The sequence below is a fragment of the Acomys minous genome (assembly GCF_964271855.1).
Source record: "Acomys minous genome assembly, chromosome: 3".
In the NCBI taxonomy this organism is placed as follows: Eukaryota; Metazoa; Chordata; class Mammalia; order Rodentia; family Muridae; genus Acomys; species Acomys minous.
The window spans coordinates 67,482,203-67,622,848 of NC_140485.1; the positions used below are offsets into that span (position 1 = coordinate 67,482,203).

General features: G+C 50.5%; 4 protein-coding genes and 1 pseudogene across 10 annotated transcripts; 2 read left to right on the top strand and 3 right to left on the bottom strand.

Annotated features, from left to right (window-relative positions):
- Positions 1-1,810: 1,810 nt before the first annotated feature.
- LOC311593788 (vacuolar ATPase assembly integral membrane protein Vma21-like) lies at positions 1,811-4,739 on the top strand (annotated as a pseudogene). Its single transcript has 2 exons — positions 1,811-1,814; positions 4,399-4,739. The product of its transcript is annotated as a vacuolar ATPase assembly integral membrane protein Vma21-like (transcript).
- A 3,257-nt stretch (positions 4,740-7,996) lies between these two features.
- Positions 7,997-12,444, bottom strand: SNAI1 (snail family transcriptional repressor 1). Its single transcript, XM_084776767.1, has 3 exons — positions 12,248-12,444; positions 11,398-11,928; positions 7,997-8,904 (listed from the first exon to the last, which is right to left on the bottom strand). Exons 1-3 carry the CDS (start codon positions 12,327-12,329, stop codon positions 8,720-8,722), a joined length of 798 nt encoding a protein of 265 aa, XP_084632893.1. The 5' UTR covers positions 12,330-12,444; the 3' UTR covers positions 7,997-8,719.
- An 18,624-nt stretch (positions 12,445-31,068) lies between these two features.
- On the bottom strand, positions 31,069-45,163 carry RNF114 (ring finger protein 114). The gene is made up of 6 exons (XM_084777199.1): positions 44,983-45,163; positions 41,301-41,451; positions 37,676-37,782; positions 37,335-37,449; positions 34,690-34,797; positions 31,069-32,621 (listed from the first exon to the last, which is right to left on the bottom strand). Exons 1-6 carry the CDS (start codon positions 45,123-45,125, stop codon positions 32,556-32,558), a joined length of 690 nt encoding a protein of 229 aa, XP_084633325.1. The 5' UTR covers positions 45,126-45,163; the 3' UTR covers positions 31,069-32,555.
- A 9,203-nt stretch (positions 45,164-54,366) lies between these two features.
- Positions 54,367-63,252, top strand: SPATA2 (spermatogenesis associated 2). 2 transcript variants are annotated; one of them, XM_084777181.1, is made up of 3 exons: positions 54,367-54,503; positions 60,246-60,679; positions 61,250-63,252. In XM_084777181.1, the coding sequence occupies exons 2-3, from the start codon at positions 60,362-60,364 to the stop codon at positions 62,474-62,476; spliced, it is 1,545 nt and encodes a 514-aa protein (XP_084633307.1). In that variant the 5' UTR covers positions 54,367-54,503; positions 60,246-60,361; the 3' UTR covers positions 62,477-63,252. The 2 variants fall into 2 exon arrangements, with proteins under 2 accessions (XP_084633307.1, XP_084633308.1); XM_084777182.1 differs by having other exon boundaries at positions 54,379-54,489.
- Positions 63,253-68,779: 5,527 nt separating this feature from the next.
- SLC9A8 (solute carrier family 9 member A8) lies at positions 68,780-118,498 on the bottom strand. 5 transcript variants are annotated; one of them, XM_084777176.1, is made up of 16 exons: positions 118,029-118,497; positions 113,898-114,076; positions 105,821-105,901; positions 100,844-100,902; positions 98,785-98,868; positions 96,867-96,968; positions 95,897-95,931; positions 90,877-91,020; positions 86,724-86,862; positions 84,432-84,537; positions 80,750-80,866; positions 78,500-78,582; positions 76,821-76,932; positions 74,039-74,259; positions 72,388-72,534; positions 68,780-71,762 (listed from the first exon to the last, which is right to left on the bottom strand). In XM_084777176.1, the coding sequence occupies exons 1-16, from the start codon at positions 118,040-118,042 to the stop codon at positions 71,655-71,657; spliced, it is 1,731 nt and encodes a 576-aa protein (XP_084633302.1). In that variant the 5' UTR covers positions 118,043-118,497; the 3' UTR covers positions 68,780-71,654. The 5 variants fall into 5 exon arrangements, with proteins under 5 accessions (XP_084633302.1, XP_084633304.1, XP_084633306.1 ...); XM_084777178.1 differs by lacking the exon at positions 118,029-118,497 and adding an exon at positions 117,732-117,998; XM_084777180.1 differs by lacking the exon at positions 118,029-118,497 and adding an exon at positions 117,704-117,766.
- Positions 118,499-140,646: the final 22,148 nt, after the last annotated feature.

A 140,646-nucleotide genomic window follows, 5' to 3' on the forward strand; every position in this document is an offset into this window, starting at 1 on the left:
CCACAGTGTTTTCAGAGGAACTGTGGAAAGCCCGGAGAGGCACGAAACCCATGTAAGCAAGCTGTAAAGGGAGTCCAGATTGGGGGGTTGTCACCCACATGTCTCACCCACAAGCTTCTGATCTACAAGGATCACAGGCTCCCCTCAGCCCACAGGTTTGTGGGTGCTGTCCTCACCCCACCTCTAGCCACCCATGACTCTGGATGCCTACTGCGGAAGGCTGGGCCTGTAGTAGGGGGTTCTAGGAGACTTAGCTCAAGTGTGTAAAAGATGCAGGTTGCTTTGGTCCTCATTTAAGACACTCAGAAGTTAAAAAAAAAAAAAAGCAAAGGGCAACAGTCATACAAGAACCAAGGGTTCAAATCTCAGTGCTGCTACTGCGCTGCTGTGTGACTCTGGGGAAGTCACTCACCCTCTCTGTGACTAGGCTTTCTCCTTAGGTCAGTTGTGAACGTCTGTTGCATTAATCTGAGTGTTTGACCAGAGAGGTAACGAGCAAGGCAGTGCATGGAGCTCCCCCTGCTTGGAGCCGATGCTCTGGCAGGAAGAGGAGAACAGGGGACCTGTGAAGAGGGAGACATGTGCTTTGTCAGATGTCAGTGGCAAGGGCTAAGAAGGAGGGACTGTGGTACAAAGAGGAGAGAGAGGGATGGTGCGAGATGAACCTGGGCTGTCCTGGACAGAGTGTCTCTGCTGGAGAGAACACTGACAGAAACCCACCAGGAGTAGCTGGGAATGAGGGGACAGGGGTCTGGGTCGGAGGCAGAGGTGATGGGACTGTGCAGGTCCCCATGGGTTTCTTTTCTTTCTTTCTTTATTTGGTTTTTCAAGACAGGGTTTCTCTGTGTAGCCTTGGCTGTCCTGGACTCACTTTGTAGACCAGGCTGGCCTCGAACTCAGAGCGATCTGCCTGCTTCTGCCTCCCGAGTGCTAGGATTAAAGGCGTGAGCCACCATGCCTGGCTTCTTTTCTTTTTCTTTTCTTTTCTTTCTTTCTTTTTGTTTTTTGTTTTGTTTTGTTTTGTTTGTTTTGTTTTTTGTTTTTTCAAGACAAGGTTTCTCTGTGTAACCTTGGCTGTCCTGGACTCACTTTGTAGACCAGGCTGGCCTCAAACTCATAGAGATCTGCCTGCCTCTGCCTCCCTAGTGCTGGGATTAAAGGTGTGCGCCACCACTGGCCGGCTTTGTCAGTTAATTTTTAAGGCAAGGTCTCACTGTGTAGTCTGGTTGGCATGGAAGTTGCTGTTAGGCCAGGCTGGCCTCATACTCAAGACAGATCCACCTGCCTCTAACACTTGTTGGGATTAAAGGTGTATACCACCATGCCCAACTAATTTATGTACTTTCGAGAGCAGGTCTCACTATGTAGCCCTGGCTGGCCTGAAACTCACTATGTAGACCAGCTAGGCCTCAACATCACAGAGATCCATCAGCTTCTGCCTAGGATTAGAGGCCCACTGTACCACTGATGGGCTTCTCACCCCTGCATCCCTAAAACTGATAAATTTGTTACGCATATTTTATCGAAACTTTTTTCTTCCTATTAAAACAAGTTTCATGTAGCCTAGGTTAGCTTCACACTCCCTAAGTAGCCAAGGATAACCTTGAATTTCTGACCCTCCTGCCTCTACCTCCTATGTTTGCTCTGGGTGCTTCTGGGGACGGTTCAGTCTTGTGTGCACACTAGGCAAGCACTGTGTTCCCAAGCTATGTCCCCACTACTGCCTGTTTTTTTAATTGAGAGAACGTAAATTAAGTTCTTTATGCCGTGGGGTCTGGGGACAGAGAGGCACCAGGAAAACTGTGCTGGCATGGGTCAGTTGAGTCTCCTGTCTCTCTCTCTCTCTTACTTTATGGGTATGAATATTTTTGCCGGCACATGTAGGCGTACCACGTGCATGCTTGGTGCCTGCAGAGTTCAGAAAAGAGCATGGAGCCATAGTTACAGACTGTCGTGAGCTGATTGTGGGTGCCAGGAATCATCCTGGGTCCTCTGCAAGAACAGCTAATGCTCTTAACTCCTGAGCCATCCCTCCAACAACAACTTTTTTTGTTTTCTGTTGTTGTTGTTGTTTTTTAATTGAGGACATAAACTTTTATCACATTTGTGAAACTGACTCACTGGAAAGCCAGAGAACAAAAAGATCGCCCTTCATCCCTGCCTGCTGGGACCCGCACAGCCCAGTCGAGGGGACACCTCTGAGCAGCTTCCAGGCCACACTAATAGGCCCCAGATGTGCCCAGAGGTGGCCCTGGCTCCAGACCTGCCTGCTGGGACACTCCCCCCCGGGGGTGGCTTTACAGCCAGTTTATTTCCTGGAACGATTTTAAAGAAAATCCCAAGGGAGGATCTAATGGCCCAGCCGGACCCCGCAGCCCCAGCCGCCATCTCCCCAGGCCCAGCTCTGAGCCTCGGCTGAGACGGGGGCTTGTCCTTGGGAAGGAAGCCAGCCAACCAGGGTGGAAAGGACGGCGGTGCTGGAAGGACTCCATTTTGGGACCACTGTAGCAAGTGGGCTCTTTGTTTTCCTTTCAGAGACAAGAGCCCAGGTTGGCCTCTAACTTAGGAAGTTGCCTCGAACAACCTTAAACTTTTGAGTTTCCTTCCTTCCTTTGCTTCAGAGTGCTGCAAGCACCTGCAGGCCCCACCCACCATGCCACTGGCCGGGTACAAGCAGTGCGGGGACTAGACAAGTGAGACCTTTATGCGTGCTGCTCCAGTGACAGCCAGTGATAGCTCAGCACAAAGCCCCGGTCCTAGTTGGAACCCTTGACAGAAGGCTGAGCAGGGCATCTCCAGGGTCTCCAGAGTTCTCCCCAGATTTGGGCTACCTGTGAGAGAAGACACAACTCGGCCGAGCGACACCCGGGGTGGGACCGATGCCGGGCAGCACCTTACAGTGCCATGGACTGAGTCAAACACATCCTGCCTCTGTGTCCTGCCAAGAGTGTCCAGCCAGCCTCAGCTGTGATGAAATGCCAGGCTGGGCTCCGAAGGAAGGTCGAAGGAACTCCTGGCTTCTTCTCTCTGTTTTATCTCTGAGACAGGCTACTATGCAGTCCAGACTGTAGGCCTGGAAGTGTGTCTTAGTTTAGTTTCCATCGCTGTGATAAAACACCATGACCAAAAAACGACTGGGGAAGGAAAGGGTTTATTTCAGTTAAAGCTGTCAGGTCACACTCCATCACTGAGGGAAGTCAGGGCAGGAACTCAAGGCAGGAACTTGGAGGCAGAAACCATGGAAGAGTGCTGCATATTGGCTTGCTCCCCATGACTTGCTCAGCCTGCTTGCTTTCTTTCTGTTTTGTTTTGCTTTGCTTTTGTTTTTCGAGACAGGGGTTCTCTGGCTGTCCTGGAACTTTCTTTGTAGACCAGGTTGGCCTCGAACTCACAGAGATCCACCTGCCTTTGCCTCCTGAGTGTTGGGATTAAAGGCGTGTGCCACCACACCAGACCTCAGCCTGCTTTCTAATACCATCCAGGAACCTGCGCAGGGATGGCACCACCCACAGTGGTCTGGGGCCTTCCATGTCAATCATCAATCAAGGAAATGCATGCATGCCAGGTTTGCCCACAGGCAATCCTTATGGGGCCATTTTCTCAATTGAGGCTTCCTTCTTCCCAAATGACCCTAGCTGTGTCAAGTTGACATAAAACTAGTCAGCACAAGTTTGCTTTACAGATCAGTCTTGTCTTGAATGCACTGAGATCCGCCTGCCTCTGTCCCCTAAGTGCTAGGACTAGCCGGGTGGTAGTGGTGCACACCTTTAATCCCAGCACTCTGGGAGGCAGAGGCAGGTGGATCTCTGTGAGTTCAAGGCCAGCCTGGTCTACAAAGTGAGTCTAGGACAGCCAGAGCTACACAGAGAAACCCTGTCTCAAAAAACCAAAACAAAAAATAAAACACACACACACAAAAAAACCCAAAAACAAAAACCAACCAAAAAAAAAAAATTTAAAAACCACCACCACCAAAAAAAAAAAAAAAAAAAAAAAAGCTAGGACTAAAGTTGTGTGTGACCAACCATGCTTGGGGTTTTGTTGTTGTTTTCCTTTTTGAAGCAGGACTTGCTATGTAGCTCGGGCAGGCCTTGAACTCCTGGAAATCTTTTTGCCTTAGCCTCCAGAGTACAGGTGTAAGCTACCAGGCCTAGGTGGCCTGGGCTTTTAAAAAATGCAAACAAGGCTGGGCGTGGTGGTGCAAGCCTTTAATCCCAGCACTCGGGAGGCAGAGGCAGGTGGATCGCTGTGAGTTGAGGCCAGCCTGGTCTACAAAGCAAGTCCAGGACAGTCAAGATAACACAGAGAAACCCTGTCTCGAAAACAACAATAACAACAACAACAAAAATGCCAACCCGGACTTCCGGCACAACCAGCCTACTACTGTCTGCCTCTGAGCCCTGCCTCCTACCTTGCGCCTGCTGCTGCCTTCACGCCACGCCGCGGAACGCCTTGATGAAGCAGCACTGAAAGTGTGGCAGCCTTCAGAGTTCAGAAATGAAAACTCTTTCGCTTCAACCCTGAAGACACTCCTCTTCTTCACAGCTTTAATGATCACACTTCCTATCGGGTTATAGTTTACCACTAAATCTCATATATTTGAAGGTGTCCTCGGGATGTCCAATGGAGACAGCTATTTTTATGCTGCAATTGTTGCTGTTCATGTGGTTCTGGCCTTGTTTGCCCATGTGGCCTGGAATGAAGGCTCATGACAGGGGTGTGAAGGCAAACAGGATTAAAGGGAACATTGGTTTTTTTCGAGACAGGGTTTCTCTGTGTAGCCTTGGCTGTCCTGTACTCACTTTGTAGACCAGGCTGGCCTCGAACTCACAGCAATCCACCTGCCTCTGCCTCCCAAGTGCATGAAATTTATTTTTTGAATATGTTAAATACTTCTGGGATATTGATAATAAATATGTCTTGTTTGAATAAAGTTGAAAGAACATGTTAAAATTAAAAAACAAAAATGCCAACATGACAGGCTGGGACCGCAGCTCAGCAATAGAGCGTCAGCCACGGGTATGCGAGCGCCTGGGCTGTATTGCCTACACTACAGAAAATCACCGTGCATAATTTTAAGCCATTCACTCAAACAGCAAAGGTAGGACTGTTACAAGTTTGAGGCTAACCTAGTCTACACAGTGATGCCTTCTCTTCAAAGGAGGGGGGGGCGACTGAGAATGTCCCTTCATTTGTAGAACGTTTACGTGGAGTACACCAGGCCTCAGGAGAGTACAAAGCAGGCATAGCTGTACACGTGTGTTATCTCAGCACTTGAGGGGTAGAAGCTGGAGGGTCATCCAACATAACTGACTGCTGCAGGAAGAGTTTGTGGCTAGCCTGAACTACATGAAAACCTGCTAATATATATGTATATATTTTTGTTTGCTTTTTTTGTTTGTTTTGTCTTTTCTTTTCTTTTCAAGACAGGGTTTCTCTGTGTAGCCTTGGCTGTCCTGGACTTGCTTTATAGACCAGGCTGGTCTCAAACTCACATTGATCCACCTGCCTCTGCCTCCAAAATGCTGGGATTAAAGGCATGCACCACCACACCCAGCTGTTTTTGTTTTTTCAAGACAGGGTTTCTCTGTGTGTAGCCCTGGCAGGCCTGGATCTCCCTTTGTAGACCAGGCTAGGCTCAAACTCAGAGAGATCCGCTTGCCTCTGCATCCCAAGTGCTGGGATTAAAGGCGTGCCCCAACACTGCCCAGGTTAAAAAAAAAATGTTTTTTTTAATAAATAAATAAACGCTGGATGTGGTGCCACACACCTTTAATCCCAGCATTTAAGAGGCAGAGGCAGGTGGATCTCTGTGAGTTCAAGGCCAGCCTGGTTTGCATAGTTTATTCCTGGGCAATTAGAACCTATATAGTGAGACCCTGGCTCAAAAACAAAACAAAGCAAACGCCAAAAAACAAAGAATAAACAAGCAAACAAACAAATCTTAAATAAATAAATAAATAAATAAAAAGACACACACCCCTCCCCATCCCCCCAAAAACCTCTCATCTCTCCTCTAGCTCCACTGCCTGCGTTCTCGTAGAGACAGCCTTTTCTCCTCATATTGTCAAAAATAGCACAGTTCTGTGAATAACCCTTTGCTGTTCCCACCCTTCTTCTTCCCATAGAGGGTTGTCTGTCCACTCAACCCCAGGCCCACTGGGGCTTCTTCTGGGTCAGCTCTGTCCTCTCTCCCCCTTCCTGGGGTCCGTTACCAGCCCCACATAAGTGAACAAGGCCCCGCCCTGGGCGGGCACTAGGCCAGTCTCTATCCCTGTAGGCCTGGTCCAGGCCATTTGTCACCTGTTATCTCTCACCTCCACCCTTGTTCCTTCTCTTTCTTTCCAAACTCTAATCTCTGTTCTCCCTGCCAGGGGGACCTTGGTCCTAGCTGCTGTCTCAAAGTCCCATGGCTGCTTTCTGGGCCCAGGCCCCACAGAGGCCTTGGTTTTCCCTCGTCCTGCCTTTCTAGTGTCTCTAGCCACAAGGTCTGGCTCAGGGCAGCTTCTTTCAGCCGTGCAGCCTGCTCCTTCCCCCATCTACAGGGACCTCATCTCTCTTCCTCCACCTCTATCCTCCTCATCTTCCTCCTCCCTCTCAGGAATGTCAACCCTCCTGAGGGCTCCGGATGCCTTGGTGGGAACCCCGCCTGCAGCTCCTCAGCCCTCCAGAGCCTTCTGGGCCTCTCACTCCAGCCTGGCACCACTGCAGGAAAGCAGTGTGTTTAATCGCTTGTTTGTTTTCTGTCTCCCCCACTAGAACAGAAGTCCCTGAGTGCAGCGACTGTTAGTTAGAAGGGCTTGGCACACCCCGCCTCCTCACAGGACCCGCTGAACGAGTGAAGGAATGTCTCTGCTCACAGCCTCTCCAGAGCCAGGCGCTGCTGTTGCCTCTGATTTCTAGAGGCAGAAACTGGGGCTGAGAGCAGAGGAACTCTTGCTTGCTTCTGGCAGTGAGAGGTGAGAGTCAGGGCCAGCAGCCAGGCTTACCTGACTCCCAGCACGCTCAGAGCCAGGCTGACCAAGTCCTAGGCAGCACCGCAGGCCAGGCCCTCAGCGTTGAGTCTGGTCTCAGAAGCCCCATCCCATCCCTCAAGGCCCAGGGTGAAGTCACTCACCACCGTTCAACCTACTATGGAGAAACACAGTAGGCCATCAGCCAGTTGGGGCCCAGCACCCACCTCACTAACCTCCCCTTCAGGGAGGCCTGCCACAATTTGGCGATTGTTAGAAATCTTTTTTTTTTTTTCCCTTTTGGGAGGAAAGCTGTAAGTCATTAGGCTGCTCCCGCCTGCGGGTCACCATTTCCTGTTTAGAAGACTCATCTCTCCTTTGGAGCTGGAAGCTCCCCACCCCCAGCCCGGCTAGAGCTGGCCTGGCTGAAGCTCCATAGGCCAACGCCTGCTCAGCTCCCCACAGGAAACTGGCACCTTTGGCACCTTTTGTGCTCAGAAAGGACATTCATTTTCTCTCGGGGGCCCCAGGAGGCCCTCGGAGTTGAGGTCACCAGCACCAGCTAGCCTGAGGTAAATTGCCCCAGCCCTGGTCCTCCGAGCAGGAAGCTGAATGACCCCTGCCCTTTGGCCTGGCTTCTCACCCTCCTGGCTCCAGCCAGCCCATTTCCTTGCATCAAAGGCCATTTGGTACCCAGCAGCCAGACAGAGGTGTGGGCCTGCCTGACAGAGAGGCACTTGGGAACAGGAAAGACATCCTCCTTCAGCTGGGAGGGACAGCTAGTTCTGCCCCCATAGACCTGCTATAGTGGAGCCACAGCACGGGAGGCCAGGCTGTAGATAAGTCCCATGAAGCAGCAGCTTCCTCTGCTAGAGAGCCCGGGTAACTGAGAGTGCAGGAAGCTTGCACACTCAGGACAGACCCCCAGGCCGGGCAGCCCAGTTCCCAGTGTTCATGATACTCTAGTTAGAACTCCAAAGGCTTAAAAGACTTTGCCCCTCCATCCTGTAAGTCCCTTTAACGTGTCCCCTTCAACACGGAGGTTTTAGTATATAAATTAACCACTTTATTGAATATCAATAAACTATACATATTAACTGTACAAAAATGCTGCTTACAATATAAATACCTTTAAAATGTAAACATCTTTCTCCCAGGGCCACCTGTTGAGCCCCAAAATAGTTCTGGGAGACACATTGGCCAGGCTGAGCACCCCACTTGGCCCCTAACAAGTGATGGCCATTACTCATGGTCCCTTTTGAGACAGTTAAACTGCTTTGAAACAGGTGTCACCAGGACAAATGGGGGCGGGGGATGAAACAGCTGCCCACCCCCAGGGGCACCTGGACATGTGTCCAGTAACCACCCTGCTGGATGGCGTCCAGGGTGGGACTATTGCATAGTCTGTTGTACCTCAAGGAAAAGTCCTGAAGTGTCCTTGGGGGAGGTAGGGAAGTGGGGTCCCCTGACTGGGGGGTTCAAGCTTCCCAGCCAGTGGGTTGGCTTTAGTTCTATGGCTCGAAGCAGCTATGTCCCAGAGGCTACACCTCATGAATACTGAGGGGTGCTCTGGGAGGGCAGCAAGGCACTCCGCCCTCCATCTGCCAGCTGCAGAAAAGGCCACCAAGAGAGTCAAGCAGGAACCAGGGCCACACATGGCCTCCACAGGTCCCTGGCACCAAGGCTGGAAGGAGTCCTGGCAGTGAGGAGGGTGGGCGCTCCAGGGCACCGGGGAGACGCCAGAAAAGGATGGGGAGGCAGCATGGTCAGCGAGGGCCTCCGGAGCAGCCAGACTCTTGGTGTTTGTGGAGCAAGGACATGCGGGAGAAGGTGCGGGCGCAGGCCTGACACTGGTACTTCTTCACATCCGAGTGGGTCTGGAGGTGGGCACGCAGGTTAGAGCGGTCAGCAAAGGCACGGTTGCAGTGGGAGCAGGAGAAGGGCTTCTCACCTGGGGAGAGACAGCAGAGGGGTTAGGAGGTGCTGGACAGTGTCTGAGCAGCCCCGATGCACCAATTGTGGGAGCCAAGGACAGCCAGGCCTGGCACGTACCCCCAAACACCACAGTTCTGAGTCTCCAAAATTCCCTCCCAGGGTGGGGTTAACCAAGACAAAGTCCTGCCCATCTGGCAGACACTGCACACTTCTGACTCTCCTGTCATTTGACCCTTCTGCAGGCCCATTAGAGATGGAGAAACCGAGGCACAGAAGGTAAAATAAGTGGCAGGTTCCAGGTCACCCACCAGGGCTCCGTAGTCCTTGGTTTTAGTCTGCCTCAGGCAGGGGGAGCTGAGGCTGGCGGCCCAATTACCAGCCTTGAAATCATCCCTTGATTCACTTTGTCTGGGACAAAGCTTGAGAGGCAGCCTGGAGAGGCCTCCCCACCCCCACCCACGAGGCCACTCCTCTGCACCCTGCCAGCAGCCCAATCCCAAATCTTGGCTGTTCCCCAACCTTACAGATATACCCAGGGTCCTCACACCCTGGCTGCCCAGCCAAGGTTATAAGTGCACATGTGCTATGTGTACAGTAAGTGCTCAATAAATGCTTGTAGAATTAGTGTGTGTGTGTGTGTGTGTGTGTGTGTGTGTGTGTGTGTGTTTTTAAGGGATCTGAGCATGGTGGCTCACACTTGTAATCTCAGCACTGTGGAGACAGAGGGAGGAAGGTCTCCGGTTTGAACCCAGCCTGGCCAAGCTACACAAATACATCTACTGCGCTATTATCCTGCTGTGTGCCACGCATGGTGCTATAAGGCCAAAGGCAGCCTCCCCCTACCCCCTACCCTCACACACTCTCTCTCTACCCCCCACCCCCTCCCAGCCTGCTAGCCCTCAGGCGGTGCCCTTTGGTTAGTAGATTCTAGTAAAGGAATTCAAGGACTGATGAACTACCCCTGGGAGAGCTGAGTCTCTGGGTAGAGGGAATCTCCGCAGGGTTCCTGTGGGACCAACCCACTCAGCAGGTATTCAAGGAACGTAGCTTCGTCCAGCCATCCTAGGGGGCCACAGACCCCCCCAGAAGCCTTCCACTACCGAAGTGGGGCTCTGTGGGGCTGGGGAAGGAAGGCCAGCGCAATGGTGCGCAGGCTCCCAGCAAGACCTTCCTCCACTTGCTGCCCTGTGACCCAGCGCTGCCTATGCAGATGCAGAGAGCTGGAGGTCCCTAAGGACCCCTCCCAAGGACTGGCTGACTGTGAGCTTAGCAGGGAAGGGGTACTCACCCCTTGTGTCTTAACAAAGCGGGGGACAAGACAACAGGGGTTAAGATGGAGTTGGGGGTCTGTGGGCTTGCACAGGAAGTGAAGATCCCCCCCAGGCCCCCCGACCCCCCAGACGCCTTTATAGTGTTCCTGGCAAGTGTGAAATCGGCACCAGGCCGGCTGGGACAAAGGCCACTGAAGGGGGCACTGTACATGTGATACCCCCTGGATTAAAGGGGCCTGCCATGCAACGAGGCGGCAGCTGCGGCCAGAACAGGTGCTGGGCACCACCGCTCCATGCACCTGCTCTAACCCTGCAGGCCCCCACCCCCTGGGCCACCATTAAGGCACACAATGGGACTCCAGGAGAACGGGGTGGTGCATTTCAACTAGGGTTTTGTCTGAGCCATGCCTTTACATCAAAACAAAGTCCCTCTCTGGATGTGAGGCAGCCTAAGACCCCTGAGGGCTTCAGCTCTCCCCAAAGTAGAGCCCCACAGTTTAGCAACCATGCAAAAGAAAGGCCGGCCTGTTAGAGACCTTGCGGGTTAAATCCGAGGCATTATGTGCCCGGAGGAGGAGAACTGGGTAGCCTTCTCATACAGTAAGAGTGACACTGAGACTTGCAAATGCCACCCACCCCCCACCCCAGCCTCACTGTTCCAAACGCTGGCCACAACAGGAAATGCACAGCTCCAACTAGCCAGCTCACACACCAAGCCAGTGACCCTTGAAACTTCGCCGGCGCATGCCTCAGAGGCAGACAGATCGATGTGAGTTCGAGGCCAGCCTGCTCTACAAAGTGAGTCCAGGACAGCCAAGGCTACACAGAATCAGAAAAAAAAAATTACCCCTACACAGGAACCTTCTGATGCCTTTCCTTCACTTGTGAAAGCTTTCTACACCTTCCCTGGCTGAGAGACCAGCAGAGTAATTTCTTAGTGTGGCACTTGCACCCAACACCGTCAACTCTGGACAAAAAAACCCCACAAAGTTCTTAGGCACATTTTGAAAATGGGGAGAGTGAGGAAGTTCTCAACCCAGATGGAAATCTAACAATATCCTGTCTGGCTGCTAGAGTGGGGGGGGGGGCAGGAGGGTAACTCCTCACCACCAGCCCTACCAGCAAGGGACAGCATGCAGAACAACCAGCATCTACTTTGCTCTCTGCTTGGCAGCGTCAGAAACAAGTGTTGAGTCCCAGGGGCCAAGCAGACTAGACTCAGCTGTGGGGACACTCACCAGTGTGGGTGCGGACGTGGCCCTGAAGCAGCCAGGGCCTGGAGAAGGCCTTTCCGCAGGTCGTGCAGACGCAAGGCAGAGTGTGGCTTCGGATGTGCATCTTCAGAGCGCCCAGGCTGAGGTACTCCTTGTTGCAGTATTTGCAGTTGAAGGCCTTCCGGGACTGGGGGTCCTTGGCCACCACCGAGAGCCTGGCCAGCTGCTTGGGCAGTTGACTCAAGCCGGGGAAGGCGATGAAGGCCTCGGCCTCCAGAGACGAGGCCGAAGTAGAGGAAAAGGATGAAGGCGCCGGGGAGGGCGGGCTGGGCGGCTGGGAGCTCTTGCCGCTGTCCTCATCAGACAGCGAGGTCAGCTCTGCCGCCCTGGGGCTCTCTCGCGGCGGGAGGGTGGCCCAGGCAATCGGCTGCACTTGGGGCACCAGAAGCGAGTCCCAGATGAGGGTGGGCAGCGAGGCGGCGGGGTTGAGGACCTCGGGAGGAGGGATGGCGGCCAGCAGGTGGGCCTGGTCGTAGGGCTGCTGGAAGGTAAACTCTGAGGACAGAGAAGAGATAGCAGAAAGTCAGCTGGGCAGGTTCTCGGGGGACTCCAGGTGGAGGGGCTCCCCGCCGCCGGGGCTCCCCGCCCGCCCCTCCCCCACCCGGACTCCGCAGAGCTGCGAGCCTTCGGGTCTGCTACACTCACGGAGCCTCCCCGCCCGCTCCGGTATACAGAGCCCCTCGGTGGACCCCAACTGCCAAGACCCGGAGCTCCGCATCAACCTGTCGCGCCCGCATAGTCGGATTCGCCCCGCCGCGCCCTCGGGACTTCCCCCCCAACTTTAGCCGCCTGCGTCCCGCACCCCGCCACGCACCCACACACGAGTCCTGCAGCTCGCTATAGTTAGGCTTCCGGCGGTGGTCGGTCGGCTTCCTGACCAAGAAGGAGCGCGGCATGATGGCCGGGGCGACCTAGTAGCCGGGGTCACCGGGTCGCGCAAGGTCGGTAGGCAACTCCGTTCGCGAGGCCGGGCCGCGCCACTATGATCTCCCCCTCCGGGAGCCAAATTCCTTTAAGTACTATGGCTGGGGGCGGGGCCGCGGTTCTGACCACGCCCCTTTGTCAAGCCTGCGCCAATGGCTGGCGGCGGCGCGGCCCGAGACCACGACAGCAGCAGGTGCGCCTAGCCTGGTGGGGCTCCCGCCGCGTGGCGCAGAGATTCGGCTCCGGCTCCTCCCGGGCCGGACCGCTGGGCGTCCGAACGTCTCCGGCGACGCCTAGTGGCCGCGCCTGCCCTCGGCCGAGCGCGGCGTCCCCCGACTCCCCGGGAGCTGCGGACCACGGGCCAGAAGAGGCGGTGATCCGCTCCCTCCGCCGCACGTGCTTAGGAAGCGCGAGTTCCCGGAGCTGCCTATACAGCCCTGAACAAAACACTGAGAGCCCCACCGAAGGATGGGTTCCCGTCCGTGGGGGAGACAGACGGAGTTAAACAGAAGATTCTAATGCAAAGGGAGGTGTACTTTGATGGAGGGAGGTGGGGAAGAGACAGCTGTGACGGTCACCTGACGGGGGAGGGGTTGGGGGTGGGCGGTGGCGGGGGTTGTCTATGACTTCCCAGAGGAAGTGAAGAAGTATAGAGGGAAAGGCCCAAGGAAAGACTCAGTAACGTCAGTCCGCCTAGCCTTTGCGAGCAGCTCCCAGGGGTTGGGGATGGTGTGCGCAGGCCTCGAGGGGTCAGATTTGTTGGCCTCTGGTCCTTGGAGGAGTTTGGACTTTGCTTTAAGGGCACTGGGGAGCCATGGAAGGGCTTTCAGCTGGGGAGAGACCTGTTTGGAGTTGCGTTGTGAAACACCACTGAGGGCAGGTGCGAGGCAGAGGTAGCACAGACCGGGCTTGAGGCTCCTGACTTCCTGTGAATCGTGTTAAGAAGGGTCACAGAAAGGAAGGGTGGCCCCGGAAATCAAGCCCACACCCCCACAGTATGGGGTTACAAACACTTGTAAAATGGAGGGGCTTTGGAAACCGCTGGGGCCTCACGCTAGCAGAACCTTTGAGACTCTAGGCTTTTGGAGTTATAACAGAATAGAATCCTACTCCCACCGGGCGTGGTAGCACTAGCCTTTAATCCCACCGGGCGTGGTAGCCCTAGCCTTTAATCCCACCGGGCGTGGTAGCACTAGCCTTTAATCCCACCGGGCGCGGTAGCACTAGCCTTTAATCCCAGCACTGAACCTCCCTTTGAGGCCAGAGGGAGAAGATTGCGCCCCCTCCCCCTCCCACATCCCAACTGACGAGTCAGCTGACTGGGTCTTGAGCTTTCTCCCTCCTCAATGCGCAGTGAACAGCGCTTTCCTACCTCAGGACCTTGGCACCTGCCTTCCACCCTATGCTCCTGTTTTCTCTTCTGTATCTACACCTGGCTAGGCTTCCTTTCACCCTTTGTTCCCGCAGCATCCCCACCCCACCCCCACCCCACCCCCGTCACTCACCCCCACAAGCCACTCCCTCGCACTCCTCCCCACCCCCCACCCCAGCCTCCTTAGTAAGGAGAGAAAAGAGAAAAGCAAATGAAGCCCGCAGGGAAAGGGCCGTTCACACCCTCACACCTGTCCGAGGTCTGAAAGTAAAACCTGGTGAAGTGTTGATGGATGCTGGCATGCAATTTAGAAAAGGTGTGACTCAGTCCCTGACAGGTGACAGGTGACTCCCCACTCCCAGGAAGCCTCCTTCCTAGGCCGCCTGCCACCCAGGGCTTTCAGGCAATCTTCTCCTCAAAAGTGTCTGAAAACACTTAAGCCCCGCCCTGCCCTCACCTGCAGACACATCCTGATTTAATTATCTAGGGCGAGGTTGTTGGGATCCGAATTTGAAACGACAAAACGAATGGATGCTTCTAAAAGAGTAACTAAAACTAAGAACTGGTGGCTAGCTTCAAACCCAGACCAAACATAAGGACCACCCTGGTACCGTGTCCCACCTCCAGGGTTTCCCTGTGTAGCCCTGGCGTCCTCGAACTGGATCTGTAGACCAGGCTGGCCTCTCAACTCAGAGATCCACCTGCCTCTATCTCCCAAGTGCTGGGATTAAAGGCGTGTACCACCACTGCCTGACTAACACCTGTGCCTCTTAATATCAAAAAGAAAAGGAGAGAGAGAGAAAATACCAAAACCCCAAAACAGAACACTCAAATGTTCGTCAATAGTGGACGGGATTGATAACGTGGACAGAGGAGATGGCACACCTATAATGGAAGCCTATACAGCAACAAGAAATAACTACAGCCCGGCTAGGGAACACACCCGTATTTTTTTCCACTTTGGAGGCTGAGGCAGGAAGCTTAGGGGTTTAAGGCTAGCCTCGACTAAATAGTGAGAGCCTGCGAGGAAAGGAAGGAGTTTTAGTGTGAACAGTTCCGTGCAACAGCAGAAGGATTCTCAAACCATGGTGGTGAGCAAAAGGCAGAATCAGGTGTGCAGCTAGCTGTAGATGGTCAAAGCAGACACACTGAGTGCTGTATTACCCAAGGATATGCCCACTCGGAGAACCAAAGTCAGGGAAATGCAGGATCTTTTCTTTTTAAAGCTTTTTTTTTTCAAGTTTTTGGAGACAGGGTTTCTCTGTGTAGCCTTGGCTGTCCTGGACTCACTTTGTAGACCAGGCTGGCCTCGAACTCACAGCGATCCACCTGCCTCTGCCTCCCTGAGTGCTGGGATTAAAGGCGTGTGTATGCCACCACGCCTGGCAAATAAAAAGCTCTAAAAAGGCCAGGCGTGGTGGCACACACACGCCTTTAATCCCAGCACTCGGGATTATACACACATATACATGTATGTAGCCCTGGCTGTCCTGGACTCGCTTTGTAGACCAGGCTGGCCTCTAACTCACAGCGATCCACCTGCCTCTACCTCCCAAGTACTGGGATTAAAGGTGTGCATCACCACCCCCAGCCCTGCCTCTGAGACTCTTATGTTCTGGGATTACAGGTGTCTACCACTACACTCAGTTTTGTTTCTTCTTGCTTCACGATACCCAGTGTTATGTTGTGTTGGGAATCAAACCCAGGGCTTCCTACGCTAGCAGGCAAACACTTGTGTCAAATGAACTAGCCATGCCCTGCCCAGGCATGGTGCACAGACATATGCAGGTAAAAACAGCCACACACATAGGTATATATATTAATACATAAATATATATGTGTGTGTATACATATTATACACACACACACACACACACACACACATTTAGAAAGAGACTCTCTGCCTAGTCATGGCTGTCCTAGGACTTGCTCTGTAGACCAGAATAACCTTGAGCTCACAGCAATCCACCTGCCTCTGCCTCCCCAGTGCTGGCATTAAAAGCATGTGCCACCACGCCTGGCAGTAAATCCTTTTTAAAAACTGAATATTCAGGAGGCTCTGGTTCAAATACCCAGTACCCCACCCCCCAAAATATCTCATCGCCCTCAGAGAACTTGCTAACAGAGTTCACCCCCATCCTGAGTACTCCCTCCCATCCTCTTAGCCCCCACCCTGTGGTCAGAGCTGGGTGCAGGGATCAGGCCTAAGGCTGGGTGTGAGGCGCCAACTCCAGGTGGAAGTTACCTGTCCGCTAACAGGCCCAACCATAAAGCGAGGTGGCTAGCCTGGGCGTGTGTCTATAATCCCAGCACTGGGATTAGAGGTGGAAGCAAAGCACCCAGGCTATCCTCACCTATACACGGAGTCCAAGGCCAACTTGGGCTACAAGAGACCTTAGTGGCTGCTATCTCCTGCGGATGTCAGAACAGGTGCTGGGGCACTTGCTGCCTGGACCTGGCTGCCTCTTTTCCTCCTGTCCCTCGAGTACCTGAGCCCCAGGAGGGGCTGCTAAGGGAGAAATAGGCCTTCCCCACCAGGCCTAGGTTTGAGTGGATCTTCATGGTTGTCCTCAATGCGGTTCTCACCATCCTTGCTGGAGACTGAAGTGGACACCCACCCCAGGGAGAGAGACCGTGTGCTAGGTCAGACCCAGGTAACAGGAGCCAGCTCTGGGGTGCAGGCAAGAGGAAGCCTGGGCTTTCTTGCAAAGCAAACCCAGGTGACTTCGGTTTGTTTGTTGGTTTGTTTGTTTGTGAGGGAGGATTGAGACGGGTTTCTCTGTGTGGCCCTGCTGGCCTGCAATTCCTTTGGAGATCTGGCTGGCCTTGAACTCAGATATCCACCTGCCTCTGCCTCCCTAGTGCTGGGATTAAAGGCATATGCCACCACACCCCGGAACCTCATTTGAGTTTTTGTTTTTCGAGAAAGGGTTTTTCTGTGGAGCTTTTGGATGTCCTAGTCAGTAGACTAATCTGGCTTGGATCCACCTGCCTCCCTGCCTCCTGAGTTCTGGGATTAGAGGTGTGCACCATCACCAAGGGCAATTTCACTTGTTTTTCTTTTTGTTGTCGTTGTTGTTGTTGTTTTGTTTTTGTTTTTTGAAACACGGTCTCTCTGTGTAGCCTTGGCTGTCCTGGACTCTCTTTGTAGGCCAGGCTGGCCTCGAATTCATAGTAATCCGCTTGCCTCTGCCTCCCCAGTGCTAGAATTAAAGGCGTGCACCACCACGCCCGGTTTAATTTCTTTTTTTTTAAAGGCAAAGTCTCACTAGCAGAGTCTGGTGGTCTTTATCCTCTTGCCCAAGTCGGCTGAGTGCAGGGATTACAAGAGACCCTTTTGATACCTGCGATTCTTCGAAAAAGCTCCCTGTTGGCTAACCCCGCCCCTCGGTGCGGGTGGGGGTGGTGTCGCAGTCCTGCTTCGCCCTCTGCTGGCCTAACTGCCTCCCTGCGTCGCCTCTGTCTCTCCGTCCTAGGAATGTAATCAGGAAAGGCATCTGGGAGCAGGATAAATTTCAATACACGGCTGCATTTCTTCAGGTGTTCCTCCACTAAAAGCGATTTACAGTCAACTAAAGTCTCCCTCCAACCTAGACCTCCAGACGTGCTCTTTGTAAGAGACATGAGATGGTTACGTGCACGCAAGCGTTTATTAGTACAGCGTCTGTTCTCACCGAAGATGTCCACCTCCAAGGTAGACAATGCCGCGCTTGCCGTTTTGAAATAGCTAATATAGACCAGGTTGGCCTCGAACTCACTATGTAACTAGGGCTGGCTTCAGCTTCATGCTGGGACTACAGGCTTGTGCCATCACGTGGGGGGGGGGGTTCGCTCACTTGTTTTTGTGCTGAGGATTGAACTCAGCGTTCCGCTAAGAATGACTATACGTGGGGCGTGGTGGTGTAAGCCTTTAATCCCGGCACTCCAGAGGCAGAAGCAGGAGGATTTTGTGAGTTTGAGGCTAGCCTGGCCTAACAAAACGAGTCCAGGACAGCCAGGACTACAAAAGAAACCCTGTCTTGAAAAAACAGTCAGGCGTGGTGGCACACAGTTTTAACCCCAGCACACGGAAGGCAGAGGTAGGTGGATCACTGTGAGTCTACAAAGTGAGTTCAGGACAGCCAAGGCTACACAGAGAAACCCTGTCTCGAAAAATAAAACAAAATGACCATACTACTGAACTATACTTTCAGCCAGCTGCTTTTATGTTTCTGCTAGGTGGCTCTGTGTGCTGCTGCAGCGCAGTGCACATGTGGAGGTCAGAGGACACCTTGTCGTCTCACTTCTCCCTTCCCCTCCTCATGGGTTTTGAGAATTGAATTCAGGTGGCCAGGCTTGCTTGGTAAATGCTTTTTTATTTTATTTATTTATTTTTCTTTCTTTCTGAGCCATCTCACATTTTTACCTTAAAATAAGATCTGGGTTTATTGACCTTATAATCTTTTCTGCCTCAACTTCCCAAGAATCTGGGATTGCAGCCTGAATCATGAGGCCGTACTCCAAACTTTCTATTCTGTGGATTTTGCTGAACTCAGTTTGTTTAAGGAAACTCAGGTGGGATGAGTTTTGGGTTTGTTTTCTTTGTTTGAGACAGGGTTTCACAATGCAGTCCTGGCTGTCCTGGAACTTTCTCTCTCTGAAGACCAGGTTGGCCTCAAATTTAGGAGGTCAAGCCTACCTCTGCCTCCAGAGTGCTGGGATTAAAGGGGTGTGCGCTCCCACTGTCCAGCACCATTTTTTTTTCTGCTACACATAATCATGCTTGGTCTCATACGCCTAGCACTGCTGAAGATATGGCCAATGTGTTCCATAAAAAACTTGACATCTGAAGCCCGGTGTGGTGGCGCACGCCTTTAATCCCAGCACTCGGGAGGCAGAGGCAGGTGGATCTCTGAGTTTGAGGCCAGTCTGGTCTACAAAGAGCATCCCAGGACATCTAGGGCTATTACACAGAGAAACCCTGTCTTTGTTTTTGTTTTGGTGTGTGTGTGTGTGTGTGTGTGTGTGTGTGTGTGTGTGTGTGTGTGTGTGTGTTTAAGACAGGGCTTCTCTGTGTTATCTTGTTTGTCCTGAACTCGATTTGTAGACCAGGCTGGCCTCGAACTCACAGTGATCCGCCTGCCTCTGCCTCCCGAGTGCTGGGATTAAAGGCATGTGCCACCAAGCCCAGTAAGAAACCCTGTCCTTGAAAAACAAAACAAAAAACAAGTCAGGCATGGTAGTGCAGGCCTTTAATCCCAGCACTCGGAAGGCAGTGGCAGACGGATCTTGTGAGTTCGAGGCCAGCCTGGCCTACAAAGTGAATCCAGGACAGACAAGGCTACACAAAGAAACTCTGTCTCGAAAAACCAAAAATTAAAAAATAAAAAATAAGCCGGCCATGGTGGCACATGCCTTTAATCCCAGCACTTGAGAGGCAGAGGCAGGCAGATCTGAGTTCAAGGCCAGCCTGGTCTATAAACAGAGTCCTGAACTGTTACACAGAGAAACACTGTCTCAAAAAACCAAAAAATAAAAAATAAAAAACAAACAAACAAAAAACCCCAACCTGACATCTGTCTAAATGTCCTCCAAAAAGGTTAAGCTGAAGTCCCTTCAGCAGGGAGTGGGGGATTCCATTGTAAAACTTGGCCCACACCGGGTATTGTCTCCTTTCTATCTCCACCGACTGAGATTAGGGACTCTGGGCTGGCATTTGCACTGCGTGCAGCCAGCTTTCACTTCTTTTGGGGTTTGTCTGACTCAACCTGGACATTTACACCCAGAACTATTTCTGTTTCTTTGTATTCTAAGCTACTTTTCTTTTTTTTAAATAAAGATATATATAGTGTTTTGCATGCATGTATACCAGATGAGGGCACCAGATCTCATTATGGATGGTTGTGAGCCGCCATGTGGTTGCTAGGAATTGAACTCAGGACCTTTGGGAGAGCAGTCAGTGCTCTTAACCTCTGAGCCATCTCTCCAGGCCCCTAAACTACTTTTTAAGTCCTTTTGGTCACCAAGTTAATAACGACTTTCTTCTTCTTCTTCTTCTTCTTCTTCTTCTTCTTCTTCTTCTTCTTCTTCTTCTTCTTCTTTCTTTCTTTCTTTCTTTCTTTCTTCTTCCTCCTCCTCCTCTTCCTCTTCTTCTTCCTTCTACTTCTGGTTTTTCCAGACAGGGTTTCTCTGTGTAACAGCCCTGGCTGTCTTGGAACTCTCTTTGTAGACCAGACTGGCCTCAAACTCAAAAGAGATCCACCTGCCTCTGCCTCCCTTGGGATTAAAGGCGTGCCCCACCACACCTGGCCTTTCTTTATGTACAGACTATAGCCTGAACAGCCAGTCATCTCTAACTTACACCCCCAAGCCCTTTTATTCTTGTGTGTGTGCAAGTGTGCTTGCCACATGCCATGTGTCCTTCCACACTTTCTTCCCTCTGGAGATGGAACTCAAGTGTCAGGGCAGCAAGCACCTTTATGGGCTGGCAGTCCCGTGTCCTGTGTCCTCCCCCCTCCCCCCCATCTCTTACTGTTTATTGTGTGGAAGTTCTTGGCAGGCTGACCTTTGATCTGCCTCAGTCTTTTGGGAGTTCTTGGAGACCCTGGGGTTTTGTCCCACCACCAGGCCTGGCCAGAAACTTCTGGTTTCCCAGAGTGCCGCTGCCTGATTAACTGGCCTATTGATTAGATGAAGGAATAGATGGGGCAGAACTGACCTTGACCAGAAGGACAATGGGGACAGTGAGAAGGTGGGGTTCAGCCTCAGTTTCTATCTCCATCATTAGAAAACAGACCCTCCCCACCTGCTGGAGGCTCTGTGGGGAAGCTACATCCCCAGCTGGGTCCCCATAGCATTCCAAAGGGGCCCACATGAGGACCAGCACCATCTACGCTCTAGCCAGGTAGAAGGAAGTTCCAGAAGTAGGGAGCTGCAGGGCTTTCGCTTAGGTGATCCCCTCACAATGAGTCATTCGCATATGAGAAGGAGGCACTGTGAGGCAGAGACCCAGAAGGTGACTGAACCTGGAGGGGGTGAGTGGTCGAGGGGAGGGAAAGTGGGGAGGGAGGGGGGGTGAGGGGTGGAGGGGGGGTGGGGGGATGGGGCAAGACCTTTGCTATGTTACTTGTCTTAAGTTGGATACGTTATTTTTGCAGCAGTGGAGGTTGAACCGGGAGCCTCTGTATGCTGGACAAGACTTCTGCCCCCCAGCTACAGCCTCAGCCATCTGATTTGTGGTTTCTTTCTGTTGTTATTATTTGCAAATATTTATGATGTTACTTATTAACTTTTTTTTTTTTTTTTTTAAGGTTTTTCGAGACAGGGTTTCTCTGTGTAACAGTCCTGGCTTTCCCGGACTCGCTTTTGTAGACCAGGCTGGCCTCAAACTCACAAAGACCCACCTGCTTCTGCCTCCCAAGTGCTGGGATTAAAGGCGTGAGCCACCAGTGCCCAGTGTTACTTATTTACTTTTAAAAGGCTTACTTATCTGAAATAGTTTTGATTTTTTTTTTTCCGAGACAGGGTCTCTCTGTGTAGCCTTGGCTGTCCTGGACTCACTTTGTAGACCAGGCTGGCCTCGAACTCACAGCGATCCACCTGCCTCTGCCTCCGGAGTGCTGGGATTAAAGGCCTGTGCCACCATCCCCGGCGGTTTAGTTTTGATTTATGTATATGAGTGTTTTGCCTGCACATATGTACATGCCTGACTTGAGTACTTGCTGCTATTGGAGGTCAAAAGAGGACATCAGATGCCCTGGAACCGGAGTGAAGGATGGTTGTGAGCCACCCTTGGGTGCTGGGAACTGAACCCATGTCCTCGACATGAGCAGCCAGTGCTCTAACTACTGAGCCATCTCTCCAGCCTCAAAAAATTTAAGTGTGTGTGTGTGTGTGTGTGTGTGTGTGTGTGTGTGTGTGTAAATATGTGCATGTGAGGTCAGGGACCACTGCAGGCCAAAGGCATCCGCTCCCTGCCACAACCCCTGAGCTGGAGTTACAGGAATTAGTGAGACACCCAATGTGGGTACTGGGAACCAACTCAGATCCTCTGCCAGAGCAGCACGTATTCTCATGGCCTGAGATATCCCCAGCTCCCGCTGGTGTTGATTTTGAAGTGGGAAGTCCACCACCAAGGATTTGTTAAACAAGTGACAGTGTAGGGCCAGGAAATGGCTCAGCAGGTAAGGGTACTCGCCGCCTGGTGCCCGGGCTAAAGGCGGAAGAAGAGAAAGGACTCCGCAGAGTTGCCCAGTGCCCTCCACAAGCGCTGTGGCCCGTGCACACCAGCACGCACCAATACGATAACAAATACATCTTAAAACAAGCAACAAGCAGTCAGTGGACTCTCTTCCAGATGCTGAGCCCTGATACCCTCCCTGTGTGCAGAAACTGCCCCACTCCAATCTCCCAAAAAGCCATCAAGGCTCAAAAGGCCCTATAGAGCCCACTTGCCACCCCTGAGGTCCTTGTCACTGGGCATGCTCCAACGGCACAGCATCCAGGGCTTCCCAGAGTCAAGGGGCTCCCCAGCCCCCTCTGCAGCAAGTAGGCCAGGCACTGACCCTCCTCCCCCTCCCTCTCCCTGCACCAAATTTACCCCAAGGTTGGCTGTTGCGTGGCCCTCCAGCTAAGAATGCTCCTCTCTCCTCCCCCCCCCCCCTTCCCCAGATATGGTTTCTCCATGTAGCCTTGGCTGTCCTGGGCCAACTTTGTAGACCATGCCGGATCACAGGTGGATCACAGTGATCCACCTGACTCTGCCTTCCAACTGCTGGGATTAAAGGTGTGCACCACCACACCTGGCAAGAATGCCTCTTATAGACAGTGCCTACGGCGGGTTGAAGGATTATCTGAGTTCAAAAACCCTAATTAATGCGCACTTCCAAGAAAGAATTCTATGACTTAAGCCTCAAGCCAGGCACAGCACACAATTGTAATCTGAGCACTTTAAGCAGCGGAGGCAGAAGGATCACCTTGGCCTAACTGGGCTACCTGAGACCATGTTTCAAAAAGCAAAACAAATCAAAACAAAATAAACAAAAAACCCAAAAAACCTGGCACTGCATGTACATAGTATACAGACATACTTACAGGAAAAACACTCATAAACATTAAAAATTTATGCTGTTAAAAATTAAATAAGCCACTGGGCGTGGTGGCGCACGCCTTTAATCCCAGCACTCGGGAGGCAGAGGCAGGCGGATCACTGTGAGTTCGAGGCCAGCCTGGTCTACATAGTGAGTCCAGGGCAGTCAAGGCTACACAGAGAAACTCTGTCTTGAAAAACCAAAAAAAAAAAAAAAATAAATAAATAAATAAATAAGCCGGCAGGGGTGGCGCACGCCTTTAATCCCAGCACCCAGGAGACAGAGGCAGGTGTATCTCTGTGAGCTCGAGGCCAGCCTGGTCTACAAAGTGAGTCCAGGACAGCCAAGGCTACACAGAGAAACCCTGTCTCAAAAAGCAAAAACAAAGCCGGGCGTGGTGGCGCACGCCTTTAATCCCAGCACTCAGGAGGCAGAGGCAGGTGGATCACTGTGAGTTCAAGGCCAGCCTGGTCTACAAAGTGAGTCCAGGACAGCCAAGGTTACACAGAGAAACCCTGCCTCAAAAAACCAAAAACCAAAAAAAAAAAAAAAAAAGCAAAACCAAAAACAAACCAATAAATAAATAAATAAATAAATAAATAAAGCCCACAGCTGCCTCTCCACCCCATCTCCACAAGGACAGTGTGTGTGTCTCATCACTGCTGGGTTGCATGTGCTGAACAGGGTCTACGGTGCAGCAGATGACAGCTGCAGGAACCTCGCTCAGGTGGCAGCCCTGGCCTGCTATGCAGAAGTGACAGAGCACAGGGGAGCCTGGGAGCCCCAGGAAGTCCCCTACAGAGAGACGGATAGAAAGCAGTCCTGCTTATATGCTTTTTCTTTTGTGGGTCTTTGGGGGTGCCCCAGAGATTGAAGTCAGCTCTCTCCCTGGTGCTCGCTCAGCCGTGCTCTCTCAAACCATCTCCCAGATGCTCTGGGCCTCAGCCAGGGCTGAGCCTTCCCAAGCTCTCCTGCCAGCAGACACAATCTTTCCAGGATTGCCTGCCTTCCTACAGGCCCTCGCTATTCCTAAGTCTTTGAACCACAGAGGGCAAGAGCACTGGTCCAGGAAGAAATGTGGGATGCTGGGGAGGAACAAGGGTTTAAGTGTCCTTTGCATAAATCCTTGAGCTCAATCCCTGAACTCCGCCTGCCCCATAAGGCAACAGTGGGAAAAAGAAAAAAGAAAAAAAGAAAAAAGAAGTGTATTTGGGCCTAGGCGTTTGGGACTAGCCTGGTCAACACAGCCAGACCCCCACCTGTCTCAAAGAGTAGAGGGCTGTGGAGAGATGGAAAGACCAGAGCTCTTTTCTCAGCAACCATGTCTGGCAGCTCATAACCACCTGTATCTCCAGTCCCAGGGGGTCTGGTCTGGGCTCTGGGGCACCTGCACTCACAAGCACACACACAATTTGAAAATAAAGCTGAACATGGTAGTGCAATCCCAGTACAGGGAGGCTGAGGGAGGCTTGCCAAAATTCAAGGCTAGCCTAGGCTACATAATAAGCCTCTTCCTTGAAGAAAATAACTCTAAGCTGGGCGTGGTGGTGCACGCCTTTAATCCCAGCACTCAGGAGGCAGAGGCAGGCAGATCGCTGTGAGTTCAAGGCCAGCCTGGTCTACAAAGTGAGTCTAGGACAGCCAAGGCTACACAGAGAAACCTTGTCTCAAAAAACCAAAAAAAGACTACAGAGAACTCCTCAGCTGAAACTCAGATTTAACTGGGGGCTCCCACAGTTTCATTTGTTAAATCTTGGGATCTATTTAGAAACTAGTTCCAATAGGGTGTTGTGGCTTACACCTGTAATCACAGCTCTTGGGAGGTGGATGTTGTTTTAAAAGGTGGGGGGTCATCATTTTTACAAGTGACACACATTTTTAATCCCAGAACTTGAAAAGTGGAGGCAGGAAAGTCAAGAGGAGATTAGAGCCAGCCTAGGCAACACAAGACCTTCCAAGCAATTAAACTAGCAGAAGAAAAGCAAAAAGAAACACTCCTGGAGCCGGGCGTGGTGGTGCACGCCTTTGATCCCAGCACTCGGGAGGCAGAGGCAGGTGGATCTCTGTAAATTCGAGGCCAGCCTGGTCTCTAAAGCAAGTCCAGAACAGCCAAGGCTACACAGAGAAACCGTGTCTGGGGTGGGGGGGTGGGGGGAAACACTCCTGGAACAGCAAGATGGTTCATTGAGTAAAAGCGTTAATCCATACACGCCTGACTACTTGATTTTAATTTCTGGAATCAGAAGAGAATGGGTGTCAAGTTACGACATCCACATGAGCACCTGCACTCATACTTAACCACGACACACGTGCACACATGTGATCACACAAGCTTGAGAGTGTGTGTGTGCACGGGCACACACACACACACACACACACACACACACACACACTCACTCACTCACTCCAGAGCCCATCAGCCATGGCCAAAACCCCACACTGCTCTCCAGGAACAGGCTCTTTGCTCCTGACAGTCTGGCCGCATATCCATTTGTCTGTAGGATGTGTTCCTACACAGGCTGGAGAGATGGTTCATCAGTTACGAGCACTAGCTACTCTTCCAGAGGACCCAGGTTCAATTCCTAGCACCTATATGGCAGCTCACAACTATCTGTAACTTTTTTTTTTTTCAAGACAGGGTTTCTCCCTGTAGCCTTGGCTGTCCTAGACTCACTTTGTAGACCACGCTGACCTCAAACTCACAGCAATCCTCCTGCCCCTGCCTCCCAAGTGCTGGGATTAAAGGCATTTGCCACCACTCCCGGCTTGCTATCTGTAACTCTTGTTCCTGCAGATGTGACACCCTAACACTGACATGTAGGTAAAACACCAATGCATGTAAAAAAAAAAATCATTAAAAAAAAGTTAAGGGCTGGAGAGATGGCTCAGTGGTTAAGAGTACTGGCTCCTCTTCCAGAGGACCTGGGTTCAATCTCCAGCACCTACATGGCAGCTCACAACTCTGTGTAACTCCAGTTTCAGGGGATCCTACACCCTCCCAGAAGCACACATGCAAACAAAACCTTAGTGTACATAAAATAAAATAAAATTTAAATGTGTTTATTTATGTAATATATGAGTGCTCTGTATGTACACCTGCACGCCAGAAGAGGGCATCAGATCCCTTTATAGATGGTCGTGCGTCGCAATGTGGTTTCTAGGAATTGAACTCAGGACCTCTGGAAGAGCAGCCAGCCAGTGCTCTTAACTGCTGAGTCATCTCACTAGCCCCAAAAATAATTTTAAAAGTTTTTATTTTAAGTCTCTGAGTCGCTCTCCTGCTCGGATTCCTGTGGCAGGCTGTTGGGGACCCTTTGCCCGGTGGGTCTCAGGAAGAGCTCCTGGTACCTCCCCTCTTTCTATCTTGTGAACAGTCTCCCTCTCACTGTCCCGCTAGGCTTGCTTGTCTCAGCCTCTCTCCTGTTGACCCAGCAAGACAGACGACTGGGCAAACACAGTGTTTGCAGGCTGCTCCCTGCAGTGCCCACCAGAGCAGGGCCAAACTGGAGAGCTCACTGAAGAAACAAGCACACTCCATCTGAACCCAGAAGTGCCATGCAGCCACTAAAGCTACCACTTCCTAACAGGCTGGAGTGACATGTCTGTCATCCCCGAGGTTGGGAGGTAGGGACAAGAGGGTCCTGGGATACATGAAATCCTGTATACACAAGGCAAGACAAAACAGACAAAGGGCTGGGGGCACAGGTTAGCCGGTAGAGTGCTTGCCTAGTGTTAACTGAAGCCCCAGGCTTGACCGCCCCCCCCCCATCGTTACACAATCACATCCAGGTCGTGCACCCTATAACCTCAGTCCTGGGATTGAGACACGGAAATCAGAAGTTCAGGGTCATCCTCGGCTAGAGAGTTAGATCAGCCCAGGATGCAGGAGACCCTGTCTAAAAAAAATAATAATTTTAATGAAATGAACTTCCTAGCTGGGCATGGTGACGAATTCCTTTAATCCCAGCAGAGGTGGAGGCAGGTGGATCTCTAGTTTGAAGCCTGCATGCAGGTCAAGATAGTTTTAGGACAGCCAGAGCTACCTAAGAGAGATCCTCTCTTAAAAGAAAAAAATACTGCTATAGCAAGAGATGCTCAAGGTCTCAGGTAGCCCGGCTTGGCCTGAATACGTCTTTGGCCTCTGATCCCCTGGCCTCCACCTTGAGTGGTAGGGTCCCAGGGGTGCACCACGAGGCCTTTGGATTACCTCGCAGATTCCTACACACCTAGAAGGAAGTCACTTGAGGACTTTGCTTTGCCAGGTGGGGAAATGGGAGAACTGAGGGTCACACACAGCTTATGATGGCAGAGGCTGGGAAGGGAGGCCCTCCCTGTTACAGACCTGGCCTCATCAGGCTTCCCTGGGCTTCTGGAATGTGGTAGTAAAGTACCTGCCCACCAAAGGCCAGAGGGTAACCACGGACCACAGGGAGGCTCTGGGTAGACAAAGCCCACCAGGCAGCAGGCCCCCCAACTCTAGTGCTTCAGCATAGGGATAGGCCTGCTCAAAACTCTGGGGCAACACTACCCCTTCAGGCTTTCCTGCAGGCTGTGTGTCTGGCTCTCACTGGGGGATCGAAGAGTTGCCCTAGAGAGTTATGTAACCAGAGGAAAGGCCCCACACAATTCATTTCAACTCTAGGAATTTTTTTATTTTGTATTTTTATTAAAATATTTTATTTATTTATTTATTTATTTATTTATTTATATGAGCTCTATCTGCATGTACACCTGTATGCTAGAAGAGGACATTAGATTACTTTAGAGATGGTTGTGAGCCACATGTGGTTGCTGGGAATTGAACTCAGGACCTCTGAAAGAGCAAACAGTGGGTCTCACCAACCCCCAGAATTTTATTCTTTTAATTTTTTTTCTTTTTCTTATAGAGTTTCTCTGTGTAGCCCTGGCTGTCCTAGAATTCACTCTGTATACCAGACTGGCCTTAAACTCAGATATCCACCTGCCTTTGCCTCCTGAGTGCTGGGATTAAAGGTGTGCACCACCAGTTAACTCTGGGATTTTGTTTTGTTTTTCCAAGACAAGGTTTCTCTGTGCAGCCTTGGCTGTCCTGGACTTGCTTTTGTAGACCAGGCTGGCCTTGAACTCCAGAGATCCATCTGCCTTCCTGAGTGCTGGGATTACAGGTGTGTGCCACCATGCCTGGCTCTCTAGGAATTTTTAATTTTTATTTTATGTGCACTGGTGTTTTGCCTGCTTGTATGTCTGTGGAAAGGTATCAGATCCTGGAATTACAGACAGTTGTGAGCTTCCATGTGGTTGCTGGGAATTGAACGCAGGTCCATTTGGAAGAGTAGTTAGTGCTCTTAACCACTGAGTCATCTCTCCAGCCCGCTCTCCAACTCTAGGAATTTTTACCAAGCCTACTCAAGGCCAAATACAGCCATGGGGCAAGAGGATCCTGATTTGAGGCCAGCCTCTTCTACACAGGGCAACAGTCTTAAATGGGAGAAAGAGCAGAATGATCAAGTATGAGCACCTGGGTTTGGTCTCCAGTAATAGAAACTGTAGAAGCCCATGGCTGCCATCCCTACACGTGGGAGTTCCTAATCCTTCTCTGCTACACGGCGAGTTCAAGGCCAGTCTGGCTATGGGGTCATGTGGAATTTGGGACCCTCTGGGCTGTGTGGTGGAATGCAATCTGAGGTCAGTCACTGAGACTGTGGGCGGCTGAGCAGAGTCGATGAGATTGGGGGATGAGAAAAAGACACTCTGCTCAGGAGTTTGATTTGGAAATAGCAGGGAGCTGAGGTACAAGAGTTAAGGTTAGGGCTAGAGAGATGGCTTAGAGGTTAAGAGCACTGACTGCTCTTCCAGAGGTCCTGAGTTCAAGTCCCAGCAACCACACGGTGGCTCACAACCATCTATAATGTGATCTGTTGCCCTCTTCTGGCCTGCGGGTGTACATGCAGGCAGAACATTGTACACATAGTAATAAATATTAAGAAAAAAAAAAGTTCAGGTTAATTCCTGAGTAACCAGATGCAGTGGGGCTGGCTAGCTTGAGGCTGGTAAGTCTAGGTGCACTCACACATGGCTGTGAGTCAGACCAAGGGTGGAATGGTAAGGGAGTTGGGTGATGAGGGGCATGCCAGAGAGCCAGGCTAGCCTTTTGCTATGTGCTGGAATCTAGAACTCCAGGTCTGCCCTTTCTGGACAGTGGCATTTGGCTTCTAACTTTTTCATTCTGAAGGCTGAGGCAGGTGGATTGCTGAGAGTTAGAGGCAACTTGGACTGCAGGGTGACATTCTCTCAATACACACCAAACAAAACCCAGAACAGCAATAATAAACCAGCCGGGTGTGGTGGCACACGCCTTTAATGCCAGAACTGAGGAGGCAGAGGCAGGCAGATTGTTGTGAGTTCGAGGCCAGCCTGGTCTACAAAGCAAGACCAGGACAGCCAAGGCTACACAGAGAACTTTTGTTGTTGTTTTTTGAGACAGGATTTCTCTGTGTAGCCTTGGCTGTCCTGGACTCACTTTGTAGACCAGGCTGGCCTTGAACTCACAACAATCCACCTGCCTCTGTTTCCCGAGTGCTGGGATTAAAGGTGTATGCCACCACTGCCTGGCTTTTTTTTTTTTTTTAAGATTTATTTAATACTCTGCCTGCATGTACTCAGGCAGGCCAGAAGAGGGCATCAGATCATTTATTAGATGGTTGTGAACCACCATACGGTTGCTGGGAATTGAACTAAGGACCTTTGGGAGAGCAGTGGTGCTCTTAACCTCTGAGCCATCTCTCCAGCCTGAGAAACCTTATCTCAAAAAACAAAAACAAAAAACCACACACACACACAAACCCAAAAAACTGATTTCCTTCCAGATTACCCTTGGAGCTCAACTTCTACACCAATACTTACCTTCAAAGGCCAACCATGGAAATCACTCCCCACTTCTTGCCTTCATACTGCATCTTCCACCTGACCCAGTGAGACCACAAGTGTCAACCACACTATGACTAGTTCAGCGGTTGCCTCTTGGTCTTCTCCATGTATCAAGGAGCCTCATTTGCATCTAAGTTGGGCCATGTCCATCAGAACCTCTAATGCTCTGGTCTCAGCCAATGGACCCTCTAACCCACTTCCTACCCATGCCGTCTCCTCCACTGACCCCACATAGTCCTGTCCTTGCTCCCCCCATCCCTCCACCACAGTGCCTCATGGGTAAATAACATGCTGTCACCTTAGGCCTCTGGACTCAGCTTTGAGTTCAAATCTTTCAGACAGTCTCACTATGTACCCTTGGCTGGCCTAGAACTCACTCAGGTAGACCAGGCTGACTCAGACTCAGATCCATCTGCTTGCCTCTGTCTCTTGAGTACTGAGATTAAGGGCGTGTGCCACCATGCCTGGACAAACGTCACCTTTGAACCTGTTCATTACAAGGGATTTTACTTCCAGTGTTAACAGACTTCAAGGAAACAAATGAACATAAATGAAAATTGACTTGTAACTAGAGTCCAGGACTCAACTGGGATGCAATGTAGCCCTTGGTGATGTTGAAATGAGCCATTCTCGGATGCCTGGACTAAGTATTTCTTCTCCTTTCCATGATGGAATAAGAGAAAGATCAAGGTGGAGACAGGAGGTGCTGAGATCTCTGGGCTAGGAGGGAACTAGGATTGTAGGCAGCACCCAGTGCAGGGCTGTTCACTCCTTTAGGTGGGTACCTAGACACCACAATCTCAGTTTATGAGGAGTCAGCAACTGGCACAGCGCCTACACTCAAGGACGTGAAGCCTGAGCCCTTGGAACCCCCAAAGTGTCACAGCGAAGTCACTGCAGCTGCAGATCTAGAGCCTGGCCTGCTACTGTGAATTCCTCCCTCGGAAGAGGGGACACAGATGGGACAGACAGACTTCTGCTCATTTTTTCAGAGAAAATAGACACATGAGGCCCAGCTGCAGAAGTCTCAGAATTGACTAGATGCCAGGTTGACTCAGGGCCAGACAAGAATGTGCCTTTGGAGTAACAACCACCTTCTAGAGGCTGCCGGGCCCAGACTTCAGAAAATCTGTTTATATGAAAACATTACAGCGGGCGGGGGGGGGGGGGGGGCTGGAGAGATGGCTGGGTGGCTAAAAGCACTGACTGCTCTACCAGGGGACCAGGGTTCAATTCCCAGCACCCACATGGCACCTCACAATTGTCTGTAACTCCAAGATCTGACACCCTCACATAGACATGCACGCAATCAAAATGCCAATGCACGCACATAAGATAAAAAAGGAAAACATTACAGCCTACTGGTTGGATAAATTATGAAATTTATTTATATTTCACCTTGTAAAAGCTAGAACATAACCACACTTTCTGGAAAGTCATTATATTAGAAACAGTTGAGTGTGATGCAGGACAAGAGGCTCCTGATGCACTGTGGCACAGCTGTGCCTTTCTCAGTTCCTCAAGTCAAGGTCTTGTCAAACCTTCCTCCACTCATCTCCTGAGCAAACCTTTCCAGAGGGTACAGTGAAGAATCCTTAACATCTGGGCCCTTCCAAACAGTAACACTGGGGAAACAATCCTGCCCGACTCTGCTGGTTCTGAGGCATCTGAGCTAGCTCTCCTGGGCAGGCGCAGGCGCCACTGGGGAGGTACAGCATCAAAAGTACACTACTGCATGCAGTCCCAGCTGGACGAGAGCCACATGACTGGAAAGGGTTTCGCCCAAGCCCTAGGACTGTCAAGAGGGTCTGTCCTGCAGATGAGCCTGGTGGTGCCCATCTTTGTACTTTGTAAAATGTGCAGGACTTCCAGCTTTCAGAGCTGCTGCTTAAGACAGCCTCCAGGAGCCTGCCTCTCTCAACTGCGGCAGGCCTAACTTTCTTAACTTCTCAACAAGGGCTTTGGAAGAGATGAATGGGTATGACCCTCACTTTGCCACTGCAGTTAAAACACACACACTTGTGCAAAGAGGCTCTATAACAGCAACAGGTTTATCAGGTTACCAAACAGTACATACAACGCTCTCCCTCCTGCATCACCAGAGGGCTCTTTCACACTTCAGAGCAAGGATGTCAGCAGATACCCAAAGACGGGCACGTGACCCAGCCGCATGGGAACACTCATCAGCATGAAAGAAAGCTAGAAGCCACACCCCCCACCTTTCCCCACTTGTAGATGAATGCACTCCACCTTTGCTACCCAACATTTCCGCTATAGTTCTATGGTGATACCTTATCCTAGAAGGCACCGTCAGGCATGTAAGACAGAAGCCAGCCAGTTGTACAAATGTGCAGGAGGTGTAGGAAAGTAGCAGTAACCAAAACGTCCACCATCAGACTGCGCAACCCCAATGTCACCCAGGAGAAGAGGAGCGCAGCCCTGGCACACTACACTGCAGAACCCATCGCACCTCAGGGCTAATGAAAGGAGTCTCTGTTTTATTGTGCTATTCATGGCCCAGGGAAGGCCCTGGCTGGCTGGGAGGACCTGAGAGATGAACACTGGACAACAGGATGAATGTGAAACAAGAAGCTGGACTTCTTACAGGAGGCAGTAGCTGAGGTGCAGTGAAAACAGACATGGGACAAACAAGGTTACCAGTGGGGAAGACAATGCTGCAGGGCCCAAAGGAAACAGGGCTCTCCCCTAGGGCCCCATCACCCTGGGAGGAGTGAGCCTGTCCGGTGCCACGGCTCACTTCCAGATCTGCATTACATGTGAGGAGCAGGAGTCAGGGCTCACACCTAATGCCTAATGGAAGCTCGAGAATGAGGCCACACTGAGGACCCGGTTCACTGGTCGATAATGGAGCGTTGCAACACCTGGTTCATCATGTCATCTTCGTCAACATCATAATCCTGAGGGCAGAAAAGACAGCAGCTAAGTAGCTGTTCACACCCACAAGATTCACTTTCAGCAGGAGCCTTGCAGGAGGGTCTAGAGAGGGCTGCTAAGGACCCCAAGCCACTGTTTCGGTGCTGTGGAACTGGGAAAATGACAACTCTCAGTATCTCTGCTGTCTTCATTATTAAATAACAGTTTGGAGCTGGAGAGACATCTCAGTGAAGAGCACTGGCTGCTTTTCCAGAGGACCCAGGCTCAATTCCCATCACCCATACTGGATCACAACCAGTCCTAGGGGATCCAAGATCTTCTGGCGTTGGCAGGCTCTGCAGACACACATTCAGGCAAACACTCATAAAATAAAATTACTATATTAAATCTAAAAAAAAAAAAGTAACAATACTTGGGGCTGTAGAGATGACTCAGTTGCTAAAGTGCTTGCTGTGTCAAGCAGAAGAAGCCAAGTTCAGTTCTCTATCACCCATATAAAAAGGTTACTAAGGTGCACATTGGTAATCAGTGCTCTAAACTGGAGACACCCCATCACAGGGGCTTGCCCCACTAGCCAGTCTAGCCCAAGTGGAGACACCCTACTTCAGCCTGGTCTACAGAGTGATTCCAGGACAGCCAGAGCTACAGAGAAACCCTGTCTCGAAAAGCAAAACAAACAAACAAACAAAAACAAAACAAAACAAAAAGGCAAAGGTAAACCCAAAACCAAACTCCTTTCTCAATGTAAACGGAGTGGCCTAGATAGTACACACCTGGCACAAATACTCAACTGCTGAGTTTAGCTCATGGGTGCAGTAACAGACAAACACATGCAGACAGAACTCAACAGTGGTACCGTTCCTAAAAGGCTCATGTGCCCAAAAGAGAGCAGGGATTTGGGAGGCAAAGAAGTTCAGTGGACACTATAGCCAAACAACCGTCTTCAGTAAGGCAAAATTCTGCTTGAGCAGTTTTAGGAAAAACATTCACCTCCTTAGTTAGTGAAAGGTCAAGTCTTCACATCTGTTCCAAGGACTATCAGACCAAGCCTACATGTTTGATTTTTTCCCCCTCTGAAACAAGTCTCATGTAGCCTGGGCTGGTCCTGAACTCCTAATCCTCCTGCCCCCACTTCCCAAATGCTGGGAAAACAAGAGTGTGCCAGCAAGCTAAGGTATGCTTTTATTGTTTTGTTGTTGTTGTTGTTTTCAAAACAGGGTTTCCCTGTGTAGCTCTGGCTGTCCTGGACTTGCTTTGTAGACCAGGCTGGCCTACAAACTCACAGCGATCCACCTGCCTCTGCCTCCCCCGTGCTGAGATTAAAGATGTGTGCCGCCACACCTGGCCTGCATGCTATCTTTTAAAAAGACGTATTTTCATTACTGTATGATGTGCATACTCACTACTACCCCTCTAGCCTCGCCCTGGTTTGCGTTGCTGTGTTCACACTGCTGGGGAGAGAACTCAGGATGTCTTGCACGAGGGCAAAGGCTGTACTACTAAGCCATACCCCAAAGACACACTTGTGCTTGCAGGTAGCAGCCACCAACTGGAGATGTACACCCTGTCGGCTGGTAAAGGTCCGTGAAGGGAGGGTCTCTATCCATTACCTCGTATTCACAGGCAGCTGACCTGACTGAAACCCAACTAAGTTCTCTAAAGGGAAAATCACGAGCAGCAAAAGTGGGCAAAACTGGGAGGCAGGGTAAAGAGAGGAAACCTGTCAGGGTGGGGGCTGGAGCGATGGCTCAGAGGTTAAGATCATTGCTGATCTTCCAGAGGTCCTAAGTTCAATTCCCAGCAACCACATGGTGGCTCACACCCATCTATACTGGAATTTGATGCTCTCTTCTGGTACGCAGACAAAGCACTCATATATATAAAGTAAATTAAAACAAACAAACAAACAAAAAACACTGCCAGGGCATCTAAAGTCTCACTCTGGCACCATCCACCCACTCACCCACAAAGAGACATTGTGCAGCTTCCCCCGGGGACTGAGAGCTCCTCAATCCAGAACAGGGACCATAGATAACCCCCTTCCAGAAAACTGAGCAGCAGTGCTGCCCCCTGGGGTGGGTGCAGACTCACCACAAATGTGTCATAGGAAAAGCGGTGGCGGCGCTGGATATGCTCCATGAAGTTGGCGCTGCGGTAGCTCGGGTCTCCCCAGGGCATGGAGGCACATATGGGACAAACCTGTCAGGAGGAAGCAAGGTACTAATCTGATGGCTGAGTCCCTCTGTGACCTCTGCTCACCCTCTTTGCTGCTACAACAGCTTTACTGACAAGTCTAGGGACAAGGCCTAGCCACCTTGCTTCATCAATATAAAGCAACCCAGAAAACACTGAGTCTATTCAATTCAAATGACACATGGGGATGGGTAAAGGCTCCTAAATGACAGATGACTGATTCCCAACAAGGTAAAAAATCCAGCTTTACATGAATGATAACAAAGTAAAGGCCCAGATGACAGGCATGAGACCTACAGTGTGCACACAAAAAGACAATCTGGGGGTGCTGGAGAGATGGCTCAGTGGTTAAGCACACTGCCTACTCTTCCAAAGGACGCATGTTCAATTCCCAGCACCCACATGGCAGCTCACAACTGTCTGTAATGCCAAGATCTGACACCCTCACACCAACACACATAGATTAAAATTAAATATTAAAAAAAATTAAAAAGACAATCTGAACAGACACAGTGCACGTGCCTGTAATCTCAGCACCAGGGAGGCAGGGAGGTTAAGGCCAGCCTGGGCTTCAGGAGTGACCTGGGGCAATGGCAGAGTAGCCCTCAGCAAATGCTGCTCTGGCTCAGGTGAGAGTAAAGCAACACTGGGACATCGCAGGTGGTGCAGCTCCTAACTCTGTCCTTCTGGATTCCCTGCTCTGCTCAGCTCACTGGACTCAATGGGCAGCATCCTTCCTCACCTGCAGAGGACCCCAGCTTCCTCCTGAGTCCAGGAGGCAAATAGCTTCTTTAAACTCAAAAAGCTTAACTTTGCCTCCTTGGATCCAAGCCAACTCCATGTCAGCTCTCCCAGTTCACATACTCCCTTGCCTTTACTCAGGCTGTGGCCTCCCAACTTCCAGGCCTGTCAGAGGTCACCTTTCACTGCAGAACCTGAAGACACTCCTTAGCTGGAGCTGGCCGCTTTTTCTTGAGCAACTGCAGACCCCTAGTAAGTGTTGGAATTGTCAAGCTGTGAGCCTAGCTAGGTAAGGGGGCAGTACATGCTCTCTCACTTCCCTTATGACTGGCCCAGGAACAAAAGCACTCAATCATGAAAAGGGCGGGGAGCTTGGATCACCAGTTTTGACAGCACCTACACTTACCCTGACAGCTTCTGGCTAGCGACATGGCTTACTGGTCAAGCACTTGTCCACAATAGGTAAGGCCCTGGGTTTGACCCGTAGGACAACAACCCAAAATATGCAGAGCTATGCATGATGCTCAGGCTGGCAACCCTGGCACTTGGAAGGTGAAGGAGGAGAATCAGAAATTCAGCATCACCCGGCTACACAGTGAGTCTGAGGCCAGTGTAGCCTCATGAGACTCTTGACTTTTTTTGTCTGTTAAATTGATTTTTAAAGAAAATGTTAAGATACATGCTGAAGTTCTTAGAGGGAAAAGGTCACAGTATATCTGTAACTTCTTCCTAAATGGCTCATCAAAAACCATACATAAGCTGAGTATGGTGGTGCATGCCTTTAATTCCAGCACTTGGGGGGCAGGGGCAGGTGATCTCTATGAGTTCGAGGACAGCCTGGTCTAAAAACAAGTCCACGACAGCAAGGGCTTTCTAGGAAAAATAAAACAAAACAATACTAAAAAAATACATATATAGAACATGGTTAAGCAAATTGGCAAATTGTTAAGTAATGTAAAGTGTTGTAGAAGTTTTTGCTTATGATACAGAGTAAACATGGTTTTTGTTTTAATTCCAGGCTGCTCCAGTTTGTCTACAATTGATAACTGCTTCAAGAGAGGCAGTTGGGGCTGGGTGTGGTGGCGCACGCCTTTAATCCCAGCACTCGGGAGGCAGAGGCAGGTGGATCACTGTGAGTTTCAGGCCAGCCTGGTCTACAAAGTGAGTCCAGGACAGCAAAGGATACATAGAGAAACAGTGGGGGGTGGAGGGTGGGGGGCGGGGGGTGGGGGAGGGGAGGAAGAGAGGGTTCCTGATCTTTGTCAGCTGGGAAATGCCCAGTGCAGGGGTGTGGACTTTTCCAGTGGGAATAAATGCCAGACCCAGAGAGAGGCCGGGGGCTCTAAGAAAGATCAAGGCTGCTGGTGTTCCCCTTGCTGCTTCTGGTTGCTATTGATGCAGTCTGAAGAGAAGAATTTGGAGATATCCTGAAACGAGGATTGGACTTGCCCCAAGGAACCCAACAACCCTAAGCAGCAGGAAGTAGCTAAGGAAAACTACACCCCTTCTCCCTACTAACCTTCTTTTTCTCCTACCTGGTGTTGGGTGTTGGAAGGGATTGGAGTGGAGAAGGGAGAGAGATGTAAGAAAAAAAAAAATAAGGATTTTAAGCTATTCCTACAGTGAAGGGTAAAACTTTATTATATCGTCTGCTCATTTTTTACTAGTCAAAAAAAGAAAAGCTACCAGACTGGTCTACATAGTGAGTCCAGAACAGCAAGGTTACATAGAGAAACCCTGTCTCGAAAAAAAAGAGAGAGAGAGAGAGAGAGAGAGAGAGAGAGAGAGAAGCTAATTCTTACCACAGACTTGGTATCCGTGCTGTGAGTCAGTTTGCAATGCTCCACAAGTCCTTCCTGATCAAAGTTCTTCTCAGGACAGTAAGGACAAGGAAAGGTGTACCGGTTTGGGACACTTCTGGGTGGTGAGATAAAAAGCACCCTAAGAGCTCTGTCCACACCATCTCAACCACTAGACACTCCAAAGAACCAAGAGTTGAGTGTTTTGATATCAGCAGCACAACTAACACACGAACACATCCTCACCCAGAACCTGTCCACACCTCCAGCTCCCTAAATCCACACACCTACAACTTCCAACAACACAAGCATCCCACATCTTTCTAGGGAGAATAGGTCATTACCTTGGCTGAAGGGACACATCCTTGGTGGTGGCCTTTACACCTTCCATGATGTAATTCTGGTACTTGGAACATGAAGCCACGTGGGCCCGGATCTTAGATAGAATGAACTTGAATAGAAAGAGTGGGACCAAGAGTTAGTGAGACGCTCACAACATGTTATCCCAAGCCAAGGGCAAGACCCACACACTGGCCTGAACCTCTGAATTACTCCTGACTACACCCGCGAGAAGAAGCCAGTCTGCTCAAGTTCTTCATTATGCGTGACTGCTGTTTTACTTGCCTATATCTGCTTCTACTGTGAGGTCACTCTCCCCACCATTTGCACTCTGACTACTAACATTTTCCCAAGCGATGTTAAAAGCATTCCACACTTTATTCTGTGCATGTGTGTGTAATTTCTGTGTGTGGAGGTCAAGAGTACCACAAGGTGTTGGTTCTTACTTTGCTACCTTGTTTGAGACAAGAACTTTCACTAGGAAGTAAGCCAGGCCTCTGCTACTGCACCTATCTTTTGTTTTGCCAAGACAGGGCTTCTCTGTGTAGCCTTGGCTGTCTTGGAGTCTTTAAGACCAGGCTAACCTTGAACTCACAGCTATCCACCAGCCTCTGCCTCTCGAGTACTGGGATTAAAGGCGTGCCCCACCATGTCCAGCTACTGCACCTGTCTTTCCCATGGGTGCTGAACTCAGGTCCTCAGGGTCTGCTGGTCCTAGATTCATATTTATCCAGGCACAGTGGCACATTATCTGTAAACTCAAGGACTTTGGGGAGGGTAAGGCAGGACTACCAAGTTCAAACTAGCCTAACCTCAACAAAAACTCAATAGTATTTTGGTCTGCCTCCAGATAAATTTTTGTTTTGCAACATGGTCTTGATTTATTGCCCAGGTCAGCCTGAAGAAATTCTTGTCTCAGCCTTCCTAGTAGAGACCTACAGACACACACTAAAACACTTGGTTGGGAGCTCTTAAAAATTATACAAAATGAAGGAGGAGGGCAATTATTTGGGGGTAATGCCCTCTGTGCAACCACTAATTTTTACTGTTTTGTGACAGGGTCTCATATAGCCCAGGTGGCTTTGCACTTTCTTTTTTAAAAGATTTATTTATTATGTATACAATGCTCTGCCTGCAATGTATACCTACATGTCAGAAGAGGACATCAGATCACATTATAGATGGTTGTGAGTCACTATGTTGTTGCTGGGAATTGAACTCAGGACCTCTGGAAGATTATTCAGTGCTCTTAACCTCTGAGCCATCCCTCTAGCCCCTCGCTTTGTACTTTCTATCCTCATGCCTCCATCTTCCCAGTGCTGGTACTACTGGTGTGTGCCACTAACACACAGCTTTACTAATTTTGAAAATGGAGAAAACTGGAGCACACAGGGGAGAAAAGCGTGCATGAAAAAAGAAAAAAATTGAGGCCAGTTTGTCGAGATTTGAAATAAAGAAAGTGTAAGGAGATGAAGGTTCCATTCCTAGAGCTGTCGGCACCCACCAGAGCACAGACTCAGCTGACCTAGGAGCCTGCCCAGTGTAGACTCAGTTCTCCACTTGGCATAATGAAGAACTTGAGCAGCCTGGCTTCTGCTCACTGGTGTAGTCAGGAGTAATGTGGAACAAACCTGTGGAGACTGTAACAGTCTCACTGCACACTCCGGTACTAAGACCCTCTGTAAGATGAAGGGGAGAAGATACATCCACCCATTCTATGGCATCTACACTATGATGCTCTAAGTTCCGAGTTCAAGGTTATGCCTAGATTTACTGAATCTGAGACCAGCTAAAGCTGCATGAGACTGAGTAGAAGAATAAAAAGGGAAGCTGGAGAGATAGCCCAGCAGTTATAAGCACTGGCTGGTCTTCCAGAGGAGCCAGGTTCAATTCCCAGCACTTGCACAGTAGCTCTAAACTGTCTATAGTTACAGACCAGGGATCTGGTACCTTCACAGACATACATGCAGGCAAACCACCAACGCACATAAAATAAATAAATCTTTAAATATATAGATATATAGAGATAGATATATGGGGAGGTAGGCAGAGAGATAAAGAGAGAAACCTTGTCTCACTCCCCCCAATACCCACAAAACAAGAAAGAACAAACCAAACCAAACAAACCCAACAGACAAGTCTGCCAGGAATATCCGTTGAGACACTGTCAAAATAAACAAAAAAGGACTCAGCTGTAATTACAGCACCTGGGAGCAGAGGTATGTAGAACTCTTGAGTTCAAGGTCAGCCTGGTCTATACACCAAGTTCTGAGCTATCTAGTAACAGCTGGGTGTGGTGGCACATGCCTTTAATACTTCGGAGGCAGAGGCAGGTGGATCCCTGTAAGTTTGAGGCCAGTCTGGTCTACAAAGCGAGTGCAGGACAACCAAGGTTACACAGAGAAACTCTGTCTCGAAAAACCAAAACCAGAAAAAAGAAAGAAAGAAAAAAAAAAGGAAAAAAAAATTCTATCTAGTAACTGAAACAAAAAAAATTCCAATATAAAAAAGGTAAAGAATGTACTAAGCAGCAGGGTGCAGGGTGCTGTGTAAACATTTACATTGCTGTTTCCTAAAGGTAGGAACCACTGAGCAGCTACCCTTCCTGTAGCTGAGTGCCAGGGTCACCAGTACGCAACATCAATGACCCATTTTTCCAGAGGGCTATGTGGAGGAAAAAACGGTGGTGGTGTTTTATATCTTCTTACTGTCTGGAATCAAAACTGTAATGACTTAAAAACCAATAAGGAAGGTAAAGTACTGTTGTAGCAGTGAGCAGTGTAAGCAAGCACGCCACACAGTATGGTAGCCCTGTGTAAGTAGACAGCACGGGCCCATCCCACTGGTAGGTAGATACTACTAGTGCACCCTCCACCTCACATCCCAGACTCAGGATTCTCTCAAAGAGAATCAGAACCAGCATATTTTATGACTCTAGCAACAAGACTATGAAGCTTTCCTTTGAGTTCAGTGCAGGTTTTTTGAGACAGTCTCATGCATAACAGGTTAGCCCTGAAACTTCAGATCTTCCTGCTACCACACAGAGAGTGCTGGGATTTTAGGTGTGTGCCACCACATCTGTGTGGTCCAAAGGGTGCTGGGGATGGGACCCAGGGCGTCATGCATGATAGGCAAGCACTCCCCAGATATTTTGAGTCACTAACTTAAAAAAAAAAACATATATTATATATCTTAAAAACACGAAATGCCTTGTATTTTAATTAAAATAGAAAGCACACATGAGAGTTGTATTTTCTGAGGTAGGTCTTCAGTAGCCCAGGCTGGTTTAGGGCTCCTAGCTTCGTTGTTTCTATCTCCAAGTGCTTAGATTAGAGGTGTGCACCACTCCCCAGCTGAAGACAGGTCTTTTATGGGGGTGGAGGTTTATTTCTATGGATCTCAAAGGTAAAATGTATAAATCACTAAATCAACTCATGAAAAACTAAAACCCAGCAAGGCTGTGAAAACACCCGCCCCCCACCAACCCCCCAGCAGCACAGCTACCATCACACACAGCAGGCATGCACTGGTGCTGGTAGCCAGTACCTAGGCTCTAACTGCAGACACTTGCACTAGCTTTTACCATCTCATCACCAAAAGACAAGGACTCTCCAAGTTAAGTCCACATACATTCTTACGGCAGCCATGGCAAGAAGTCTCTGTGCTCTCGATCTGCCGCTCGAGCTCCAAAGCTCGGACGCCAGGTGCCAGAGCGCTGCGACACACCCCACAGACAGGTTTCTTCGGCTTCAGACATTCCTGCAGGCATGCAGAGCAAAAGCTAGAACAAGACATACAGAGAACCTCTGTCATGCAAAGACACAAGACAACAAAAGTGGATCAACTTTTTAAAAGAAACCAATGAATAATGGATTGGAAGAGCCTATTCCCTACTCTTATTCAAATAAAATACTGACAGAAACAAAACAAACAAAACAACCTGTAGCTGGGGTTGGGGACACTATGGAGAACACATACACACACACACACTGCTATCGGGAGAAAGGCACGATGCTTGAGCCTTCAAAGCTTAGTTCCTGTCCTAGGAGTCTCGGCGGGGGTGCCCATTGTCTTGTGTGTAATGGGAGATGTTCATACCCACCTGGAGGACTGCTGCAGAATGGACTATGTACAGCAAACACTTAACTTGGTGTCTAGCACCTGTGAAACAGTAAGCGGAACTGCTACTACCAGAGGTGAAAGCAAAGCATTATGGAACACACAAACCCAATGGAGCTAGTTATAACCCAAGAACAGGGCTGGTCAGGCATCAGAGGCAGCCTCTGGATCAGCCTTAAGAGTGCATCTGGCAGACAGAGAAGAGTGCTCTATGCTCTCAAACTACAAAAGTGTTTTTTCAGTCTGTGCATGGTGGCGCACGTCTTTAATCCTAACACTCAGCAGGCAGAAGCAGGAGGTTCTCTCTGAGTTCCAGGCCAACTTGGTTTACATAGCAAGTTCCAGGACAGCCAGAGCTACATAGAGGGACCTTGTCTCAAAACACAAAGCCAGCAACATCAAACCCCAAATTCAAAAGTGCCAAGGGAGCTTTACTCACAGGCAGGCAAATTAAATAGTGCAGATCATGCAGATTAGAAGCTGTTGGGGGAAGGGGGCACTAAGGCTGAAAATTTTCATGTATTCCAGGAGCCCAAACACCATGATCCAGAAGCAGAGGTAGCAGCTGCTGACTCATAGAACATTGGCTACTGTGGCAGAGGGCACTGCACTGCTTACCCACCCAGACAAATTTTATGGTACATTAACAAAATCTGCCAGAAGAGCCCAGGATATGTATATACAGCAGAATTGACCCATTTTAAACTTTTATTTTTGTTTTTGTTTTTCCAGACAGGGTTTCTCTGTGTAGCCTTGGCTGTCTTGGACTCACTTTGTAGACCAGGCTGACCTCGAACTCACAGAGATCCCCCTGCGTCTGCCTCCAGAGTGCTGGGGTTAAAGGCACACGGTATAACACCTGACTGATGCTACATTCTTTTTTTTTTTTTTTTAAGACAGGGTTTCTCTGTGTTAGCCCTGGCTGCCCTGGACTCACTTTGTAGACCAGGCTGGCCTCGAACTCACAGTGATCCGCCTGCCTCTGCCTCCCAAGTGCTGGGATTAAAAGTGTGTGCCACCACGCCTGGCTTGCTATATTCTTAAGTTGAAGAAAACACATAGTTTCATATGGTGATGAAGAACCAGGATAATACCATGGCAAGCTGGGCTGGGTGATCACAGGAAGCACCTCTGAAGATGTGACACTGAGCAGCAGGCCACAGAAACCTGGATGTGGGCTGGAGAGATGACTCAGAGTTAAGAGCACCTGGCTGCTCTTCCAGAGGTCCTGAGTTCCATTCCCATCAACCACATAGTGGCTCACAACCATCTATAATGGGATCTGATGCCCTCTTCTGGCATGCAGGTGTACATGCAGGCAGAGCACTGTATGCATAATAAATAAATAAATATTAAAAAACAAAACAAAACACTTGGATGCACGATGACTGCGAACACGAAGGAGGTGTCAAGTGCAGACAGTAAGGCCTTTGGGGCAGTGATGTAGCAGATCACACAAAGGACAGGCAAGGCAGGGCAGGCAGGGCTTTTGCAATAGCCGGTCTTGAGTTATACAATAGTCATCACTCAGGACTACCGAGGAAACCAAGCCAGCACATAGGGAAAAGCATCTGCCTGTGACTTGAGCTGACTTTCAGTTTCTACTTCCTAGAAATGGGCATGCTCCTAATTCAGCCTTTTTGTCAGTGCTCTCTAGGATCTAGCTATCTGTACTCCACCAGACCAGAAAGGGTGTAGCCACAGTGCCTGACCTGAATTTCAGAAAATCAAATCCCCAACTACAGCTAACACTACAAGTCAACTGGGTAGTGCAGAAACCACTTGAAGGAGGCTAAGAGACTTCAGCTACTCTCATTAAGGTGTGCTTGACTTCAGACAGCATCAGACTGCTGAGCACTGGGGCTGGGAATGCTTGCTATGCCAGCACCGATCCTTGCCCTTCTGACTAGGGAAAAGCCAAGGAAGCCTCAAATTCTACTGCTTTTCAATCAGGTTAAGTTTTTTCACAAATGTTAACCCCCCACTCTTGTAAGGGTCTCCTACTGCAGTGAATCCACACCATAGTTTTAACAGTCATTAGTACTTTTAAAACAAATTTATGCGTGTGTACACGTGAATGTGTATGCCGCTGAAGACAGTTGGAAATCAGAGGCAGCTTTTGGGAATCAATTCTTCTACCATGTGGCCCCTAGGAGTGAACTGAAGTCATCAGGTTTGGTGACAAGAGCCCTCACTTTTCTGAACCATCTCCCTGGCCACTACTTACCATCAATTTCCTGGGCTGTAAACCTGAGGGTCAAAGCCAGCACACAGCAGGCAGGCAGACACGCCAATGAGTTGACTGCGAGGGGTCCAGGGGTGTTCAGTGCGCCAAGCATGATTTAATTTACATCAAGGGACAAAAAGGACATGGTGCGCTCTTCTTGGGTTCCTACACGCTGCTCTGTGTGTAACGAAAACGCTAGCAAAGCCACCCCAGCAGAGTAGAGTGGGAAGTCATCCAAGCCATGACACGAAGCCTGAACCCCGAACCCCAAGTGTTAGAAGCTGCTCGGGAGGCCCTGACTCGCCCTGCTCAGGCAGCAACGCACCTGGGGCTAGCCTGGCAGGTGCGGCTGCCCCAAGCGAACCTTGACACTTTCAGGTTTATTCGCCTGGGGGAAAAAAAAAAGGCTCTTGTGCACCAGACAGCAAGTGGAAGTGGGTCCTAAAGGGTGCTCGCCTTGGGGTGGGGGTGCGGGTGGTGTTACGAAGACCGACGCCTAGGTGACAGTCAGTGAGCGGGGCCACAGAGAGTGAAAATGAAGCCTGTGGTCCTGTATCCCCAGTCTCTTGAGAACGCGCGAGGAGGGAATTCAAATGCCCGTTATACGGTCACGGCATCTAGGGAGGCCCACGCCGTCCTCGCTCAACTCTTGAACCGGCTACAGCGGCGTGGACCGTGACATCGGGCTTCGGGCCACGGGACGCTTAACTAAACCCGAGTGAGGCGCGCCTCCGTGCGCACCCCGCACCCCGTCCGCGGTTAAGGCCGAGCCTCCCGACACTTCCCTTTTGTTCAGGGCTGGCCCGGCGCCCGCCGTCCCGCTTCACCGCCCCGCCGTTTCCCGCGCACTTAGGACGCACCGTCCGCGGCCGGGTGGGGCGCGACGGCGAGGCTCGAGGGGAGCGGCCAGACGCCGCCGGCCGCCGTCGCTCCACGCCCCCTCCCCGTCAGGCGTCCGCCACTTACATGTGTCCGCAGGGCACCTGCACCGGCTTCTCGAACACTTCCAGGCACACGGGACACGTAAAGCGGCTGAGGGGGTCAGTCTCCAACGCCGGCCTCGCCAACTGCGCGGCTCCCTCACGCGCTTCCTGCTGCGCCGCCGCCATCTTGCCGCTGAGGAGCGTCGCGCTGAGAGAGAAAGAGCCGCGGGAGGGGGGGTGGGGGGGGTAGGCGCGGGGCGCCGGGGGCGGGGCCGTCGTCGTCTGCGCACGCGCAATGACCAGAGATGGGCGGAGCCTACAACCTACAAGTCCTTAAAAGCAACCGCCCATCGCGTTGTGTGGATGGCAGCCTGGTGAGAACTGAAAGAGAAGACTCTGCCACACTCTATCCACACCTCTCCCCGACAGGAACTCAGACCACGAGTGTGTATTGTTCTTACAGTTGACCTACTTTAGCTAATGCCCCACCTTGCCCTTTCGTCCTCCTACCTCAGCCTACCAAGTAGAAGGAGTTAACAGGCTGCACGGCCAGGTGTGGCCAGATGATTTAATCTGATTTCTCAAGGTTTTTCTGACTGGAAAGGAGGCAGGATTTTCTGCCTGTACCCCAATGAGGGTGCATGTGTATCTCACAGATTCACCTGGCCTGTAGGTGGACACCACCTCCCTTAATCTCCCCTGTTCTCTAGAGTTCCCTATTTGCCCCTTCCCTATGGCGTGTATTTAGCCTGGAAAAATAAAATAGGACAGAGGGTTGGATGGGCAGGAAGTGTATCAGGAAGACACTGGACCCTGAACGACCAGCCAATAATTTTAGGTGCTGGGTACTGTGAGCAACTGAGTCCCAAGACCAACAAGGGGTTGATTACCCAAAAAGTACAGTGCCTAGGGCTGGGGTGTGGCCTAACAGGTGGAGTTCTTGCCTAGCATTGCGCACGGATTCCTGGGTTCCATCCCCAGCACTGGGTAAGCCAGGCATGGCAGTGTACACTCATAGTCCCCAGCACCTGAGAAGTGAAGGCAGTAGGAGCCTAAGTTCATGGCTATCCTGGGCTATATAGTGAGTGTGAGGCAAGCCTGGGATACATGATGGTACTTACCTGTAAAGTTCAGAACTTTGTGAGCTTTGAGGTCAGCCTGGATTGCATAGAGAGCCCCCTTCTCAAAAACCAAAGTGACAAACAAACAAACAAAAAGGTGCTTTTAAAAAGTTGCACTTCTGGGCTGGAGAGATGGCTCAGTGGTTAAGAGCACAGACTGCTCTTCCAGAGGTCATGAGTTCAATTCCCAGCAACCACATGGTGGCTCACAACCATCTACCATGTGATCTGATACTCTTCTGGCCTGCAAGTGTACATGCAGGCAGAGCATTGTATACACAATAATAAATAAATAACTTTTTTTAAAAAGTTGCACTTCTGCATGAGACTGTGCTTCGGCATGTGAAGCCCCAGCTGTGAGTGAGGCTATGCTTCGGCATGCGTGATACCTGGCTCATGAAGAACGTTCACTCTCTCCTTGACATCACGTGTTAGATCCCTAGTCTTGGCGGCACTCTCAGGGATACAGTTAATCCCACTTTGCTGATGGAATGGAGGTCCAGAGAGGCTACATAGCTTGTCCATGGTCACACAGTTGGAAAGTGGCAGAGCTGAGACCTGAATTCAGGCCTTTGGGGCCCAGAGTACTGTACTTGTATTGTACCTGCCTGCTCTCCTGCTTTCTTTTGTCTTCCTCCTCCTCCTCGTCTTCTTCTTCTCAAAAGATTTTTAAAAATTCATATATGTGTGTATGTACCGGTGTGTGCAGGAGCTGGGGTTGCTGGCACCACTCCATGAGGGTGCTGGGATCTGAACTCTCATCCTCTGGTCCTCAGCAGCGAATACTCCTGACTGCTGAGTCATCTCTCCTGCCCCTACCTCGCCTCTCCTCCTGCCAAGGGACGTTGGTAGCCACAAGGACACGAGTGTGGCTTTCTCTTGTTTGCTTCAAAGGGCAAAGATGCTTGCTCTCTGCAGATGGCCTTTGAAGGCCGTGCTTGAAGGCTGTACAGTATACAGCAAAAGCCATGACCTCTGGGTACCGTTTTCAGAGCAATTAAGCAGTAGCAGGCTCCAACCCTGGGAGCTACGTCTCCCTGGAGGCGGGTTGGGCAGAGTGGATCCCCGGTAATAACAGCTCTTAGGCAGCAGTTACCTTTGGACTTCTGGGTGCTCCGGGGACTTGAAGCACTAGCAGTTGGGTTTATATAGGGAGGAGAGGGGAAGATCGCGTTTCTCATGGATTGTGAAGGAGCCAGAGAACACATGTGCCTGCTTGGGGGTGACAGGCTCCTCCAAGTCAATGACTGCACAAGCCAGGAACTATAAGGCCTCCTTAGCCTCCAGCCAATTCAGGTTGCAGTAGGACAGTAAACCTCACAGGGTAAACCTTCTGCAGATTCCATCCCTCCCCTCCCTGTGAGGCTGAGGTGAGGTTCTTTCCTATGGTGTCTTATCCACCCAGCAGGATAAGCTTCTGGGGACTGGGGGAGTGGTTCGGTTGATAGAGTATTTGTCTAGCATATATGACCCAGAGTGACACAAACTGGGCAAGGTGCTACACTCCTCTAATTCCAGTTATGGGGCGGGAAAGGCAGGAGAGGCAGGAGTTCAAGGCCAACCTTGTCTGTGTAGCAAGCTCTAGGCCAGCCTGGGATACATGACATGATATCCAGTCTCTAAAAGTGAAATCAAATCCAACCAAATTAAGATAACCTTGAGGAAGGGACTATGAGTACAGGTTAAGAAATTGAGGTTTAGGGGGCTGGAGAGAGATGGTTCAGTGGTTAAGATCATTGTCTGCTCTTCCTGAGTTCAATTCCCAGCAACCACATGGTGGCTCACAACCATCTGTAATGGGATCTAACGCCCTCTTCTGTCATAAGATGTACATGCAAATAGAACACACAAAAACATAAATAAATAAATCTTTTTAAAAAATCTGATGCCCTCTTCTTGCCTCTGCCAGCACTGCATGCATGTGGTATAGACTTACAGTCAGACACACACATTCTCATACACATAAAAATAAGCGTTGAGCCGGGTGTGGTGGCACATGCCTTTAATCCCAGCACTCGGGAGGCAGAGGCAGGCGGATCGCTGTGAGTTCGAGGCCAGCCTGGTCTACAAAGTGAGTCCAGGATGGCCAAGGCTACACAGAGAAACCCTGTTTCGAAAAACCAAAAAAAAAAAAAAAGTGTTGACTAAGCTGTAATCATAGCACTCTGGAGGCAGAGGCAGGTGGATTCCTGTGTGTTCAAGGCTAACCTGGTCAACAGAGTGAGCTGCACAGAAATCCACCCACATATCAGTAACTCAAGTTCTAAAGGATCTGAACATCCTGCCCTCTTCTGGTCTCTGCATGTACTACATACACATACAGGCAGGCAAAACACCCGTAACACATAAAATAATTTAAAACAAGATTTATTCTTTCTGGTTTTTTTTTTCTTTTTTCTGAGACATGGTTTCTCTGCGTCACCCTTGTTGTCCTGGACTCACTTTGTAGACCAGGCTGGCTTCGAACTCACAGAGATCTGCCTGCCTCTGCCTCCCGAGTGCTGGGATTACAGGCTTGTTTGCCACATGCCTGACTTATTTATTTTTTATTTTGTTATTTTTTGGTTTTTTCGAGACAGGGTCTCTGTGTAGTTGTGTAGCCTTGGCTGTCCTGGACTTATTTTGTAGAGCAGGCTGGCCTCGAACTCACAGTGATCCGCCCGCCTCTGCCTCCTGAGTGCTGGGATTAAAGGCGTGCGCCACCACGCCCGGCTTGATTTATTCTTTATGTGCAGCTGAGCATCAGATTCCTGGAGCTCGGTTAGAGGTGATTGTAGTGGGTGCTGGGAACTTGGTCCTCTGGAAGATCAGCAAGGGTTTTTTGTCTTGTTTTGTTTTTCAAGATAGGGGTTCTCTGTGTAGCCTTGGTTATCCTGGACTCAACTTGTAGACCATGCTGGCCTCGAACTCACAGTGATCCATCTGCCTCTGCCTCCCGAGTGCTGGGATTAAAGGTGAGCGCCACCATGCCTAGCCCAACAAAGGTTCTTAATTGCTGAGTGCCTCAGTGCCTCTCAAGCCAGACCGCTTCTCGCTCTGTAGTTCTCAGGCTGGTATTGAACTCATAGCCACTCTCCTGTCTCAGCCTCCCAAGTGCTAGGACTAGAGGACTAGGGAAGCAGGCATTTGGTCCATATTCCTATTTCTGGTTGGCTGTGGTGCTCACCGATGCTGGCCAATGTTGGTTTTTGTTGCTGTTCTTGCAGTGCCTTTTCCTTGCAAGGTATCTTTTGAGGCATTGTACAGAATCCCATCATCCTCTGCAGGTACAGGTTGGTAAGGCAGCTACATCACTCACCTTCTGCTCTTTAGAAGTGACCCCCTGGGGCTGGGCATGGTGGCCCAATGATGTTAATCTTAGCACTCAGGAGGCAGAGGCAGATGGATTGCTGTGAGTTCCAGGCGAGCCTGCTCTACAAAGTGAGTCTAGGACAGCCAAGGCTAAACAGAGAAACCCTGTCTCAAAAAACAAATCAACAACAAAACAAAACAAAAAAAAGAACTGACCTCCTTTGTTTGCTATGGTAGCCACACTTCCTGAACTCAAGTTTCTCTCTCAGCGGCCAAGAAAGCCCACTGCTGGGTCACGGGGTAGCCCACTGCCGAGTCACAGGGTAGCCCACTGCCGGGTCACGGGGTAGTCCCACTGCCGAGTCACAGGGTAGCCCACTGCCGGGCCACGGGGTAGTCCCACTGCCGGGTCACGGGGTAGCCCACTGCCGGGCCACGGGGTAGTCCCACTGCCGGGTCACGGGGTAGCCCACTGCCGGGCCACGGGGTAGCCCCCACTGCCGGGCCACGGGGTAGCCCCACTGCTGGGTCACGGGGTAGCTCCACTGCTGGGCCACGGGGTAGCCCCCACTGCCGGGCCACGGGGTAGCCCCACTGCTGGGTCACGGGGTAGCTCCACTGCCGGGCCACGGGGTAGCCCCACTGCTGGGTCACGGGGTAGCTCCACTGCTGGGCCACGGGGTAGCTCCACTGCTGGGCCACGGGGTAGCCCCACTGCCGGGTCACGGGGTAGCTCCACTGCCGGGCCACGGGGTAGCTCCACTGCCGGGTCACGGGGTAGCCCCACTGCCGGGTCACGGGGTAGCTCCACTGCTGGGCCACGGGGTAGCCCCCACTGCCGGGCCACGGGGTAGCCCCACTGCTGGGTCACGGGGTAGCTCCACTGCTGGGCCACGGGGTAGCCCCCACTGCGGGGCCACGGGGTAGCCCCACTGCTGGGTCACGGGGTAGCCCCACTGCTGGGTCACGGGGTAGCTCCACTGCTGGGCCACGGGGTAGCCCCCACTGCCGGGCCACGGGGTAGCCCCACTGCTGGGTCACAGGGTAGCTCCACTGCTGGGTCACGGGGTAGCCCAGTGTGGGTCATGGGGTAGCCCACTGCTGGGTCACGGGGTAGCCCACTGCTGGGTCACAGGGTAGCCCACTGCTGGGTCACAGGGTAGCCCACTGCTGGGTCACAGGGTAGCTCTTTTGGTTTTTGTTCTGTGTGCTACTTCTGTGATTTACAAAACCTAAAAAACATTAAAATTGAAAAGAGGTAAGTAGAGTGTTGGCTCCTAGGAAGGGAGGATGCCTGACTGTTGTCACATGGCCGTTATGTAACCTGCTAATGGTTATGTAATGAAGTCTGGATACCAAGCCCAGAAGTCACAAGTCTCCATCTGTGTAAAAGATGAAAAATTTGCCTCTCTTGAGACCTTGGGTCTTTTTGACGGGAAATGTCAGGTGTTTCCATCACCAGGGCTTCCCTCTTGGCCGTCACAGAATCAGAGGTGGAAGGGACTTTCTTGGCACCCTCATGCGAAAATGCAAGCTTATCATACTTGCTGAGAGTGCTTTTTTTTTTCCTTTTGTTGTTTGGGGCGGGAGGGGGATTTGGGGGGGAATTGAGACAGGGCCTCATGTAGCTTGGGCTGGCCTCAACTTGCTGTGTGGGTAGGGGTAGCCTTGAACTCCTGATTCTCCTGCCTCTACCTCCTAAGCTCTGAGGTTACAAGCATACATCACCACTACTGGCTCTTTATAAAAGAGTTTTTAAAAAGTATTATTTAAAGACACATACACTGGTTTTTTGAGGCAGGATTTCTCTGTGTAGGCCTGGTTGTCCTGGCAGTTGCTCTGTAGACCAGGCTGGCCTCGAACTCACAGCTATCCTCTTGCCTCTGCCTCCCGAGTGCTGGGATTAAAGGCATACACCACCACGCCCAGCTGCTGTTTGACCTCTTTTTTTTTTTTTTTAACAGCCCTGGCTGACCTCAAACTCATAGAGATCCACCTGCCTCTGCTTCTGGAGTACTGGGAATAAAGGTGTGCGGTCCCACGCCCAGCTTGATTTATTTATTTTCTGTGAATTATGTGTCTGCCTTGTGCTAGTGCTCTCAGAGGCAAAGCTAGAAGAAGGTGTTGGCTCCTCTGGAGTGAGTCACAGTTGTGAGACGCCTAAAGTGGGAGCTAGGAATGGAGCTGGATCACCTAATGGAGCAGTACAAGCACCGCCCCTCAACTCTCCTGTGGATTACACCGGGCTTTGGGCAAGCCACTGGCTTTACTTTGTTCATGCCGCCGTGGTTCCGAGGGTGACTCCTATAAAGAACACCAGTTGGACAGCTCCTGATCAGATGTGCACAAAGCTCCCAGGGATACAGGTAAAAAGGACCGTGGGGCCTAGTGCAGATATCAGGTAAATTCATATGTGACGTTTGGAGAGCTGAGATAAAGTTACAAGAGGGTTGTGGGTATCCAGAGGAGAAAGGCCCTAAGTCTTTGGTTGGACAAATCAGAATTTCAGAAAGAAGAAAAAAAAAAAAAAAGAATTCCAGAAAGAAAGAAAACAAGACTGAATTGGGGCTGGACACGAGCAAGCAAGACAGGTAAGGGAAGAGGTGCTGGGAAGGACACCCACAACCAGGCATTAGGGTGTGGAGAGGCCAGAGGGCTGAAAAAGCAAGGTGTAGTAATCCTCATCTTTGATAGAGGCAGAGGCTGGTGGTTCAAGGCCACCTGGTCCACAGAGTGACTGAGACTATCCAGAAAGAACAAAGTCCAGCCAATGGCAAACGACGTTCCATGTTTTAAGAATGTGCATGGCAAACACTACGGGTTTACTACAGATAAAAGTATCTCTGAGTTAAAAAAAAAAAAATTTCACCAGGCGTGGTGGTGCACGCCTTTAATCCCAGCACTGGGAAGCCAGAGCCAGCTGTGATTTTGAGGCCAGCTTGGTCTACTAAGGGAGTCCAGGACAACCAGGGCTTTTATACAGAGAAACCCTGTCTCAAAAAAATATTTTTTTTTCATGTGTACAAGCGGTTTTGTGTTTTGTTTTTGGCTTGTGCATCACGTGTATGCAATGCTCTCAGAGGCCAGAAGAGGGTGTCAATTCCCCGGGACTGGCATGTGGCTCTGGGGAACTCAGGTCCTCTGCAAGTTCGTTTCTGGTGGGGAGGGGGGAGTGGGGGGATGGGAGGTCGGGGGTGGGGGGGTGGGGGGTTGTGCAGGTAAGTGTGGCAAACAGAAGTTTAGAGAAGCCTATGAGAGTCAAGTGGCAAGCTGTCAAGACTTAAGCCAGTGTAGAGAGACTGTGCGGGTCCTGCAGGGAATCAGGGAGGATTGCTCTTGCCCCTCTGGTTTCCATGATTAAGGAACTAAGAAACCAGTTTCATTCAGGAGACAGGCAGGCTGATCGCCACAAGACAGAGAGTAGCCTGTGCCACGCATGTGTTCCAGGCCACCAGAAATACACTCTGACCTCTAGACTTGCTGAGGAAGGCTGCCTGTCTACACAACTCCCTTAGGTCCTCAGTCAGTGCCCACTGTGTACTAAGCTGTCTGTCTGTAGCTCATTCTGCATACATCTCACTAGATAGCTGCTATTGTTATTATAATTGCTTTTAACAGGTATTATGCGGCTGAGAGACATGAAGTAGCTTGTTCAAGGAAATACAGCTAGTAATCAGTTAAGTCAACAGGGGGAGTCTCTCCACCCTCTTTCTCCCTTGTTTGGAACTGAACCCAGGGAGAACACACAGGGCAGATAAGGGTTCTAGTACCGAGCTACAGCCCTAGCTTTTTTTTTTTTTTTTGAGGCAGGAGCTCGCTAAGTTATTCATGTTAACCTTAAACTCCCACTCTCCTGGCTCAGCCCTCCGAAGAGTTAGGATTACAGAATGAGGCATCTATGGATTAATGGAAATAATGGATTCCCATTATTGTAAGACAGTTTCCTTATGTAGCGATTTATTTTTATTTTACGTGGATGAATGTGTTGCCTGCATGGGTGTATGTACACTGCGTGTGTGCCTGATACCCATGGAGGTCAGAGAGGGCATCAGATCCCCTGGAACTGGTGTTATGGATAGTTGTAAGCCGCTACGTGGGTACTGGGAACGGAAGCCAGGACGGCAGCAAGCAACAAGTGCTCCTAATCGCTGAGCTTCTCCTGAGCCCCACCCCCCACCCACATCTTTTTTTTTTTTCTTTCACAGATCAGAGTATATTTAATGTGTAAACAGCAGAAGATCAGAGGCTGGTGGTTTCCAGGTTTTATGATCTACTTGAAAAGCCTGTATTCTTGTATGCACAGTCCTAATGTATTGCAATTAATATTTTAAAATTATTGTACAAGGGACAATGATATCGCTTAAGTAACAGCATCTTTAGTCTGCATGCTGTTGCAATACGCATCTTAACCGCGGTCGCCAGCAGCAATACCCATGGCCCTCTCCAGTCTCCTGTGACCTCCGCCTCTGCTTTCGCTCTCTACCCTCCGCGGTTCAGTGTTTTTTGTTTTTTTAAAGACACATTTCTCTGTGTAACTTTGGCTGTCCTGGACTCACTTTGTGGACCAGGCTGGCATCGAACTCAGAGATCCGCCTGCCTCTGCCTTCCAGAGTGCTGGGATTGATTACGTGCGCCACCACGCCCGGTCGTGGTGCAGTCTTAGAAATGGGACAGCGGGTCCCCACGTCAGTGCCGGCTCTTGAGCACTGTCTGGACCAAGGGAAAGTCAGCCAGGTAGGGGGAAAAAAAAATCTCTCCACGCTAGATCGTGTTTCCATAACAACCCGGCCAACCAGCGTCTGTCCGCGCGTCACTTCCAGCTCTTTTGCTTCCGGGTTCTGATAGTCCCTAGGATTGAGGTCGGGTTCCGCGGACAAGAGCTTGGTCTCCGCCTCGGGCCATCGCCTCTCCGTTCCTCGCGCTCACCTGTTCCATCACCGGCTTCCGCCACTCCTTCCCAGGCCCAGCGCGCAGCCGTGCTCCAGCCTCTCTCAGGGCCCGCCTCCTTACGTCACTTCCTGTCTGACTGCTTCCGGGCTGCGGCTGCTCCGGTATTGGACTCGGTCCCCGGAGCCGGCGGGAGCGGTGGGGCTGTGCAGGGCCGTGCGGGACGTGTTTCGGCGGCGCTCGCTTTCCTGGTGAGCAGCGGCGGGTAAGTGCGGGGCAGGCAGGAAGGCAGGTCTCTGCGCGCGCTGTCGCGGACCAGGCCCTCGGTTCCGTTCCCGCGGTCGCGGCGGCTGCTCTGGGCGGCCGGCCGCAGCACTCGCTCCGGGGCGACAGCACACGCGCCCCGCGGCGCTCCCGGAGGCAGGCACCGCGCTGTGGCTCGCAGCCGGGAGGGGAGGCTGACCTGGCTTTGGACTCAACGAGTGACCTTGGCTGAGTCTGTCCGCCTCGGGAGCCTTGGTCTCCGGGTCTGCGAAGAGGAACGCGGCGGCCTTCCGGGGCCGCGGTGGGCGTGGAATGAGAGGACTCTGGCGTTGCAGGGTGTCTAGTGACAGGTCCCGGTATTTCATTGGCAGACCCAGGGTTGTTGGCGAGAGCTTGCCCAGCGTGTGCGATGCCCTGGGTTCTGTCCCCAGTCCTACCGACAAAAGACCCCACCAGTGGGGACGCTCTTTCCTTTAAGCCTGGGCGTTTTCCTAGCTGCTATGGTGGTCTGAGGCAGGCGGCTCACAAAGCAGGGTGTAGCTGTTGCAGGCTTATGTCCCCTGCAGAGAAGGGGATATGGCTTCCTTCAGAACCCGCAAGAGAGGCAGCTGCGATGAGGGAAGCCGGGTTCGAGCACAACCCAGGTGGTTTTAAGAGCCTTGGAGGTCCTCCGTGGCAGTGTTTCTGGAGGCCAGTTAGAGGTGTAGGGACCCTGTATTGTTTTACCGCCAGCAAGAGATGCTGTGGGTGGGTCTGGGAGCCTCTTGCTGAGAATAAATGCTTAGAGGTTGGGCAGAGAGAGTGGAGGTAGAGGCACTTCCCTGATCCTGTTTGGCGGCTGCAGCTGGACCAGGGGTGTGTAAACATGACTGGGCTCCAAACAGCACCTGCCGGTATAGGGAGGGAGTGACTTTCCGTGCTGCCACGGGTCACATTCTTGACTGGGCCTGCAGAAGTAAAGTCGAGCCAGTGGTCTACCTCCCCAATTGTTTTGGTTCTATTCAGCCGAACTTTAAATGAATCCGGCTTTCCACATTGGCTGTTTTAAAGAATAGTGATGGAGCCTGGTCTACAAAGCGAGTCCAGGACAGCCAAGGCTACACAGAGAAACTCTGTCTCGAAAAAAAAAAAAAAGAAGAAAGAAAGAAAGAAAAAAAGAATGATTGGTAAGGCGCCTGTGCATTAGCTTCCTCTACGCTGACTTGCTTTACAGAGGGGCCCAGATTGTGGGTGCAGGAGGTGCCACCCAGAGCCGATGGCACTAGGCATCCTTCTGCTTCCGTGTTCCGGATATTCACAGAGCTGTATTTTTTTTTCCCCCTGCCAGCCTGATACGGCTTGGCATTCCAGTCATTGGGTTGCTTGGAGAAATTAACAGCTTCTGTCGTTGGGCTGTCTTGTTCTCCTGTAACCAGGCTGTGTTTAGCAGAGAGCGTGTTTTTGTTGTGCTTTCGAGAGTGCTGGGAATAAATTGCTGGCTCTGTGCTCAGAAAAGACACCAGTTAGGGCCAGCCACAAGGCAGCCTGTATTCTTAGGAAATATATTCAGCTGGGATGATGTAACTGCCTCACTGCTGGCTGGTCTGTGGCCAGCCTCTCTCCTGGGCTCTTGAGCTTACATCATAAAGAGGCTGGTGGCTCTCCCAGCCCATTTGGTGTGGGAAGATGGCAGTTTTGCTACTATCAGCTTGCTTCCCGGACGCAGGACATTCTGACTGACAAGGCCTTTCAAGGAGCTCACCCAGAAGATGCAGCAGGATGGCTTTTGCCTATGATTAGATTCAAATTCAGGTCTCAAATCCAGTTCTTCTTAGCCCCCTAATTTAGGATAGGTGAGTTGACTCTCTTTGCTCAGTTTCCTCTTTAATTTTGGCGTTGTCCTATGGATCTTACTGATTTTTGAACAGCTGGCATAGGGACCTGCATATCCTGACCCCTTTGTAATTGGTATCAGAAATGAGTGAGCTGAATGGGAGAAAGCCAGGCCTTGGGACCTGTTGGACCTATTGGCTCTGCCGGAGACAGTGATTGCAGCCAGGTCTCTGCTTCCTCAGCTGCTGTAAGGATGAAATGGGAGATGGGATTAAAGTGGGGCTCTGCCATGTCCCTTGGAACATACAGACTCCTACTCTTTGTTTCCTTCTCTTACCCGGCCCTGTGTCATGTACTTAGGTATTCACACCTGTGCATGTATCTATAGAGGAAGCCAGAGGTTGCATGACTTTCTCTTATCTTTACACTTTTTTTTTCTTCATTATTTTTATTTTATGTGGTTGGGTGTTTTGCTTTCAAGTGTATCTGGAGCATGTGCATGCCTTTGATTCCCAAAGGATGGTATCTGATCCCCTGGAGCTGGAGTTACAGACTGGTGTAAGCCCCCATGTGGGTTCTAGGAATTAAATCCAGGTCCTCTGTAAAAGCAGCCAGTGCCCTGTGCAGTGGTGGCTTATGCCTTTAATCCCAGCACTCAGGAGGCAGAGGCAGGTGGATCAAGGTCAGCCTGGTCTACAAAGTGAGTCTAGGACAGCCAAGGCTAAACTACTGAGCCACCTCTCCAGCTACCACCTTGCCTTCCGCCTTGAGATAGGTTATTTCTGTGTAGCCCTGGCTGTCTTGGAACTTCTCTGCAGGCTGGCCTTGAACTCAAAGATCCATATGTCTCTGCAGCCCAAGTGGGTGTTGGGATTAGAGGTGGGTGCCACCATGCCCAGCTTTTCATTTTATAGTTTAAGACAGCATCTCTCACTGAGTCTGGAGCTCACCTATTCCTTCTGGGCTGGCTGTTCATCAGGATCCTGTCTTTGCTTCCTAGTGGGAAACCCTGTGCTGTGCTTATGATGGAATCTAGGGTCTCATGCATGCTAGGCCGGGACTCCTGCACTGAGCCACCCTAGGACTTGATCTCCCTTTTGGTTTTAAGACTGACCAAAGACCAGCTCGTGCTTCTGAAGCAGGAGAGAGGGAAGCTTCTCTTAGACAGGGAGCTGCTGCGTGTGTCCTCTTTGCCTGGCAGTGAGTTTGTATTGAGAGGATATGCATGTTAGGCGGCTGCTGAGCTGTTCCAGCTAGAACTGGTTTAGACTGTCTTCTTCACTGGTGGACACTGCTACCCTGTACCCCACCATAACCAGGCCAGGCAGAAGGTGGATGCTTTGTTTTTGTTGTTTTTTTTCCAAGACAGGGTTTCTCTTGTAGTCCTGGCTGTCCTGGAACTCACTTTGTAGACCAGGCTGGCCTCGAACTCACAGCGATCTGCCTGCCTCTGCCTCCTGAGTGCTGGGATTTAAAGGAGTGCACCACCACACCCAGCTTGAAGGTGGGTGCTTTGTAAAACCCCTGTGAGCCATTGGTCTTGGAGTTGTCAGGGGCACAGGCAGTAGGCTGCATGGCATGCATATGTGCAACTCATCTTCCAGCTGCTCTTGTGGCCCTGCTGAGAGACTGGAGGTCACTGTGTGTGCATGTGTTCTTTACATCGTTGATTGGGCCAGTTGCATTAGGTGTCCACCTTGAACTGCATCCATGTTAAGTACTGTGGGGATCTCTGCCTTTGTGGGAGCTACGGGTTATGGGGAGGGACTGAGAGTAAGCTAGTAAAAGAGCAGGTAGAGCCAATAATTTCAGATTGCAGTGGCTATCTCAGGGAAACGGGGGGGGGGGGTGGGGGGGTTGGGGGGGTGGCTGGGAAGGTGGGGTTTACGTGACATGACACAGCAGGAGGTCTCGGTGTTGGAGCTGAAGCCTGCAGGGTGCAGTGACCAGCCACTCAAGAGTCAGCCTGGCGCAGCTGAGGAGCAAGGGATTGTGTGACTGTCGCTTAAGGGAAGGTTAGACTGCTGCGAAGGCAAGTGTGACCTCAGGGCCTTGGCCTTGGTCACAGCTTAGCACTCATCTTGGGCCCTTCTGTCCCCTCCAGGTCCATTTGCTTCTGAACTTCTGTGAGGGTAGCACCACAGGTAGTGGGTAAAGAGGGTCTTTCGGGTCCTCCTGTGTTTGTTTGTTGTGACTTCACACCGTGACCAAGACTATCAGGGGCTCCAGGCAGTTCTATCCTCTCTCCTGAGTGCTGGAATGACATTGTGTGCCACCGCACCCAGTGTGTGCCCCAGCTTTGCTACATATTCCACCTTACCCCACTGTTGCTGCTGCCACTCATCTCCCCACACTAGAGACCCTGAGCTGTGGCTTAACTGAGGCTAGGGTGGTCCTGTGGGCCCTGTGATTGTAGCCAGAGCACAGATCTACTAGGTGACCCCACAGGCCAGCCCCAGCCCAAGGTGCAACCCAGTCCCTTACCCTCCCCACTATTAGCCATGCTGATGGGCTCTCAGCCCTACCTGAGCAGGATGCAGAAGTTGGCTTCAAGTAAGGTCCTCACCAGCCATACTCTGGAGTCTGGCCAGGAAAGTGTCAGGCACAGTTCACACCCACTCTACAGAGCCTTCTTGAGAAAGCCTGGTGTCTTGAGGGTGGATTCCTTGCCAGGGCAGAAAAGTCTGACAGGGCCTTCCTTACTTAGCCACATTGTGCAGAGCTGTGTGTGCTGATCTGGATTCATGAAAAAAGGAACCAGAGTGTTAAAGGATTGGTCTGAGTGAGCCCCTGCATTGCTGCCTCACTGGTGCCTGTGTACCCTCTTGCACCGTGTTTGTCTGCAGTGTGGACACTGAGTGTCGCTGTATTCACCCGAGGTCACCTGTGAGCTGCTGGGCTGCTGTGCATGCTCACCCCAGCTCAGCACTTTTCTTCTCCCAGCTGGCTGTGGCCCCTCCTAAGCTGAATGGGAAAGCAGTCCGCCTGGTCTCCATAGTCTTCTCCACGTACTTGAACGCTTGTGACTTATGTAGCTTTTCACAGAAACCCTGGCCGTGTGTCCTTGTGTCCTGCTGGGAGTGGGACCCCGGGTCCCTCACACAGAGCAGTGTAGACCCAGCTTCCCCCATTAGGAGCAGCCATCCCTCTTTGCTGCCTGGTCTTTAGCAGTCTCCTTTCTGTTGGTGTCAAGCTCCTTCCTATTCCAGGAAAGCAGGGCGTGGTGGGCTGGGCCTGGACTCTGATCTCAGCTCCACCTTGGGAGTTTTGTGACCTTGGGTGATCTTCTCAATAGCTGCCTGTCTTCAGGGGCCACGGTAGCGCCTGTGTCCCACTTGCTCAGGAGTAAGGGATTTCGTACCTGGGAATGCTCTAGTGCCTGCTTAGCATCTCCCTGCTGCCACCTCTGGCATCACACCCTTGGCCTGGCAGTGCTTCAGGTTTAACTCTGCCTCGGGGCTTTCCCAAACTCCTCCTTCTGTAACACCAAGGCCAAATGTGTTCCCTTTCCCTGAACCCTGCCTTCAGGGGCATTAGTCATTCCTGGGAGCTGGTGAGCTGCAGAACATGGCCTGGTTTGTTTTCACCTTGCACCAAGTATGTGTTCTGTATCTGTCGGGTGGAAGAGCACATGGGGGCCATCTGGGCTAAAGAGCCAGCATAGCTTGGGCCAGCTCTTGGCTTTGCTTTCTCAGCATTCTGGTTCGCCCCCTACACCCCCCTCGAGACAGGGTTTCTCTGTGTAGCCTTGGCTGTCCTAGGCTTGCTTTGTAGACCAGGCTGGCCTGAAACTTACAGTGATCCACCTGCCTCTGTCTCCCGAATGCTGGGATTCAAGGCGTGCACCACCACGCCCGGCTTCCTCAGCATTCTGATGCTGGAGTAGGGACTAGTCAGATGGGTGATGGCTTCTTGTTTCCCCCCTTTTCAGAGCATGCGCTGGTCCACAGGCACCATGCCAGGTCTTCATGTGACGTGCCAGCCTCCAGTCCCAGAGCCATGGGGGAGATGAGGTAGCCCTTGGGTTTGACTGGGAAGCCCAGGTCAATGGATACGAAGTACAAGGATGATTTATTTCGGAAGTATGTGCAGTTCCATGAGGGCAAAGTGGACTCCACCCCCGGCAAGCAGCAGCCTGGCAGTGATGAGCGCCTGCGAGTGGCAGCTGCCACCCTGCTCAGCCTGCACAAGGTGGACCCCCTGTGTCGATTTCGGCTGATCCAGTTTTATGAGGTGGTGGAGAGCTCCCTCCGCTCGCTGAGCAGTTCCAGCCTGAGGGCTCTGCACTGCGCCTTCAGCATGCTGGAGACGGTGGCCATCAACCTCTTCTTGTTCCCCTGGAAGAAGGAGTTCCGCAGCATCAAGGTGAGGTGGGATGGCCGCTTCTGCTGCTCCCTCCTGAGTGCATGTGCCCCTGTTGTCAGCCTATGGGCTGTGTGTGTGTGTGTGTGTGTGTGTGTGTGAGTGTTGAGAGAAGATTCTGCACTTTCCATAGCAGGGGAAGGGGGTGGTAGAGACTGCACTAAGCTGGGCCGGAATTCTGGCATGTTCCATTTGTTTGTTATTATGATGCTGGGCATTAAACCTATGGTGCATGCTCTATCCCTGAGCTCCATCCCCAGCCCTGATGTGTTCTTAAAACTTTGACAGAAGACTCGAAAGGGACATTCTCAGGGCTTAGTGTCACACTTCCTACAATTCCATCCCCTGTGCTTTCTCATGTGGAAAAGAGCCTTCATACTACATAGAAAGCTGATGGCCTCACTGGCCTCACAGCGGCCATGCGTGTCTGTTTGGTGGTGTGTATTTAGTGTGTTCTCGCGCCTGTGGTCTGCAGGCAGCAGCTCCCCATCTCTCCCTGCTAGTCCCGCTCTGCATTTGGTTTGAACAGGCTTCTGTAGCATGCCTCTTTTTTTCTACCCACTCTCTCCCTAGACCTACACAGGCCCTTTTGTTTACTATGTCAAGTCCACATTGCTGGAAGAGGACATCCGAGCCATTCTGAGGTTCATGGGCTATGAGCCTGAGTTGGGGACTGCGTACAAACTTAAAGAGCTTGTGGAGTCCCTCCAGGTGAAGATGGTCTCCTTTGAGCTCTTCCTGGCCAAGGTCGAGTGTGAGCAGATGCTGGGGATCCACTCACAGGTGAAGGACAAGGGCTACTCGGAGCTGGACGTGGTTACTGAGCGCAAGAGCAGCACAGAGGATGCACGTGGGTGCTCAGATGCCCTGCGGCGGCGAGCGGAGAGTAGGGAGCACCTGACTACTTCCATGGCTCGCGTAGCACTCCAGAAGTCAGCCAGCGAGCGGGCAGCCAAGGACTACTACAAGCCCCGGGTGACCAAACCCTCCAGGTCAGTGGATGCCTATGACAGCTACTGGGAGAGCAGGAAGCCCCCCTCAAAGGCCTCTCTGAATCTGCGGAAGGAGCCCCTGGCCATGGATGTAGGGGATGACCTAAAGGATGAGATTATCCGTCCATCCCCCTCATTGTTGACCATGTCCAGCTCCCCTCATGGTAGCCCTGATGACCCTCCCTCCATCTCTCCCATCAATGGCCTCGGCCTGCTTCGTGGTACATACTTTTCCACTCAGGATGACGTGGACCTGTATACGGATTCAGAATCCAGGGCCACCTACCGGAGGCAGGATGCTTTGCGGCCGGATGTATGGCTGGTCAAAAATGATGCCCACCCCATCTACCACAAGCGTTCACCCCCCACCAAAGAGTCTGCCCTCTCCAAGTGCCAAAACTGTGGCCTGTCCTGCAGCTCCTCCCTCTGTCAGCGCTGTGACAGTGTACTCGTCTGTTCTTTGGCCTCCAAGCCCAGTGCTTTTCCCAGCAAGGCCTCTGCTCATGATAGCCTGGCCCATGGGACACCTATGCGGGAGAAGTATGTGGGCCAGTCTCAGGGCCTTGACCGGTTGCCACCTGTTCACTCAAAGCCCAAGCCCTCTACCACAGCCACCTCCCGCTGTGGCTTCTGTAACCGTGCAGGTGCCACCAACACCTGCACTCAGTGTTCAAAAGTTTCCTGTGACACCTGCCTCGGCGCCTACCACTACGACCCCTGCTGCAGGAAGAGCGAGCTGCACAAGTTCATGCCCAACAACCAGCTGAACTACAAATCCACCCCGTTCTCCCATCTCGTGTACAGATAGGCCCCGCCTCCCCATCTTCCGCTACAAGGGCTACACCACTGACCTGGCTTGGTCCCCTCAAGAGGTGTCAGAGCAGCACCAGAAGCAGAGACCCGAGCTTGACCCTGGAGGCAGCCAGAGTCACTGCTCTGTCACATAGGAGTTCACTTAGCACTTGACACTCCACTCGGCCACTGCCTTGTGGCCGTGGGACAGGGTGGCACTTCCATTCAGTCATTTCACTGACCACTCCCTGCTCAGCTGGCTTGGGTTTGGGTTTTGGTTCTGGTTCCCTTGAAAGGTGGGGACTCTTGCCACACCTGCCTCACCCACTGTAAAGCCAGCTTGGACTGGGGAGGAGCCTTTGGGTCCCCTTTAAATGCCCACCAGGAGTGGCGAGCTGGAGGCCTGCTGGCTTGTGAAATGAGCCCTCCTGCCACACTGGGCCTCTCTGATGGCTCGCCTCTTTTCCTGTTCCCGATAAAAGGATCCCTAGGCAGATGTCCCTGCCCCTTGCCTCCACCCCTACCCCCACCCCGTCCCCCAAACAGGTCTCAAAGGGGAGCCAAGTCCAGTATTAGCTGAATCTTGCCAGCTCACTCTGTCAGCCCAGTGTTGGTGAGCTCTGCTTGGCAAATGGAAAGTGGACTCCACAGCAGGACTGTTTGCGTGTCTGTCCCCATCCCCCTGTACTGTACTGTACATACAGAGTTTGAGGTTTATTTTTAAATGAGTATTCAACTTGCTGTGTGTTTCAACATGGTGAAAAATTAATGATAAATGGTATTTATAAAGGTGCCCTGGGTCCTTTAGTCTTCCAAGGGGGGCTGAATGCCCCTTCCTGGCGTTTTCCTCCACTTGCTAGGGTGGAGAAAGCCTCACAGTAGGGGACTGACAAAGCCCATGTTCCTTTCCCATGGCTGTAGAGAGCTGCTGTCTTCCCTAAGTAAATATACACCTACCTCCGGTGTGCACGCGGGGGGTTAGCTCGGTGCTGAGGTCTGCAGTGACCCCAGTGACATGGGGACCCCAGCCCTCACATCTATAGCTCTGGTCTTGGTGCCTGCTGAGCATGAATCTTGTACCCTAACCCTTGAGTCTCTCCTCAGAAGGAAGTTAGGTGGATCCCCTCCACCCTCATCTCGCCTTCCTCCCTGGTCCCCAGGGCTGTCAGCAGCGGCTCTTAGTCTTTTTGCACTAGTGGGCAGAGGTGGTGTGTGCCCATCACACAGATGCTACTCAGACAGCTTTCACGCTTCCCAGTAAAAACTACCCACCTCTGATTTTTCCCTTTTGGGGAGCAGAGCAGGAATAGGGCAGGAATTTGAACTTGTCACTTCCTTTTGAACTGTTAACACACTTTAGCCATAGGCAGTTGTGATACGTTGTTTGGGATCTATGTGCAAGTGGGGCTTTCCCAAAGGCACTCGAGCTCTAGAGCAGGCTTGATTCTAGCCAAACCCTGAGCCACTGTGAATTTGCTGGTGTTTTTCCAACTCACTGGAGTGATTTTAAGGTTTTCCAAATCTTATATGGCTTTTTTTTTTAAATCTCTAGCTGATAGATCACATGTAGATAGGTGTACATACAGCTGACATTGGAAATGTTCTTAAGAGACTGGCCTCCTGGGCAGCTGTCCTTGATGGTCCTACCACACTGCAGGACGGATGAGCCTGGCCCGCTCCTGAGAGCTCGAGCTTTCATTCCAGTTACTCCAGCACTGCAGGGACTCTCAGGGTGGACGACAGGCCGCCTGAGGAAGGGCAGTGTGCTGTTCATCAGGAAATCCCGTGTACAGACTGGCGGACTCGCCCCTCCTAGTGTTTCACTATAGGAGATTGCTGTGATCCGGATAGTTGAGTATATGCTAATTTAAAATGCACAGATTTTGCATTTGATTTCTACAGAGTTGAAATGTTGAGAGATTTTAAAAAACTAAATAAAGTGTCTTCCATTGTTAAATGAAGTGTTCGTGTTACAGCCCTTCTGTGGCTTCCCTCCTGTGCGGCAAGCTCTGGCCTAGATGCTGCTATAGTTAGCTCAAGTGACAGGACTCAGATACTACCTGGTCATCTGGGGGAGATGGGAAGCAGGCCAGGAATCAATGCTGCCCATTTCCCTAAAGTGGGCTGTGTCCTCCAGGAGAAGTGGTCGGTGGCTGCAGACAGTAGTACTAAAGATGCCCCTCTCCTTTTTCCTGCCTCCTGATTTTTCTCATTAAAGGCATGTTGTACCATACCTGGCCAAAGTTTTTTTTTTTTTTTTACTTAAAAAGCCAAAATCTTGACAGATGGTCAGATGGCACAATGAACAAGAACACTGGCTGCTCTTCCAGGGGCCCAGGTTCAGTTCCTAGTACCCACAGCAGGCTCACAATCATTTCTAACTCCAGTTCTAGGGGATCCAGCACCCATACACAGAAATGTTACATTTCCCATGTAGTTGCATCAAGCGTAACTCCCCCATACTACAGGATGCTGACTAGGGCACAGGGGAAATGAATCCAGGGCCTTGGGCATGCTGGACAACTGATGCCACTGAACTAGTCTGTCCTAGCCCACACAGATCTTTAAATCGCCACTGTCTTTGTTACTAAGATGGCCCTACAGAACATAGGAGTCCCAGTGTTTTGCTTTTCCATTTTTGTGTGTGTGCATATGTATGTATGAAAGCCCTTCACTGAGGCAGGATCTCGATTAAACCCAGAGCTCGTGGATATGACTTTGATAGGAGCTGGTTTGCTAGTGCCTGAGCTTTGCTTACTCCAGTCCTGCCCTGTCACATGCTCTAGTCTCCTGGTTTCTTAAGAATTGGTTGCCTCTCCCTGATTCCTTCCTATCTGCATGTGTTCTGAGGTACCACTGTGGGCTGAGGTCAGATCCTTCAGTGGGCAAGATCAGTATGTGAGAAAGGCCTGGCCTGGTTCTGACATATTGGGCCTGTGTGGAGGGTGATCTGGGATTGATGGGTCACGCAGAAGCCAGTTCTAACTTATAAGGTCTGTTTCTAAAAAAAATTAGGTGTATGGGTGTTTGCCTCTCCTCATGTTTCTGCAGTGTATGTATACAGGCCCCAAGGGGGTGTGGAATCCCCTGGAGTTAACAGGTACATGGTTGAAAACCTCCATGTGGTGCTGGGGATGGATCCTAGTCCTCGCCAAGAGCAGCCAGTGCTCTTAATCACGGACCCATCTCTTTTGCCCCATTAGGTAGGAATTTTTGTTTGTTTGTTTGGTTTTTCAAGACAGGACTTCTCTCTTTGTGTAGCCTTGGCTGTCTAGACTCACTCTGTAGATCAGGCTGGCCTCGAACTCAGAGATCTGCCAGCCTCTTCCTCCAAGTGCTGGGATTAAAGGTGTGCATCACTGCTCCCAGCTTGTTTTTTTTTTGGGACAGGGTTTCTCTAGCTGTCCTGGAACTTCCTTTATAGAGCAGGCTGGCCTTGAACTCAGAGATCACCTACCTCTTACCTGTTGGGTACTGGGATTAAAAGCGTGTGCCACCACCCAGTTGCATAGGGTGCTTTGATATTACCACTCCCCCCAAATTTCTTCATCACTTCCCCTCCCTACTTCCTGTCCCTTTTTTGTTTTTAAATAATCCTGAGTCCAGTTAGTGAGAACGGAGAGGGGTTTGAGACAGGGCCTTACTGAATAGTCCAGGCCATCCTCCTGTATGGCCTCCTCAGTGCTGGCCACCAACGAGTGCTTACTGGCCTGCTTGCATGCTTGCGCTGGCTTAAAGTACCAAGCATCTGGAACCACCTCCCAAGGGTGGCACTACCCAGAGGGCTGGGTTCTCCCAAATCAATCATGAGAATGTCCCCATAGGCCAGTGGGTGGGTGGCACACACCTTTAATTCAAGCACTCAATAAAAATAAACAAAAAAAGTTGGGCATGGTGGTGGGAGCCTTTAATCCAGCAGAGGCAGTGGGTCTCTGTGAGCTTGTCTACAAAGAGAGTTCCAGGACAGCCCTGTCTCAAAAACCAAACAAACGAAAAATGCTCTCATAGGCTTGCCCACAGGCCAATTTGGTGGGGATATTTTTACCAATTGAGGCTTCCTCTTCCTAAATGACAACTGTATGAAGGTGACAAAACATACTAGCTAGTACAAGCCCTTTCTATGCTGAGGATCATCCTCTAGTCTTGGCTTGCTGAGTGCTTTTCTTAGGGAAGCACCTGAAATTTGGCCATATGTTCCTTCTGTATCAATCAAAGTAGCCATAGTTTTACTTTCCCTCCAGCTAATCTGGAGTGTTATACATGTACTGGTGGCTCTCTGGCATAGCTCAGCACACATGAGACACAGCACAGGCGTGTGGGAGTCTGCCCCCTGGGAGAGTCAAGGCTTACTAAGGTCTCTATTTCCTGCTCAGTTGTCATTTCACTCGCACTAACATGGGGCACTCCAGTTCTGTTCCGTTAGCAACAGGATCATTTCTATCACTAATAGAAAAGGACCTCCCTGTGGTGTGGTGGATCTAGACATGTGAAAACTCACACAACTGAAGGAACACACATACCACATACATTTTCTTTCTGGTTTTATGAGAATTTCTAGTCATTGTTGGCTGGTGCTCACCATGGAGCCCAGGCTGGTCTCCAACTTGAGACTCCTCGTGCCTCAGACTCCCAAATGCTTGGCCCATTACATTCCACCATGCCTTCGCTTCATGCAAAACTAAAATTGTTCTGGGGAGATGGCTCATCTGATTAAATGCTTGCCTCACAAGTACGAGACCCTGACTTGTTCCCCAGAACCCACACATGTGGGAAGAGGCTCAGGGGTGGAGAGGGCTTGCTGCTTTCAGAGGACAGGAGCTCGGTTCCACTGTACCACGACTACCTATGACTCCTGCTTATGGCGGGCAGCCTTGTCTACCCAGGGAATTCCAGACAGCCAGAACCACAGAGAAACGCTGTCTCAAAAAAATCAACTAACCAAAAAACTGCTTTCAGCTCTGTCATCCTCAGGAAGCCCCATCTCCCCTCTGGGCCTTGGAATGACGGAAGCAGGTCCAAGTTTTACACCTGCATATAAGGAGGGAAAGGATGGAGCAGTTCCCCAGGGTGCTGCTCTGTCTTGCCATGCTGGGTCAGGGATCCTTTTCTTACCAAGGTCTTCACAGCTGAAGCCCCAGGGAAGCACTGGTGGACACACCAGAGAGATCTCAAGGGTGTTGGTAGTACTTCTACCTTTTTTGAGACATGGTTTCTCTGTTCTGGAACTCTTTGCCTGGGACTTGCTTGTAGGACAAGCTGGCTTCCAACTTAGAGAGAATCCCCTACCTCTGCATTCCATATAGCATGTTTTATTTTATTGAGGCAGAGTTTCTCTGTGTAGCCCTGGCTGTCCTGGACTCACTCTGTAGACCAGGCTGTCCTCAAACTCAAAAGATTCACCTGCCTGTCTCCTGAGTGCTGGGATTAAAGGCACACAGTACCACACCTGGCTATAGCATGTTTTTAGTGTGCACTAAAATGTCTCTTTCTCAAATTGTTTGAGTTCCATGATGGGGGGGGGGTTAGGGGCTTTGGGACCCTTTTTCTGGCCTCCTGTTTCTCCCTTCTACCTTGAGGGCTTTCTCTGGAGTTGCTCAGGTTGTGTCCTTCAGTGGGACTGAGTCCTTTCCTCCAGGCTGACACTACTAAGAAAATCTCCTAGCGGTCCTCAAGGCCAGGGCATCCTGAGGATGTAGTCTGTTGTTCAGTGTCTTCCCTGACTTCAAGGCTGGTTAAGTTCCTGTGATGTCACACTCAGGCAGCCTTCCCTGTAGGGCCCAGGCTACGCAGGGTAAGCAGAGGGGCCTCATGTCCTACATCCTGTGGTACATCTTCAGCCCGTGGCTGGCGCCCAGTAGAGGGGTCACTTCACTTTCTTGGTGGCTGGAAGAAACCAGAAAACCTGGGCTCTGCTGGCAGGCCCTGCTTGTTCCAGTGTCTGGTGCTGGCAGCAGCTACTTCAGAAATGTGCCCACATGTGATGACTCCGGACCTCACATAAGGCCTTCTCGTGTTGAGGACCAGAGAGGCTATGGCCCCTCAGTTGTTTAGATTCTCTGGAGAAGTTCTCCACTTTTCTGCAGGTAGACATATTCAGCCAACCAGCAGCAGGTCCTGAGTGGCCTGGAGCAATGGGCTCCTGGCACCCAAGATCATTCTGCCTCAAGTGTTGCTCACTGACATCCAGAGGCTGAATTCCAAAGCACTGAACTTGGAACATGCCTGCCGCTATCCTGGAGAGCTGTGGGGACCCAGAGCCACATCTAGGAGTGTGCAAATCTAGGTTTGCAAAGTCACTTGACACAACAGAGGTCATCTCTGATTCTGCAGCACTTTATTTCTATCTAGTAATGTGACCCCCATTCAGTGCTGAGGGTGAGGGGGACAGGCAGGCAAGAGAGAAGCTCCAGAAGAGTGACACACTTCCCTCCTGCTCAGGCCCCTCCCAGAAAGCAGCCAAAGCCCCAGGAACCTTGAACACAGGGCTCCTTGCCAGCCTCCCTAAATCACAACACTCCCCAAACCCTCCACTGACAGAAGAAAGGAACCAGGTTTGTGAGGAGAGCCTTTAGACCTTCTGGTGGAAGCAGGGGCTGCCACCACTGCACACAACGGTGCCTGGGTGAGGCGGTCATGACACCTCCTCACTCTCAAACTGGGTGGACAGGTGGGAAGGCAGGGAGGAGAAGGAGGGTCATCAGAAGGCCCGCGCTGCCTCATTTTCCCATGCAGTTTCAGTTAGCAGCCTGGCTCTGGGGCTCTGCGGGAACTCAGCAACTCGCTGCTGCCTGCTGCCGCTTGGACCTGGTTTCCTGGGCACCAGCCAGCAGAGAAAACAAGCTGCTATTTCTGAGGGAATGGGGAGGGTTCTTGTCTCCACACAGCATCTTAGAAGCCTGGTGGGTGGTAGACAGCTACTGGATCCTCCTCACATCTGAGCTGGAAGCAGCTGACCGCCACCATACCCACCTCCACAGCTAAGGGAGGAGGGATGTGGGTAGCAGCTGCCAGGCCCAGAACCTCCCACGGGCACGTGGTATGGCAGCCCTTAGGATGGGTGTTAAGGCGGCTCTCTGCCTTGGCATTCTACTGCACAAGCTCCTCATGCTGTCAAGATGCTGGATGTGGCTATTTGGAGGGACCCTGCGGCCACAGCACTGCAGAAAGCAGGCCACCTATCCTGACAACAGACTACATACACTGCAGGGATGGGCCACCAGGAGGTCCAGGGTAGGGCCTGCCCATTGGCTAAAATGCCAGGTACCCAGAGCACACAGGCCCTGATTATTCCTTCTGTGTGCCCAGCTGGCCTGTTCCTTGGGCTAGACCTGAAATTTGCAGCATAACTGGGTCATGTTCTACCATTTTCACATTCACCACCACACACAACAGGACTAGCAGGTCTGAGAAGGTGGCAGCAGCAATTAATTTGTCAGGTAAAATATCTGAAAAATTCCCTCTAGCACCCTGCTCCCTGGCCATGGGCCCTGGAGGGCTGGGCATTCTCTCAGGGTGCTAAGCCCACATTCCCCAGCAAGGGGCAGGGGGGGCCTAATGACTCTTAGGGCTGGTGCTGCAATCACCTAAGCTCCAGGAAGCTCGTTTCAGGTCTCAGCCTGAAATGGGAGGCTAAGAGTGATGTGTCAGGGACATGAGACCTAGTGACAAGGGCCAATTGAAGGATGCCCAACTCCTCACTGCTTAATCTATGAAGTGTGAAGGGTTAGAAAGAAGTCTCGGCCAGCCACTGAGCTTGGAAAGCAACCTCCATCAGAGATGGAACCTGAGTTCTGGGAAAGGGAACAATCCAGACTGAGCCCAGCCCCTAGCCCACAACTGCACAGGCCATAGTAGCTCCATCCCAGGGCTAAGATGCGGATTAAGGGAGAGGACTGCATCTCAGCTTTACCAAGGATAAGTGACTGTATACAGAAGCAAACTGCATGCTTCCAACTCCACCAGCTCCTGCAGAACAGTGATGTGGCAGAGTCTTAGAGGGCCTGGCTGTCCTGCCCAATATCAGAACCACATTACCCAAGGTGGGCAACACCTCCAGACAGCCCACTCAGGCCACTGTGTCCTAAGCCGCCTGGGGTGCAGGGAAGGAGTAGGGCCACACGGGTAGTCGCCATGGATGGGTGGAGTGCAGCAGCTAGGAAAGGGCAGGTGAGGACATCAGGCAGGAACCATTGCCTTACCCTGAGACATGCAAGGGCATGTGTTTCTGTGACCCAAAGTCAGTGGAGTCCCAAGTGGCCAGAGTGGGGAGCCCTGGCCTCAGTTGTTCTGCTCTGGCCACTGCTCTAGTGTCTTGCAGAACTAGGGCCCTGGCATGGAGGACAGAGGACACAAGCTTCAGGGACTGGTAAAAGACACTGGGCTCTAAGCAGCAGCTAGGTAGAAGGAGCCTCCCACTACAGGGTCTAGAGAGAGGCCTCTGGGTAGAGGCCACGAAAGAGAGGAGGCAGTGGCGGAAAGGAAAGCGAGAGGACATGGAGGTGACTCCCACACTTGGGAAAGGTGCCCCCAAGGGCCCTGTGCTTCCAGCTAGTCTCTTCAGAGAGCATTCCAAACCCAGGGGACAGGCCAACACCCTTCTTGGAAGCCGGAAGGTCGCCCCTGCCATGCACTCATGTAAACATTTGCATTATGCCCACAGGTGGGCCACAGCTGCCTGCCCAAAGGCACACTGGGATGTGCCAGTTCACGGCAAGAAAAAGGGTCCTTCAGCCTTTCTCTTAGAGAGCGCAGGACATAGGACAGGGACTATGAGGCTTTCAAAGTCTCTTGGCCTTGGCCTCAGGTCGAGGCTGCTGCTGCCACCACCGCCACCAAGGCACCTTGACGACTCAGAGACAAATGGCAAAGTGCCTGCCAATAGCTGCTCTAGAGGTGTGAGGAAGGCATGGCCCAGGCATGGTATGAGCCAAACAAGCAGTCTCCTAAAACTTTCTCTCTGGCCTGGCACGAAAGTAGAAAGGAGGCTGGCGACCACCATCCTCTGCAGGTCCAGAAACCTGGGGTAGGTCTGGATCCATGAGTCATGGAGGCCAATCACATTTCTGAAGCCAGAACCTTCCAAAGGCCTGAAGCTTCCTAAACTTCATGCTTCTGTAAAACTAGCCCTTGACCTACCACCTTGTCTTGAGGAGGCTACATGAGGCATGTTGTTCCAGGCCTGGGGTACTGTGGCTTCAGAACAACTCCTGCTCATCGTCCTCAGAGCCCGACGGTCCCTGGCGGACCTCCTCATACCACTTGTTGGTGAGGCTCTTCATCTGGATGCGCCCATGGTGGAGGTCCTGAGAGACATACGGAAGAAGACTGTCAGTGAGTCAGTGACAGGGCCAGGGGACAAGAGGCTGCTGTGAAACTCTGAGTTGGAGGTAACAGGAAGGTATTCTGAGAACTGAGAGGCACAGGAAGAAAAATGCATGTTATAAGCTTGGCCTTTGGAATTAGATGTCTGGGCTTGTGGCAGCTTTGCAGCACGTTGCCCTATGTATGTGAGTTCCTTTTCCTGGGCCTCGGTCTCCCCAGCTGCTAAGTGAGATGACATGCTTTGCTGTTTAGCTGCTGGAGGACATGGTGCTCATGGGGGTGTGAGGTGCTGTGCTATCATACACAGGCTGTGAAGAAAGGGAGAGCAGCTAGGAGAGCCCCGCCCACCCCAGGTAGGAGGCAGCTACTGCCAAAAGAACAGGGTCACAGGCCTGTCTGAGGTTTCTTGGCTCAGCATCAGAAGCAGATCCATGTCCCCAGGGCAGGAGAGAAAGCCAAACCATGTTAAACACCTTCTGCGGTGTGTGTGGAAGGAAAGGCGGCAGGGGTGGAGCTGGGCTGCTCACAGCCTTCAGCAGCTGCTCCCCTCCCCGCCCCTCGCTCCCGCAGCTCTGAGGGGAGGAACCAGATCCATGACACACTCACCTCCTGTGTCAGCCGCCGTGTGAAGAAGGGGTTCAGGTACTTGGCATCCAGCCACATGAAGCCTTTGAGGTCCTGCTGTCTGATGTAGTGAGCTTCGTATTCCTCCTCGGTGAGCTCAGACAGGTGTTCTGACTCGATGGCATTGCCCTGTAGAACAGAGAAGGCAGTGTCAGTAGGCACTACCCTGGGAGCCACTCTGCCTTCCTGCCACCTGCATACAGGTGGTCACAGGCACAGACTATTTTAGGCCCCCAAAGCCTACTCTTTGCAGGAAGGCCCAATGGCAACAAGATTTAAACATAAGAGTCTCCAAAGTTGCACAGCCCTGCTGGCCTGGGCCTGCAGTGCAGAGGGAAATGGAAATGCCTAGTCAAGCTCTGAGGTTCGAGAGCCACAACTGCAATTTCTGCACATGTGACAAGCCTGCAGTGCTGCTGCTGCTGCTCTTAAGACCTGGGTTGACCGAGTAGTCTGCCCATCTGCACAAGTCTCACATCTGTAACTCCCAGCCCTCGGGAGGTGGAGACAACAAGACTGCAAGGCAGCTGGAGCTACAACAAGTCTGCTTTAGTCTACAGAGTGAGCCCGTCTCAAAAAGCAGGAGTGGGCTGGAAAGACGCCTCAGGGGTTCAGAATGCTTGCTGCTTTTCCAGATGACCCGAGTTCAGTTCCCAGCGCCTGAGTTAGCTGGCTCATAAATGCTTATAGCTCCAGCTCTGGAGGATCTAATGCTCTCTTCTTGCGTTCATGGGCGCGTGTGTGTACACACATACACACACACACACACACACACACACACACACACACACACACACACTTTTAAAAAGGAAACAAAAACAAAACAAAACAAAACAAAAAACCAGAGCATAATACACCTAGCAAGCTGGTCAGCTAGGAGAGGCTGGGAGGAAGGCCTCTGAGCATGAGAAGGACCTGCAGTGAGGTTCCTGGAGGAGAGGCCCTGACTCCCAAGTACATCTTAAACAGGAAGACTAGAGGACACTGCATCTCAGGAATGTGAGGAGGGGATGGGATGGGGGTACAAAAAGATGGATCAGGAGTCAGAGGAGGGAGCCATGGCAAGGTGGTCGGAGCCTGAGAGTAGCCTGGCAGCAGGAGGTGGCTCGTGTGAAGTAGAGGCGGACAGGAGGGCACAAGAAACTGAAGCTTCCAGTGTGGCTGACCCCTGACCACTTCTAGCCCTAAACCACAACCCTTCTGCCTTTGAGGATGCCACCATGCTCAGAGCCTGAGCTCACAGTTCCCACAAGCCACCATCCTCTTGGCCTCTATCAAATGTAAATGCACACCAAGGGATGCCAAATTTGAAAGCTCCTGCTCCCTGACCTGGGTTTCTGGCTCAGTTCCTGGCGGCAGAGGTACCCAGGAGTCCTACACAGGACCAGGCTCTACTTCAGAAGTCCTGAGCTGCAGATGACATCAGCTCTCGGCGACTGTGGCTTCAGCAGGTCACAAGGCTGGCGCACACCCTACCCCCAAAGACCCATGCTTCAGCAGCCAGGTCCTGCACCTGTTCTCAGGCCTGCACTGCCGACCCTGAGGTAAGCAAACGCAGATGCAAGCACCAACCCCCAAGAAGCCTGACCTGACTTCTCTGGAAAACAGGCACCAGGACCCGCAGCACACTCACCATCTTCTCGGTCTTGCTGAGGTTGACATCCTTCTTGCTCCTTCGTCGCGCCCGGGCGTCCTCGATGTCCACAAGGCGGATGAGGGGCATGGTGCTGCCACCCAGCAGCAAGATGGTGAAGAGCACAATGACGATGGTGGTGGTGCCAATGAGCTGACGCTTCTCCATGGGCTCCAGGCCCAGGTGCAGACTCAGCGCGTAGGGGATGGCCCCACGAAGGCCTGGCAACGGCAAACGGGGATTCAGAGCCATGCAAGAAAGAGGAGAAGCCGAGAGAGAAGGAAGTGGCCCCAGGGAGGCTTTAGTGCCTCACCATTAATAGTGGGACCTGGATCTGACAGGAGGGGCCCAGGATGGGGGCAGGTGGCAGGAGACCAGGTGCAAGTCCCTTGCATGTTCTGTAAGAACTGGTTCCAGGCAAGATGACTACAGCCATGCTGCTGTGTAGCAGGTGTATTTGGGGACCCATCATCTGTCATATAACAGCTATGGTGGCTGAGTCCTCCCTGGGTGCCCCAGGCCACCAATTAGGTACTCTGTGCAGTTAGTGCTGCCTGCCACAGAAAGCTGCCTAGTAGGTGCTACCACTCTCCACAGCACACAGGTGAGGAGGGACCAGGCTGGAGAAGAAACGTCCTGCTCAGGCCCACATTGCAGACACAGACAGCAGTAAGGGTGTGGTGTGTCTATCTTTGGAGCTTGCTGGCAATAATCAAGTGAGGGTAAGGAGGACAGAGCTGAGAAACGCTTGATCTGCAGCACACACACAGAGCAGGGGATCCCAAGCCCTGCCTGCAGGCACTCCCAGAACAGCTAGGAGAGGCAGTAAACACCACTCAATCCAGAAGGATCACTGGGAACAGACACCACAACGGGGTGGCTCAGACACGTGCCCGACAGCATCTGGCTGCTGCAGCAGTCACCTGAGGTGGTAGCAAGGCCAGAGTGGGTGGGATCCAGAGACATAAGCAGGGGTAGTAGCTACAGCAGAGTAGCTTCTCCAAATCCACAAGGGTCACAGGATGAGGGTACCGGACAAGTGTGATAAGCTTAGCGTGCACACGTGCCCAGCCAGTGCCAGGGATGGGGCTGTATATGCCAACCCACGAGGCTGCTATCCATGAAAGGGAGGGGGCAAGCCAAGCAGCAGGCAGACAGTGGACTTGAGCCTAAGGAACTTGTGGCCCATGGCTCCCACAGATAGAGAGGAGTAGGAACTGGGTTCCAGAGAAGGGCTGATTTGAAGAGCTGGATGGACAGAATGGCCAGACCAGGAAGAGCTCCCAGGACCATCAGCCACAGGTTCATAAGAAGATGGGGCCAGGTCCTAGGATGCCCCTGTCTGAGATCAGTGTTGGAAGCGCTGGGTGGGAGACTAGGGAGCCTGAAGCTGGGGCTGAAGCCAGCACAGCAGAAGGGGCAGGAATAGAGAAAAACGAGGACAGGGTGAAGAGCTGGGAGTAGGTGGGGCTGGGTGGGCAGCACTGGTTCTTACTGGGAGGAACTCTGTTTAAATGATGGCAATTCCAGCACTTGGGAGGCCAAGACAAGAAGGATGGCTGCAAGTTCAAACCAGGTCTACACTTCAAATTCAGGTCAGCCAGGTTGGAATCAAGCTAAAAATCCTCTTGCCCTGTTCGCTCAAGTAGCTGGCGTTACAGTTAAGTGCTAATGTACTTGGCTCACAGTTTTCACTTTAAGGCCTTTTTGTTTGTTTTTGTTGCTCTTGTTTTCTTCTCTCTGAGACAGGGTTTCTCTGTGTCCTCCCTGGCTGTCCTGGAACTCAGTCTGTAGACCAGGCTGGCCTCAAATTCACAGAGATCCACCTGCCTCTGCCGCCTGAGTGCTGGGATTAAGGGTGTGCGCCACCACCACCTAGCTAATTAAGGCCTTTTTGAAGGAAAAGCATTATGAGGCAAATGGAGTGGACATTATGAAGAGTGCTGCTGTAGTCCAGCCCACATGGAAATACTTCAGTTATATTTATTTTAATTGTATTTTTTGAGACAGGGTCTCACTGTGTAGCTCTGGCTGGCCAGGAACTCACTATGAAGAGCAGGGCTGGCCTTGAATTCACAGAGCTCTTGCTTGCTTCTGCTGGGATCCAAGGCACATGCTGCCACACTTGGCTAATGAAACTTAAATAGGAATATAGAAAGTTAAAGATCCTAAAGGACACTGGGCGTGATGGCACACACCTTTAATCCCAGCACTGGAGAGGCAGAGGCAGGTGGATCTCTGAGTTTGAGGCCAGCCTGGTCTATAGAGTGAGTTCCAGGACAGCCAGGACTGTTACATAGAGAGACCCAGTCTTGAAAAACCAAACCAAACTAAAACCAAAACCAACACATGCACACACATACACACAGAAAGGAAGAAAACAGAAGAAAAAAGAAAAGTACTACTAGAGTTGAAGATTGACAAAACTATCTCCAGAGGTATGATTGATAAGCAGGAGAAATAACCTGTGTCACATGGCGGAGGACAACAACTGGGTCAAGGAGCCAAGTACCAAGTGCTCACCTAGCATGAGAGGCCCTGGGTCAAATCCCCATCCTTAGTACCATACCACACCATACACACAGGCCTGCCAGGGGTCCTGGCTCTGCCTCCAAGGGTCCCTGGATACTAGGCATGACCTTTGCTCTCCTGGAACCTGAGTGTCCTCACCCCAGAGAGAGAAAAGGGCTACCCACTCCACGGTGCTGCCTGATGGAGCCTGGCTTCCCAGGCACCCCTGCACACAAGCCCAGGCCCAGGCCTACCCCCCACTGCCACTCACCACTGAACCACATGATGAACATCATCTTGGGGGTGATTTTGTGATCTCGGAAGAAGTTCAGCAGGTAGGACAGAGGGAAGATGTTGACAGCTCTGCCAAACAGTACCAGCACCTGTCAATATCAATGTGCTCAGGAATCCATTGCTAACCATTCCAGCTAACACCAGTGTAACACACCTGTCTAAGGCAGCCTTGCCCTCAGTCAAACATGTGTGCTGCTGCCCTGGCTCTGTGCGGATGAAGCTTTGGTTTGACCTTTCAAAAAATATATTTATTTATTATGTATACAGTGCTCTGCCTGCATGTGTGCCTGAATGCCAGAAGAGGGTACCAGATCTCATTGTAGATAGTTGTGAGCCACCATGTAGTTGCTGGGAATTGAACTCAGGACCTCTGGAGGAGCAGCTCTGTCTTACATGCTAGAAGAGAAGAGACTAGCAAGCTGTAGTCACACAGCCCCAGAACAGAGGTGAGCACTACTAAGCTCCCAGCAGTATCTAGAGTTCAGCCAAGGGACAATCAGGACTCCATAAAGGGGTGGGCTCAGGCTAATTTTTTCCTACTGGGGGCACTTTGGAGTCAGAGGCTACAGCAGACAGGCATCTCTGCCTCTGCTCTGGGGTCTGGCTCCTTGGAGCAAGGAGAGTGGGCTAAGGGAGGCCCACCCAAAAGCACAAAGGTGGTTCAGGTCCTGGGCCTGTTTAGGGCAAAGTCCCGGAAAAGGCTTCTTAGCTTTAACCAACTGCAGCTCCATGGGGTGGGGGAGTAGCTGGGGGCCGAGCATCAGCTTGTGCACAAGGCCCTGGTTTGGATCCAGAACTCAAAAAAGCACATTTCTGTGAACGGCCTTCCCCTGGCTTTCCCTGAGACCTGCACCTACATTCACAGGGCAGAACTGATGCAGGGAGGCAGCCCTCTGAAGGGAAGTCAGTCACAATGGGGATGGAGAAAGGGCTCCAGAGCACCCAAGAGAATTGGGATCTCTTGCAGCTGATCACATTTCTCCTTCCCTTTATTGAAACAGGTTCTGCTGTGCAAGCCTACACTGTTCTTGAACTCGCCATGTAGTTAAAACCTTTTATTGCCTTTTTTGAGACAAGATCTTACTGTGTAGCCCTGGGTGGTCTGGAACTTGCTACACAGAGCAGGGTGGCCTTGGACTTACAGAGATCTACGCATGCGTGTCACCACCGCCACCCAGCTGTCCAGTCCTTAGACTCTTGCTCCACCTGCTTCCACCTCCCAAGTGCTGGGTCATAGGCACCCACTGCCATTTCCTGCGTGTAAACAGTGTACTGTTTAAAGGAAACCATACCACCCAAGGACACTGAAAACGGATGGTGTCCAGATCCTTTTTGTTTGTTTGTTTGTTTGTTTGTTTTTCAAGACAGGGTCTCTCTGTGTAGCCTTGGCTGTCCTGGACTCCCTTTGTAGACCAGGCTGGCCTCAAACTCACAGAGATCCATGTGCCTCTACCTCCCAGAGTGCCGGGATCACAGGTGTATGCCACCAGGCCTGGCTATGTCTGGGATCTTTCAAACAAAAGAAACTGTCACCAAAAGCATGTCTCTGTAGCTTCTGACTCTGAACTGTTAGCATTAATTACATAAATACTTCCAGACCATGTAGCTGCTATTCTATAAATAAGCCATTCAATAAAAAACAAGAAAAATACTTACTATGCACCAGATGACAAAGGAAATTTCAAACTTGTGAGGGAAACTAAAAATGGACAGGCCAAGAAATGCAAACACACATGTTTCTGAAAGAAACCAAAGAAATGGATTATTCATCTCAGTTCCTTTCTTACAATCCATAGTAACTTATGCAAGTATCCCCAAAGCCACACCAACAGCCATGTGGTAAGACTTTGTACTCAGTCTTCTTTTGGGAGGTCAGGGGATGCATGGGTTGAGACAGGCTTTTGCTGTTTGGCCCAGGCTTGCCTTGAATGCAGTCAGAGTGCTGGGATTGCATGGTGAGCCACCACGCTGGCTTTCTTCCTTCCTATCACATAGGCAGTGAGACCCTGCTACTAACAATGTCCAAACATGGGGAGTCAGCTGTCAGGTCCTGCATGCAAATAAACAGCTCCCACTAGTGCATTGGCTGAACACTCATCAGTTAGGGCCTTGTGTGGTAGCAAAGTGGCAAAAATTCTGAGCACGCGACTGTCGGTGTCACATGACAAATGAGAAAGGGGTCCTTTAGTTAACTCCTAGTAGGTTCAAGAACCAGCTAACGAGCAGGCAGATTTCTGTGAGTTTAAGGCCAGCCTGATCTACAAAGGGAGTTCAGGACAGCCAAGGCTACACAGAGAAACCCTGTCTCAAAAAACAAAAGTACAGAAGAGACAGCTAATCCACAGGGCTTGCAGGAAAGACCCATTTTCAGACTGGGCTGTACTTGGTGTGCAAGCAGTTACTTGTGTGTGCTGAAAACAGCACCTCACAAATTTCCAGGCTCCTGATGAAATTATGGGGCCCAAAAGAGTCCAGTATCTAAGGAGACAGGGACTGCATTTTAAAAAGTGAACATAAGCTGCTGAGGCTGTTTAGATCCCTCAGCAGGGTTTGCAGTGGCTTGTGCATTCCTCACTGTGGCCCACAGCGGGGCGCTCGGCCTTCCACTCCCTGAGGAGCCTTCTTACTGGATACTTGACCCCCCCAAGCTCGTACATTCAGATCTTCTCCACTCATCCCTGGCACAGGGATGTGTGGTCAACTTAACCCATCCTTTCAGGGTGGCCACATAAGCTACTTCTGGCAATGCAAGCTCCATCAGAACAGCCAGGTGCACTGGCGAAACTTCTCATGGTGGAGCTGGTCAAGACAGGGTGTGTCTGGTGAATTCCCACAGATGCTGTGCTAGCGCTTCAGAGGAAACGTGTGACCACACAAGCTCCAAAACTAAACGCTGGCTGGGAAGCTGGTCTGGGTGCAGGACAGAAGCTGAGGGAGGTGCTGCTCTCCGCTCCCTGCCCTGTGAGCGCCGGGCTAGAACCTTTGGCTGAGGCTCTCTGGTAAGAGCTGTGGGTCAAATGACCACCAGGCACGAGGGTCTGTCTTCTAGCTTGCTCTCTGGCAATGTTCTTCCTAGCCTGCCCTGCACCCTGGCTCCAAAGTGAAACAGGGCCCCTCAACACCAGGGGATGCTCAGGTTGCAGCTGAGGCCTAGCCCAGGTTTTGTGTGTGTGGTTTAAAGGGATGGCTAAAGGTGATAACTTCACTCAGGTGTGAACAGGAGTGGGTTCAAGGGAAGATGAAGGAGAAGAAAGATCCAACTGTCACTGCTTGACAGAAAGACCTCATGTCAGCCCAGGGGGTGTAGTTCCGGAGTTCTTCTGGTACTAGGACACCCTCACTTACAAACTCACAGTGCTGTGCCAGGCAGTGGTACGCACACCTTTAATCCCAGCACTCGGGAGGCAGAGGCAGGCGGATCACTGTGAGTTCGAGTCCACCCTGGTCTACAAAGTGAGTCCAGGACAGCCAAGGCTACACAGAGAAACCCTGTCTTGAAAAAACAAAAAACCAAAACCAAAACCCAACCAAACCCCCAAAAAACAAAACAAAACAAAAAACCACTTCACAGTACCCCTAGCTGGAAAGCTCTTGAAACTTTACCCTGAGACCCCAGCACTGAGGTGGGAGTCATCTAGCCATCCTCAGCATCATTTTCAACAAGTGTCTGTGGATATCCCCACATTATACACCTGCGGTGTTTAGCAGCAGTTCTACTCTGGGCTGTAAACTGCAGCCACCAAACATCCATCTCTTAGGTGTTTTACGTCTTTTATGGAATCACAAAGCCAGAGGAGACAGACCTAGAGGTAGGGGCACAGTACTGGCTTGGACTTGGAAGGATTCTGGGAATCCTGCTGCCAGGGAAAAAATCCTAGCGTACACCCAGTCAGGGATGGAACTCACCGCACAGGAAGGCCACGGTCCGGAGGGTCTGCTGCATGAGGATCTGGGTGACTGGGGAGAGGTTATGGTGTGTGTAGTGTGACATCACAATGCCAGAAAACAGGATAGCCATGATGCCTGGAGAGAGGCAGAGGGCAACACATGACATAGAGCACAGGGGCAGATGTGCAAATCACACATCACTTCCCCAAATTCCCCAAACCCCAAATATTAGGGGTTTAAGAAAATGCAAGGGGCTGGAAAGATAATTCAGAGGTAAAGAGCACTGGCCACTCTCCCGGAGGACCCACATTTGGTTCCTAGCACCTACAAGGCACCTTTCAACTATGTGTGACTCAATTCTAGAGGATTCTACTTCCTCTTCTGGCTTCCATGAGCACCAGGTACGCAGTATACAGAATACACATTCAGGCAAAACACCCACACACGAGAAAAGAGATTACAGGGAGATGGCCGCAGCTTCAGTTGGTAGGCAGAGTGCTCTGGGTCCCTCCCTACAAGGGCATAAGCCAGATGTGATGGCACACACATCTGTAATCCCAGATGTCAGAAGACCAGAAGTTGGCTAAATACCAAGTTTTGAGGCTAGCCTGGGCTACATGAAACTCTGGCTTGAAACGAGGAGACAAAGAAAGTGAGAAAGAAGGGGTTGGGGTGGGAACAGAGGGGGGCGGGGAGAGAGGGGGAGAGAAGGGGCGACTGGGAGTGTGGGTGGAAACACAATCTTAGGCCTTCCAGAAGCTACAGAGAAATGGCCAGGGAAGCTCCTCTCTCTGCCAGCTGATGACACTGGCCAGGTGGCTTCCTCTCAGCTGTAAGTGGTGTAGTCCCTACTCCCACAACAGCTGGGGTGAGTGGAAGATGAGCTGTGAGAACTAAGCATCACAGTACCAGGCTCAATAGCTGTGTGGAGTGTCGCTGTACACCTGGAGTGTCACTGTACACCTGGAGTGTCGCTGTACACCTGGAGTGTCGCTGTACACCTGGAGTGTCGCTGCACACCTGGAGTGTCGCTGCACACCTGGAGTGTCGCTGCACACCTGGAGTGTCGCTGCACACCTGGAGTGTCGCTGCACACCTGGAGTGTCGCTGCACACCTGGAGTGTCGCTGTACACCTGGAGTGTCGCTGTACACCTGGAGTGTCACTGTACATTTCCCCTTAGCTTATAGGCGGAGATGAGAAGCTAGTGTTGTATTTATGGGTAAAAAGCCCAAGAATTGGGTGTAAAGGGTAGGGCCATTGAACAGACCTTTAATGTTTCTCGGTATTTGATCCCATTGTGAACCCCAAGATTGTGAACTGTAAAAACCTGTGTGTAATTGTGGAGTGGCTCAGCCCAAGCGCACACCTTTAATCCAAAAGCTTTCTGTAAACAATTCAATAAAGTTAACACTAGGTCAAGAGGCAGAGCAAGGAAACAGCTGACAGGAATTAAACAGATAGGGACACTGAGAGAAGGGTATTTAAGACACTGAGGAGGAGAAGAAAGGGCTTTGGCTTTTTCCTTCTGGGACATGAGCTGACTAGAAGAAAGGCTTTTTCTTCCTGGGATGTGAGCTAAGTAGGAAGGTCAGCTGGGTGCTTTCTCTGCCTCTCTGAGGTAGTAAACTTTCACTCCGCATCTGGCTACTAAGTCGTGGGTTTTTGTTTTGTTTTTCCTGGCTACCAAGTCTTTACTGGTAAAATTGAAGGTTTGGAATTTTTTTGTTTGTTTGGTTTTTGTTTTGTTTTGTTTTTGGAGACAGGGTTTCTCTGTGTAGTCATGGCTGTCCTAGACTCACTGACCTCAAACTCACAGCGATCCACTTGCCTCTGCCTCCGGAGTGCTGGGATGAAAAGTGTGCGCCATCACACCCAGCTAAACAACACTTTAAAATACTCTCACTCACCAGATGTGGTGGTGCATGCCTGTAACCCCAGCACTTGGGGAGGCAGAGGCAGGCCTGGTCTGCACAGCTAGTGCAGGACAGCCAGGATTACACAGAGAAACCCTGTCTTGAGAAACAAGCAAATCAAACCAAAAAACAATAAAAATACTCTCACTTTCATTTCCCCGTAGTCAGACCAAGAGTGAGCTGTTACTCAGAAGGTAACTGAATTCCCCAGGGCTTCTCCCCACCAGTGCCTGGCAGCAGCTCTCCTTGCCACTTGGAGGCTCCACACAGGTTCTTTTTATCAGAGGCCCATCTAGGCAGAAGAAGTTGAAGTTTTTCTCCTATTCCTGGAGAGAGCATTAAATCTGGCCCGGCTGTAAAAATAAAAATTTTGCAAAAAAAAAAATTTTGCTTTGCAACATTTCGGCGTTTGCTCCTGGTAGCCCACATGGTAGCTAGCAACCATCCACAAGTCCCAGGCACTCATGTGGTGCACAATCTAGCCAGGCACTGGTGGTATGCCTTTAGTCCCAGCACTTGGGAAGCAGGCAGGTGAGTCTGTGATCAGTTTCAGGACTGTCAGAGCTTCATAACAGACCCTGTTCTCAAAAAACAACATAAAAAGTCTAAAAAAAAAAAATTACAAAAAAGTGACAGCAGGCAGGGGTGCAGCTTTGGTAAGCTGCCTGTTGAGTACACACGAGGCCCTGGCCCTGCTGCCCAGGACTGTAGTAGCAACTACCAGCAAGAAGCACACAGACTAGGAGGAAGGGCTCTCTGGTCCTCCAGGCTCACAGCGCTGGCTTAGATACGGACCATCAACACGCTTCTCATCTTGATGGGATGCTAACCCAAATGGCTGTCAAGCTACAATGACATCATCAGCCAGAGTAGCATTCCAGCCATCCCACAGAGGGGCTGCTGTGATTGGCAGGAGGGACTGTGAAGACCTGCTCCAGAGAGCAAAGGCTCCGGGGCAGCTGGGATCTGTCCCAGGACAGCAGTGCTCAGCTTCAGCAGGGGGCAGTCTAGGCAGAGTGGCCAAGGTACACTGACCCAGCTGGTAAGAAAACCAAGAACATCTGATGTGGGAGAGGCCCAGTGGCTGCCAAGACCAATGCACAGCTCTTCATCAGCAGATGCAACCAAGCTGGGCAGGCCCATCTCCACTTCTGAGATGATGGAAATATGTTTTTCTTTTGTTTTGTTTTTTGTTTTTCAAGACAGGGCGTGTGCCACCATGCCCAGCTGGAAATGTTTCTTACCAGAAACTCCTAAACATCTGATGAGAGTGATTGATGCGAATGTTTACATTTCTTTTGTGTTTACTATTCCTCTGTGTGGATACTGAGGTTGACCAACAGCTTGTGTACTTTGTGCACTTGACTCCTAATGCTGGAAATGGTGGTGGTGGTGGTGGTGGTGGTGGTGTGTGGGTGTGTACAGCTTTAGGAGTTGGTTTTCACCTTCCACTATGGAGATTCAGTCTTGGTGGCAAATGCCTTCACCTGCTGAACTGTTTCAGGAGCTTGATTTTGCATCTGAGGCAGGAACTCATGTAGCTAACCTCCAAATGTTATGTCCAAGGGTCAGCTTGAACTCCTGACCCTTCTGCCTGCACCCCAACCCCTTACCCGCACTGGGCAGTGTACCTACTCTTCCTCAGCCTCAGGGTTTCCTGTGATAAAACTGGGGCCATCACAGCATCTTTGTCTCTGCCAAGAGACAGCAACTCACATGACAAAACCTCTCCCACCCGTCCAAACCCTGAGCCGTGGTCACAGCATGCCGGGCACTGTCTCTTACCTGAGAGCGAGATCCCTTCTGCCAGCCCATATGGCAGGTAAGCAAAAATGATCATCATGCCGAACTCCAGGGAAGGCGTCTTCCTCAGGTCAATGTGCTTCAGCACGTGGCACAGGGGTCAAGGAAGAAGAGCAGGAGTGCTGGATGGGGGTGTGGCAAGACCCAGAGACCAGTGGCACAAAAGATGCTGACTGTGACATGGTTACACTGGGAAAGTTCTCACTACAAATTTCTCTTCTTTTTAGAAATGAGGAAGACATTGAGAAATGCTGACTTAGAGCGCTGGGGCTGCAGACACAGGTCACTGGACTCAGTGCCTGCTGAAAGGCCTGTCTTCCTGCCCATGCAGAGCAGCACACTCATGCCCCTGGAGACAGAGGCTCCCATGTACCTGCCTCATTACAGTCCACGCTCCCTGAAGGCAGCCAATTCGCCTCCAACATATCCCTGTCCCCACCTCCCTGCCGCCGCCGTTCTTTTATTCTCTGCCCCTTCTTCCACCTCCTTCTTCTCTCTCAGACAGAATCTTGCTATACAGCCCTGCTGGCCTCAAACTGGGGAATCCTCCTGCTTCGGTCTCCCGAATGCTAGGATTACAGGTGTGTATCACTATCTCTGACATACTTTTGGTTTTCTTCTTTTAAAAAAAAAATATGTTAGCCAGGCATGGTGGCACACGCCTATAATCCCAGTACTCAGGGAGACAGAGGCAGGAAGATGGCTGTGAATTCCAGGCCTGCCTGATTTACAAAGTCCAGGACAGCCAAGGCTACACAGAGAAACCCTGCCTCAAACAACAACAACAACAACATTTATAGTCTATGTGTGTGTGTTTTGCCTGCATGTCTGTGCACCACATATGTAACAGGGCCCACAGAGGTCAGAAGACGCGACTGAGCCTCTGGAACTGGAGTTTCAGGGGGTTGTAGACTGTCATGGAGGTACTTGGAACTGAATCTGGATCCTCTGTAAGAGCAGACAGTGCTCTTAACTGCTGAGCCTGGAGGAAATGCTGCACTGACAGAGTCTCCCTTATCCTGCGTATTGGCACAAAGCTGTCAACAGACTGCATCAGCCTTCAGCCTCTGGCCAGAGGAACAGCCCAAATGTCACCGGATAGAGGGAAACATACGTGGAACTGGGGAAGAGTGTTCCAGCTATCTGAGGGACAAACTGCTCCAGAAGGGCCACGAGGCCTGAGAGCTGCAGAACCCACTGGAGTCTGTCCTATTTCTAAATGATAAATTGTCACCAGCAGCAAGAGCCACACTGCTGCTTTAAGGAACTATCCACTAGTTAGCAGTACATACAGTGCAAACAACATGACGGCACGCCTCTGAAAGCCTTTCCATCCCTCCATAGGAACTCTCTCCAGAGGAGGCTTTCACAGCTCCACACCTTTGGGCTAGAGATGCCTCTGTGGTTAAGGCCCACCCCCACTGAGTTCAGTTGCTAGTACCCACATCAAACAACTCACAACTGCTTTTTTTGGTTTGGTTTTTTTCTTAAATCAGAGCCTCGCTCCATAGCCTTGGATGTCCCGGAACTTAGTATGTAGCCTAGGATGGCCTCAAACTCAGAGATAGAAGGGATTAAAGCCCTGGGCACCACACCCCTTCCCAACTCCTAATAGCTGTGGCTCCGGGGATCTTCTGGCCTCTTTGGGCTCTGCACACACATGGACATACCCTCTCTCCAGTAAAAAATAAATCTAAAACATCCTACAGTTCCTAAGAAACTTCTCTGTTTTCTGGATGTGAAAACCAAGGCAGTGATGGAATGCTGTCATCTGCACCTAGTTCACATCCTCCAGCAGAATGCTACATCAAACCTGCCATCCAACAGTGTGGTTCTGCAAACGGCATCCTTGCCATTTTCCCAGCACTCGGGAGGCAGAAGCAGGTGGATGAGAATCTCTGTGAACTCAGGCCAACTTAGTCCATATAGTGAGTTCCAGGACAGCTAGGGCTATGTAGAGACCCTGTCTAAAAAAGAAAGAAAAAAAGGAAAGAGAGAAAGAAAATGGCGTCCTGGAGTGTGACAGGCAAGCCTGTCATCTCAGAGAGACACCAAGCTCAAGGCCAGCCTTGAGAAATATAAGTGGCCTGACACTTCAGAGGTTAAATATGAGTCCTTAGGCTTAAAACGTTTTCCAAACCACAGCTCAGCACAAAAAAACTTCCTTTAAACAAAACTTTACATTAAAATTGGGCCCTCAAGGAAGTGGAGAAAACAGTGAGTAAAGTCCTAAGTCTGATCCCTGTGCCTTGTGCTCCCATGCTAAAAGGATATCAATGCTGAAATCAAGCCAGTCAGTGTGCCAAGTGCTGCGGAGCCAAAGAACATTTTGAGGAAGTAGTCAAGAGCCTGTGAGAAGGTTTGCCACCCACTGACATCCGACATGTGTTTTCTTGTTAGACCTTCAGCAGTGCTAGGAAAGAAAAAAGAAAAGTTCAAAGTGCACCTTAGAATCAGCTGAGCATCATTTACTGCCTCTCCCAGAATTCCCTTTCCTGCCATTCAACCCACCCACTACTCGAGACTTTTTTTTTTTAGACAGGGTTTCTCTCTGTAGCCTTGGCTGTTCTAGACTCAGTTTGTAGAACAGGCTGGCCTCGAATTCACAGAGGCCTCTGACTTCCAAGTGCTGGGATTACAGGCATGTGCTGCCACACCTGGCTTCTCCTGGAGATTTCTATGGTCACTACTTGTTCAGCCTCTGAGGTGGTTCTGAGGCTCAGAGGAGAGGGCAAAGGCTATTTCCAGAAGCTGCCCTGGACACTGAGGGGGAAGGGTGAGGAGCCATGAAAATGGGGCGGGCATCTAACTCAGACCAGGTTAGGGGCAATCTAGTAAGGTTCCTGAGGCAGCACAGGCTAGGCTTCCATTTAGGATACAGGGGTCTCCGCATGAAGACATATAAGAGGCCTCTCAGGCTGAGGGAAGAGTGCCCAGTGCATGGAGGAGTCGGGTCGGGGAGGATGTGGAGAGCAGCAGCCAGTGCAGGGCCCACTGATGATGGAAGAGTCAGTGGCTCACCCTGAGGCCTCAGCTGCCAGCTGCTGAGCACAGGAGTCCTACTGTAGAGCTCCAGCTGGGGCTCTGGCAGGAAGTCAGGGTGGTTGGAGGCTAGGGAGGGAGTCAGAGCTTTAGGCTAAGAGGGGCACTCAGGGAGCCCTGAGAGGAGCTGGAAGTTGCTCCCTTTCACTGTGCCAGCAAAGCAGCTGTGGGAGGCAGGTCAACAGCCGCTTTGTCCCCAAAGACAAGAGCTCTCTTAAAAAGAGCTGCTCTTGATAAGTCAGACTCGCAAAGGGCCTCCTGCTCTCCGACCTGGATCCATCCTTCTCCCCTCTAAGGATGCCCAGATCTGTCTTCCAGCCGGATCTGCATCAGTAGCTGAAATGGTCCCCCTAAAACACACTTGCCAAGATACCAGCTGCTCTAAAGTGTCAGCACAACCCTCACCTCTCTACTTAGTCTCTCCCCTCTGTGGTGGCCTACATGGGCACTGACGTGTCCCAGCAGGTCTTTCCTGGCTCTGTTAACTCACCTGTCCCTTAGGACAGTCCCCTCCTTCCCTGAGCTGGTCACAGAGGCCAAGCCATTTCCAGGTCCCTATGGGCCAGCTTCTCCTTCAGAGCATGGGCTGGCTACAGTGGGGCTCTCTCCATCCAGCCCAGCTCAGCCTATCAGACACTCAGTGCGTGCCTATGGAACCAGCTGACAGAGCTATGAACTATCCGGCTTCACTAACTGTACACCTGAAAGAATGCTGTCTGATGAAGGGCAGCTTGGCCAGGTGACCTCGAATGGCTCGTGAGTTTCACAGGCTAGAGGAACATGAGACGGTTCCAAGAGGTCTCACAGATAAAAAAGGTCCTCAGGGACCAAGACGGTCCAGAAGACAGAGGTACCTGAGGGTCAACTGCTGAAAAACGTGTTCTGAGTTCCAAACAAACAACAAACAACAAAAACAAAAAAAATGAAAGAAAGAAAAAGAAAAGAGAAAAGGGGACCAGCCTACTATCCCTGTTCTTCTGCTTCTGTCTGAAATGCTCACTGGCTTTCAGACCTGGGCATAAGACAGCCTTCTGGAATCATCCATGGCATTCCTGCCCCCCTCTCACATTTTACTTGTCTTTGGCCCACTCTGGACAAAGTCAAATCCAGCTGGAATCTGACTAGCCCAGGTAATGGAGGTGGCCCATTCTGCATGTATGCAATCCAGAGCCACCTGCAGGGCTGCCCTGGGTGGCCTCCAAAGCCACTCTTCCAGTAGATGTGTAATAATGACATCTTTTCCTATTTAAAAAAAATTTTTTTTTTTAAATTTTGGTAGCTGTGTTGCAGAGGCCAGGGAAAGCTGACATTCTCCTAGTGACAGATTTTCTTCAAAGATAACAGGCAAAGCAACTGAGTTCCACCCCTAACCATGGAAACAGCTCATGCCTTCACCTCCAAGTAGGCAATCCCTCATCACAACATTATCATGTGCATCACGAGACGAAGGCAAACCCCAGAGCTGAGGAGCTTCTAGGATATAATGTTATGTTGACTTAGGGTCCCATGTAGCCCAGGCTGGCCTCAAACTCCAGTAGTGGAGGCTGATCTCTAACTTTCGATGCTCTTGCCTCTATTTCCCAAGGGCTGGGATTACAGATGGGTGCTGTCCAGTTGTATGTGGTTCTGTGGATTGAGCCCAGGGCTTTGTACATGATGGGAAAACACTGTTCCAACTAAGTTAAACTTTCAAGTAATACCTTACAGAAGAAGAACAGTTGCTGTCAATGCTAGAAAGGCCTTTGTGGTGGTTTGATAGAAACGGCCCCCACAGACTCAGGTGTTTGAATGCTTGGCCATAGGGAACGGCACTGTTAGAGCTGTGGCCTTGTTAGAGGAAGTGTGTCACTGTGGGGATGTGGGGATCTCTTATGCTCCTAACTCAAGCTCTGCCCACTGTGGCACACTGTCTCCTGCTGCTGCCTGTGGATCAAGATGTAGAACTGTCAGCTCCTTCTCCAGCTGCCATGCTTCCCGCTGTGACAATAGACTAAACCTCTGACATTGAGCCAGCCCCAGTGAATGTTCTCCTTTACAGGAGCTGCTGTGGTCATAGCGTCTCGTCACAGCAATGGAACCATAACTAAGACAGCCTTCCATCACGATGCTCAACCATTTCCTAACTAAAACTACAGGTTTTTACCAAGAGAAAGCCAGTGTGAGGACAGTGGACAAACATGTCAGTGAATCCAAAGAGATTCCCTGTAAATAATGTTACCTGAGACAATTTAATCAACTGTGCTCATCGGAAAAGTTACAGCCTAATGTTGGGGTGTCAGCCCACCCAAGCACAGCACCCATGTGCTGGCAGCAAACTGCTATCTACAATTACCCTGAGAGAAAAGACCCACACATCAGGATCACATGGAGACAGCCTAGGCTGGCCTCAAATTTTCTATGTAGCCAAGGATCACCTTGAACTCGTTTTTTTTTTGTCTGTTTGTTTTTGTTTTTTTTTGAGGGGGGGGCAATCTTTATTATTCAGCCCTAGTTGAACTAGTTCTTTAGGCTGGCCTAGAACACACAGTGATCCACCTTCCTCTGCCTCCCAAGTGCTGGGATTAAAGGTTTGTGTCACCACCTCACAGCTAAATAAATGCATATTTGTTTTAAATGAAAAAACCTAAAACAACAACAACAAAAACAAAAAACCCAAAAAAACAATGTTGCAGCTTCCAAAGCACCTTTCCCACAGCAGTGCCCTCAGGTCTGTCTGTGCTGCGTCTTCCCTCCCTCAGCTGTGGACGTGAAGGTGCCAGGTATCAACTGCTGACTGACGGCAGGGCCTATCTGCCCTGTCTCTGTGAAGCTGGACATGGCACCAGAGTCTTACAGGGAGAGCAAACCCTCAACACTGGCCCAGGTTGCATTCACTAACCCAGCACTGCTTCCTGAACACTAATCTCTCACGCGGATGACACAAGTCACCCACCGGAGCATACCCCAGACCCACTGCAAAAGAGGCTATAAAGTGGGACCTGAGAATGTCGCCTCTGAGAAGCCCTTAGAAAATGAGAAACAAGCCAGGTGTGGTGGCGCACGCCTTAAATCCCAGCAATCGGGAGGCAAGAGGCAGGCAGATCTCTGTGAGTTCGAGGCCAGCCTGGTCTACAAAGTGAGTCTAGGACAGCCAAGGCTACACAAAGAAACCCTTTATCGAAAATCCAAAACAAAAACAAAAACAAAAACAAAAAAAAGAAAAAAGAGAAACAAAGAGGTCAGAAAACAGACACAATCCCTGTAGCAGACTGGCTGAGACATACTCCTGTGGCACAGACCCCATGTTAAAATGGCAAGATGCAAACAGACAGTACTGAGCCGCTCACACAGGACCTGCATACTGACACGGGTGTGCTGCCAGAACCTTCCACTCTCTTCTACTTACTTGGTGAGGACAATGGAGACTGCATCGTTGAGAATGCTTTCTCCAAACACCAGCATGTTGAGCACGGGGTCCACGTGCAGTGCATTGAAAATTGCAATAGTTGCTACTGGGTCGACTGCAGATATCAGGGAGCCAAATGCAAAACTGCAAGGAGAGAAGCAAGGGCAGAGTCTGTGAAGCTCGGTGTTGGGCCCACAGAGCTGCACTTCAGATGTGATGCTGAGATGGCAGCTGAAGGGCCAACAGAGAGGGTGTGCTTCCCTACTCATCCCTGCCTCGTATGGGAGCAGAGAGGCCCAGTCACAGTGTTGAGTGTGCCTGGCTTCCCAGTAGCAGCCCTGCACTCTGTTCTAGCTAATGCGGCACAGAAATCTGCTTACCCTAGGATGCACTGCCAAGTTTTCTTGGCCAGAAATTCCTATAAACTATTGGCTTTGACCTCTGCTCTGCCATCAGGTCATTTGTGCCAATTGTGACCAACCCTGGCCTCTACTCAGATTTGTAACACCAAAGAACATGTCAAAAGCCAGCGGCCAAGGAAGGATACAGCCTGGGCCCTCAGGTCTCACAGGCAGCACTGGGTCATGAGGTCCACTGCCGCCAGTACTGGCCACCTGCCTAAGCTTACCAGCAAGTATCTCCTTAGCACATGGGCACATGCCCCAAGCCCCTTCCCACTGACTGTCTAGCTCAGAGCCAGTGCTGCTGACCTGGAGGGCAGGTGTAGCAGGAAGCAGAGCCCAGGCCAGCTTAGAAAACGGCACTGTGCGCTGGGCGGGAAGGCTTGGTAAGTATGCTCAAGGCCCTTGGTTTGAGCCCAAGCATCATAGACCAGGCTTCGGGGTACACACTTGTAACCCCAGCACAAGGTGTAGTTGAAGGGGTGAGGAGCTGATGGTCACCTTCAGCTACACAGCAAGTTCCAGGCCAGCCTGAGCTATGAGCGGAAGCGTGACCAGCAGGAGGAGGTGGGACTGGATTCCTCTGGTGGCGTCACTGAGTAGCTCTACACACTTGCTGTTGGTGGGAGGAAGCCCATGAAGCAGGCCAGTCACCCCTCACCCTAACCCCCAATTACCAATCCATACGGTGGCAGCTCCTGGAGAGATGCGGGCAAGAGTCTGAGGCAGCCAGGAGAGAACCAGACCCCACAGGATGCCCACTTGCTGTTCTAAAACTCTGCCTTCCTCAAAGGTGGCCAATATACTTCCCCAGATGCCTATTGCCCTCTCTACTGTGTTCTCAGGATCTGTGCTGGGCACAGGACACAGCCACAGATAAAAGATAGGTCGTCAGGTAGAGAAGAGGAATGAGGGAAGCAGCTCCACACAGCAGCCAGGTGCAAGGCCCTCAGGGCCACCGAGACCCAGGGCCAGACTCCTGCTCTCCACCCTGATGACCCACAGTAACATCAAGGAAGATTAATGGCTCAATTGTGTCCTAAAAGGGCAGTGGGCTGTGCTTTGCAGAGGTTTTGCATAGAGTGCATCAGGCAGACAGCCTCCCAACTCCTTGTCCGGCAACCACAGCCTGTGGAAGCTAGCTGTCCTACACCTTCTATCCTTATGCAGCAAGGGGCTCCAGGGGTGGGCACAGCACACATGCTTGGACTAGCTTTATTAGGTCACTGGGAGCAGACTGACCCTTGGTGAGGAGTGCCTGGAGCTGTCTGTGCTCCATATGAGGTAAGCAAGTGGGAGTGGACACTAGCAAGGGGAAAGCTGGTCTGAGGCCCCTGAGCAGAACGTGTCCTGGAGGGTGCTAAGCTAGGGCTGTCATGCGTGAGACACTTCAGCCTTGAGCCAACAACCTTTTCTGTTGTTGCCTTAGAGCCTTCCTACTGGGCTGAAGCTACACAGTGAGAAGCTGGCCAAGGCACTTTCTTATGGTTCCAGCATCAGGATCAGGGCCCACAGACATGCATGGAAAGGGACGGACAGAGGGAACGCTAACACAGATGCTGGTGATGCAGCTGAGGAGGTGCTGCAGGCTGCACACTGTCTCCATGTCGATGTCACACCTCAATTGGCTGGGGTCTTTCTGACCATGAGCCTGAGGCTTCAGGAGGCCTGGCCAGCAGTGGTTCCACATTCATGGCCAGGACCCAAAGCACCTGGCTCAAGCTAAAAATGTGTTCCTTTATTCTCTCCCTCAAAAGTTAGTATTACCGCTGGGTGTGGTGGCGCACACCTTTAATCCCAGCACTCACGGAGGCAGAGGCAGGTGGATCTCTGTGAGTTCAAGGCCAGCCTGGTCTACAAACGCTGTGCAGGACAGCCAAGGCTACACAGAAAAACCGTATCTTGAAAAAACAAAAAGTATTACTAGCAAAATGTGGAAAGAGAGACAGGACTATAGGACTTGGAGGAACAGGGACATGCAAAAGGAAAAAAGAAAAAAAAACAAACAGAAAATAAAAACAAAGAAACAAAGAGAAAAGTGTGCACTGATGAGGTGCTACAGCTGCTCAGGGCAAACCCTCACCAGCAGAAGTATCTGTGGCTGGGTCTATGCCACCAGCCATGCCTGTGTCCTCTGGAGTACAGAAGCCTCAATGGGCCGCCTGGGGGAGTGTGGGGAAAGTGGTGTCATTGACACTCAAAAAATGGAGCAATGGGCTGGGTGTGGCACACCATTACTGCGAGCAAGTGGGAGGCAGAGGGAGAGGCAGAGATAGAAACAGGCAGAGCTCCATGAGTTCAAGGCCAGCCTTCTGTATAGAGATTTCCAGGGCAGCCAGGGCTACATAGTGAGACCCACCTTGTCTCAAAAAACAAGCTACAAAACCGAAGCAAGGTATGGTGGTAGGCGTTTATAATCCCAGCATTTGGAAGGTAAGGAAGGAGGATCAGAAATAAGGTTCAAGAGTCGCCTGGTCTAAGAGAGCTACCAACCATGGCAGCCACAAAAACCACCCAAAAAGAAGCCAAGTGAAACAAAACTGGAAAAATCCCCATAATCACCCGCAGACTTGGTTTTTTAAATGACACATTTGTGTGCATGTAGGGAAAAGGGCGCTCTCTGCCTCTTGGTTGAGAACAAGTGCAGACACATTGTTTTAAAGCAGAGCAACAGCACACACATACAACATCTGCCTCACACGTGAGATCCTGGGCTCCATCCCCAGCATAAGAAAAGCTTTTAGGGCTGGAGAGATGGCTCAGCGGTTAAAAGCACCAGCTGCTCTTCCAAAGGTCCTGAGTTCAGTTCCCAGCAACCACATGGTGGGTCACAACCATCTATAATGAGATCTGGTGTCCTCTTCTGGCCTGCAAGTGTACATGCAGGTAGAACACTGACTACTTAATAAATAAGTGAATTTTTAAAAAGAAAGAAAGGAAAAAAAAGCTTTTTAACTATCCAGTAATTGCAGGCCACATGCCCACACAACAATCCAGAGCAGCTGTGATTGCTGTCCCCCTCAGCAGTACTTGCCTGTGACCACTGTCAAACCACCATTGCCTTGGCAGCTTTCCTGGTAGGGCTCTGCTGCCCTGGACAGCACGCTCCACCCTACAGATAGCGCTCCAACAGAAAGGGCGCATCTGCACAGGGTGAGGCTGGCTGGGGCTCTCTCCGCTGAATGTGGGGCTATTGGCTTTGAGTCCATGCAGACACTGATCAACACTGTGCTTCTTCCCGCGCATGCCCCCACCCCCCACCCCGAGCAGGCAGGAAGCAACCCCTTAATATCAAGGGTGCTGAGGCACTTCCCTCCGTACAGCACACCTAGAAAACACCAGGTACTGGTTTTGTGGTACTTCGGGCTCCTGTAGGAAGGAGGGGACTCAGGATGCTTGTCTATGTATCCAACTTTCTGAGCTGTTCACACGGCTAAAATCTCAACACTTGGAAGGCTGAGGCAGGAGGATTGCCTCAAGCTTGGGGCCAGCCTAGGCTATACACTAAGTTCTAGAGCTATCTGGGCCACAGAGTTAAGACACTGTCACAAAAAAGCAAAACTTTTTTTTTTTTTAATACAAAAAACCCTCCAATATTCCTGCCTGGGGAGAGTAAGGAGTGGGCACTGTGGATCAAGCTTCTCAGTGGCCCATTTCTCATCAACACTTCAGGGGTTCTAGTCCAAGGTGCTACCCTGTAGCTAAAGCCTGACATTTCAGTTCTCAGGACCCACTTGGAGTGGAGTCCCTAGCCCTTTTCCTCAGCTTCCCACTGGCCACAGGACAGGCACTGAGAGTGGACACAGGAGAGTAAGGTCGGTACTGCAGACCTCTTGTGCTGGGCTGCACTAGGCCTGGGCCTTTTGAAACCTTATCTTGGGGCCTTCCATACACAGCTGCATTAGCTGCTTCTCCCCAGTGGACTAAGATTCTCAGAGCTGACCAGTTTCTGTTGCAGCGGCTTCAGATTGAGAGGGTGTCCACCACAGGGCCATCTTGGTGGGATCCCAGAGTCCAGGCTCTCACCTCACTCTCTCTCAGTCCACACTTACTGGGAAGACAACCTCCCTTCCACAACAGCTAGAAGGAAAAGTGAAGGTTTCATTATTTGCTTTTGCGGTATTGGAGATTGAATCCAGAGCCCCATGAATGGCAGGCCAGGCTCTGCCACTAGCTATGTATATAGCTCCAGTTGTTTGTTTGTTTTTGAGATAGGGTTTCTCTGTGTAGCCTTGGCTGTCCTGGACTCACTTTGCAGACCAGGCTGGCCTCGAACTCAGTGTTCCGCCTGCCTCTGCCTCTCCAGTGCTAGGATTAAAGGTGTGCGCCACCATGCCAGGCTTAAAAGACAATTCTTAACAAAAAGACAGAGTATATTCCCTCCAAAGCTTAAGCGAAAACAATCATTTCAATCAGCAGCGTTATGACCACGGGTCTTCGAAAGTGCCGATATAATTTTGAGTCATTTCAGAGACAAATATATTCAGAATAGATTCTATGCTGGAAACAGTGCAAGCCAGGCAGGGGAGCGGGAAAGGACCACACCCAGGAAGCTGCGTGCAGAAAACATCCCGGCCTCGAGAGCAGTGGATGAGGGAATTACAGTGTGAAAGATTTACCTGTCTGTCATGTTGAGTTTAGAGATTACATCAGCCTGTAAAATAAAACACACAAACACACAGACACACACAAAAAAATTCCCTGGAGAAGAGCCAGGAAGATTAACGTGTCCATCAGTGCTTTCTTATCAATTAATAAGCACATTATCTTCGGTCCCCATGGAAAATAGGACACCCTCCACCCCATCCCCCGAGGGCTACTGCGAGCATGTGGGAGCTCTGGCATGGCGCAGGGCTCCTCTCCCAGTCTGGCAGCTGTGGGCCCTGCTCCAAAGGTTGTTACCTAACCCTGTGGGAGCACGGCAAAGCCGAGCACCTAGGAAAGCTTCAAGGCAGACTTGACTTTGGCTGCTGAGCAGAGAAGTAGGTTGTGTTAACAGGAGAAATGACAGCCACGCGCACAGCCACCTGCCAGCACTCTCAGCTTGGCCTGTTCTCAGCACCACTAAGCTCTCTACAAATGGCACAACAAACAGTCTGAGCGCCACCATCCGAGGGATTCATTCTAGGTGAAGTAAGCTGATGTAAAGCCCAGAGCATGGGCTACTGCCTCAGAAAAGGGCTGACAATGGCGGGAGCACCACGGGAACTGAGAGAACAGAGCCATAGCCAGCTCTGGCTTCAATGCAAATCTTCCTTCAAGAGCAACTTTCAGCCCTGCCGCAGCTGCCCTGAGAACACAACTGCCACTCGCGCCCTTTCAAACCTTGGTACTGCAGGCTCCTCTGCTTCAAGGCATTCCAAGTGAAGAGAGCAGTTTGCAAGTAGGATCAACTATCTGGGTTGTTTGGAGTCCCCTCAATTCCAGATACCATAGTCACAGCATGAACGGGCCTTCCTCCTAGGAAGGCACACCCTGCTAGGCAGCTCAGGCCTGGAGCTTCTGTCCCACACTGCACTACCCTCCAATAGAAGATCATCAAGGTCATGGGGGGAGGGGAGGGGAGGAGTATGTGTGTGCTTTTCTTACCTGACCCAGGAAGTAAATCCCTCCGCCTACTACAAAAGCAGAGATTGCCGTTCCGAAGACAGCGAAGAGGGTGATGGAGCCGATGTTCTGGAAGAAGTTCCCCTGGGAGCAAGTGGGGAGCAGAGAGTGAGCAGCGAGGCTGTACCCCTCTCCCTCCAGCTGTGCAGGACTCTCACACAGGCCAGGGCACCCTTGCCTGCCCTGCTTCCCTCCCTCACCTTGACCCAAGGCAAAAGCTAACCGGCCTCAGCTGTCCCCAGTCCCTTTCCCTCTACTGTCCACTGAGTCTGCAAATGCTCCACCTGCTGCTGCTGCTGCCTGCCTTGATTGCCACCTGCACCTGAGATGCAGGGGAGCCTGGGAGAGGCCTGTGCCTTCATGTGGCAGCATGCCATCTTTCTGCCTGGGATGCATCTGGATCCTGCTTTGTGTACTTACGCCTAAGCTTCTGCACAGGGGTCTTCCCTGCTCTTGTCCCCCAGCTTGCTGTCAGGAGGGATCTGTGTGTTCTCCCAATGGTAGCCACACTCAGCACTCACTTATGTACAGCTGACTGACACCTGCCTCATCCACAAGGCTGGAGGCTCAGTAGGAATAATGGCATCTGTCAGATGGAAGATGCCCAATACACAGGTGTGGAGAGGAAAACCATGATGCATGTTTGGTCTCGGTCTCAAATCTATACTATCACAGTTTCCCACTCAAGGCTCTTAAGTTCAAAGATCAGGAACACGGTCTGTTAGGTCCCAAAGAAACCTGGGACAAATGGCTGGCTGCAGGCTCCTCTGAGTGCCCACCACAGACTACAACCTCTGCAGTCCTGAGCTTCCCTTTACCCCAGTTCTCTTTCCTGTAGAACTCGGCATACACCAGGTGCTGGGACACACACCTGTAATCCTAGCACCTGGGAGGTGGAAGCAGGCGGATCAGGACCTCAAGGACCCTTAGCCACATAGGAAGTTCCAGGCCAGCCTGGGCTATGTGAGATCCTGTCTCGAAAGAGCCCAAACCACAAAAGAGAAAATATCTGAGTCCAAGCAACACAGCAACAGTTTCCACATGATGAAGGAAGACTCCACCCAAGAGGCACCACCAAGGGTTTCAATGAACAAGAACGCTGTTCACTTCAAGTTTCTAGATCTATAGGGTAGTGGTGCTGGATCCATATTGCTCAAGTCCCAACCACAGTCTCTCAGACTGGTCTTGAGACAGTTTCCACATGATATGGGGGTTTGGGCAGACATGCCTCAACAGTTCAGACGATGTCCTATAGCTAGAGGTGATGGTTTTTTATAGGCTTTTAATACTAGCACTCAGGAAGCAGATACATAGTGAGGTTCAGGCCACCCATGGCCAAACAGTGAGAACATTAATTAAAAAAAAAAAGGATTTATTTATTATTTATATATTATTCTGCCCGCCACAGGAAGGCACTGAATCTCGTAACAGATGGTCATAAGCCACCATGTGGTTGCTGGGAATTGAGCTTGGAACCTTTGGAAGAGCAGCCGGTGCTTTTAACCTCTGAGCCATTTCTCCAGCCCCCAGATCATTTTTTTAAAAAAAGGATTTATTTACTATGTATACAGTATCCTGCCTGCATGTACACTTGCAGCTCAGAAGAGGGCACCAGTTCTCATTATAGATGGTTGTGAGCCACCATGTGGTTGTGGGAATTGAACTCAGGACCTTTGGAAGAATAGACAGTGCTCTTGACCTCAGAGCCATCTCTCCAGCCCCACAGTGAACTCTGTAGTTGGCTGACGTCCATGGCCTCCACAATGCTCGCCCAGAAGCTCAGAACACTTGTGCTGAGCACCAGGGGCTACTGCTGTAAAAGTGTACGAAACTCTTGGGGATCCCACCCCACAGACAGGGGTAGCCATCCCCAGTAGGTAGTGCTCCAGGTGAGCCTTACCTTGTGCAGTGAGTACCCTGACTCGAAGATGATAGGCGGGAGCAAGAGAAGGAAAAACATGTTGGGACGAAACATTTCTTCTTCCTGTAAAGTCAAAAGGGAGCACACTCAGAGGAGCGGAACTGTGGAGTCAAGAACCCGTCAGTCAGCAGAGAGCTGAGGAGGCCTATGCCCCTGCAAGTCATGAGGGTGAACACCTGGAGCTCCGGGGGGTTGGGGGGGGGGAAGGAGCTCGTTCGGTGGGGTTGCAGTGTCCCCTGCCCCAGGCCAGTACACCAGGAAGTATGGAGTGTGACCTAACTTGGAAAGAGAATCTTTGAATAGTGAGGAAAGGACAGAAACCGAGGACAAGGGCACACACCCACAGACAATGTATTTTGCATTGTTTCATGTATTTCTTGGTGCTGGAAATTGAACCCAAGGCCTTATGCTCACTGGGCTAAGAGAGCATCCTGTGAGTCAGAAAAGAACATAGAGAACCAGAGATGACCCCACAAAGAGGTCCCATGTGCCTTCGGCCATGTCTCAAGACCAGTCTGAGAGACTGTGGTTGGGACTTGAGCAATATGGATCCAGCACCACTACCCTACAGATCTAGAACCTTGAGTGCTTTTCCCCACCTTCAAAATTTTGCTTTCTTGTCAGGCATGGCAGTACATACCTTTGATCTAAGTACTTGGTAGGCAGAGGCAGGAGGATCTTTGTGAGTTCAAGGCCAGCCTGGTAAATACCTCACTCTAAGACAGCCAGGACTACACAATGAGCCTGTCATAAAACAAAACTACAAAAACAAGAAAATCCAATTTTGTTTCCTTCATTTTAAAAAAAGATCTGTTCCTGGTGCTGGAGAGATGTCTCAGTGGTTAAGAGCGCTGGGTGCTCTTGCAGATTCAGGTTCCATTCATAGTGCCCACACGGAGGCTAACAACCAACTGTTAGTTCCAGATCTGACGCCCTCTTCTGGCTTCTGTGAACACTAAGCACGAATGTGGTGCACAGACACACATGCAGACAAAACATAAATCGGTATCATAAAGGTGTGTCTGTTTATGTGCAGAAGAAGGGGTCAGACTCTAGAGCAGTAACTGGGCGTTTGTGAACTGCTAGTCCAGTGTGGGCCCTGTGATCCAGTCCTCACAACAGAGCAAGCACTTTTTTTTTTTTTGGAGACAGTTTTTGTGTGTGGCCCTGGCTCTCCTGGCCTCAAACTCATGAGATCTGCCCGTCTCTGCCTGCAGAGTGCTGGGATTAAAGCCTGTGCAATCACAGCCCAGCCAAAGCAAGCATTCTTGACCACAGCCATCGCCTTGCTTATACCCCCACTTGGGTCTTTTCTTTCTTTCTTTCTTTTTTTGTTTTTTGGTTTTTCATGATAGGGTTTCTCTGCGTAGCCTTGGCTGTCCTGGACTTACTTTGTAGACCAGGCTGCCCTCGAACTTACAGCGATGCGCTCACTTGGGTCTTTTCAAATCTAAGTATTCAGAGCACCTCAGTCTGTAGCCCCGGCTACAGCACTAGGCCCCGCCTCTTGAGCAGCCCCTGACTTACTGGCATTTAATCTACTTATCGCAGCAAGTGTAGGCTGGGCTGCAGCTCAGTTGTAAAGCGTGCTCAAGACCCTGAGCTCCAACCTGAGCACCAAATTAAGCAAGGGACTGCCCAGCAGGCTGGCATTCACCTGTAGTTCCACCTACTTGAAAGGCTGAGGGAGGAGGATTGGTAAGTCTGAGCACAGAGAAAAGTTTAAAAACAAAAACAAAAAAACCCAACCAACCAACCAACCAACCAACTAACCAAACTAAACTGAGTATGGTGACAACTCTTTAATCTCAGCATTCAGAAGTCAGGGGAATTAGACAGGCAGAGACGATGCATACTTGGATCCCAGCGCCCAGGGAGGAGAGCCATGAGGGTGCCTGGGTTCTGTGTCCTACATGGTGAGTTCTAGGCCAGTGAGGAACGTGTGACCCCAAGTCTGTTATCTCTAGCCTCCATACATGTGCACACACACCCACATACACACAATGACAGGCAAACACGGTGATTACATCAAACCTACCTTCCAATTTGCCAGCTTTTTAAACTCTATAATTTTTATAACTGCTCCCATGAGAATACCTGGAAGGAAAAAACAATAGTGGAAACTTAGCACAAGGCTACTTGGCTGGACCAGGCAGTCCTTAAGAGACTGAGTGGTCCCCGATACAGCAAGATGCCCTAGGCGCCTGCAGGTCTGTGTCTGAAAACCAAGCATAGCAATTACCATGAAGTGCTATAAGTCAGGATGAGTTTCCCATTTATATCTCAGGCAAACACAGCATGGCAAAATCTAAACTATGTGGGTGAAGGAAAGCCGACCTGGTGCTGCTCTGCCTGCTGTGGAGGGCACACTGCTGCTCATTCTTCCTGTACCACCCAGGGGCATGAAAATCCGCAGAAGCGCGGAAGCCAGACACCACCTACACCATTCCCTCTTATTCCTAACAATCAGAAATGGGGGTGAGGGTGGGGGTGCGGTGGGTGGGTGAGGTGGCTCAATTGGTACCAAAGGTACTTGCCACCAAACCCAATGACCTGAGTTCTATCCCAGAACCCACATGCTACAAAGAGTACCAAACCCCAAAAGTTGTCCTTTGTCCTCTACATGTGCACAACAGCAAGGGTGCACATTTACAACTGCTGGGTGTGGGTTATAATGAAAGAAAGGTTGAAGCCAGTTTGGGGACTGGCCTCAAACTATATAGCTAAGGATAGCCTTGAACTTCTCATCCTTTCATCTCTGGTTTTGTTTTGTTTTTGTTTTTTTCTTTATTTTCTGCAGTGTTATCCGACTTTATGTCCTCTCCTTTTGTTTTGTTTTTTTAAATCAGCAGGCCACCAGGTGGTGGTGCACACCACTAATCCCAGTACTCAGGAGGCAGAGACAGATGGGTCTCTGAGTTCAAGGCCAGCCTGGTCTACAGAGCCAGTTCCAGGACAGTCAAGGCTACACAGAGAAACCCTGTCTCCAAAAACCAGTGGGCTATAGTGGCTCACACCTGTAATCCCAGCACTCAAGAAGTAGAGGCAGGTGGATTTCTGAGTTTGAGGGCCAGCCTGATCTACATAGTGAATTCCAGTCCAGCCAGAGCTACATAGTGAGATCCTGCCCTGAAATACACACACACACACACACACACACACACACACACACACACACACACACACCTCCCTGTCCCAGAAGCTATGAGCTATCTGGAAGAAGCAGGGGTCAGCTGAGCCCCGCAGATGGAGTGCACTCCAGGTCTTGCTCCGTGAGCTGTCATCAATGCAGGGAGGTTTTGGGTGACACAGCTGTCTTTGAGTCATTTCTGTTCTTGTGAGTAATGTGCCAAGATACAGAGATATCCAGAAAGCTGGGGGAAAGGACCAGGGAATCCTTTTAACAAGTACAATGGTAGAGTGGGGAAGAGGCCCCCCTCAGCCACAGACCTAGGGGAGGGGAGTAGGGTGAGAGCAGGAATGAGGGAGGAACAGGAGGATATAAGGGATGGGATAACAACTGAGATGTAATCTGAATAAATTAATTAAATAATAAAAAAAGAGAAGAAAAAAATAAAGAAGGTATAAAAAAAAAAAAAGAAGTACAATGGAGGGCTGGAGCGATGGCTCAGAGGTTAAGAGCACTGACTGCTCTCCCAAAGGTCCTGAGTTCAATTCCCAGCAACAACCTGGTGGCTCACGACCATCTATAATGAGATCTGGTGCCCTCTTCTGGCCTGACAGTGTATGTGCAGGCAGAGCACTGCATACATAATAAACAAATCTTTAAGAAGTACAATGGAAACTGTGTCTACAGTGAGGGAAAAAGACAGCCAGGCTCTCATTCAAAGCACAATAAAGCAGAAGGGGAAATGCTAAGTGGAGGTGCAGGAACTACTCTTAGAACACTTAGCTTCAGCACAAACGACTTCAGGCCACACGTAACTTGCTACTGGAGGTGTACCCAAGGGGACACACAGGCCTGCTTCTTTTCAGCTTCATGTGGAGTTGTGCTTGGACAAAAGTTGGACATTCTTGAAGTGGCGGCCTCAGCACTGTGACACCACGCTCCAGCAGGAGAGGGTGTTCTTTTCATGCCAAGTCATTTAAAACTTCCTTCTTTCATTTTCTATCAGGGAAAGGGAGGCAGCCATGTTACAGTGTGTGGAGTGCAGAGAACAACTTGGAGAAGTCTGTTCTTTCCTTCCACCCCATGTGGAAGCCGGGATCAAACTCAGGCTGAAGGCTGGGCAGCAAGCACCTTTACCCACTGAGCCATCGTGCCAGCCCAGGGAGTTAGGCGATACAGATGGTTCTGTCTGCTCCATCACCACTTCAAGTTCTAACGTTCGTCATAAGCAGCAGTGTGGACTGCAGTGCTCTCAGATGTACTCTCCACCTGTGTGCAGACCTTCTTTATCACTTGTGCCGCTTTGGTTCTAGCCCAGCCTGAATCTGAGCGGCAGGCAGGCTCAGGCGATGGTCTGGAACAGCGGCAGGGGCAGTCTTCTCATGCTAACTAAGCAGTCTGCCTCAAAGAGGCCAGAAAGAAAGCAACAGGACCAGGAGTGATACGGTCCAGGGGCCTCCATTAGCCCAGGGAAGCTGCCACTATGTGTGAGGTTTTGGTTGTGTGAGTCCAGAGGTGTGTAATTGCACTCCCACCTGTCTGAGTCAGTGTAACAGTCACTCTGATCCTTTAATGGAAGGAGTTTGGTGCTAATCAAGATACGTTTAGCAGCAAGCAGGAGGACACGGCATTTAAACAGTCTGTAGGAATAGTTGTTTATTATTCCTGTAACGGGCAGTGCTTCAGGCTACTGTGGGCTGTCAGTTCATGAGAACAATGACACAACCAAGACGCTGACCTTACCGTCAGTCCCCGTGGCCATACTCAGCATTCCCGCTTTTGTCTTTGAGCCATGTCATTGCAAGATGGCTGCCAGCGCTCCAGGCATCACAGCCTTGAGGGCAGCAGCAAAGGAAGGAAAGGCTAGCTTCTCTTGACTCTATCAGGACGGAGAATGTTTCCCGAACCTCACAGCCCCAGCATACTTCCCTTTAGCCCACTCTCACCCATCTCAACCAATCACAGCATTCCTTCCTCCCTGGCCCCACAGAAAGATGTCTGACCAAATGAGCGGTGCGGAGGCAGGTGGGGATCTAGCTCAGGGGGGAGCACCTGCCTGCCTGCCTATCTAACGCCTGTGAGGCCTGGGGTCACCCCCAGCATAAAAAAACCAAGTACAAGCTGGGCGTGGTGGCGCACACCTTTAATCCCAGCACTCGGGAGGCAGAGGCAGACAGAGCCCTGTGAGTTCGAGGCCAACCTGGTCTACAAAGAGAGTCTAGGACAGCCATGGCTACACAGAGAAACTCTGTCTTGAAAAACCAAACCAAACCAAACCAAACAAAAAACCAAGTACACATTAGGGTTCTATTCTCAAGAAACAAGGGACAAAGGGCTTCTGCTAGGCAGCCATGTCTGCTGAGAACCTGAGGGCCAGTGCTGGAGTCAGAGTTACAGTCACCCACAATCCCCCCGCCACCCCCCTCAACCCCCCACCCCCGCCAAGATACGGTCTCTTCGTGTTAGCCTTGGCTGTCCTGGACTCACTTTGTAGGCCAGGCTGGCCTTGAACTCACAAAGATCCACCTGCCTCTGCCTCCCGAGTGCTGGGATTATAGGTGTGAGCCACCGCGCCTGACAATCACCAACATTTAACGTATATGTGTGAGATACCAGAAGAACTAAAATTGGATTTTCAGGGTAACTGGGGCAAAGGTTGAGAAATAGGCCTACAGCAGATAATCTGGCCAGCTGCAAAGAGCAGCCCCACTAGAGATAGCAATGCCTAGTGACTGACCCAAGGGTCCCATCTGAGATAGAGTTGATAAGAGACCCAGTTTTATGGCCACATTTCCTCCTGCCCACCAGAGATAGCGTTACCTAGCAACTGACCCATGCCATGAGGAGATCAAAAGAAGTTAAACCATGGATAGTCTTGGCGCCCTTTTCTGCTTAAGAGATCCTCCCACCCCTGCCGGGATTAAAGGTGTGCACCATTACACCCAGCTCGGGTGTCTTTTCTTAAAACATGCAGGATGGGGAACCTAAATTAAGATGGCCACAGGACAGCCCCAAGGCTAGACACTCAGCATGACTATAGGTCCAGGAAAGATCCGAGGAGTCTGTGCAGGGCTGGCAGAGAGAGGCAGGAGTGAGAGGGAAGGCTGGGCTGCTGAACAGTCTCGATGTTCATTTCCCTGTCAACCTGAACACAGCTCTGCTGGGTGAGAATTCCTACGTGGCAAAGCACGTTAACTTACAAGCAGCCACAGTGAGGTGAGAAGCAAAGGTGAGCATCGGTGGCAAGGAGAGAGAGAGACAGCAAGGGCAAAGCAGCAAGGACCTGCAGAGAGTGTGCTTCCAGCACGCCCGGCAGCTCAGCCTGCACCGATGCTATCTGAGGTGCCAGCCTTAATCCTTGCATTTGGAGCTGAAGGCCAGCCTTAGCTACACAGTGACTTCGTGAACAACCTCAGCTTTCAAAACACCACAAAACAAAACAACAATAAATTTAATGCAAGCACTTGAGAAGCAGAGGCGGGCAGGTCTCTGTGAATTCCAGGCTAGCCAAGGCTCTACAGTGAGACAAAGAAAGAAAGAGGGAGAGAGGGTCGCTCCAGTGCTACAGGAAGGAGCCTTTAGCCATCTTCCCGCTGTAAAGCCAAGGGCCCTTCTAGCTGTGACAGTGACTCTGAAGTTAAATGACAACCACTAACGTCAGTGGAGCTGAACACTGCGATGGCCTGGCAGGTTAGTCACCATGCCCTGAGGGTGGGGAGAAGCAGAAGGGCAAACAGCCTCTGGGTGACTAAGGGGCCTTTTTGTCATCTCCTCTGTAAAATGGACATAAGGCCCTGTGTCGAGCTGCAGATAGGTGGCCTCAGAAGAGACAGTGCTACTGTGTATGGGTGCAGTGTTCTAGAGTGGACCTCCAGTATCACTTACCTAGAGAAACAACAGCCACGCTTTCAGGCAGGAAGTGTAGCCGGTACCGGATCAGCAGGTGCACCAGGATAATGCAGATGGCTGTGAGAAGCACAGGCACTGTTTAAAAGCCCCACCAGGTAAACAAAGCAAACTGGGGGGGGGGGGGGACGGACAGTGGCTATCTTGGGGGAGTCGGGCTACCAGACATTTGGCAAGCACACAGTGAGCACTAGTCTTATGTTTATTGTCCTCTTCCTTTATTTAACCACAACACAGAAACACTGCTTGTAGAGCCTGAGAGACGACGGCTCAGTGGACAGAGGCACTTTCTGCTAAACCTGACTAGCAGAGTTCAATTCCCATGACCAACAGTAGGACAGTAGGAGACTACTTCTGAGAGTTGTCTCAGACCTCTGGTTGTGTATTTGCCCCCTTCACACACATAAATAGAAGCTATGAAAAAATATTTTTATTTCCTATGTGAGTGTCTGCATGTATGTATGTGCACTATGTGAATGCAGTACCTAATGGAAGCCAGAAGGGGGCACTGGATCTCCTAGAACTGAAGCTATAGAGCACTGTGAACAGGCATAGGAATTTGAACTCAGGTCCTTGAGTTCAAATTGCTTGAGAGCAGCAAGGGCTCTCAACTCCTGAGCCATCTCTCTAGTCCCACAATTGGTGTATGTGTGTGTGTGTGCGCACAAGCACGCGCGCGCTCTCTCCTATAATCCCAGCTCTCTGGGAGGCAGAAGCAGGAGAATCTTTGTGAGTTCGAGTCCAGCCTGGTCTACAAAGAGAGTTCCAGGACTGTCAGGGCTATTACACAGAGAAACCCTGTCTTAGGGGTAAAAAAAAAAAAAAAAAAGTTAATCCAGGGGCTGGAGAGATGACTCAGCAGATAAGAGCACTGGCTGCTCTTCCAAAAGACCCAAGTTCAGTTCCCAGCATCCACACACAGCTCAAACTGTCTGTAATTTCAGTTTTAGGGGATCTGATATCCTCACACAGACATACATGCAGAAAGAACACCAATATATATAAAATAAAAAATAAAGAAATCATTTTTAAAAATTAATTTAAGGAAAAAAAATTAATTTAAGGGCTGCTATGTTGGCCAAAATATTTGTTGCCTGACAACTACATTTGATCTCTAGAACCCACATGGTAGAGGAGAGAAGTGACTGCTGCACTGTCCTCTGACCTCCACACAGTGGCAAGCACGTGTAACACCCCTCTGCACACAAAATCTACACAAACAATCTCTCAAAGATTAAGATACAGCATTTACTAGGGGGGCTAGAGAGGGCTCCAAATGTAAAGCATTTACCATGCAAGCCTGAGGACCTGAGTTCAAATCTCCAGATCCCATGTAAGGTATAGCAGCAGTAACATTCGCACCTGTAATCCCAGTGCTCACCTGGGAAGACAGCGGCCAGAGACAGGAGGACACTTGGGAGCTAGCAGGCCTGTGAGACTGGCACACACAGCAGTGGACGGCAGATGCCGCCTCACAGAAAGGCGATGCCTGACGAGTAAGGCTGCCTCCTGACTTCCTAGGTGTGCTGCATAGGCATGCACCTGCAGGCACAGACAAGAGCAGGCACACACACAGGGACAAGCAAAGAAAGGAAGAGAGGGAAAGAAGAGAGGGAGCCTTTCCTCTGACCGGGGGTGTGGCTCAGTGGGGAGAGTCCAGCCCAGCTAGCAATCACAAACCCTCGTTCCCTCTCTAGCACCACATAAAGTGACATAAGCAGGGTATGGTGGCACATGTCTTTAATCCTAGCACTCTGCATGCAGAAGCACGCAGATCTGATCTACATAGCAAGTTGCAAGTTCTAGGCCAGCCATGGCTACACAGTGACACCCTGGCTCAAAAACAAAGGCCAGTAATGATGGGAAGGGCTCATCACTGGCAACGAAGTGGAGACTGAAACCCTAAAGTAGCTCCAGGCCCCATTCCCACCCAGGGACTCATGCAAACAAACAGAAGCGAGCATACAAGCGACCTACAGTGTTCATAGCAACATGGTCACAGCAGCCAAAGGTAGAGAAGACCTGCGTGGCCCCAGAATGAGTAAATTCAGTACTGGACACACACTGCCGACTCTGGGGCCACAGCAAGGGATGAATTCTTGTGTAACACAGATGCAGTCTCAAACTATTTTCCTAATGCCATTTACTTATTTGCTGGCAGGAGGGGGTATGTAGGGATCAGAGGACAAGTTGCAGGAGGAAGTTTTCTCTCACCCTCCTACCATGTGTGATCTCGGGGACTAAACTCAGGCTGTCAGGCGTGGCAGCAAGTGTCTTTACCCACTAAGCTACCTTGCCGGCCCCACAGATGAATCCTGAAGACATTATGACGCCGCCTGTTGGGGCTGATGTGGAGCTACCATGCATTCAAATGTTAATTTCTTGCCTTACTATCCTAGGAGCAAAATCTCACGTATCCAAAATGAACTTTGCTCCCAAATTATTCAGATGGACTAATAAAATTGCCACAGCCTGCCCTGTGGAGAAGAGAGGAGGAAGAGTGGGGTTCAAGGTCTTGTGAGGTCACAGAAGGTAGGAAGAAGAGAAAGGAGCAGGTGGCCATGTGTTACTGTAACCAGGAGCATGTGGCTGAGAGCAGCTGGCTCTGAGGACTGGCCTGATGGAGCAGAAGCAGCCCAGGTGGAGCATGTGCAAGCACTTACAGGGATTGTGAATGGAAAGTAGACAAGACAGCTTAGAGGCTTAATATCTGCCCAGCTCCTGAGTTTTAAGATGTATAATGCATCTAACAGGTCTGGTTCTCTGAGGCCAATGGACTTGCCTTAAGAGCTGCCGCAATAAACCTGATTTATACTTTAATTTGGCTTGAATTGGCTCATTTTGTCAGTGGAGACTACCTATCAGTGGTTTCCTCTTAGGTGATGGCAGTTTTCTAGAAGCAGATGGCAGTGACAAGCATCACTGAATGGGGATACTTTAGTGGTTAATGTTAGGTCCAAAGGAAACTCTAGTTCCCCAAACTCCAAAAGACAGGCTAGTGAGTTCAATCTAGACTCGTCTTAGATAAAAGCCAGTATTCCTCAGGAACTTGTGAAACTGGGTCCCAGGTACCAAAAGGAGCCATTTCCCTCCTCACTGGGCAGAACGGACAAATGGCCACCTGTGGTACCTACTGGCATGGCCAAGCCCATGCTGACCTCCCAGCCCTTCTCACCTCTTCTCACCCCATAAACTCTGCCCAGCTTACCGGCTTCCGTCCCCCAGGCGCTTACCCTCCTTACAGCCCCGCTGTTCCGCCTGTATTTTCTCTATGTTCTAGCCCCTGTCACAAACAGCCCTGGGTGTGTCCATACTTCTCTCTCCTTCTACTCTAGACTTTTCCTGATATCGCTGGCTGTTTTCCCTCCCTCTCCTTCCTATCTACAATAAAAAAGCCTCCCTCTTAACCATACTATGGTGGGGCATTTCAGTTTATACAAGGACTTTGGATGGTTAAACCCAAGGATTGCTATCAAGTAAACAAGCCTTTAGGCAAGTTTCTGTTTACCAGAAAAGCAGATCTCCCTAAACTGGGTTCCGGTCTGTCAGGAACCACACTTAATCCTCTAGGGACCTCCCTTCAAAGCGTCCCTGGAAGGACAACATCTCAAGCAAGGGCACCTAATTCTTAGTCAGTCCAAACAGCCTGCATATGCTCAGGCCCTCACTCTGCTGCCATACAACATCTGCTTGCTTTTCCACCATTTTGATCTCTCTGCCCTCCCACTCCCAAAGGCTTTGGCAGTTGGATCCCCAATAAACCTTTCTACCCACAGAGCAGTCCGGGCTAGTAATCTCTGTGCCATCATAACATTTGGTGTTGAATTCAGGACTGCCCCAGGGACCTTTGGAGTATACCACGGCTACCAACTAACCATTTGTCTCTTTACCTCGCACTAGGAGCTGCCTGCTCGCTGTCCCTCTGGCTGGCTTGCTGGAGCCTGTTCTCTGTCTCTCTTGGCTCCTGCAGCCTACGCTAGAGAAGCCCTACAGGTGCATCAGGCCCGCTGTGCCCTCTTGGGCTCAATGAGGCTGGGATTCTCCCTCTGGCAGAGCTCCTGTTTGTGACCCTTTCCCCTCGGCCTCTCCCACCTCCTCCATCTCCTCTGAAGAAAGTCTTCTTCCCTGCTTGCTGCCAGCTGCTCCTGTCTCTAACCACAGGCTCTTCCCACTCAGAATTAGAGGCATGACTCCCCACCTGCCTTCTCTAATTTCTCTCCCTCCTTCAACTCAAGAGATTCCATTAAAGCCTCAGTGTCTTCCTGCAGAAGGCCTTGCCTGGGGCGCACTCGCTCAGCAGTCTTAATGGCACCTAGGCTCTCCAGAGTCTCTCAGATTCTAACAACTTCCGCCACCACACAAGCAAATGACCCCCAGGTCTCTTCTCTCTGAGCCTTCTCTGCTCCAGTCTCTCTCTCTCTGATCACTAAACTCTGTTTTACAGGGATTCAAATGTCTTCTGAGTATGGACAATATTACAAACTACCACATGTGGTTCCATTTTCCTGAAAAAGCTGACGACGCTGGGGCTCGGATCGGCCCTCCCGACCCAGACGCAAGCAAGCCTGTTTCCTTCCAAAGTCTCTGCCCCAGGCTGGGCGGGCCACCTGACACAGGCAGGGAGAAGGAAAGCAAAACAGAACCTTCCAGGAAAAGACACCATGTGCTTAAAAACAGCTAAAAAGTAAACTATTCCCATAGGGATTACTGCTGCTTGTCTCCTAGGCCTTCTCTTGGTTTTGTTTCCTATCTCAAAAATGACAGTATAATCTCAATGTTTAATTCTCTGAATACCCTCCAAATAGCTCTAAAAACTTTTGCTAAAACATAACCTTTCTTCTTCTTCTTCTTCTTCTTCTTCTTCTTCTTCTTCTTTCTTCTTCTCCTTTTTTTGTTTTTCAGGACAGAGTTTCTCTGTGTAGCCCTGGCTGTTCTAGACTCCATTTGTTCCTACAGAGAACGGTTCATGTTTCTGTCACATGGTGACTTCTCAGCTTTGTTCTGCTATAGCTCAGAGGCATGAGTCTGCTCCAGCTGTTTACAGACCTTGTTAACTGCTTTTCCTCCATGGAGGATGTCACACAGTGATCATGCGAACACCTCCCTAGTTGGTATCTGTCCAACAGATTCACTCAGCTGACAGACAGCATCCAGGAATCAACTCTGGGCTGCAAACTGCTCCAAAGCTGTTGTGCCTCGCTAGCCCCGGCTGGTCTTGCTTCAGAATCGGAGCGGATGTAAACCAGTCTGACCAATAACCAGTCCCTGTGTCTTCCGGCTCTGCCAAGGAACCAGCTGCTTCTGATGGAATCTCCCAAGTCTCCTGCCACTGCCTATATCCGCCCCCACCCCAGCCTCTCGGCCACAGACAACCCCTGGCCCCTGCGCTGAAGCACTCAGACATTACTTTGCCCCTTAGCTTCAACAAAAGGCTGGAATGCCAGGTCTCAGGCAGTCCACATATCCAGACACGAACTCAAGCTGGACGACAGGACTTCTGCCAGTTAGATAAAAGCCAGCATTCCTCAGGAGCTTGTAAACAGGTTTTTAGTTCCAAAAAAGAGTCACTCCCCTTGCTCTGGCAGAAGAAACACATGGCTCTCCATTGACATGCAACTGTGGTTTTATTTATTAAAATTTAAGATTATTTAATGTATTTGAATGTTCTGCCTGTATGCACACCTGCATTCTAGATGAGGGCCCCCATTAGAGATGGTTGGGAGCCACCATGTGGCCGCTGGGAATTGAACTCAGGACCTCTGGAAGAGCAACCAGTGCTCTTAACCTCTGAGCCATCTCTCCAGCCCACAACTGTGGTTTTATATCAAAGCCCAGGCTCACTTCCTGCCCCATAAGTACTCAACCTCCCCTCCCTTGCCTCTCTCTCAGAAAGCCATGACCATGAGGTCTACTTCTCTTTCTCTCTGCTCTGGACTCTTCCAGATGTCCTAATGGAGCAGACATTTCAGCATTTTATTTACTAAACTCCTCACATATAGTGATGAGGTCCAAGACCCCACTTTTTTGTTTTTTGTTTGTTTGTTTTTGTTTTTGTTTGGTTTGGTTTTTCGAGACAGGGTTTCTCTGTGTAGCGCTGGCTGTCCTGGACTTGCTTTGTAGACCAGGCTAGCCTCAAACTCACAGCAATCCACCTGCCTCTGCTTCCCGAGTGCTGGGATTATATTAAGTTCCTCTTATCAGGCTGACTTTGTCTGAATACAAGAGTGGCTGGTGGTAACAGGGACACAGGAAAAGTATGTCTTTGCGTCAGGTGTAGTAAGAAATGGAGACAAGAGGTTCACGAGTTCAAAAGCATCCTAGAAGCTCAGCATGGTGGCAGACATTTTAATCCAAGCACTTGGGACGACAGAGGCTGCTAGCTCTTAGAGTAGCCAGGCAGGGCTACATAGTTAGGCCCTACCTTGAACAAAAAAGGAGCCAATGAACACACGGGTACCTTTGGGTACTATGCAGCCCTTTCTGCCTGGGGGATTAGCACTACAGACTGGGGTTCAAAGGACATTCTAGAGGCTGGCTCAAGGTCACCAGCCAAGCTACTCTTAAATGTCCCACACCCAGAAAGTGACCTTCACCGGCTTTGTGCTTAACCCTCCATAACAAAGGGCTTCATAAGTCCTTGTGGGCAGGCCTCTCATAGCCTCTAACAGAGCAATCGGACAACAGCTAAGTGACTACTCTACACCCTCAAAGAAAACTTAATACACTAGAGATTTCCTAATCCGATAAAAGACGTGCTGTTCTAGGGCTGTAACAAAAGACAGGTGTGGTGGCATCTGCCTGCCCGCCTCTGTGCCAACACTGGAAAGGAAGGGAGCTTGAGGTCAACCTGGTCTACAAAGCAAGACTGTCTCGAAAAAATAAAAGATCACCAATTAACAGAGAAACCCTGTCTCAAAAAATATAAACAAACAAACAAACAAAAAAAGATCACCAATTAACCAACCAGTCATTACTATGGTGTTTAATTATTTGACCATATTAATATAAATGTGAAAAAAAATTGTATTTGTCTTCAAAACCTAGTCCTAACAGACATCAGAGAAATACTCATTGGGCATGGAGGTACACTCCTGCAATTCTAGCTATGAAAAGGTAGAGGCAAAAGAACCAGAAGTCCGGGGATCCTTAGCTTCTAAGACTGAGGCCAGCCTGGGCTACACAGGATCCTGTCTCAAGAAAAGAAATACTCAAAATCCAGTTCTGCCATCTGCTCTCCTGGGAAGGTCTAATCCAAAACATGACTCTGCTATCACCAAAGAAAAACAGAGAGTAAATAAGGCTGGGGTGGTGGTACACACCCATAATCACAGCACTTGGAAGGCTGGTTGTTACATAGTGAGTTCAAAGCCAGGCTGAGCATCCTGAAACTCTGTCTCCAGAAAGTGGGAAGAAAAACAAGCAAACAACAAACAAACAGAGAGCAGCAGAGTAAATGAAGCTTTAACTGTCAAACGAAGCATGAACTTCAGACACAGCCCCTAAGCCTTTTCTTCCCTGGATGCTCTGAAGTGTTTATACGGCTTCGGCTGCATCTTTAAAACTCTGGTGTGCAGGCAGGTGCTTGCGGAGCCCTGAAGATATCTTGGGTGTCATCCTCAGAAATGCTTCCCATCTTCTCTGAAACAGGGTCTCCAATCAACCTGGAGCTCACTGATTAAGGCAGACTAATTAGTTGATCCCAATCAACCCACAGGACCTTCCGCCTCTGCCATCCTAGCAATAGGATTGCAAGTGCAAGTCACCACACCAGTCCAGACCAAAAGCTCTTTCTTGCCCAGGCGGTGATGGTGCACACCTTTAATCCCAGCAAAATGAGAGGTAAAGGCTGGTGGATCTCTGTGAGTTCGAGGCCATCCTGGTCTACAGAGTGAGTTACATGGCAGTCAGGGGCTGAACACAGAGGCTATCTTTAAAAAAAAAAAAAAATTCTTTCAACCTAAGACACTACACTGAAGGCTTTTTAGAACTGCTAGGGCTCTGAAGTCAGGAACCACAGAAAGCTTGACAGGTAACGGACACCTCTGAGCTTACTCACCTAGGACAAGAAGGCTGAAGAAGATGGTCATGCCACTGGACTGCTCCTCCTGCTGCGCCTGCTCTCCAGTCTGCACCGGAAGGATGGGCTTGGCAGGTGTCGGGAGCACCAGTTTCGAGGTAACACCCAGGGTAGTGTGAAAGGTAAAGTTGAGGCTCTCATGGGTTGTGTTGGAGAACCTGTTGGAGACATGAAAGTAGCAGTCAGATAAAGAAATGCATCAAGGGATCAAAACACACACCTTGACTGAGAACTTGGCAAAGCCCTAATGGTACCAACAGCAGACAGGCCTTGAAGAGGAAGGGAAGAGTCCCACCTCCACAGCACACAGGTGGCATAGTCTCTGACTATAGCCATCCATCCAGAGGTCAGGAAGAAGGGGATCAGGGCTGTAGAGAAAAAAAAAAACACAAAACACAAAAGGCGCCAGGCATGGTAGCGCACGCCTTTAATCCCAGCACTCGGGGAGGCAGAGGCAGGCAGATCTCTGTGAGTTCGAGGCCAGCCTGGTCTACAAAGACCAGGACAGCAAGGACTACAAGAGAAACCCTGCCTCAAAAAAACCCAAAAACCCAAAAAAACCAAAAGGCTAGGACCAGGGATGTGGCTCAGCCCGAAGTGCTGCAGGAAGCTGTGGGTTTGATCCCTGGTCCTGCATAAACCAGCTGTGGAGTGGCGCAGCCCTATAGTGCCAGCACTCAGGAGGAAGAGGATAAGGATCAAGAGTTTGAGGGCGTTTTCAGCTAAAACACCTGCTTGGGCTCCATGTTAGCATGGGCACACGAAACAAAAATGTAAAGCCCACAGGCTACTAAATGTTGGTTAAGTAAGAGGACCACAAATTTAAAGCCCGCAGGGCTAGTGAGGTCAATGCCAGCCTAGGCAGCTTAGTGAAACCTTGTCTCAAAATAAAAAGTACAAGAGGAGCTGGGCACAGTGGCACGTGCCTCTAACGCCAACAGGGGAGCTGGGCACAGTGACATGTGCCTCTAATGCCAACAGGGGAGCTGGGCACAGTGGCACATGCCTCTAACGCCGACAGGGGAGCTGGGCACAGTGGCATGTGCCTCTAATGCCAACAGGGGAGCTGGGCACAGTGGCATGTGCCTCTAATGCCGACAGGGGAGCTGGGCACAGTGGCATGTGCCTCTAACGCCAACAGGGGAGCTGGGCACAGTGACATGTGCCTCTAATGCCAACAGGGGAGCTGGGCACAGTGGCACATGCCTCTAACGCCGACAGGGGAGCTGGGCACAGTGGCATGTGCCTCTAATGCCAACAGGGGAGCTGGGCACAGTGGCATGTGCCTCTAATGCCGACAGGGGAGCTGGGCACAGTGGCATGTGCCTCTAATGCCGACAGGGGAGCTGGGCACAGTGGCACATGCCTCTAACGCCGACAGGGGAGCTGGGCACAGTGGCATGTGCCTCTAATGCCAACAGGGGAGCTGGGCACAGTGGCATGTGCCTCTAATGCCGACAGGGGAGCTGGGCACAGTGGCATGTGCCTCTAATGCCGACAGGGGAGCTGGGCACAGTGGCATGTGCCTCTAATGCCGACAGGGGAGCTGGGCACAGTGGCACGTGCCTCTAACGCCGACAGGGGAGCGGCACACAGGGTTCCAGACCAAGCAGAACTGCACAGTGAAACCTTGTCTCAAATAAATGAAGAAACAACAGCGCCTGTCGAACATGCACCAAATTCTAGAGATCAGTCAATCATCAGTGGGTCCCCTTCTCCTCACCAAAAGCAACAATAGAGGAAATGCAGGTGGGTGGTGGTGGTGCAAGCCTGCCATCCAGCACTCAGGAGGCAGAGGCAGGCGGATCTGTGAATTCAAGCCTGCTGTACAGAGTGAGTTCTAGGACAGCCAGGGCTACACAGAGAAACCTTGTCTAGGGGAGACAAGGGTATGCTGTCTGTCCTTTGAACTTACGGTTGCAGGGTATGGTTTTGTTTTTGTTCTTTTGGTTTTTCGAGACAGGGTTTCTCTGTGTAGCCTTGGCTGTCTCACTTTGTAGACCAGGCTGGCCTCGAACTCACAGCGATCTGCCTGCCTCTGCCTCCCGAGTGCTGGGATTAAAGGCGTGTGCCACCATACCCAGCTCCTGCAGGGTATATGCTAACCCATGCCTGTAAGTCTTTATTTATTTATTATTATTATTATTATTAGTAGTAGTAGTATATTTATCTTACTTCATTAAAAAAAACATTTATTTCCTTATTATGTTTACAGTGATCTGCTTGCAAGCCAGAAGAGGAAACCAGCTCTCATTATAGATGGTTGTGAGCCACCATGTGGTTGCTGGGAATTGAACTCAGCACCTCTGGAAGAGCAGAGGTAAGTGTTCTTAACCTCTGAGCCATCTCTCTAGCCCTGTAGCCCCCATTCCTGCAATTTAATCTCTGCACTTGGGAGGCAGAGGCAAGAGTTCAAGGCCAAGGTCACCCTGGGCTACAGTGATACTGAGTTCAAAACCTGTTCTGTGGGCTACATGAACCTGTCTCAAAAATAAATAAATTACTAGAGTAGAACTGGGGTCTCCCCACACCCTAAGTTCAATACTCTTTACCTGGTGCCTGTGCTTTCCTAGTTTACATTCTCCTTGGATTTTGGATATACTGTGTGTTTCTAAGGATGAAACACAAAGCCTTGGGCAGAGTCAGCTAGGGCTGACTTGGATCCCAGCCCTTCTGGGACTAAGTCTGTAGACTGAAGAAGTTAGCTGAGTTTGCCCAATTGTTCTGGCCAGAATGCCCTACCCTACCCAACCCTTCTTGAATTTCAAAAGGCTCAGGTTGCCTGCTCTGGAACACCCCACTCTACTCAAGGCTTTGTTCCTTGCTCTCATTGTTAGCTCTCTGAACTACTGTAGTAGTGACTTGGCTGTGACTGTGACAAGTGGCATCCATTGAGCACTGCCTCACTCCAGGAAGTAGGTAACATCATCTCTTGAGACCCCATAATCTGACCAAGCTTCAAGGCCACAGCCCAAAACAAACCATTTGGCTCTACGTCACCACTTCTGTCTCGGGACTGCCTAAGATTAGTGTGTGTGACAGCACAGACTCATAACACGGGAGTTAATGACTTGGTAACTGAGTGGCTCCCAGTAAAAGCTCAGTATCAATTAAGGGGTTCTTTGTTAATGTTCAGGGGCTCATTTCAAAGACTAAAGCCGGAACACCACAGCAAATGGTGTCTTGTCAAGTACAAAGATGCGCTAGCAGTGGCACAAACACAGAAAGCGCTAGATCGGGCCTCATGTAAATTGCTGTCGACACTGCCAACCACCTGCCACTCTAACGTACTCGCCCCTCCCTTCCCTGTGCTGGAAGGCCCATTGACTGAACTAGGGACTCCCTGAGCAACAGTGCCAGCATCAGCCCCTTCCTGGTTCAGACTTTTTGAACTCTGTGGTTTCAAGTTTTGGGTCACAAGATGGCTTTCTGCTAGGGCGGGCTCCTCGACCCCTATACTGCCCAATTTCCTTCCAAGCATTTGGCAGGGTCTGAAAACACCCTGTCTACACAAAGTCTCTCATTATGGCAGAATGGTCGCTCCCAGCAGCCCAAGGCCAAAGGAAGCAGACACCCAGCAGTTAATGAATGAACGAAACCAGCTGGGAAGTAGGGCTTACGTGGCGCACGCCTTTAATCCCAGCACACAGGGAGGCAGAGGCAGGCGGATCTCGGTGAGTTCGAGGCCAGCCTGGTCTACAGAGCGAGTCCAGGACAGCCAAGGCTACACAGAGAAACCCTGTCTCGAAAAAACAAAACGAAGCAAAACAAAACATAAAAGAAACCTGCTGAGGATAGACACGAACACTGGACCTTGCTGGTGGTTAAGGAGGATGCGAGTGGCCGGTTGTGGCAATGAGAGGGGCTTATCTGGAGGAGGAGGAGCGCTTGGGAGCCCTTAGATAACCGGAAACAGGGTGGGAACTATGTTCTCGGCTTCCGCCTGGCTACCCTATGGGCCTACGCGTGACAGCCAATGTCTGGTCTCCGGGAGGCCGCAAGGCCAGAGTCCTCATCCCGCCCTCCGCTGACCCCGGCTAGCTGGGCCTGAACCACTCCACCCGAGCGCCCAAGCCCTGCCGACTCCGCCACCCGGAGCAGAGCACTCACTCCTCCTCCGCCATCTTCTCCCCAATCCTGCGAGCTTCCGAGACTACAGAGTTCGGCGCCGCGGGGCTAGAGGGGACTGCGGCTGCTTCCGGCTTCCGCTGCGGGCAGGGGCGGGGCTTGGTCTCCCAGGGTAACCCTCTGCCTGGTCCTCTCGGTGGCCCGAGAGTGGGGTAACTTCTGGGACTTTTCGTATACCGGTTCGGCCCAAGCCATGTGACGATCTGACTTCCAGGCAGTTCGATTTATTCCGGTCACCAAGCGGGGAAGATATGGGGGAAACCCTTCAGAAATCCGGGTGACTCAGCGGTGATTCCGCCCCGCATGGAATTCACAGGGCTGAGAATGGACGAAGAAATCTCTGGGCGGGCCGTACCGAGGGAGTTTGGAGGCGCGGTCCGAGTCAGCCTCAGTTTCCCTAAATGTGGGGAGAGTAAGCAGAGAGGGCCTTTGAAACATTAGACATGTGGCGTCTGTGTACATGAGGGGACAACTTGAGGGGTTTGATTCTCGCCTTCCACCTTGTGGGTCCTTGGTATCGAACTCCGGTAGTGAGGCTTAGCAGCAGCTCCTTCACTCATTGAGCTATCTCACCACCCCAACACGTTCTGCTTCCCCGGCCTCCTTAGCTCTACTGGTACAGATGCCAGCAGCCTCCCTGGCTTTTATGTGGGTGTTGGGAAAACGAACTCAGGTCCTCATGGCTTGCATAGCCAACCACTTTACAACCACCAGGCTTTCAACACCGAGGCTAACTTTATTTTTTGAGACTGCGTAAGACAGGCCTGGAATTGCTGAATTCTTTAAGTGACCTTCTTGGTAGTCTCCTCCAGAGCCACTTCCCACCCTGGATAGTTCTTTTCCCCTTAATTAACCTTAGGAAATCTGAATAAATGATAGCGCTGCCCTCCTCCCCAGTGCTCTTTTAACATTCGTATTTGTCTTTGTGGCCAGGCCTGTTGGCGCACGCCTTTAATCCCAGCACTCAGGAGGCAGAGGCAGGAGGATCACTGTGAGAAGAAAATGATGCTTCTTTCTTAGCCTTTGAGTAGCTGGGACTTGAAGGTGAGGCACGCATACCCCAACTCAGACATCTATCTTCTCTTTGCAGGGATGGAACCTGGGGCAGCAGGTGTGGTAGACAGGTGGTCTTCTGTTGATCCACCATGCCCAAGTTCTGAGTAGAGACCTACTGCTGCGGGCTTAGATGTACCTTGTGGGATTGAGACTACGCAGAGGAACAAGTAAGCCAGGAATCAGGGCAAGATAAAGAAAGTGTTTGCCAAGAAGACTACCCACAAAGACATTTTGTCTTCTTTCTTTCTTTCCTTCTTTCTTTCTTTCTTTTTGGGTTTTTCGAGACAGGGTTTCTTTGTGTAGTCTTGGCTGTCCTAGACTCACAGTGATCCTCCTGCCTCTGCCTCCTGAGTGCTGGGATTAAAGGCGTGCGCCAACAGGCCTGGCCACAAAGACAAATACGAATGTTAAAAGAGCACTGCCGAAATGCCACCAGCCTAATGTTACCTTAGCTTAATTCCTGTGGCACTTGTGGTAGAACAAAAGAGCTGGCTCCAGCAAATTGTCCTCTGACCTCCTCCGTATGTGCTTTATCGCACACACACACACACACACACACACACACACACACACACACACACACAACACCGGGCTGGATAGTTTTGGTTTTGTTTGTGTGTGTGTGTGTGTGTGTGTGTGTGTGTGTGTGTGTGTGTTTCCAGTCTGGGTTTCTCTGTATAGCCTTGGCTGTCCTGGACTTGCTTTGTAGACCGGGCTGGCCTCGAACTCAGTGATCCACCTGCCTCTGCCTTCTGAGTGTGTGCTGGATAGTTTTGTGACAACTTGACACAAGCTAGAATCATCTGATGTGGGTTCCTTTTCCAGGAGGCTGGGCTGAGAAACTGGTCACAGAGTTTTCTTCAGCCTTCTGGAGGCTAGAGCTGAAGAAAGCTCTGTCCTGAGAACTAGTCACGAAGAAGGCCTTCTGGGCAGGGAGGGAGCTCAGGGCAGCCACGCTCAGCCCTGGGTTGAGACAATAAAAATCTAACCCCCTTCCAGAGGGGAAAGGACGCCTCTGGCTTGTGAAAGGCCAGACCACACTTGATTAAAATAAGAAAGTCACGAGTCAAATAACTAGATTTTAATTCACTAAGCTTAATGATAAAAGAAAGACAAACACAGAGAGCTATGGGAGAGAAATGAGGAGTGCAGTCCAAACCTTCCAACCTCTGGGTGTTTAGACCAAGCTACTTGAATAGCAGGAGACATCTCAGGACACTTGGGGTGGGTGGGGGGCTTGTCTCCAGGGCACCTTTGATATGTTTTTCTTCAAAGAGCCAGCCAGATTTTGACACCTTTTGTGTGGGTTAGGGTCTGCAAGGAACTATCTTTTTAACACATTTGGGTCTGGCAGGTTGTTATCAGTAGGGGGGTCTGCTCCCCTATGTCCAAGCAGGAAGCTTACCTGGAGGGAGCATCTCCTCCACCTGCAGAGGCCCACAATCTGAAAGAAGGGAACATCAATTGAGAAAATGCCTCCATAAGATCCAGCTGTAGGGCATTTTCTTTCTTTCTTCTCTTTAAATATTATTTATTTGAGTCAGGCGTGGTGGCACAAGCCTTTAATCCCAGCACTCAGGAGACAGAGGCAGGTGGATCCCTGCGAGTTTGAAGCCCAGCCTGGTCTACAAAGTGTGTCGAGGACAGCCAAGGCTACAGAGAAACTCTGTCTCGATAAACCAAAAACCATATAAATATATAATTTATGTATATAAGTGCTCTATTTTCATGCGTAACAGAAGAGGTAATCAAATTCTATTACAAATGGTTGTGAGCCACCATGTGGTTGCTGGGAATTGAACTCAGGTCCTCTGGAAAAGCAGCCAGTGCTCTTAATGGATGAGCCATCTCTCCAGCCCAAAGAATGGATTTTTCTTTTCTTTCTTTCTTTTTTTTTTTAGATTTATTTGTGGTGGCCCATAGCTTTAATCCTATCACTCAGGAGGCAGAGGCAGGCACCGATCTCTGTGAGTTCGAGGCCAGCCTAGTCTACAAATCAAGTCCAGGACAGCCAGGACTATATTTAAAAAGACTAGAGAAATGGCTCAGTGGATAAGAGCCCTGGCTTCTCTTCCTGAGAACTTGGGTTCGAATGCTAGCACTACTAGGTGGCTCACAATGAGCTATAATCAAGGGATTTGGCCCTGCCTTCCTGCCTCTGCAGGCACTGCATGTAGATAGTGCACAGATAAACATGCAGGTGAAGCACCCGTAATGTTAATAGAAAAAATATTACAAATAAATATTCTGGGGCCTGCAAATGGTGGTCAGAGGACACTTCTGTGGAGTCGCTTCCTACCTTTGTGGGGGTTCTATGTCCTGACCTCACGTCTTCAGGCTTGGCTTTACCCTATGCTGAGCTGCCTCTGCACCCCCCCTACCCCCCGCAGTTAACCATTCGGAAGGCCTGAGGGTAAATTACTGTACATTCAGTCTCACTCTCTACTCGGATATTTTCTGGGACTCTCCCAATAGACACCAGACTTCTGTGACAGAGAAAACACCCGAATTTCCTTGGCAGCCCTTGGGAAAGTGGGCGTTACCTAATCAGCTACAGTCCTGTCCCTGGCGTGTCCGGAACCAACCACCCTACATTGTCATCCACCCAGGAAGTTCTTAGCTCCTCCTCCACCACACCCCCAGAGCCCTGACTTCCAATGCACGGGTTAGCTGAGCTTTGTAGACAGACAGCTAGCTCTCTTGTGAAGCTCACACCCACACTTTCAGGTGTTGTCTCACCCTTTCCCGCTGCCTTTCTTTTTTTGTTTGTTGGTTTTTCGAGACAGGGTTTCTCTGTGTTAGCCTTGGCTGTCCTGGACTCACTTTGTAGACCAGGCTGGCCTCGAACTCACAGCAATCCATCTGCCTCTGCCTCCTGAATGCTGGGATTAAAGGCACGCGCCACCACGCCCGGCCCTGGTGCCTTTCTTAAAATCCGATTTTAAAGGAAATCTCTAATCGTCCAGTGAGATGGCTCAGCAGGTACAAATGCTCGATGCCAAGCCCTTCAGAAGAGAACTGACGCCTGAAAGTTGCCCTGTGACCTACACATGTGCGCACCCGTGCATAAAGACAGAAATACTTCTTTATACTGGGGTTAAATCCACCTGCTACCAAGCCGGAGGACCTGAGTTTCATTCCTGGGCCCCACATGGTGGAAGGGAAAACGAAACAAAACAAAACCTTTGCTCTTTAACCCCCATACATGTGCCATGCGGTGGCAGGTACACCTGCCACACACAGTAAATAAGGGTCTTGTTTCTTTTGAATCTTGGGGCTGAGCGTGTAGTTCATCTAGTAGAGCATTTGCCTAAATGCGTGAAGCCCTGGGTTCAAGCCCTAGCCCTGGGGAGACTGAGGCAGACATCTCAGACGATCAAAGGTCATCGGCTGCTGTTTAGTGAGCTTGAGGCCAGCCTGAGGCTACATGAGACCCTATCTCAAAAGCAAAAGAGAAAAAGAATTCTTCCTGGATTTACTTGAGAGGAGGCGTCTGGAAAGAACACAGGCTGCAGGTCACAGTGTAGAGCTGTGTCTCCAGCCACACCCCATGGCCGCACTTCTCTGTAATCCCAGCATTCTGGAGGCTGAGGCCAATCTGCCCAGTGTAGCAAGATCCGGTCAGTACCTGCCATTCAGAAGGCTGATCTGGACTCAAGGTCAAGGTCATCCTGATGTTAAGTGTTCAGTTCCAGGCCAGCCAGGCTTCCAAATCTGTTGTCCCCAGAAATCAGAAGAGGGCTCTGGGTCCCCTGGGACTGGAATTACGGATGAATGTGAGCTGCTGTGCCAGCACTGGGAATGGGACCCAGGTCCTCTGCCAAAGCAACAGGTACTCTTAACAGAAGGCAGCCTGAGTTTGAGCCAACAGAATCATAGAAAGGTTGAAGAAGAAACCAGCTGTATAGTCGTCCTCTGACCTCTGAATGCACACTGCAGTGTCCTCTGACTTTTTTATTTTTTTATTTTTTTTTTGTTTTTCGAGACAGGGTTTCTCTGTGTAGCCTTGGCTGTCCTGGACTCACTTTGTAGATCAAGCTGGCCTCGAACTCACAGTGATCGCCTGCCTCTGCCTTCCGAGTGCTGGGATTAAAGGTGTGCGCCACCACCCGGCTCCTCTGACTTTTGAATGCACACTGTAGTGTCCTCTGACTTCCCAATGCGTTGCAGCATGAGTCACAACCCTCTCCCACACACGCACCATGCACATGCACACACAGCTATAAATAAAAGTTGAAAAAGAAGTCAGCCAGGCGTGGTGGCACATGCCTTCAATCCCAGTGCTTGGGAGGCAGAGGCAGGTGGATCTCTGTGAGGTCAAGGTCAGCCTGGTCTAAGTAGTGAGTTGCAGGACAGCCAAGGCTCTATAGAGAGACCCTGTGTCATAGGAGTGTTTCCTTTAGAAGAGAAATGGCAGCCTTGGCTCCTTAGGGAAAGTGGATTGGTGATGGGACATGTGGTGAAACTCCCTGAACCAGGAGGCCTGTGCTTTTGACCCACACTGAGCTGATGGCAGGTAGACATAGTGGCAAGAGGTGGCCTCCTGGTGCAGACTGAAGGCAGGGTTGGGCCTGCTGGCAGAAACAGCCCTCCATCTGCCAAGGCTTCTAAGGACTGTTCTCAAAAATACAATTGACACAAGCAATTAAAATCTGCCTGCTTGACACCGAGTCCTTCCTCATAGGTGTGGTGCTTGCTGCGCTACAGTTTCCTTAATTCCTTATGAATCATCCCAGCAGATACTAATATATCCAAAAGATACAGAGACGCCAAGCCATTTGCCTGCTGTCACACGGGCCACTATTGTGACTGGGATTCATGTGCAGTCTGGCTTTGACAATGACTCTGCTGCTCCCTGCTGCCTCCAAATTGGGGCCCCAAGAGCCTCCTTTCATCCCTTAGCACTATGCTTAGTGGGGTGTTGACTGGGCTGTGGAGGGTAGAGACTGGGACTCTGTCTGTCTGTCTGTCATTCTTTTTCTAGTCACAGAAAACCCCACCTAGCTGAAATTTCCTGAGGGCTGCCCCTCTACCCACCCACTGTCTGCTACAGAGCCTACAATCAAGGCTGAGCTGGGATTTGTGAAGGTCATGGGCCTCCCAGCCCATGCTGGGCCTGGTGCCAGCCTCAGGCAAGCCTTGGGCTGCTACAAACCTGCCCTCTGGCCTGTGGGTAAGTCCCAGGCTATTCTCACCTATTCCTAGGTTATTGCCCCAGGAAGACAAATAGGGCCATTGAACTTGAGTGTGTGCCGTGCCAGGTGGAGAGATCACTGTCAGGAGAGCTCAGCCAGCTGTGGCGCCAGGATGCCCTCTTTCCCAGCCTCGCTGACCTCCACGCTGCCAGAGCCCTGGCCTGCAGCTGCTGGGACAGCACCCCTCCCTGGAAGGCTGCTGTCTGGCTACAGGGACTTGCCTTGTCTGTGTTCTCTGCCTGGCTTTTTCTAGTCCCCTCCTTGTCATTAAGCTTTTTTGTTGTCTCAGTTGAAATGTCACTGCCACTGGGAGCCCTCCCTGACTGCTCAGACTGGGTGGCTTGTCTCTAAAAGAGCTAACAGGAAAGATTGTAGGATTTGGGGCCTGGTGTCCTGTGGGGCAAACACCTAAAGGATCGTCCCCTTATGGTAAAACCTTTAAGTACTGAAAGGCTGGAGCTGGGGGTAGAGCTCTTGACCAACACTCATGGGGGCTTAGGCTCAGTCCCCTGGTAGCAGGAAAAAAGAATCCAACACAAGATACGGTGGCACACGCCTGTCACCTGTGAGTTTCAGGCCAGCCTGGTCTACAGAGCATATTCCAAGCTTACCAGGGCTACATGGTAACACGCGCGCGCGCACACACACACACACACAGCATTTTGGGCTGGTTACATGATTCAATAGGTTAAGGAGCTTGTTTCAGAGGCTCACATGATGGAAAGCAAGAAGAACCTACTCCCTCAGGTGGTTCTCTGACCTCCACACATGGCCATTCACATATGAGCTGTAGACACACACACACACACACACACACACACACACACACACACACACATCTAAGAAGTAAAGTTTGGGTGTCAGATTTTTGTGTTTTCCCTGCATGCCTGACGGCCATAGAGGTCAGGAGCAGGTGTCTGGTCGCCTGGAACTGGAGTTACAGTTGCTTGCCAGCAGCCCAGTGGGTGCTGGAATTCAAACTGGGTTCTCTACAAGAGCAGCCAGTGCTCTTAACCAAAAAGTCACCTTCTAGTCCCCAACACTTTAGACAATCCAGGCAGGGTGTCCTGTAGACCAGGCTGCCCTGTCATTCTCTGCATAGCCAAGGATGACCTTGAGCTGTGTAGCTGAGGGTGGCCTTGAGCCCCCGACCCTACTGGGATTACAGGTGTGTTGCCATGATGGCCATCCTGCGCAGTCTGGGGACGAAAGCCAGGGCTTCATGCATGCCGAGCGAGCGTTCACCCGCTGAGTTACACCCCTGTGAAGAGAAGCTCCCGGAAAGAAACGGCACTTAGATTGACCGCTCTACAAAGGATGGGTAACTAATTAAACTTCAGTGGCTGTGGGGAGGCTGGAATGTTGCAAATCCTGAGCCAAATTACCTCAGGATATAGTAAGCTTCCTTAATAGCCCTCCATTGCCCACATCTGTGCCTGACCTAACACCCTTGTGACTGTCACATGAGTGCTCTTGGGATGTATTAAAGGAATCCTGGCTTCCACCAAGCCCAAAGCTAAGAATGTCCACTCTAGCATCCAAGGCCTGTGAAAGGGGCCTGTGTACATGCTTTGCTGCAACTGCCTCCTCCGGCGGTTCTCAGGCCGTGGGTCTCTGACCTCTTTGAGCGGGTCAAATGACCCTTTCATAGGGGTCACATATCACGTATTTACATTATGATGCATAACAGTAACAACATTACAGTTATGAAGTAGCAACAAAAATACTTTTATGGTTGTGGGGGTCACCACAGCACGAGGAGCTGTACTGAAGAGCTGCAGCTTAGGAAGGCTGAGAAGCTTCGGTCTACTTGATGCTCCCACAACTATATTTGAAAAGCTGAGTGGTGGTGGTGCACGCCTATAATCCCAGCACTTAGGAGGCAGAAGCAAGCAGATCTCTGTGAGTTCAAGGCCAGCCTGGTCTACAAATCGAGTCCAGGACAGCCAAGGCTACACAGAGAAACCCTGTCTCATTTTAAAAAAAAAAGAAAGAAATAAAAGTGTCTTGATTTATGGCTTTCTTTTTTAAAAATTCACATTTTGAATATTTAGTTATTTATTTGTCGACTCAGAGCCACACTATGTAATAAATTCCAGCTGTCCTGGATCATAGTCTGTAGAACAGGCTTCACTGACCTCCAAGGGATCTGCCTGCTTCTGTCTCTCAGGCACTGGCATTGAAGGCATGTGTCTCCAAGCCCAGCTATTTTTATTGTTTTCATATTATTTACTTATCATGTTCTTACATATCAGGGACAGCATGTATGTGAAGGTCAGAAAATAACAGACTCTCTCTCCCTCTGTCATGTAGGTTCCAGGGGATAAACTCAGGTCATCAGGCTTGGTGGCCAGTGCTCTTACTAAGCCATCTCTCCAGCCTGTAGTCTAGTCATCTCTCTATAAGATATACAGTAACGCATAAATAATTAATATATAAACCCACATAATATATACTCGAATAAAGTATGGGATGGAGAGATGGCTAAGTAGTTAAAAGTACTGGCTTGCAGCCAGTGGTGGGGCGCCCACCTTTAACCCCAACACTCCAGAGGCGGAGGCAGGTGGATCTCTGAATTTGAGGCTAGCCTGATCCACAGAGTGAGTTCCAGAGCTTGTCTTGAAAAGCAAGCAAACAGACAAAGGCACACGCCTGTAATCCCAGCACGTGGGAGGCAAAGGCAGGTGGAACTCTGTGAGTTCAAGACCAGCCTGGTCTACAAAGAGAGTCCAGGACAGCCAGGGACACACAGAGAAACCGTGTCTCGAAAAACAGTAATAACAACAATAATAAATAATAATATTAATACATTTTTACAAAGTACTTGCTGCTCTTGTAGAGACCCAGGTTCAGCTTCCAGCACGCACATAGTAGCTTTAATTATTTGAAACTCCAGCTCCAAGAGATCTAACACTTTCTTCTGGCCTCTAAGAACACCACACACGCTCACAATACACGTGTGCGCGCGCGCAAACCAAACCTTCATATACACAAAGAAATTCACCATTCAGTGTAACCAGGTTGGAATGTGGAGTTTGGGGACACCTGAATTCCTGAGTCCGGGTCATAGCCATTCATATTTGGCCCTAGAATAAACTATCTCATTTCCCTTTTGAAGTGAGAACCCTGTATTTTCATGTTGTCATCCCAACCCCATTTATTTTTGTCTTTGTCGTTGTTGCTGTGGTTGTTGTTTTATTGTGACAGCTTCTTGACGGCCTTGAGTGCTGGGATCATAGGTGTGGTGGTTTGAGTAAGAATGGTCCCTTACCAAAAAAAAAAAAAAAGGCCGGGCATAGTGGCGCACGCCTTTAATCCCAGCACTCGGGAGGCAGAGGCAGGCGGATCGCTGTGAGTTCGAGGCCAGCCTGGTCTCCAAAGCAAGTGCAGGACAGCCAAGACTACACAGAGAAACCCTGTCTTGAAAAACAAAACAAAACAAAACAACAACAACAAAAAAGAATGGCCCCCATAGGCTCATATATCTGAATGCTTTGCCATCAGGGAGTGGACCTGCTTGAGAGGGATTGGGGGTGTGGCCTTGTTGGAGGAAGTGTGTCACTGGGGATGAGCTTTGAGGTTTCAGAAGCCCATGCCAGGCCCAGTATCTCTATCCCTGCCTATGGATCAGAATGTAGCTCTCAGCTACTTCTTCAGCATCGTGCCTGCCGTGCCTGCTGCCATGTTGCTATTGAACTAAGCCTCTGAAACTGTTAGCAAGCCCCCTTTCTCTTCTAAGAGTTGAGGTGGTCATGGAGTTTCTTCATGGTGCCTACGACAGCAGGTTTGCTTATCGTTAGGTCCTAAGGACTTGTACATGTCTCTAAGGACTTCTTGTGACCAGGCGTCTCTTCCCTCATCCCCTGCTCTCCCTCTTCCGCGCTTGTCTCCTTGCTTTCTGAGTTTCTATCTCTATGATACCACACTTCCTGAAGAAGAAGGCCTTCACCTTCTGCCCTCGGTCATCTATTCCTTGCTTGGGCTGTGCTGTGCTAAGTCACTCCTCAGTCCTTGTAGCAGCCCAAGGAAGGACATGCTTTTTTTTTTTTTTGAAAGGTTATTTATTTTCCGTTTATGAGTGCTCTGTCTTCATGCACACCAGAAGAGGACATCAGATTCCATTACAGATAGATGTGAGCCACCATGTGGTTGCTGGGAATTGAACTCAGGACCTCTGGAAGAGCAGCCAGTGCTCTTAACCGCTGAGCCATCTCTCCAGCCTCTGGAAGGACGTACTCTTAACCCATATCACAGCTGCTCATTATTCTTTTTCCAGTGCTTAGAAACTGGGCATGGCGGGGGTGGTGGGGGCAGAGGGAGCTGGATGCGGTAGTGAACACCTGTACTCCCAGCATGTAGGAGGTGGATCTCTGTGAGTTTGAGGCCAGCCTGGTCTACAAAGTGAGTCTAAGACAGAGAAAACCCATCGCAATAAAAATAAAAAGAAAAAAGAAAAAAAGAAACTAGGCTGGGACTGTAGCCTAATGGTAGAGCACTTGCCTTGCATGTGTAAGGCTTTGAGTATAATTTCAGTTCTGCCAAAATAACAATACTATGGAGGTGGGAGTGGAGAGAGAGAGAGAGAGAGAGAGAGAGAGAGAGAGAGAGAGAGAGAGAGAGAAGAAGAAGAAGAAGAAGAAGAAGAAGAAGAAGAAAAGAAAAGAGAAGAGAAGAGAAGGGGAGAGAGAGAGAGAGAGAGAGAGAGAGAGAGAAAAGAAGAAGAAGAAGAAGAAGAAAAGAAAAGAGAAGAGAAGGGGAGAGAGAGAGAGAGAGAGAGAGAGAGAAAAGAAGAAAAAGAAGAAGAAGAAAAGAAAAGAGAAGAGGAGAGAGAGAGAGAGAGAGAGAGAGAGAGAGAGATGACTCTGTAGTTACAATCACTTGTTCTTTCAGAAGACCTGGGTTCTGTTCCCAGCACCCACATGGTCACTCACAGGCATCTACCTCTAACTCCAGGTCCAGGGGACCAGACACCTCTCCCAGCCTCTGAGGGCACTGTACACGTGTCATGCAGACACACACACAGGCAAAACATGCACACATTTCAAATAAAACGAATACATCTCAAGAACAAACAGGACCCAAGTCAGACAAAGCAGCTCATGCTTGCAATCCCCACAACCAGGAGGCTGAAGCAGGAGGATCACTGTGAGTTTGAAGCCAGGTTGGACTACATAGTAACAGTAAATCCTAGTCCAGCTTGGACTGCGGAGTGACCTCCAGGCCAGGTTAGTTACAGAAAGAAACCCTGTCTCAAACACACAAACAGCAGTAAACCAGTGAAGGGTGTGGTATGAAGGGATGGAGAGCCAGGCGGAATCTCCTTTCCCACTTTCTGCCTGTTCCAGCCTCCAGAGGCGACTGGGATGCAGGGCTCATGAACGTCCCTCAGGTATCTTCAAAACCTGGAGATCTGCGTTGTGCCTTTGATCCGGGGATCTCTACAAGTTCGAGGCCAGCCTGGTCTACAAAGGGAGTCCAGGGCAGCCAAGTCTACACAGAGAAACCCTGTCTCAGGGAGAAAAAAAAAAAACATCAGTGAGAGGTGAGGGGAGATCTGGGAGGAGGTAAGGGAGAGAGAAACCATGACCAAATCTCTTCCTCTCTGTATGCTTACATGTAGCGCTGGCTGGCCTACACGTTTTATCAGTCTCCCAGTTACCACACTCAACATTTTTTGATGTTTTTGGGACAGGATCTCCCTATACAGCCTTGCCTGGCTTCAGACTCACAGAGGTCCATGCTGCTTCCCCAGGGCTAGGAGGAAGGGCTTGCACCACCACGCCTGATAACACAGGAAGTTTGATGGGGTTTTTTTTTTTTTAATTTTTATTTTTTTTAGTTTTCAGTTTCACGTGTATGGATGTTTTGTCTGCACCTGTGTCTGTGTATCACACGCATGCTTGGTGTCTGTGGAGGTCAAAAGTGAGAAAGGAACCTGATGTGGGGGGCTATGCCACACATAGAAAATGGATCAGGAGGGTTGGAGAGATGGCTCAGAGGCTAAGAGCACTGGCTGTTTTTCCAAAAGTCCTGAATTCAATTCCCAGCAACCACACGGTGGCTCACAAACCATCTATAATGAGATCTGGTGCCCTCTTCTGGCATGCAGGCACACACGGGGGCAGAATATTGTATAATAAATACATAAATAAAGGATCAGGCACTCAAGGTTATCCTTGGGTCCACAGAGAGTTGAGGTTAGCCTGGGCTACATCTGACCTGGAGTAAAATACAATTATCTAATTAATTTTAAAAGGTCCCTCAGACTGTATTGAGACACGATGGGGACAGACAAAGGAGGAACACAAAGCCGTTGCCCCTGCTTGGCACACTTACCCAACTGCCCGTCCTCTTTCCCAAACTAAAATGGCACCAGCCTGCCCTGCCTGCTTAGTCACAGGAAGCGAGGGCCCTGCGCTGACATTTCTCACTGGCACTGTCCTTGCTCCCTACCCTGTGAGTGACAGAGCGTGGCCCATACAAAACAGCTCTCTCCTCAAAGGCAGCCAGAATGTATTCTGGAGCCAAATACCAGGGACTGTGTGGCCTAGGGACAAACATTTACACCACGTCACATTCCATGTTCCAGTGTGGAAGCAGTTTTAGGAAGTTGTTATAGTAACAATGAAGAAAGTCATAAATCAAGACAGTTTTAAAATACACTGGTGGCAACATAAGGTAGCCAGTAAATCTGCACTACTGGCGTCAGATGCTATCTGGTGACACTCAGCCTTTCAGTTGGTGAGCACATGGTGTCGGTACATTTTAACCAGTTACCCAACAGCTACACTGGATGTCAGCCGACACGGATTCAACAAATGGCTTTTAAGGCAAAGGTTGGTTGAATTACAACAGTCCAACCTCCTTACAACCACTGAAGTCCTTTTGGGCTTTTCAGAAGGGCAGGTGCAAGGTGAACACCGATGCTGAGAACGCTCGTTCACAGCACGTTATTGTCCACCCCAGTCCCCATCCAGACCCTGGTCACAGCTACCTGAGACCCTGTCTCAATAAAGGAAAAGCAGTCTGGCAATGTATGTAGTTCAGTCAGTAGAGCGGTTGCCCAGCATACATGAAGAAGCCAGAGGTTTGATCCCCTACACCGCATAAACTGGGTGTGATGGCCTACACCTGTAATCCCAGCATTTGGAGGTAGAAGCAGGAGGATCAGAAGTTCAAGGTCAAACTCAGCTATATAGTTTATCTCCAGTTTGGACTTCAGGAGGCAATGTCAAGACAGACGGAGAGACAGAGAATGGATGTTAGTCTCCGTCCTGCTGCCTTCTTCTCAGAACTGACAGTGGCTTCCTCAGAGGGCCAGAGCTGCCAGCTCCCTGGAGCCAAGGGGAGCACAAAGCTGTCCATCAGAATGGGAGGCCAGAACCAGGTGTCGGGTCACAGCACTGCCACCCCTAACCTCTTTGCACCTCAGTGCCCCCCTCCCCCCATTTGGAGTGAGCAAGCTCATGAGATTACACATGAGGTTTCTCAGAGCCATGCCTGTTATACATGTACTTTCTAGACGTTTCCCCCAACCCTGAGCTGCTTCTGTGAAGAAGCTGCACTGTCCCTCCTGGTCAGAATGCAATGACAGATTGCAATGGCATTTGACCCCAGCTTTCTCACCTCAGCGAAGACCTGGAGGAGAGTTTCTCTCTATTTCCTGCCAGGAGACCCCAGTTCCCACCAACAGGGGAGTCAATGCAGCCTCCTGGCCACAGATAGGAACAGGGAAAGATGGTGGCATGGGGTGGGGGTGGCAGTGGTGGGGGAACAATGAGAGATGGGAGACCTGAGGTCAGAATGCCTGCACCTGAATCCCTGCTAGGTCACCTGCACCTGTGACAGTGCACGGCTCACTCAACTGCTTTGTTCCTTGGTTTCCTCGCTGTTCATCATAGCACACAGGACTCAGGACTTTGTGACTTGTAGGTGGATTATCAACAGAGAGAGAGAGTGGTGAGCGTGCGCAGTGTGAGCATGTGGCATGTGCAGTGTGAGCATGTGCGGTGTGAGCAGGTGCAGTGTGAGCAGGTGCAGTGTGAGCAGGTGCAGTGTGAGCATGTGCGGTGTGAGCAGGTGCAGTGTGAGCAGGTGCAGTGTGAGTAGGTGCAGTGTGAGCAGGTACAGTGTGAGCAGGTGCAGTGTGAGCAGGTACAGTGAGCATGTGCAGTATGAGCATGTGCAGTGTGAGCATGTGCAGTGTGAGCAGGTGTAGTGTGAGCAGGTGCAGTGTGAGCATGTGCAGTATGAGCATGTGCAGTGTGAGCAGGTGCAGTGTGAGCAGGTAGAGTGTGAGAAGGTGCGGTGTGAGCATATACAGTGTGCAGCTCAGGATACCCCAGCCAGCAGTGTGGAATGAAAGCACAGACTCACCTCCAAGCTTAAATTTGATTCAAGCAGTGAATCCTGTCCATGATCATTTGAAACTGCTTTGAACTAATGTCTTTGCACTTCCTAACATTTCCTGTGTTGTCTAAAATTGTTGCTAACTGGTTTCTTTGTTGGTGGTGGGTGTTGAGACAAGGTCTCAGGCAGTCCAGGCTGGCTTGAAATTCTGTGTGTAGCTAGGATGGCCTGGAATCCTGTCTCTCTTCCCTCTATCTCTTTACTGTCCAAATGCTGGGATTGCAGGCTTGTGCCATTGAGCCTGGCTTTATGCAGTGCTGGGTGCCTAACCCAAGGGCTTCATGCATGTCAGACAAACACTCAACTGACAGATCATGGTCCAGCCCCTAGGTTTTGTTGGTGGTATTTTGTTTTGTTTTGTTTTTTTCCAGACAGGGTTTCTCTATGTAGCCTTGGCTGTCCCGGAACTCGCTCTGTAGACCAACCTAGCCAAGGGATCTGGTGCCCTCTTCTGGCCTCCTAAGCACCCACACATAGTGCACACACACACACACACACAATAAAATAAAATAAAATAAAAATTCAAAAGAAAGTATCTTATAATAATGAGCTAATGTTACTTTCAGAATCAGAAAGGCAAGTTGATCCCATTTGGGGGTGGGAGGTGAGCCAGCCCCACCTCTCTGCAGTACTGTGGCAATAGTGAGTGGCCTTTGTCCTCCTGTTTGGGGACTGTATTGTCTGGGTAGCTCCTGCCTGAACACGAAGCCGCCCTTGTTTGCTCAAGTTCTTGCTCTCTGAAACATGAGAAACCTGTTAAGAACTGGGTGGGTCCTTTAGGTCCCCTCCTCTGTCCCATACCTGTTTGTATTTGGGAGTGGAGGGGGAAAGGGTCCTGACTCACTGGACTCCTGCTTTGTTTAATGTCATTTCCATCTGGCTTGGTGTGGTGTTTCTGTTTTGTTTTAAGACAAGAGACTCGTATGTAGCTGAGGATGACCTTGAACCCCTGACCCCTCCATTCTCCACTTCAAGCATGGTGATTATAGGTTGTGCCACCAGATCCGGTGCTTTCTGCCTTATCTGGTGACTCAGGTTTGCTTTGGTGTTCTGTTCTATCTATAGACGCCTTACATTCCTCTCAGAGACTGATGCACAGTTGCACTTTGACCCAGGAAAGAGTCTGCCACGGCACTGTCCGGCTCAGGGAAGCCTGCTGAGTACAGGACAGTATTCATTCAACAGATGTGTATTGAATACTTAGTTAGGCTTCTGGAGGACTGTGGGCCTAGTGATGACGATCAGAAACAAAAACAAAAACTGTATCCTTATACAGGTGACATACTGACACCAACAAAAACACAAAAGAAAACAAGGTAATTTTTTTCCGTTTTGTTTTGTTCTTTTTTTTTTTTTTTTTTTTTTTGAGACAGGGTTTCTCTGTGTAGCCTTGGCTGTCTTGGACTCACTTTGTAGACCAGGCTGGCCTCAAACACACAGATCCGCCTGCCTCTGCCTCCTGAGTGCTGGGATTAGACCCGTGCGCCATCACCCCCATCTTAAAAACAGGGTAACTTTTAAAAAAAGATTTATTATTTATACAGTATTCTGCCCACATGTGTGCCTGCCCACAACAAGAAGACATCAGATCTCATTACAGGTGGTTGTGAGCCACCATGTGGTTTCTGGGAATCGAACTCAGGACCTCTGGAAGAGCAGACGGTGCTCTTAACCTCTGAGCCATCTCTCCAGCCCAAAACAGGGTAGTTTTTAAAATACTTTTTTATTTAATTTAATTAAATTTATTTATTAATTATTTTTTGAGACAAGGTTTTTCTGTGTATCCCTGGCTATCCTGGACTTGCTTTGTAGACCAGGCTGGCCTCGAACTTATAGCAATCCACCTGTCTCTGCCTCCCAAGTGCTGGGATTAATGGTGTGCACCACCACGCCCGGCCCCTAAAATACTTTTTTAGCTGGCAGCCTATAATCCCAACATTTGGGAGGCAGAGGTAGGTAGATCTCTGTGAGTTTGAGGCCAGCTTGCTATATCCAGTAAGCTCAAGGCCAGTCAGAGATTCATAGAGAGATTTAAAAAAAAAAAAGCCTGGCATGATGTGATGGCACCTGTACTCCCAGCACTCAGGAGGCAAAGGCAGGTGAATCTCTGTGAGTCCAAGGCCAGCCTGGTATACAAAGCATGTCCTGGATAGCCAAGGCTACACAGGGAAACCTTGTCTCAAAAGACAAAAAAAATAAAATAAAAATAAAAAATTTAAGAAAAGGACCTAGATCATACATAGGTCAGTAGAAGAAATCTTGTCTCAAATATGTGTTCAATCCCCAATACAATACACATATACTAAATAAACATAATTTTAAGATTAATTTGTAAAAAAGACAGGGATGGTGGGGCACACTTTTAATCCCTGCACTATGAAAGAGGAGGCAGGTAGGTCTCTGTATGTCTGAGGCTAGCCTGGTCTACATAGTGAGTTCCAGGATACCCAGAATTACATAGTGAGACCCTGTCTCCAAAAAAAAAAAAGTGTAAAATGTCTTCTGGGTTCCAGCCCTGAGCAGAGGCAGCGTTGGCGCAGCAGCGGCAGGGCTGCTGGACCATGCAGCAGTGGAAAAGGCTCCTGCTGCTTCTGCAGTGTCTTTAACACGTAGGCACCCAGCCGTCAGTGTGTGCCTGTCCTGCCTTGTTTGGAGACAGTTTTCACTATGTAGCTCAGGACAGACTCAAACTTTCTGCAATCCCAGTCTCTACCTCCAAAGTGCTGGGATCACAGGTGTGTGCCACCTTCTCCAGCTCCAGCGCTTTTTGTGTTTGTTTGTTTGTTTGTTTGTTTTTTGAGACAGGGTTTCTCTGTGCAACAGCTCTGGCTGTCCTGGACTTACTTTGTAGACCAGGATGGTCTTGAACTCACAGTAATCCGCCTGCCTCTGCTGGCATTAAAGGCCTGTGCCACCACCGCCAACGCTTTTAACTTAAAATGTTATTGCGTTTCATGAGTATGGTGTGCTCACCTGCAAGTATGTTTTTGCACCATTTACACACCTGGGGCCTGCAAAGACCAGACTCCCCCAGGGCTGGGGTTCCGGTTGTGAGCCACCACATGAATGCTGGGAAATCAAAAGGCCTTAACCCCAGAGCCGTTTCCCAGCTCCTCTACTGCTTTTTAATGAATTGGTTTCCTCTCAGCTGGCTCTAGTTGATTCTTTTGCTCTTAAGGCTGGGTCTCATGTAGCTCAAGCTAGCCTCAAACTCCTTCCTAGCTGAAAAGGACTTCGAACCGGGTCCTCCTACCCGCTCCTTCTACGTGCTCCGATCCCAGGCATGTACCGCCGCGCTTCGCTTATTGGGGTACTGGGCAATGAGCCTAGGACTTGAAGCTTGCTCGGCAGGCACTCCAGCAACTGAGCTACAGACAGCCTTAGTCCTCTGGTGGACCCTGTTGTCTGAACACAGAGCTCCCCGCCCAGTGCGCATTCAGTATTTGTTCTCAGAATGAGCGAGCGAATATGCGAGTAAACAAGTGAATAAATGAATGAACTTTCGGGAACTTCTGTTCCCACTGTTTCTATCCCAGGAAAGCACGTCAAAGTCTATACATCACAGGTCCCTGGTGGACAGCGCTCTTTCAAAGGTCAGGGACAGGAAGATGACGTCGAGCGTTATTATCTGGAGGCCTTGCTGATGAAAGGGTGGGAGACGTCGGAGCTTGGTGATGAATGGACCCGGAGGAGGCAGGAGTTGACGGGAGGAAGCAGCATCTGCATCCTGCTCGGGGAATAGCCTGGGAGGGATTTCCTTGTTGTCTGGTCTTTCCGCTGGACTCACAGTGTTACCTTCTACGGCACATGCCCTGCTTCGGGCGCAAAGCAAGCTGGGAGAAAATGCAGTTATGAAGCAATTTTCTTTTTTAAATGATGATAATTTTTTAAAAGACAGAGTGTAGTCCTGGCAGTCCTGGCGCAGAACTCAGAGTTCCAGGGCCTTTGCCTCCCTAGTGCTGGGATTAAAGGCGTGCGCCACCATTTTATTTTTAGTTATGTGTGTATGCGAGTGTCCATATGTGAGGGTAGGTACTGGAGGAGGCCAGAGGTCTCAGAGTCCCCAGGAGCTGGAGTCACGGGTGGCTGTGAGCTGCCAGGATGTAGTGTGGGTGCTGGGAACTGATTTGGGTCTTCTCCAAGAGCAGTAAATGCTCTTAGTCACTGAGTCCTCTCCATAAAGAATGCCTGTACTTGGTGCTCCTTAGAGCGGTTCAGCTGTGCAGGTCAGAAACCAACCTTAGGAACCAGATCTGAGCGGGGGTGGGTGGGGTGAGGGTGTGGGGGGGCGGGGAGAGGGGCGTGTTTGTGTGCAAGCAGTTTGCTTGGGAGACTGACAAACCCCAGAAACTCAGTTGGAGAGCGGGAGGGGGAAATGGGAGGGAGAGAGCTAGCCTAAGAGCAGCCACTTAGTAGTTTGCCAGTCTGGACTCCTGGGCTCAGCGCACTGGGGACTTTGGGACATGAAGTGGGACACCCACTTGACGACAAAGAGAGCTGCCAGTTCCTGTCAGTCATGGGTTAAGTGTTGCTCCCAGGGGAGTGCCTTCCTCCACAAAATCTTCTCACAAAATGTGTTCTCAACACACAGGCATTGAGACAAAAATCTTAGATGGGACCCCACCCCACCCCCACCCCCACCCCCACCCTGGGCCCTCATGAGTGAGACACGGTGAGAGTCAAGGGGTGGGGGTGGGGATGGGTGGGGAAACCATACCACCCACAACAGTGACCTCAGCTAAAGCAGAATGAGGTCAACACGTGGAGACCACGTGATTTGCCTTCAGGTGCTGCCTTGTGTTCCCAGGGCTCAGTGTTTCCTGGTTGGAGACTCAGGCATGGGGACCTTTGAACTTTAGGCCTCACTAGTTTGTCTCAGCAGGAAGCAAGCCTTCCTGAGCTGAGAAGATGGCTCAGCAAGGGAAAGCAGCTGCTGCCGCCCAGGCTGAATTTTGTCCCTGGAGGTGAGAATTGGCTCCAACAAGTTGTCTTTTGACTTTCACACACCTGCCATGCATGGTGCATGTGTGCCCCCACCTATGCCACACAAAAAATAAGTAAAGTAAATGTTGCTATTATTATTATTATTATTATTATTATTATTATTATTATTATTATTAATTTTGGTTTTTTTGAGACAGGGTTTCTCTGTGTAGTCTTGACTGTCCTGGACTCGCTTTGTAGACCAGGCTGGCCTCGAACTCACAGCGATCCACCTACTTCTGCCTCCCGAGTGCTGGGATTAAAGGCGTGCACCACCACCGCCCCGACGGTAATTTTAAATTTTTAAAAGGAAGCAATGCCTTCCCAGTAATTCCAGCAAAATCCCAAGGACAGAAGCAGGTTTGTTGGCCCACACACATAATCCCAGCATCTGGAAAGCTGAACCAGAAGGGTCACAAATTCAAGGACAGCCTGGATTAATTAGTGAGTTTTGTTGCAGAAAAACAAACTACTCCCCTGCCTTCCAAATTCCAAAGGCTGACTCATCTGCCACCAGCTGGCCTGGCCACTTGGGATACATGACCATTCCTGGATCCGCTCTGTGGGTGGTGCAATGAAATTTGCTGGTTGGCCAGCTTGGTGCGTTCAGCCTGCTTTGGACCCATGGCTCCAGAAAACACCAAAGGCCTCACATGGACATGGAGTAAAAAGGGACCTCAAAGATATCAGGGTGTTGTTGTGAGGGAGTCGGGAGCTGCCACTGACTGGACAAAACCCATGTTAGCAGGGCGGGGTGGTGCACACTGCAATTCGTCCCAAGGTGTCCTAGTCAGGGTGTCTGTTGCTTTGATGAAACACCATGACCAAAAGAAGTTGAGGAGGAAAAGTTGGCTTAGACTTCCATATCACTCACAGTTCATCATGAAAGGAAGTCAGGACATGAACTCAAGCAGGGCAGGAACACAGACAAAGGAGCTCATGCAGAGGCGGTGGAGGGGTGCTGCCTCTTGCCTTGCTCCTCATGGCTTGCTCAGTCTGCTTTCTTATAGAACCCAGGAGCACCATCCCAAGGGTGGCACCACCCACCATGGCTGGGCCCTCCCACATTAATCACCAACTAAGAAAATGCCCTCCACCAGATCAAAACAGAAACAGGTTTATCTTCCCGACAAGCTAAATCTTATGGAGGCATTTTTTTTTTCCAAGACAGAGTCTCTCTGTGTAGCTTTGGCTGTCCTGGACTCGCTTTGTAGACCAGGCTGGCCTTGAACTCACAGCGATTTGCCTGCCTCTGCCTCCCGAGTGCTGGGATTAAAGGCGTGTGCCACCACCGCCCGGCGGAGGCATTTTCTAAACTCTGAGGTTCCCTCCTTTTAGATAACTCTAGCTTGTGTCAAGTTGATATAAAACTAGACAGCATAGAAGGCTGAGGCAAGAGGACCACCGTGAGTTCAAGCCTTACCTCAGCTACAAAATGAGTTCAAGACCACCCTGGGCAACTTAGACAAAAATTAGTATAATAGAAAAATAGGGGAGAGTGAGATGGCTCGGGGGATAAAGTGCTTGCCTTACAGGCCTAATAACCTGAGTCCATTGCTACCAAGCACAACCACTCAAATACACTCAATAGATAAAAGCATATATGTTTAAGGGTCTGAGGGTTGGCTCAGTGGTTAAGGGAAATTATTGGGGTTATAATATATGTGAGAGATTACACGTTATGCAACAGGTCTGATACAAAGAGGTTTATTTGAGGGGAGGGGAGAGGAATTAGAGCCTGGAGAAGGGGAAGAGCGCGATTGAACATGCAAACAGACAGGGACAAAGCCATGAGGGCAGAGACAGGAGGAGACAGAAACAGAGAGAGAGAGAGAGAGAGAGAGAGAGAGAGAGAGAGAGAGAGAGCAAGAGAGGAGAGAGCAAGCAGGAGAGAGAGGCATCGGGGAGAGGGGAGAGAGACAGAACAAGATGAAGATTAAGAGAACACATGGTGATGGGTGGTCCAGCACACACCTGGTACGTACATGGTGGTAGCAGCAGGTGATGACATCAGAGGCTGACAGCCCCCAGAGGTGCGCTACCACTAGGGCTGCCTATGTGCTAACATTCCTCCCTTTTCATTTAATTAACAAATGGGGAACTAGAAAGGGGTGGTAAGGCAGCAGTGAGGACTTTGTGTTCAAAAAAGGCTGCATCCTGACATCATCTCTGGGGACCCTGAGAAAAAGGGGCGTGGGAGAGGCTGGCGAGGCCCTGGGAGAGCCAGCTGTTCTGCTGCTGTCCCGGGTCTGTGGGAATATCTGCAGCTAGGAAGGAAAGTGCCGGCCCAGCTGGTGCAATCTGCAGGGTTAGACTGAGCACCTGCGGGTGGCTGCTTCCGTGCTGTCCTGCATGTAGGAAACATCTAGACCTGACAGGGCACTGGAACGTGTGTGTGTGTGTGTGTGTGTGTGTGTGTGTGTGTGTGTGTGTGTGTATGGGTAGAAGATAAAGTTCAGTAGGTTAGGGAGAAAATTCTCTTTTAGGTGCACATTTGAAACATGGTTTTGGTAGTTGGGGGAGGGGAGTCCCAAAACTAGGGAAAAGGGGAGGAGTTCTACTCTCTTAAATAGGCAATAGGTGGGACATTTAGGCTGTTGATTGGCTGTGCTTATCTGGAGTCCTTCTAGCCTGAGAGGTGGATTTCCTGTCGCTTGCAAGGATTCTTTCTTTCTTTCCTTCTTCCTTCCTTCCTTCCTTTTTCTTTTTTCTTTGTTGTTTTGTTTTGTTCTTTTGTTGTTGATGGTTTTTTTTTGAGATAGGGTTTCTCTGTATAGCCTTGACTGTCTTAGACTTGCTTTGTAAACAAGGTTGTCCTCAAACTCACAGGGATCCACCTGCCTCTGCCTCCCTGAATGCTGATGGGATTACAGGCATGCACAGTTCTGGGATTACAGGCATGCACAGTTCTGGGATTACAGGCATGTACAGTTCTGGGATTACAGGCATGCACAGTT

Bases quoted from the DNA above. Each gene is read 5' to 3' on its own strand.
- SNAI1 (XM_084776767.1), bottom strand. From the start codon at position 12,329: ATGCCGCGCTCCTTCTTGGTCAGGAAGCCGACCGACCACCGCCGGAAG. The intron at 11,929-12,247 runs GTGCGTGGCGGG...CTCTGTCCTCAG, and splicing joins GCTGCAGGACTCGTGTGTGG to AGTTTACCTTCCAGCAGCCC. The intron at 8,905-11,397 runs GTGAGTGTCCCC...GTCTCTCCCCAG, and splicing joins CCACGTCCGCACCCACACTG to GTGAGAAGCCCTTCTCCTGC.
- SLC9A8 (XM_084777176.1), bottom strand. The intron at 98,869-100,843 runs GTAGGTTTGATG...TTGACTTTACAG, and splicing joins AAAAGCTGGCAAATTGGAAG to GAAGAAGAAATGTTTCGTCC. The intron at 78,583-80,749 runs GTGAGTTCCATC...GGTTTCTTTCAG, and splicing joins GACCGTGGCCTTCCTGTGCG to AAACATGTGTGTTTGCATTT.
- SPATA2 (XM_084777181.1), top strand. From the start codon at position 60,362: ATGGATACGAAGTACAAGGATGATTTATTTCGGAAGTATGTGCAGTTC. The intron at 60,680-61,249 runs GTGAGGTGGGAT...CTCTCTCCCTAG, and splicing joins AGGAGTTCCGCAGCATCAAG to ACCTACACAGGCCCTTTTGT.
- RNF114 (XM_084777199.1), bottom strand. From the start codon at position 45,125: ATGGCGGCGGCGCAGCAGGAAGCGCGTGAGGGAGCCGCGCAGTTGGCG. The intron at 37,783-41,300 runs GTATGTGGACTT...TTTCTATTCAAG, and splicing joins GCCATGGCTGCCGTAAGAAT to TTCATTCTATCTAAGATCCG. The intron at 34,798-37,334 runs GTAAGAATTAGC...TCCTCCTGACAG, and splicing joins GCACGGATACCAAGTCTGTG to GTTTGTCCCATATGTGCCTC.